The sequence below is a fragment of the Microcaecilia unicolor genome, chromosome 2, assembly GCF_901765095.1.
Source record: "Microcaecilia unicolor chromosome 2, aMicUni1.1, whole genome shotgun sequence".
Taxonomy (NCBI): Eukaryota; Metazoa; Chordata; class Amphibia; order Gymnophiona; family Siphonopidae; genus Microcaecilia; species Microcaecilia unicolor.
Window position 1 is genome coordinate 261,289,135 of NC_044032.1, and position 144,179 is coordinate 261,433,313.

General features: G+C 44.9%; 1 protein-coding gene across 1 annotated transcript; it reads left to right on the plus strand.

Annotated features, from left to right (window-relative positions):
- Positions 1–20,478: 20,478 nt before the first annotated feature.
- Positions 20,479–119,161, plus strand: BGN (biglycan). Its single transcript, XM_030194057.1, has 8 exons — positions 20,479–20,790; positions 97,339–97,577; positions 99,650–99,762; positions 100,162–100,375; positions 104,252–104,362; positions 111,218–111,311; positions 112,059–112,197; positions 116,919–119,161. Exons 2-8 carry the CDS (start codon positions 97,358–97,360, stop codon positions 117,114–117,116), a joined length of 1,089 nt encoding a protein of 362 aa, XP_030049917.1. The 5' UTR covers positions 20,479–20,790; positions 97,339–97,357; the 3' UTR covers positions 117,117–119,161.
- Positions 119,162–144,179: the final 25,018 nt, after the last annotated feature.

Consider the following 144,179-nt stretch of genomic DNA (forward strand, 5'->3'; position numbering starts at 1 on the left):
ACAGTTTCTCTGCTTAAAGAAAAAAAAAAATCCTTTAAGCACAGCACTAGCCGCAGACCAATAGCTCAGAGCAGGCTTTTGTTAAACACCTTCTCATGCGACAATCAGTGATTCACTTTTATCCTTCACACCTATGCTCTCTGCTTTCTCATTTATCAATTTATTTTAAAACAGGAGCATCTCAAGAGCGAGGTCAAATACCATATAACACTGTCAACTTCTACTGGAATTTAATTTTCCAAATGACAGTGATATCTCCTCTTGGTGCTAGGATCAGAATAGTTTAAAAATAGCAGCTGTCAGCTCTCTCCTCTCTCTCTGTCAGGGCTATCTATGACAGCTTAGTTATTGAAGTTTCAGAACTTTTTAAAAAAATATTATCTTACATAAAAAGATATAAGGAATACAATCTTATTCCTAGAGTTCTATTAATCACTCTCTCAACCTCATTTAAACCACCTGAAGCCTGCTTTTGCACACAGTACTTCACAGCATATCCACCTCATCCATTCACTCCCTCCCAACTGCCACACTGGAAATTTAGAATCTTCCTTGAAACTCTCTGTCTCAAGCCCAGAGCCATGAGATCCCTGCATGACCCCATCATAAGACATAAGCATCGCCACACTGGGACAGACCAAAGGTCCATCTAGCCCAGCACCCTGTTCTTGATATGTAATTTATCCTTAAAATCAAGCGTCGTACCGGAAGATTAGAGGGTCGCTAATGTGACACCGATTTTTAAGAAAGGCTCCAGGGGAGATCTGGGGAATTATAGACCGGTGAGTTTGACGTCGGTGCCGGGCAAAATGGTAGAGACTATCATTAAGAACAAAATAACAGAGCACATTCTAAAGCACAGACATTAGCGACCCTCTAATCTTCCGGTACGACGCTCGATTTTAAGGATAAATTACATATCAAGAACAGTAGCTCCGCAAGCTCATTTTTTAGTTCCATCAGTACCCTGGGATGAATGCCATCCAGCCCAGGAGATTTGCTACTCTTTAGTTTGCAGAACTGTCCCATTACATCGTCCAGGTTTACAGAGATTTCATTAAGTTTCTCCGACTCGTCAGACTCGAATACCCTGTCCGGCACCAGTATCCCAACCAAATCTTCCTTGGTGAAACTCCCAATAAGGCCTTGGGCCTAGCTCCACTTCCACACATGCACAACTGCGTTGACATCACAGCACCAATTCAGTGACATCAAACGCACATCGGGGCCTTCCTCCAACTCCCGCCCCTGAGCTCTCCAGCATTCCCTGACCACACGCACCACAGGCCCAGCTCTGCCCTTCACTCACAGCAATGATGCCTCCCGAATCTGCTGCTGCACTTCCTGTGCCCAAAGCAACCTGCTCTGGCTGCTGCAGCTCCAAGCCACCAAAAGACCCCATCAGCCACTGCGAACACGGCCACCTGCCTAGCGCTCCTGGAACAGCATTGTTACATCCCTCTCCAGCCCCCCAGGTATTTTCTTTTATTTTTTCAAGTTTTAACCCTACTGGGTTACATTATGTTGGAGGAATTTCGACACTCAGTTTTTTTTTTTTATCACAGGGCCATAACTTTGGAATCAGCTTCCTTCATGTATTAGAGAATTGCAGATGAGTGGGTTCAGGAAATCGTTAAAAAAACATTTCTGTTTCATGAGGTATACAAAGCAGGCTGATGTTTACTGAGGGGGGTCTTTGTGGTGGGGACTTAGTTGTATTTACTTTATATTTTAATTATGAACTGTATTTCTGTCTTGCTTAGGTCAAGTTTATGTTAATGGCTTAGTTGTTATGTATTAGATCTTATTATTAATTTTGTGTTTGTTGTACTCCGCCTAAAAAACTATGGATAGAGCAAAATATAAATGTATAAATAAATAAGCATTAGAAATTGATCCTGTGGTACAAACACTCTGGGGTAGGGACTTTCCTCTGTGACGTGGATCATTCCATCCGTTATTTGGGTATACAGCTTACTAATAATATCATAGTCCTCTACTTCCTGAGCATGGAGCAGCTAATGGAACTCACAAAATATTATCTTGATACCTGGCAATCTTTGCTTTTGTCATTAGTAGGACAAATCAGTCTGATTCAGATGGTGACCTTCTTCAGGTGGTTTTACATTCTACAGATACTCCCGATATGCTTGTTAAAAAATGGACTTATAAGGTTTGTTTATTATTTATTTATTTATTGGTGCTTATATCCCACAAAATCCAAATGTTAATTAGTCAGTTCTATGTGGCTTACAATAATTAAGGCTAGAAATGTATACGATATATTGTTATAAATATGAAGAAAACATAAATAGGGAGATTTTGAAAAGAGCAAAGATTTCATAACATTTGCTGTTTAGTTCATTGTCTAACAATGCAAAAATTTGTTAAAAAGGAATGCCTTGAGAAATTTGTGAAATATTAGACAGTTGGTAATCCTTTTTATCTCACTAGGGATGGTGTTCTGTTCAATATGAATTTATATCTGATATTTTGATAGGAAAATGTAGCATGAGATAGCTTCTTGATCTAGTATATGTATTGAAGGTAGATATATCTATCAGCTTCATCATGTAATCTGGGCTCATGCCATAGATAATTTTGTAGTGAATGTACATGTTTTAAAGACGTTTCTGGCTTTGATTGGTAGCCAACGTAATTTAGATAATAGTGAGGATGCCCTATTGAATTTTGAAGCTTTGCATATGAGTCTAGCAGCAGTATTTAGGGTAATTTGAAGTTTTTTTGATGAGGGACTCATTCTCTAAGTAGACTGGGGGCCAGATGCACTAAATTTAACGAGCCATTAACGAGCAAGTAGTAAACCCTGGCATGCACTAAAGGCTTCTCCCAGCCATTTTCCGATCATGGTAGCAGCTAATGAAAACGGAATGCAGATGAGCAAATTAGCATTATAATGTGTATAAACCGTATTGTAATGAGCTGCACTACCATTTTCCAATTCCCTTACCATGGAAACCCCTAACGGGAGGTCTGCATCTCTCATTGGGGCTGTTGTGAGGGAATCGGAAAGAAAAAAAATCCATCCAAGTGCTCGTCAGGGACATCTAACACGAGCTGGACGTCATCCTGCAGCTTTTGTGATGGGCGTCCTTCTTGGACGTGTTTTTCTTATATGCAATTAGGAAGGATTTCTCTGAAGAAAAAAAAAAAGGACGTTCTTGTTTTTCTTACCTGCCTAAACTGACCACAAGCACAGTTCTAGGTAAATGCGCTGTGATTGGCTGAGAGCCAATTGTTTGCGTCAACCTTTTCCTATCAAGCTATAAAGTCTTGGAATGCATTACCTTTTCTTATCAGATCTGAATCAAATTATATAGGGGTCTATGTAGGTGTATATAGAATACTGCCCCTCATCTTTAAGGATAGTCCTTCAGATAGCTTGAACCACCTTAAACCCATTAGTCCCACCCAGGGAAGAAGTGGGATGGGAGAGGTGGAGCCACAGGTACAAGAAAGAGGAAGTATAAAAAGTAGGGCCAGACTAAGGTTGAGGAGGCCCAGGGAAGGAAGAGTTGAAGCCCCACCATATGCCTCTACAACTTATGTCTACGACCGTGACTTGGCTGAGATAAATCACTTTTGATTTGAGACTTGTAAGCCTTGCCCTGAGGTCTGGCTAGAATTCAAAAAGAGAGAAAATAAAGAACCTATAAGCTGTGTTTGGGGCACGGCAACCAACAGCCTCAGACTGTGTTTGGCCCTATCAGCCACAGGCCCTGGTTAAGACTGTATTTGTTAAACCAAAGAGACTTTTCGCCTTGTGTTCATGGCCTTGTGACACATCAGGCCTTAGGTTTTCCGTCAATAAAGCACTTATTTTCAGTTTTACACCTTTGTCCGGCTTTGTTACTGTGCAGGCCCACTCTCAACTTTCACTCGCGGTATCACAGGGTCTTTTTACTAAGGTGCACTAATGATTAGTGTGTGCTAAATGATAAGACATCCATTATATTCCTATGGACATCTTATCATTAGCGCATGTTTTTTATTTTTATTTTTTTTATTTTTTGTTTTGTTACATTTGTACCCCGCGCTTTCCCACTCATGGCAGGCTCAATGCGGCTTACATGGGGCAATGGAGGGTTAAGTGACTTGCCCAGAGTCACGTTAAATTTCTTAGCACATCTTAGTAAAAGGATCCAATAATCTTTTGTTGAGAATTAAACACATTTTTATTTTTGAAGTATTTGAAAGGATAATCTCACTGAGGACTGTAATTATTCTCAGAAATAACTGGCTAATTCTTTTTGAAAATCCACACTGAGTCAAAATTTGATATGTGTGATATAGAAGCACCTGTATTGTACTGTATGGCCTCTGTATCACTCTGTGGTGTGACCCTACCTTGAGCATTTGTACATTTCCTGTTGCAGTATCTCAAAAGCAATATAGAAAAATTTTAAAAAAAAGTACATACAGTGGGGGAAATAAGTATTTGATCCCTTGCTGATTTTGTAAGTTTGCCCACTGACAAAGACATGAGCAGCCCATAATTGAAGGGTAGGTTATTGGTAACAGTGAGAGATAGCACATCACAAATTAAATCCGGAAAATCACATTGTGGAAAGTATATGAATTTATTTGCATTCTGCAGAGGGAAATAAGTATTTGATCCCCCACCAACCAGTAAGAGATCTGGCCCCTACAGACCAGGTAGATGCTCCAAATCAACTCGTTACCTGCATGACAGACAGCTGTCGGCAATGGTCACCTGTATGAAAGACACCTGTCCACAGACTCAGTGAATCAGTCAGACTCTAACCTCTACAAAATGGCCAAGAGCAAGGAGCTGTCTAAGGATGTCAGGGACAAGATCATACACCTGCACAAGGCTGGAATGGGCTACAAAACCATCAGTAAGACGCTGGGCGAGAAGGAGACAACTGTTGGTGCATAGTAAGAAAATGGAAGAAGTACAAAATGACTGTCAATCGACAAAGATCTGGGGCTCCACGCAAAATCTCACCTCGTGGGGTATCCTTGATCATGAGGAAGGTTAGAAATCAGCCTACAACTACAAGGGGGGAACTTGTCAATGATCTCAAGGCAGCTGGGACCACTGTCACCACGAAAACCATTGGTAACACATTACGACATAACGGATTGCAATCCTGCAGTGCCCGCAAGTTCTCCCTGCTCCGGAAGGCACATGTGACGGCCCGTCTGAAGTTTGCCAGTGAACACCTGGATGATGCCGAGAGTGATTGGGAGAAGGTGCTGTGGTCAGATGAGACAAAAATTGAGCTCTTTGGCATGAACTCAACTCGCCGTGTTTGGAGGAAGAGAAATGCTGCCTATGACCCAAAGAACACCGTCCCCACTGTCAAGCATGGAGGTGGAAATGTTATGTTTTGGGGGTGTTTCTCTGCTAAGGGCACAGGACTACTTCACCGCATCAATGGGAGAATGGATGGGGCCATGTACTGTACAATTCTGAGTGACAACCTCCTTCCCTCCGCCAGGGCCTTAAAAATGGGTCGTGGCTGGGTCTTCCAGCACGACAATGACCCAAAACATACAGCCAAGGCAACAAAGGAGTGGCTCAGGAAGAAGCACATTAGGGTCATGGAGTGGCCTAGCCAGTCACCAGACCTTAATCCCATTGAAAACTTATGGAGGGAGCTGAAGCTGCGAGTTGCCAAGCGACAACCCAGAACTCTTAATGATTTAGAGATGATCTGCAAAGAGGAGTGGACCAAAATTCCTCCTGACATGTGTGCAAACCTCATCATCAACTACAGAAGACGTCTGACCGCTGTGCTTGCCAACAAGGGTTTTGCCACCAAGTATTAGGTCTTGTTTGCCAGAGGGATTAAATACTTATTTCCCTCTGCAGAATGCAAATAAATTCATATACTTTCCACAATGTGATTTTCCGGATTTAATTTGTGATGTGCTATCTCTCACTGTTACCAATAACCTACCCTTCAATTATGGGCTGCTCATGTCTTTGTCAGTGGGCAAACTTACAAAATCAGCAAGGGATCAAATACTTATTTCCCCCACTGTAGAAGTGAAATCAAAATGGTAAGGGGATGGAATGATTGTCATATGAGGAAAGGCTAGAGAGGTTGGGGCAATTCAGCTTGGAGAAGAGATGGTTGAGGGGAGATACGATAAAGGTCTGTAAAATAATGAGTGCAGTGGAACAGGTGAACACAAATCGACTGTTTATTCTTTCCAAAAATACAAAGACTAGGAGCCACACCATGAAGTTACAAAATTGTTCATTTAAAACAAAATAAGAGAAAACACTTTTCATTCAATGCACACTTAAGCTGCGGAATTTATTGGCAGAGGATGTGGTAAAAACAGTTATTGCAGATGGGTAAAAAAATGGTTTGGACAAGTTCCTGGAGGAAAAATTCATAAACTGTTATTAAAATAGACATGTGGAAAGCCACTATTTTTATTCCTGGGGATAAGCAACATCAAATTTACCTGTTTTTTTTTGTGTGTGTGTGTGTGTGTGTTGGGGGGGGGGGGGGGGGGTAGTGGCATCTCTAGACAGAAATATTGGGGGGGGGGGCTAGATATATGGGGGGCAGCAAGTCGCATTAACACTTCTCCACATCATACCATTCTTTATCTCCACTTTAGCAGTAGCAATGTGAGACACCAGGGTCTTCTCTGCATAAAGAAATCTTCTCCCTTCCAGCCAGTTTCAGCTACCAGGTAAAACTAGTCATAATTGATAGCATCATTCAGCAATTTCTTCTGTGTGCGAGTGGAGTCTGGATGATTGGTCAGAATCTCAACATAAACCCTGAATCTCCAGTCCTCTATCACAAATTCCATATTCCCCAACAATAGAGTTATCTTTCTTACAACTTACCATACAAACAATGTTCAAATCATGATTATCACCTCAGGAGTAGTCCATGCTCCTTCCACTGCCAGACACTTTGTTTAAAACAGACAGATTTTTGTTTGTGTGGCAACTCTACAAGATGTGGAGACCACTAGTCCTGTACATTTTTATTTTGGGTGAAGTGGAAGGGTATTTTCGATATGACGTCTAAGTCCAATTTTGGACGTTTTACACAAAATGTCCAAAATCCGAATAAGAAAGAAGGTAATTTTTGAAAAAGAAAAATGTCTATCTCTTTTTCCGAAAATACTGTTTCAAACAAGGTTTTGTGCTTTAGACGTTTTGTTTTTTGGTCCATTTTCGAACCCCCCCCCCCCCCCAAACCCCAAAACGAATAAGTGCAAAACAAAGAGATTCATGCCATTGGGATGTGGGAGGAGCCAGCATTTTTAGTAGACTGGTTCCCCAGACATCCCAGGAGAGCAGTAGGGCACCCTAGAGGGCACTTCTGTGCATGTCATAAAAAATCCCCCAAATATGCATCTTACCTTTGCTTCCTTATCTTGTCCTCTGAGCCCTCCAAAACCCACCCAAAACACGCTGTCCCCCACTGTACACCACTACAATAGCCCTTATGAGTGAAGGGGGCACTTATATATTGGTACAGTAGGGTTTTGGTGACCTTGGAAGGGGTCACAGTTTCCACCACAAGCGTTAAAGGTAGAGGGAGATAGGGACCTAGGTCCTGTGTACTGCACCGACCACTACATACTCTAGGGATCTGTATGCTGCTCTAATAGACCTGCCTTTAACATCTGAGGCTGTCATAGAGGCTGGTAAGTCATATTTTTATTTACGTTTTTTGGCGGTGGGAGGGGGGTCAGTGAATATTGGGGGTGGTATTGGGGGGGGGGGGTCACCCCTGATTCCCTCCATTGTCATCTGATCAATTAGGGCACCTTTTTGTACCGTATTTGTTCTGAAAACAGATCTAGACTAAAATGTTTTGGTTTTAGTCCTGGACATTTTTGTTTTGTTCCATTATAGCTGTAAAATGTCCAAGTGTCAGGCATGCCCTAATCCTGTCTTTGAAATGCCAATGACACGCCCCCTTGTGATTTGGACACGCTACAGATGAATTGCATAGATAAACATCTGCAAAATAGGTTTTGAAAATACCAATTTGGATGTTTTGAGAAGAAAAACCAAATGGTGCTTTATGACACTTTTTGGATGTTCTTTTCTTTCGAAAATGAGCCCCAAAGGCTGCCTTTGGCAGCCCTTGCCCCAGAGCCTACTTTATAATGGGCCAGACCAGGGGCGTAGCCAGACACCCAATTTTGGGTGGGCCTGGGCCCAAGATGAGTGGGCAGAACTCCGCCCTGTTGCACAAGTGATTTGGTCTCTTCCTCTCTCGCCTGCATGCCATATGGTCTCTCAAACATCCCCTCCTCCGCATACCTTTTAAATAGCAGATTTTCACCTTCAGTGAACAGCAACTAATACACACTGCATGTTGGCCCCACAGCCTTCCCTCTGATGCAACTTCCTGGTTCTGCATAGGCGGGAATACATCACAGAGAAGGTTTTGGGACCGGTGCGAGCAGCATGTATCAGTCTCTGCTCTCTGCAAGCGAAGATCTGTTATTTACAAGGTATGCAGGAGGGACAGTTGTTGGGAGTTTTCAGCTGGATCCCTGCCAGCCACATCATAGGTGTGGTGGTAATGGGTGGGCCTGGGCCCACCCTTGGCTAAGCCACTGGGCCAGACACTTTACAAAACAACACAAACCCCTGCAAAATGAACCTACACCATAGACCCGATATAAAACGGAAGATGCTCCCCCTTGCTCTCGTCTTCTCTCAGTCTGGTCTCTCTTCCCTCCTTCCCTGTCTACCCACCATAGCTCCAGCATCTCTCTCTACCTCCTTCTCCCCCCCCCCCCCCCCGCCCCATTCCCTACTTGCTGGACCATAGCCTAGTCCATAAGGGCAGAGAAGTAATTTCTTCCCCCAGTTCTGAAGAGTGATTGATTAGGGCAGTACTTAGTTGTGTCTGGCCTTAGCAGCAATCCAAGTTGTGCACTGTCTGCTCAATAGAAAGTCCTAAAAAAGGAGGCATTTATTAGATACCCCTAGCATGGGTTTCAAAGGTAGCAGATGGGTGTCACCTGCTAATACAACTGGTAATCAAAATGCAAAGTAATGCATTAACCAAAAGCAAGCTTGAAAACTGGATCTTTAACCTGGATGTAAGGTGGGTGTCAATGTTTAAAAGATTTGGCTGGGTAATTTTGGGATTTGTCTGCAATACCCAGAAGTAATGCAGATAATCTCAGTCACACACTTCTAGCAAAACTACAATTTCCAATAAGAACTGAGAATGAATATAGTTGAATTTTAATCCTCACATCATATTGTTGAGGGAGAAAAAAAGACCCCAGGAACCGCAAGAAGAGGATATCTCCATCCTTATTGGAGATTATAATTTTAGGAATTGCCCAGATGTCTTTGCAATTCAAAATGCCTCCTTCCTCTCCTCTCCCTAGCAGTTTGCTTAATTTTTTTCCGACCAATTTGTTGGCTGCACAAAATATAACCAGCTATAAATGGAAGGGGAAAGAAGCATGCTGGGGAAAGCACCAATATTCAATACTGTCTGAATAAAGTGCTTTGGATAAACCTGGTCAGAAAAATCACTTCCCAAAAGTTAAATGGATAGCCTTGTGAACAACCCGAGAGACTCCTGGCTGCCAGGAAGTGCAAGGCCAGAGAAAGCCTGAAACTGAACTGAAGAAGAGCACATGGCAGAGGCATACAGGGAAGAGATTGATGGCAGAGAAGAGCTGGATGATATTTATAAAGAGGGAGTAGGGCTGGGGGTGCAACAGCTGAGACACAGACAGCAGAGCAGCAAGGGAAAGGCATTTCCTCTTGTGAGCCAGCCCAAGTTCTGCAGAGTCAAGGAGGAAAGCTTTCCCAGAGCTCCAGGGATGCATAGCCAGGCGGCCTTTGACATGGCAAACAGGAAGTGCGCTGGACTTTGCAGTTGGCCCTGTGGTCAAAGGAATGCAAGGGAACTGTCCAAAGCAAGCACAGATGAGCAGTGAGAGTTAGGCTGGGGGGTGCCCCTATCCTGCAGGGATCCCCCTTTCTGAGACCTCAGCTGTAAAAATAGGTTAGCATGAAAGAGAAGCAGAAACCGGCTGCAGAGATTATTTCTTCCATAGCAGGGCCTTTCCTGAATGATCATAGCTGCAGTGCATGTTCGGATCTTTAGTGATTTAGCACTGAGATCACCCCAACACCCCTCGACATGCACACACAAGCTTCTGTACCTCCCCCTGTTTTAAGCTTCTGTGGCGATGTCTGGGAGATGTAGTGAATAAAAAGCTGGTTCCGTTGTTGAACATCTTTCTGCCCACGAGAGTAGTGACCCCTCTTTTCTGCGATCTCCATTTGCCCTTGGAGTGCAGCTCCCTCTGCCTGGCAGACAGGAGTGAGAAGCATAGGTTGGGCCTCTCAGAGCACCCAGCACTAATAATCCAGTAAATTACTGGCTCTGTTTTCATTAGGGATGGGCGGCCAAATAATTTTCCTGTCGTGTTTTTTTCCCTCTCTTTTTTGTTCTGGAACAAATGTTGTCAAGAGTGTACACTGCGTGTAAAAAGGATGCACTGTTCTCAGAGTATGCGCTATGTGTAAAAAGTGTACACTGTAAGAAAAGTACATTCTTTTTACATACAGTGTATACTCTTTAAGAAAAGCGCATCCTTTTTACACAGTGTGTGCTATGTGTAAAAAGGATGCACTTTTCTCAGAGTGTACGCTGTGTGTAAAAAGGATGCACTTTTCTCAAAGAGTGTGCGCTATGTGTAAAAAGGATGCACTTTTCTCAAAGAGTGTACGTTGTGTGTAAAAGGATGCACTTTTCTCAAAGAGTACGCAGTTAGTGTGTAAAAAGGATGCACTTTTCTCAAAGAGTGTACACTATGTGTAAAAAGGATGCACTTTCAAAAAGGATGCACTTTTCTCAGAGTGTGCGCCAAAAAAAACCCACTTTAAAAACTTTTTTCCCAGCCTCAAATGCCGTACCCACCTCCATGACAGCAGAATGTGTTCGATCCTCTCACAGCCTTTCCCTGGGTCAGATGTGGCTCTCGGGTGCACTACAGGGTTACATCAGCATTGCATTGTGGTGGGTGTAGGGTATTGGGCTCCGTGATTTCATTAGCTTATGTTACAGTCTCACGATGTTGGTAGTTGGTAGGCTCTTCTCCAATGGTGCTTTTCCCCCTGCCTACTGTGTTTCCTGTTGTAGTCCATGCGGTAGTGGCCATTTTTGTAAGCCAGTTTTAGTTCCCTTTCCTGTGTTAGCCACGTTAGACAACTTAGTTCTTACCTTGAATGCGGCTGAAAGAGGGCATTGTACAGCATTCTGCCAGCTCTGACCTACTGCTCATCTCAGTACCAGGGAGACTCGTTGCCAGTGGGGCACAGCCTCTGATCTGCAGTTAACTGTGAGTAAGCGTGCTTATTCCAATAAAGGACGTTTTCGGAGAGATTAGTCTTCAGGTGTCAACTGGTGTGCCAATGTTATATAGCAGCAACAAGTCCTAGAGGCCTGCGTGTATGCAGGTCCCTGGAGCACTTTTAGTGGGTACCGCAGTGCACTTCAGGCAGGCGGACCCAGGCCCATCCCCCCCCACCTGCAACACTTGTGCTGGTAAATGGGAGGCCTCCAAAACCCTCTGTACCCACATGTAGGTGCCCCCTTCACCCCTAAGAGCTATGGTAGTGTTGTACATTTGTGGGTAGTGGGTTTTGGGGGAGGGGGGTTGGGAGCTCAGCACCCGTGGTAAGGGAGCTATGCATGTGGGAGCTTTTTCTGAAGTCCACCGCACTGACCTAGGGTGCCGAGTTGGTGTCCTGGCATATCAGGGGGGGGCCAGTGTACTACGATTCGTGGCCCCTCCCATGACCAAATGACTCGGATTAGGAAATTTTTGAGCTGGGCATTTTTAGTTTCCATTATCGCTAAAAAAAAAACAAATGCTCAGCTCAAAAACGTCCATTTTTTTGAAAATATGGTTCGGCCCGCCCCTTCACGGACCCGTTCTCGGAGCTAAACGCCCATGGAGATAGGCGTTTGCGTTCGATTATGCCCCTCTAAGTGTAAAAAGGATGCACTTTCAAAAAGGATGCACTTTTCTCAGAGTGTGCGCTATGTGTAAAAAAGATGCACTTTTCTCAAAGAGTGTGCACTATGTGTAAAAAGGATGCACTTTCAAAAAGGATGCGCTTTTCTCAAAGAGTGTACTCTATGTGTAAAAAGGATGCACTTTCAAAAATAATGCACTTTTCTCAAAGAGTGTGCGCTATGTGTAAAAAGGATGCACTTTTCTCTAAGAGTGTACTCTATGTGTAAAAAGGATGCACTTTCAAAAAGGTTGCACTTTTCTCAAAGAGTGTACGCTATGTGTAAAAAGGATGCACTTTCAAAAACGATGTACTTTTCTTAGTGTGCGCTATGTGTAAAAAGCATGCATTTTTCTCAGAGTGTACACTGTAAGAAAAGTACATTCTTTTTACATACAGTGTATACTCTTTAAGAAAAGCGCATCCTTTTTACACATTGGCATATTTTCAAAGCACTTTGGGAGGCTAAGTTCCATAGGTTTCTATGGAACTTTGGGAGGCTAAGTGCTTTGAAAATAAGCCAGTGTGTGCTATGTGTAAAAAGGATGCACTTTTCTCAGAGTGTACGCTGTATGTAAAAAGGATGCACTTTTCTCAAAGAGTGTATGCTGTGTGTAAAAAGGATTCATTCCCACCACCTCACTTCTTTACCACCATACTTCATCCATTAATCATTTAATACATATCTCTTTCTTCGTGACCTCAGTTGTGCACACTGCCAATCTTTAACAATTGCAATGGAACCTGCACATAATTCTTCATCGGTTCACAATTTTCGTGATTTATGTGTTTACTTTTTTTTAAACTTTATGTCTTATTTGTATATAATTTCAAATACTCATCTTCATTAGATGTATTCGGACCCAGGGGCTGATGTTAACGCCTGACATGCACGTTTTGCCCTATTATAGGGCTGTTTCAAGGACTGACCCCTTTCGCCGTTTAAGCGCCAGCTCAGCTTTAAATTACCGGGTTCTTCCCCTACGAAGCTGAGCTGGCACTTAAACGGCGAAAGGGGTCAGTTCTTAAAACAGCCCTATAATAGGGTGAAATGTGCATGTCGGGCGTTAACATCAGCCCCTTTGTCCGATACATCTAATGAAGATGAGTATTTGAAATTATATACAAATAAGCATAAAGTTTAAAAAAAGTAAACACATAAATAAATCACGAAAATTGTGAACCGATGAAGAATTATGTGCAGGTTCCATTGCCATTGTTAAAGATTGGCAGTGTGCACAACTGAGGTCATGAAGAAGGAGATATGTATTAAATGATTGATGGATGAAGTATGGTGGTAAAGAAGTGAGGTGGTGGGAATGAATTATAGTATCATGAAAGCTTAATCCCACAGTAAATAATGAATTAAGATTGCCAGTGTGAGAAGTGTGTAAAAAGGATGCACTTACCTCAAAGAATGTACACTGTGTGTAAAAAGGATGCACGCTATGTGAAGGAAGGCGCATTCTTCTTAAACAGTGTGTATTTTTTTCCTGATAGACCATGCATGCGTGAACCATCGTGCAAGTGCACATTATCAAGAAAGACTGCACATTTTTAAAGAAAAGTGCACCCTCTTTAAGAACAGTGTGTACCGTTATCAGCGAATGACATTTTGTCACAAATGCCAGCTCATCCCTAGTTTTTACGCCATTCCACTACTTTTAGCTTACTCCTTCCAAAGTCTCAGAGCCCACAGAACATCAGAAAAACCTCTTAACAGTGTCTCAGCTACTAGTAACTAGTTTCCTGCTGGATTCTGCCCCTCTGTCACTCTCACTCCAGTGAAAGTGCAACCACAGCTGGGCTGGTGAGGGGAAGATGAACAGGCAAGGTTCAACAAGCACAGCACCACTACCCCCTCCCCCAATCCAATCCAATGCAAAACCATCCTTACGCTTTCCAGATACAAGCACTATACGTTTTAACTCCATCAACTAACATACAAATCCCAAAATCTGTTCTTATTGATTTTATAAGAGACGGCAGCAACCAAAGACATCAAAAGTATGACTCCAGCGTGAACAACTGAAAACATTTTAAGGGAGGGAGAGCAGCATCTTGAGTCACCCACAAGTATGAAGCCAGCATGTATAAGAGTAGCCTAATGGCTAGAGACTCTGTGGGACTAGATTCAATTTCCATGAGACCTCCTTGAGACCAGGGTCGTAGCCAGATCTTACGGTGGGAGGGGGCCAGAGCCTGAGGTTGGGGGCACATTTTGAGTGCCGCCCCACCGCCCGCCCCCCCACCGCCGCCACCTCCTCGCCCACCTGCCTGGCCTCCTCACCCCCCCGCCCGCCTCGCCTGCCTGCCCGTCTCGCCAACAAATACCTTTGGTGCGTGCACAGGAGGAGCAAGAAGAAAGAAGAGCAGGGCAGCAAACGCGGCTGCGCCGGAGAGACCGGCGCTGAAGAAGACTTCAGCTGGCGGGGGTTGGGGACCCCTGCCAGCCAAACCAGGGGCCCAGATGAAATTTGCTGGGGCCCAGGTCCCTGTGGCCCTCCGTAGCTACGCCCCTGCTTGAGACCCTGGACAATTCACTAAACCTTTCATTGCCCCAGGTACAAAAACTTACTCCCCCCCCCCCCCCGTTTACTAAGCCTTATTAGTGCCTGCCATGCGTTAATGCCGACACAGCCCATTCACTTAGTAAACAAATCGTAAACCCACTAGGGACAGAGAAAGTACCTGCATATAATATATGTAAATCAACCTCCAATTAATAGCAAATGATCTATACTAAGGATATATAAACTGAAGCACCACACCAAGTCAAGGACCCAAAGCAATAATGTACATTACTATGCATCTCAGAGGTGTAACTCATTGAAAACCAACTTTCAAGCACAGTGAAATTTCCATCAACCTCGTCATTGACATCACAGGAAAGACATTTTATTTATTTGTTACATTTGAATCCCACATTTTCCCACCTATTTGCAGGCTTATTGTGGCTTACATAATACCGTAAATGCGATCGCCAAGTCCGGTATGGAAACAAATACAATTCGATATTAGGGTCAGGTAAGGATAGTATCTTCAGGTACATAGGGATAGAAAATAGGAAGGAATATATACATTTTACTAATATTTATAATTCTCCAAAATGGCTTAAACATTTATTTGCTTTTTTAAAAATATATACAAGTTAATATTCCACTGCCAGGTCGGGGACAAAATCTGGGTTGGTATTGTAAATCTCACTGTGCTTGAAAGTTGGTTTTCAGTGAGTTACACCTCTGAGATACACAGTAATGTACATTATTGCTTTGGGTCCTTGACTTGGTGTAGTGCTATAATATATGTAAACCACTTTGTTGTACCAAAGAAAGGCAGTAAATCAAATCCATGACTCTTAATCCTTCCAGTTGAAGAGACATCTCAGGAGACTAAGGAAGGATGTGATATGTTATCTTTATTTTGGGACACCTTTAATTACAAGCCTATACAGCCTTCTCTGACATCCAACTCAGTAGTTTATATCACACTTTACTGTAAGATCCGGACCCTAGATGCTCAGAATATGACTGTTCTTTTTTTTTCTCCTGTTGGATAGTATTATCACCTCTTTTTATGTTGGATCACAAATTCAATGCATATTTTTTGCATGTGAAGCCACTAAGCATTTGATGTATTTCCTTTTCTTGTCTTTCTTCTCTCCCCCAGTCATGTTTCAACTGGTTAAGGATGATCAGAGCAGGAAAGCAGTAGGTTTAAATCAGAGATTTCTCCTCCTTCCTTCTTCCTTGTAAAGGACCCCCCACACCTTCACTGTTTACAGATTGCAGCCCTCCTAATTAGGAGGGGAGGAGAAACAGGAGAGATGATACAAAGACACAAGCATCTGAGGAATGTCTGCCTCTCTGCAGAGCTTGATTGGTACCCACACAGGAACAAAATGCAAGAATCCGCCAGGCGCTCAGAGGTTCTTTTACTAAGCTGTAGTAAAAAGCAGGGGCGTAGCTACCTGGGGCCACGGGGGCATGGGCCCTGCCCCCCCACCGCCAACCCCTTCGACCCCCCCTCCTGTCGCCAACCCTCCCCGCTGCCGTCGGATACCTTTGCTGGCAGGGGTCCCCAACCACAACAGAAACAGAAGCCTGCGCGGCCGCGTTACTGATCTGCAAGGGCAGGCTTCTGTTGCTGTGAGTCCGTACGTGCAGGATGTCAGACTCACAGAAACAGAAGCTTGCCCTTGCAGATCAGCAACGCGGCCGCGCCGGAGAAGAGGACTTCGGCTGGTGGGGGTTGGGGACCCCCGCCAGCAAAGGTACCCGATGGCGGCAACGGGTTGGCGGCGGCGGGAAGGGGGGGGTCGAAAGGGTTGACGCTGGGGGGGGGGAGCTAAAAGGTGCCACCTCACCTCGGGATCTGGATGCCCCTCCCGCCGAAGTCTGGCTATGCCCCTGGTAAAAAGTGACACTGGGCCTTCAAGACTGGGACAAATAAAGTTCTTTATTGAAGACCCGACACAGAGAAGGCTCTGATTGGTTTAGAGCTGCATCTTCGCTATTGCGGCGAACAGCGATTTTTATATTACACGCTGCGGCATTGAACTGACTTCAAATACACCTAACTGTGACCCATCTAGACCCCAACATGGCCCGTGTCGGGTCTTCAATAAAGAACTTTATTTGTCCCAGTCTTGAAGGCCTAGTGTTGCTTTTTTTGTTTGTTTACTTTCTGTGTATCCTGTATTACCCTCTCTATTTGTGTTACACCTGGTAAAAAGTGGTCTGTGCGGTAGTATGGGCATGTGTTATGGGCGCGTGCTGGGCCAATTTTTTTTACCGCAGCTGGGAAAAAGGGCTTTTTTTAATGGGCTGGGAAAAGAGCATGCGCTGAAATGAAAACTAGCGCGTGGCTATTTACGGCCTGAGCCCTTACTGCCACCCATTGACCTAGCGGTAAGGGCTCACGTGCTACCTGTGTGGTAACCATGTAGGGTGCGCCAACTGCTGATTACCATCGGGAACCCCCCCCCCCCCCCACGGTAGAAAATAGAAAATTATTTTCTACTGTAGGATTCAGCGCGTGCCAAACTCAGAATTACCGCTGTTCACCCATGCTAGCCCAGCGGTAGTGCTGCTTTAGTGTTCGCTACCCGCATGTTAGCCCCTCCCGTGCCTTAGTAAAAGGGTCCCTTAGTACCTTGCTGAGCAAGACAGAGGGCAGGGTATATACATGAATCTGGGATTTGCGTCCAAGGGGCCAGCTAGAGCCATGACATCTCAGAAATGTTTGGTTCTTAGAGGAAGAATTCTCTTACATCTTGAGCTCCCTGAGACCAGTTTGCAGGCTTTTTGCAACAGGAATTCTCACAGAAAATGTTTGGGTGGCCTCAGATCCTTTTCACCTAAAATACTTAACTTTAGCTGGTGGCTAGAGAGAATACAGTTAGTGAGAGAATCCTGAATTGTACAGCAGATGGTGGCAGATGACGACACTCAGGGAAGGCTAGAGCAGCACTAGTGACACCATGCAGCGCTGCTTCTGATTGGTTTAGAATTGCATTCCTGCTGTCCATGACATCATGCAGCCCTGCATCTGATTGGACCATGCCCACAATCATGTCACCAAGAATATGGTGCTAGTGTTACATACTCAGATCAATGTGAACAGGCAGATACAGTCCTTGTTCTGCTCTATAGCATGCATAGAGGAGAATTCCAGAGATTCCAGCTACCCAGTTCCAGGAGGGAGATTTTAGGCCAGTCCTGGATTTCTGACAGCCCCATCCTGGTGTATTATATGACTAGCAACACTGATTTCAATAGGTTGAATGAAGGACTACAAATAGCACACTGAATTGAGATGCCACAAAGCCCCCTTTCTGGAACTAGGAAACTTGGTAGTTCTGAGAAATCATATTTTTCTTTGGGAAACTGGAATTGCAACTTAATGTGGAGGAGTGGCCTAGTGGTTAGCGTGGTGGACTTTGGTCCTGGGGAACTGGGTTCGATTCCCACTGCAGGCACAGGCAGCTCCTTGTGACTCTGGGCAAGTCACTTAACCCTCCTTTGCCCCAGGTACAAATAAGTACCTGTATATAATATGTAAGCCGAATTGAACCTGCTATGAGTGGGAAAGCGCGGGGTACAAATGTAACCCAAAAAAAAAATGCATGCCAGTGCGAAAAGCCAGGATATGACCAATGTGTTCAATGACCCTATGCCACATCGAGTACTAGTAGGCTTTCTCTAGAACAGGGGTGGAGAACCACAATCCTCAAGGGCCACAACCAGATTTCCACAACGAATATGCATGAGGTCTATTTGCATACAATGGACGCTGTACATGCAAATTTACTTATGCCTATTCATTGAAAGCCAGACTGGCTGAATGTGCCCCGAGGACTGGGTTGAGAACTCCTGCTCTATAGGGTCAAAAGGAATATAGCCAGGACTGGCTCAGCCTGTCTCTGCTCACCTGGAACCTGCAGGTAGCCCTGGGCTAGCTATTCATCCATGTGTCTCCTTCCTGACCTGGGCTGCTTTTCCTCTAGACACTAAGTGACACCTCTCTGTTGAAAGACCCAAAAACCAAATTTCTTCTGCCTATCCTCCTTATGATGATCTTTCTCAGGAAACCCCTCCCCTGCATCTGGTACCTGTATTGCTTTCTGCTTCTGTGAGTGAGCAATAGAAAATGGACTTTTCTGTTATGATACCTGTTTACATACCTTACAAATATGACCTGACCTGACAGAAATCTCCAATGAAATCAAGCTCAGCCTAAACATCATGAACTCATGGGCAAATGCATTTCAACTAAACTGAATACACATAAAACACACTGCCTCATCCTCTCATCCCAACACAACACGTACAAATCCACAAACATAAGCACCCCAGACTACACCCTCCCTATCTCAGACAGCCTGAAAATCCTCGGCGTCACTATCGACTGCAACCTCACACTTGAGGGTCAAGTTAACTCTACAACAATGAAAATGTTCCACTCAATGTGGAAACTCAAACGTGTAAAACCATTCTTTCTGAGGACATTCACCAATTTGATACAAACAATGGTACTAAGCCATGTAGACTACTGCAATGGACTATATGTGGGATGCAAAGAACAACTCATAAAGAAACTTCAAACCGCTCAAAACACAGCAGCCAGGCTAATATTTGGGAAAACGCGATTCGAAAGTGCCAAACCCCTACGAGAAAAACTACACTGGGTACTAATCAAAGAACGTATTGCTTTCAAAATCTGCACCCTGGTCCATAAAATCATCTACGGTGAAGCCCCGGGCTACATGACAGACCTCATAGACCTACCGACAAGAAACACAATCAGATCAGCACGAACATACCTAAATCTCCACTACCCAAGCTGCAAAGGACTCAAATACAAACTAACATATGCATCCAGCTTCTCCTACATCTGCACACAACTATGGAACGCACTACCAAAAGCCGTGAAAACAACATACGACCACCTACATTTCCGGAAATCATTAAAAACTAACCTGTTCAAAAAGGCATACCTCGTCGACCCAACCTAGATGCCTAAACCTTGCAACACAACAAAACCAAAGCCTGAAAAGACATTGCAAAACTCTTCCTCTCTACGAATCCCCAACATGTCTATAACATGTGAACCTTCTTTGACCACTATAACTGTTTGTACTTGTTGAACCTTCTTTGACCACTATAACTGTTTGTACTTGTTTCTCCGCTGGAGATGGCGAACGCCTCAATGGTATTATGTAAGCCACATTGAGCCTGCAAATAGGTGGGAAAATGTGGGATACAAATGAAACAAATAAATATGCTGGGTTCTTCCAAGCCACTCAGAGTGACTGCTGTCAGGGACAGAGTACAGGGCTGGATGGACCACTGGTTTGTCTCATCAGGCCTGGGGGCAAAATCCCCTTCTTAACACTGCTCTTACAACCTTATTCCACCTCCCCCCTCCCACTGGACTACCACAAATCCACTTATTTCTCCCCTCTCTGTCTGGACACCTATGAAGAAGGCCCAGGGTTTCTTTTCTTTTCTTTTAGATACATAAGGCCGTACAAAAAAAATTTGAAAACTTAAACTAACTGGGACAATAACGTTGAAAACACTAAGGGCAAACTCTGCATAGCTGAAAAGCAACAGCAGGGTGCTGAGATTGGCTTCACAAAAGTCTCAAGCATGAGACAGGGGAGACTGGAGAGGTTTTTTATTTTTTATTTTTTTACATTTTGTTTACTCTCTTTGAAAGATTTTTTTGGCAGATGGAGCGATTGAAGACACATGGTGCTCTAAGAAAAATACCTGCATAGAAAGCACTTCAGTTTTTAATTTTAGGAGGTTTTCATTTGTTTTGAATGGCAAGGATGCAGTGAACTTAAGTGTGAGCAGACTTTTCCTCCTTCCCTGCAATACCACACCCACCCCGGGGCAGCATCCTGGGTTCTGGAAGAGGGGCGGGGAGGTGGGATTTGAATCCACAGCCTCTGATTTCTCTCTGTCTCAGAGGGTGTGCGCTCTATAGAAGACTTTAGATGCTCTGATCTGCTGGCGGAGACAGGAGCAAAGAAGCAAGGCAGGAAACAAAGAGGAGGAAAAAAAAATCTTTTCTTTCTACCCCTCCCCCATCCTTTTAACTTTTATTTTCTGAACTGCTCCCTGTCTGGAATTCTAAAGCTCCTTTTTTAAAATCATTTTCTGCTTCATTTTCTTTTCTTCGTCACTTCTGGGGAGTGAAGACTTTGCTGCTGTCGAATAAGTCCGAATAAGCGAAGAGACTTAGAGGTAGGTTCTGTGTTCAGCTCTAAAATGAGGGAGGCATGGCTGTAAAGGGGGTCATTTGCTGGGGTTCAGAGGGAGAGGTTGGCTCGGATTTGCAGAGGTTGGGGTTTTATGTGTGCGGAAAAAAAAAATGAGTGGGCAGAGAAAGAAAATTTTAACTCCATACCCAGGGGTTGTAAATCAAGGGAGATGCTGCATTTCAGCCTTCAGATACAGAGACCTCAGCATGGAACAAGGTAAAGGGACGGATTCCTTAGATTCTCTGAGTGGAGAGATGCGGTAGGCGTGTTAGTCCACTTTTAAAGGTAATCAATAGAAACAGAATAAAAGAAAACAGAGAAGAGAAAATAAGATATCTTTTTTTATTGCACTAACTTAATACATTTTTTGATTAGTTTTCGAAGGTAGCCCTCCTTCGTCAGATCAGAAATAAGCAAATGTTGATAAATAACTAATATATATATAAGTGAAACATCAAAGCATTCTAAATCTGGAAGATCCGTCTTTTACCCAGACCCCCTCAGCATCACTTATGAGCCTTCTCAACATCACCTCTCTGGCTCTGGGTGCTTGCGTCTCCCCAGTAGACCACTGTGGCTGTCTCGTTCCTGTAGAAAAAACAGTATTCTTTGCAGATGTGAGAATTCTTCCCAGAATTGATTGGGTATGAACTTTTGAGACCACAAAAGTGTATATGTGATTTTCTCTGGGGGTACCTGTATTGGTGTATTGGCTTCCTTGCAGGCAGGCAAGGCATGCCTGGTCTCAGACACTGATGGCAAGCTGCCCAAGCTTAGCTTTACAGAGGTGCCTTTTCCAGCTGTTGAGTCACACTGGAGCAGATGTTTGCTTGGGTGGCTGGGTCTTGCTGTTTCTTAAAATGTTCCCTGGCTCATCCTGAGGGAGATGGCGGGAGCTGCCAGAACTGCTTCCTGCCCAGAAGAAATGTATAACTTTTTTTTTCTCTCTTCCCTTCTCTTCTTCTCCCCCCTTTCCAATTTTCATATTGCACAATCCCCAAGTCTCTCCATCACTGCTCATGAACTGGATACTCTCTCTAGCACAGGGGAGACCCCACCCTGAAAATACGATTATCACACCGTCTATTCCCAGCACCATGCTGTGAAAAGCAGACAAGGAGGCATATGGACACAGAGATACACACTTATTCCCTCTCTCTACTGTTGATGGTGTCACCCTCTCTCCCCCAGTGTCACCTACAGACCCATCTCACCATCTCCCTTCCCTACGTCCAGGCGGCAAGCAGATAATAGAGCCTGATTCATGTAAAAGTTTCTGTGAACCTATTCACTAATCATATGCAGTGCTGTGAAAAATTTCTCTCCCACCCTTCTGAGCCAGTGACGTAAGCAGACCCAGTATTCTGGATAGGCCCAGAGTTAGCTTGGATGGGCCCTTCCACGCTCCCCCCCCACCATCTTCCCAGAGATATAAAAAAATAGTTACAGGTTTTTTTCACCTACCCCGCATCCAGCATCTCTCCACTCTCTCCACGGTGTCCCGGCATCTGCCCTCCTGTCTCTGAACCCTGTCCCTCCCTGGTGTACCTTATAGGTGTCCCTGTGCCTGCAGCAGTGCATTTTTGCTGCCTGTGCCGGCCCCGCAGGCTTCCATCTGCCACGTCCCTCCAGACAGGAAACAGGCAATGATGTCAGCGAGGGTGGGATGTGGCAGGTGGCAGATGGCAGTGGCGTTCCGAGGGGCACTGACACCCAGGACGGATCGCTGATGCGCCCTGCCTCCCCGGGTGCAGTGCCCCCCCCCCCCGTGCAGCGCGCCCCCCCGGGCGAAGGGACACCCCCCACCCCGGTGAAATAACCCCCCCAGGTGCACGCCGCTGGGGGGGGGGGTGCCGCGCACCAGTCAGCGTCATTGGTTTCCATGCTCTCTCTGCCCTGGAACAGGTTACTTCCTGTTCCAGGGCAGAGGGAGCATGGAAACCAATGACACTGACCGGCGCACGGCACCCCCCCAGTGGCGTGCACCCGGGGTGGACCGCCCTCCCCTTGGTACGCCACTGGCAGATGGAAGTCTGCGGGAGGCAGCAAAAGTGAATTGCTGCAGGCACGGGGACACCTGTAAGGTACACCAGGGAGGCACAGGGTTCAGAGACAGGAGGGCAGATGCCGTGAGAGCTGTGTGATGCTGCCACTGGATGGGCCTGTGCCCACCCAGGCCCACCCATAGCTATGCCATTGCTCTGAGCTCGTTTGTGTGGTTCTCCTGGCTTGTAGTCCTGAGGCCCTTTACCAGGAATGGGCTGTCATTGCATTTCGTTAATGAACGAATATGAGCAGACCCCCCCCCCCCCCCCCCACCAGTTCATGTTTTTAATATGCCAGTAACAGTGCACTCTTTCGAAAGAGTGCACACTTTTCCCCCCAATAAACCATTGTGAATATGTAAACCAGTGTCGTGAACCACTATCGGGAAAAGAGCGTGTGATCTTTCCAAAAGAATGTGCACTCCAGAATTTTGCTCCAGTGATGACGAAATGGCCAAATGAAAAAGAATAAAATGAACATTCCCAGAAACAGCATGGCAAATGACACAAAATGAAAATGTTCTGGCTGTCCATCACTAAACCTTATGAAACTAGCACTACAGATAAGGTTCCCCAGTTCCCTGCCACAGAAAGCTAGATTCTGTGCAGTTCTGCACAAATTTTACAGCACTTCATGCGCCCTCTCTTTCCTTTCCCTCTGTGCCTTTCTTCCTTCTTCCATTCACCCATCTCTCCCTCTATTGGATTTGGATTTTAAATTTATCATTCACTATTTCCAAACCTGAGCTCAAGGCAGGTTACACTCAGGTACAGCATACTGTAAGTTCCCTGTAAAGACTGGTGGGCTGACATGAGCAAAAGTTTTTCTTTGTGAGCAAAACTTTACAACTGAAGAAATAAGAAGAGGTAGGCAGTATTAATGCATTTTTGCTTGTACATCAGAGATATGTATTTCCCAAAGCTGACATGTTCCCATTAACAAATTTAAAATAAAATACTTTCTTCTATCTTTGTTATCTCCCTGTTTTCACCCACCATCCTTCAGTCCTCAGCTCTAGCCCAGCATCTCCTCCCTGCCTTCTACCTCATCCCACAGTCCAGGATCCCCCCTGCATAGACAAACACCTTTCTGCTTCTACCCCCAGTGATCCAGCATTTCTTGTCTCCCCCTATACCTCTACTGGTCCAGCATCTCTCCTCTCTCTTCCCCCTTGCAGTCCAACACCTTCTTGTGTCTCCCCTACGCTGTCCCCAACCAACATCTCCCATCTCTCTCTCTTCCCCTTCCCCCGTTCAATCCAACATCTTTTGGGCCATCTCTTCATCCTCTTTCCCACAGTGCAGCATCAACCTATCTCTCTTTTCCTTCCCTCGTGCAGCCTCTCCCTCCCCCCCCCCCCCCCAGGTAGCATCTTTCCTCTCTCCTCCCATGCAATCCAAATCTCCCTGACCCTCTCTTCCTCCATCCTTCACCTCATAGTCCAGCATCTCTTCCTCTCTCTTCTCCTTCCCCCACACAGTCCATCTCCCTGGCATTCTCCAGTATTTCCCTGCCCCCTAGTTTGCCTATAACTTAATCTGGCTCTGGGGGCGAGACCAAAAACCAGCAGTGGCGGTGGTCTGTGTGCCACAGGAGAAAGGCTGTGTGCTGGAAACTCTTAAGTGAGCGACTCAGAAGTGAGCGAATATTGATCTCACGACCATATTGGGCTCTAGGCAAACATACATTTGTGGGTTCCCTACCTTGGACCTCCATTTGCTTCTTTTCTCACTCCTTCTCCACCCAAGTTACATTCATGTTCCTTTCCCTCTTTTCCAAATATTCTCATATGATTTCCCCTCCCCCCACATTTCACCTGTCTAGAAGTAGCAGGGAAAAGTGCAAATTCTAGCTGTGGACCTTGCAGCAGTAATAGTTTGTGAGTGAGCATGGATACTAGGCAAGCATATGCTTCAAATGGAATGGCTTCAGTGGCGTACCAAGGGGGGGGCGGTCCGCCCCGGGTGCACGCCGCTGGGGGGATGCCGCGCGTCTGTTGGCCGAGTCCGCTCATTCCATCCCTGCTGCTCCCTCTGCGCGGAACAGGTTACTTCCTGTTCCGGGGCAGAGGGAGCAGCAGGGAATGAGCGGACTCGGAGCCGACAGGCGCGCGGCACCCCCACCCCCCCCAGCAGGTAAAAATGCACCCGGGGGGGGGGGGGGGGTTTCGCGCTGCGGGGGGGGGGCGTATCGGCAATCTGCCCCGGGTGTCAGCCAGCCTAGGAACGCCACTGAGTGGCTTAATGGTTAAAGCTGGAGAGCTTTCAAGTTACCCATTTCCAGAAGATTCAAGGCCAGTCCTGGATTTGTGACAACCCTGTCCTGGTGCATTGATTTGATATGATTTTGAATGTAAACCACAGGGGATATTAACAGTATACAAGAATTGATTTGATTATTCAGACCTGTGGCACTGATTTCAATGGATAGAATCAGGGACTACAAATAGCACACTTCATTGGGATGTAAGTTCAAAAACAGGAGAGACTGAGTTAATTCTTTGCTTCGGTCTTTATGGAAGAACATATAAGAGATCTACCTATACCGGAAATGGTTTTCAGGGATGACAATGCGAAGGAATTGAAAGAAATCTTGGTGAACTTGGAAGATGTACTGAGCCAAATTGACAGAGAGGGATAGATCACCTAGACCGGATAGTATACACCCCAGGTATTAAAAGAACTCAAATATGAAATTGCTGATCTGCTGCTAGTCATTTGTAATCTGATCTGTCGTTAAAATCATCTGTAGTACCGGAAGACTGGAGGTGGCCAATGTGACGCTAATTTTTAAAAAGGGCTCCAGGGGTGATCTGGGAAATTACAGATCGGTAAGTATGACTTGAGTGCCAGTGCAAAATAGTGGAAACTATTATAAAGAATAAAATTACAGAATAAGTAGACAAACATGGTTTAATGGGACAGAGTCAGCATGGATTCAGCCAAGGGAGGTCTTGCCTCACCAATTTGCTTCATTTCTTTCAAGGCATGAATAAACATGTGGATACAGGTGAGCCAGTTGATGTAGTGTATCTAGATTTTCAGAAAGCTTTTGACAAAGTACCTTATGAGAGACTCCTGAGAAAATTAAGGAGTCATGGGATAGGAGGCAATGTCCTTCTGTGGATTAAGAATTGGTTATTGGACAGAAAACATAGGGTAGGGTTAAATATCCATTTTTCTCAATGGAGGAGGGTGAATAGTGGAGTGCCACAGGGACCTGTAATTAGACTGATGCTATTTAACATATTTATAAATAATCTGGAAATCAGAATGATGAGTGAGGTGATTAAATTTGCAGATGACACAAAACTATTCAAAGTTGTCAAAACGCATGCGGATTGTGAAAAATTGCAGGAAGACCTTAGGAAACTGGATGACTGAGCATCCAAATGGCAGATAAAATTTAATGTGGACAAATGCAAGGTAATGCACATTGGAAAGAGTATTCCGAATCATAGTGACCTTGGGGGTCAGCACTCAAGAAAAAGATCTGGGTGTCATTGTAGATAATAAGCTGAAATCTTCTGCTCAGTGTGTGGCGGTGGCCAAAAAAACAGGATGCTAGTAATTAATAAGAAAGGGATGGCAAATAAGACCCAAAATACTATAATGCCTTTGTATCGCTCCATAGTGCGTCTGCACCTTGAGTATTGCATTCAGGTCTGGTTGCCGTATCTCAAAAAAGATACAGTGGAATTAGAACAGGTTCAAAGAAGAGTGACCAAAATGATAAAGGGGATGGAACTCCTCTCGTATGAGGAAAGGCTAAAGAGGTTAGGGCTCGTCAGCTTGGAAAAGAGAAGGATGAGGGAAGATGTGATCGAGGTCTACAAAATCCTGAGTGATGTAGAATGAGTAGAAGTAAATCGATTTTTTTACTTGTTCCAAAAGTACAAAGACTAGGGGACACTCAAGGAAGTTACATGGAAATACTTTTAAAACAAATAGGAGGAAATATTTTTTCACTCAGTGAATAGTTAAGCTCTGGAACTCGCTGCCAGAGGATGTGGTAACAGTGGTTAGCATATCTGGGTTTAAAAATTTTTTGGACAAGTTCCTGGAGGAAAAGCCCATAGTCTGTTATTGAGATAGACATGGGGGAAGCCACTGCTCCCCCTTGGATTGGTAGCATGGAATGTTGCCACTATTTGGGTTTCTGCCAGGTACTTGTGACCTGGATTGGCCACTGCTAGAAGCTGAATACTGGGCTAGATGGACCATTGGTCTGACTCAGTATGGTTATTCTTTTGACTGACCAAAACTTTCTGGAACTGGGTAACTTGGCAGCTCTAGAGCTGTAAACTGAGAACTAGAGAAGTTAGGCAAGTTACTTTCAGCCTCCAATGCCTCTGGTAGAATTAGAGATGCCAAGGGTAAATTGCTCCAAAAAGAGGGGTTTATGAACATTGTGTATCTGAGATATAAATTTACAAAGTTTTACATGTCATGTGAAAAATGCTTCAGGAATGGGAGAAGCAAACAAAGATGACATTTATCTTTTTTTATGCTTCTGAAAACTTACAGAGTGAAGGCAGTATTAGGACAGCTTCCAAAGTAATTTTCCCCTGTAACTTTATAGTTAGCTGGGTAAATTTCTGAAGCAGTGGCGTAGCCAAGGGCGGGCCTGGGTGGGCCCACCCAGTAGCAACGTACCTATGATGTGGCTGGCAGGGATCCCCAAGCCCCACTAGCCGAAAACTCCCAACAACTGTCCTGCCTGCATACCTTTTAAGTAGCAGATCTTAGCCTGCAGTGAGCAGCGAATGATACATACTGCTTGCACTGGCCCCACAGCCTTCCCTCTGATGTATTCCCACCTATGCGGAAACAGGAGGTTGCATCAGAGGGAAGGCTGTGGGGCCAACATGAGCAGTGTGTATTAGCTGCTGCTCGCTGCCGGTGAAAATCTGCTATTTACAAGGTATGCAGGGGAAGGGGATATTTGAGAGACCATATGGCATGCAGGTGAGCGAGGGAGAGACCAAATCACTTGTTGGCAAAGGCAGAGTTCTTCTGCCCACCCATCTTGGGCCCAGGCCCACCCAAAATTGGGTGTCTGGCTACGCCCCTGGGCTGAAGATTTCCTTTACTTAGTATACACACAGATACATTTGTACCAGTGGATTTCTCCAATCCAGGCTATACTTATGAGACTGTCCCCACCAAAGACACAGAAACATACACACAGGCATGCACTCTCCTCTTCAGATATATGCACTCTCTTGCTGTTCACTCACACACACAAACATATGCATGCATGCTCAAATTCTTCAGACATACACACTTGATTGAGTCTCATTCTTCAGACATAGACAAATGCACTCTCAATCTTCAGGCACAAACATCCACATACTCTTGTCACTTTTCAGGCAGACACACAAACACACACACTCTCTCTCTCTCCTGGTGCTGCTGTGCTACATCTGTTGCTGCTCATGTCAGTGCCCCTCCCCCAAACAGCTCTGTCCAGCATCATGTCAAGTTTTTGCATTTACTGTCAGCTCTTGTTCTCAGCCTGTAACAGCAGCCCCCCTGTTCCCTTCTCATTTTCCCAGTGTGTCTTACATTCCTACCCCTCACTCACATAACACTCTCTCCAAGGCCCCCTGCAGTGCATAATCCCAGTCTCCCCCACAGCCATGCAGTTTAGCCCCTCCCTCCTGTGGCTAAGCAGTCTTTCCATTGGCTGGATTCTATCACAGCCTGGATTGGAAGGGGGATAATTAGAGTACTAAAGAGGGGGTAAACTCTGGAAAACTCCAGTTATCCTTCTGGCTTTGAGGCAGATAATATACAAGACAGCAATCCTATCCTTCTGAGTCCTGACTCCAGAGCACATCTGAGAGAGCCCCTCCCCTAACCTTTTGGGCCATAGGCACATGCCTAGTTTGCCTATGCCTTAATCTGGCCTTGCAGCCACCCTTCCATTCCACATTGCCAGCCTGAACTGAAGCCTCTCCTTTCATTTATCTACCAATCCATACATCTTTCAGTCTGACATATCACCTTTCATCCACTCATCTCTCTCCTTTCCACTCTAAAGCCCTTTCCTCCATCCCATCTCACATCTTAGCCTTCCTTCCTACCTACCATATACCCAGGCTTAAATCCTCTATTCATCCATCTATTCACCAGTCTCAAGTCCATCCCTACATCCATATACCTATCCTTTCATCATACACTCACCATGTGGTCTCTCATCCCTCCCTCCACAGATCCACCAATTTCTTCCTTTCTTCAGCAATACTCTATCCCCCTCCCCCCTCAATCCCTATATCTCTCCCAAGTTTCTGCTCCAGACCTGCATATTGCTTGCGACTGCCTGCCTTAGTCCGCATACCTCATATTACCTTTGCTGCCACCTTGTGAATGAGTTTATTGTGACACGTTACGTTACGTGGAATATCTCCTTTCACACGTTGCTCAAGTAGTTTGCAATATCAGAATGGCCTCTGTGGATGTTGTGTGGCTTAGAGGAACCAGAGTCAAACAACAGGGGTGAAAGCAGAGTGGAGGGGAAGGATCAAAGCACGCAGCAGACCAAATGAGGAAGGCAGCTGTGACTAGAGTAGGGAAGGCTTATGCAAAGGCTGCCACGTTTCTGCTGCAAAAGAGTAAAATTTGGCGGCATTGTGGCAAACTGAAGGACTTGACCACAAGCACCAGAATGTATCAGACAGTTTCAGCCCATACCCCAGAAACTGGATCCCTCAGTGTCTGGATACCCCAGCTTCTTTGTATGATAGTAATAGCAAAGTAGCCCTCCTCTGTCATAATCCCTTCCAGCACAATGTTTCACCTTTTGCAGGAACTTAAATCTGTTTGCAGGTCTTGACGGATCCAACAAACAGTTACTTGAAATATCCAGAGTATTTCAGCAGCAGAGATGTTAAATGGTGAGGAGTGCAAGGAAGGCAATAACAGTTCCTCCTCTCCCATGTCATTTTTAGACCTCACCTTCTGGTCTGTAAATAAATGTTCTTCATCCAGACAATGGAAATGAAACTGTACAGAAATCTGGAGGAAACCCTAGTAATACAGCTTAAACATCGTCTCCCTTGCCCCTCTTCATCCTGGGCAGAAGCTGTGCTGCTGTTAATTTACAGTCTTCACATCAGACTCCACTTTAAAAACTCGTAATTGTCTGAAAGAGAGGTCCTCTGAACAGTGAGGGGTTTTGTTTAATATTTTGAGAGCCAGGTTTCATAAAGGGAAGAGGGCCTCCCATGGCACAGGAAGCAGGCTTTTAAAGTGAAGGAAACCAGGGCCAGGTTAAGCTTACAGACTGATCTCAGGCCCCAGCACACTAGGGCCTGCTGTAGGAGGAGGATTCTGCCCTTGACACTCCATGCTTGGTGAGGTTGTCATTTCCAAAGAAATATTTTAAGAACCCATCTGAGGGATTTTCTTGAATTTCCTTGTTTTACATTTTTAATACTATCAGCTTTTGTACTGACTCAGTAAAGATTTCTCAGTGTTACCAGAGACGCCAAGGGTGGCCCATCCCACTACTGGAGATTTACCACTGCAATGCTGGAGATTGAAGGTCAATAAGTGAGATTTTTTTCGCAGTCTCCAGCCATGCCTAAAACTAGTTCTGGCAAATGCACATTCCAAAAACTTCTAATATTCCAATCAATAAATAGAAGATAAAATTATTTTTTTCTACCTTTGTTTTCAAGGTATTTCATTTTCCTCATCTGATAGTGCTCAGTACTGGGTGCATATTATAGAGCTAGTGAATAACTCTTTTAACAGCACCAACGCCCACCATCATAGCACTATATATCCCTACCTCCCTACCATTTGTATTTAAAATGTTTTATGAGTCATAAACCTCTTTGACTTTACTGCCTATGTCTATCCATTCTCCTTTCCAGGGTCTCTATGTCAAGCTGTGATGTTCTTCAGTTCTTATACTTTATACTTTTGTTATACTTTATCAGCAGAAGTTTATAAAGAGTCCACTTATCTTATAGGGATATCTTGTCTTGATATAGTGCCATGGACCGGTTGAAGCTCCAGTCTCGTAATTCTTTTTTTTTCTTTTTCTTTTGCTCATAATGCCAAGAAGTGTAGAGTGATGCACTTGGGGTGCAGAAACCCAAAAGAGAGATACTAGATAGGAGGAGAGGGATTAGTAAGCTCGACTCAGGAGAGAGACCTTGGAGTGATGGTATCTGAGGATCGAAAGGTGAAGAAACAATGCGACAAGGCAACGGCCGTGACCAGAAGGATGCTAGGCTGCATAGAGAAGGGTATAACCAGCAGAAGAAAGGAGGTGTTGATCCCCGTCTACAAGTCGTTGGTGAGGTCCCACTTGGAGTATTGTGTTCAGTTTTGGAGGCCGTATCTTGCTAAAGATGTAAAAAGACTGGAAGCGGTGCAAAGAAAAGCTACAAAAATGGTATGGAATTTGCGTTGCAAACCGTAAGAGGAGAGACTTGCTGACCTGAACATGTATGCCTTGGAAGAAAGGAGAAACAGGGGTGACATGATACAGACGTTCAAATATTTGAAAGGTGTTAATCCGCAAACAAACCTTTTTCGGAGATGGGAAGGCAGTAGAACTAGAGGACATGAATTGAGGTTGAAGGGGGCAGACTCAGGAGTAATGTCAGGAAATATATATTTTCACAGACATGGTGGTGGATATGTGGAATGCCCTCCCGCGGGAGATGGTGGAGATGAAAACAATAATGGAATTCAAACATGCGTGGGATAAACACAAATGAATCCTGTTTAGAAGGAATGGATCCACGGAATCTTAGCAGAGATTAGGTGGCGACGCCAGTAATTGGGAAGCAAAACTGGTGCTGGACAGACTTCTACAGTCTACATCCTGATTGTGACTGAATAGATATGGATTGGCTGGAGTGTAAATTTTAAGAGGTTTCGACGTTAGCTTCAGAACTTAGTACAAGAACAGTGCTGGGCAGACTTCTACGGTCTGTGCCCTGAGAATGGCAAGGACAAATCAAACTCGGGTATAAAGTGTCACATACCATGTAAAATGAGTTTATGTTGTTGTGCTGACTGGATGGACCATACAGGTCTTTGTCTGCCTTCATTTACTATGTTACTATGTACAATCTTTCATATAAAATAATCACTTCCTTTCTTAAAACTTTTGGACTTGAAAAAAGTGAAAACTGTAGGGATACAACTAAGGGTTCCTCAGGGGTCTGTGCTAGGACCGCTGCTTTTTAATATATTTATAAATGATTTGGAGACAGGAGTAACTAGCGAGGTAATTAAATTTGCTGATGACACAAAGTTATTCAAAGTTGTTAAATCGCGACAGGATTGTGAAAAATTACAAGAGGACCTTACGAGACTGGGAGACTGGGCGGCTAAATGGCAGATGACGTTTAATGTGAGCAAGTGCAAGGTGATGCATGTGGGAAAAAAGAACCCGAATTATAGCTACGTCATGCAAGGTTCCACGTTAGGAGTTACGGACCAAGAAAGGGATCTGGGTGTCGTCGTCGATAACACGCTGAAACCTTCTGCTCAGTGTGCTGCTGCGGCTAGGAAAGCAAATAGAATGTTGGGTATTATTAGGAAAGGTATGGAAAACAGGTGTGAGGATGTTATAATGCCATTGTATCGCTCCATGGTGCGACTGCACCTTGAGTATTGTGTTCAATTCTGGTCGCCGCATCTCAAGAAAGATATAGTAGAATTGGAAAAGGTGCAGCGAAGGGCGACTAAAATGATAGCGGGGATGGGACGACTTCCCTATGAAGAAAGACTAAGGAGGCTAGGGCTATTCAGCTTGGAGAAGAGACGGCTGAGGGGAGACATGATAGAGGTATATAAAATGGAACAGGTGGATGTGAAGCGTCTGTTCACGCTTTCCAAAAATACTAGGACTAGGGGGCATGCGATGAAACTACAGTGTAGTACATTTAAAACAAATCGGAGAAAATTTTTCTTCACCCAACGTATAATTAAACTCTGGAATTCGTTGCCGGAGAAAGTTGTGAAGGCGGTTAGCTTAGCAGAGTTTAAAAAGGGGTTGGACGGTTTCCTAAAGGACAAGTCCATAAACCGCTACTAAATGGACTTGGGAAAAATCCACAATTCCGGGAATAACATGTATAGAATGTTTGTACGTTTGGGAAGCTTGCCAGGTGCCCTTGGCCTGGATTGGCCGCTGTCGTGGACAGGATGCTGGGCTTGATGGACCCTTGGTCTTTTCCCAGTATGGCATTACTTATGTACTTATGTACTTAGGCTGACAAAACTGAATGCACCTCTCCAATCCAAGTTTCAGTAAGACATAACCTCTGAAGCTTAAATTCTCAGATTGCGAGTCAAATATTTTTGGGCCCCACTGATCTCATATTAATCAATCCCGGGGGCAACAGAAAGGTAAGCGACTGACCCACATCAGATTTAGACAATATTATCATGACCAAAACCCTCTCCTGGAATAAGTACCTTAATGTGGGCACACTAACACATAGTAACAATAAAAACCAGGAAAGGCAATCAAACTCTCAATTACAAATATATTACATAGTAGATAACGACAGAGAAAGACCCGTACGGTCCATCCAGTCTGCCCAACAAGATAAACTCATATGTGCTACTTTTTGTGTATACCTGACCTTGATTAGTATCTGCCTTTTTCACGGCACAGACCGTGGAAGTCTGCCCAGCAATAGCCCCGGCTCCCAACCACCAGCCCCCCCCCCCCCCCCACCGGCTCTGCCATCCAATCTCCGCTAAGCTTCTGAGGATCCCTTCCTTCTGAACAGGATTCCTTTATGTTTATCCCACGATATGGTTGCAGAAATCCAGGACTGAAAATTTCCCTTTCGGAACTGGGTAACTTGCCTGCTCTTCAACTCAAAACCATTAAGCCTCTCCACTCAAAGCATGTACTTGCATAGTCCCCATGCTCACTGGGTCCCTGGTAGGGGGGGCCCACAAATATATGTTTGACTACGGCCCAATATAGTATTATTCCGGCCCTGCTCACCCCATCCTTTTATTCTATGCCTGCATGAAGGCTTGCTGTATCCCATTCCCAACCCACTCTAATGCTGACTTCCTGTTTGGAGTGAGCAAGAACACACAGGCCTCCTACATGAACAGAGAGTGAAATTCCTCACTCTGCTTTTTCTCTTAGTCACCTATCCTGCATATGAGCTGAGACTCATATGCAGGATGCATATGGAAGATTCTCTTCCACTATCACTTACTTTCCAATATATCATTCTTTGGAAAGGTGTTAAGTTGTGTCTCATGAATACTGCACTTTGTAGACGTTGCCGGTATTTTTCATCCTTTTCAACTATGGTTATGTAAATATGAGAGTGCAAACAGTTGTGAATGGCTACAGATCTGTGTAAGTATTCTAACTTTATACTCTTGGACCTATCTGAGTCAAAGCAGGGTGGATGTTAGTCATGTCGGGTTCCAGGGCAGAAAGGTGAAAGGTGCCCCCCCCCCCCAGTCCACAAGTAGGCTGTTTTCAGTTTCAGACAGGTGTGAGACCCCCTGAGGCATGGGGGCCAGGGAAATTGTTCTGTTTGCAGCCTCTTAATGCTGGCGCTATGTCAAAGAACATGTGTGTGTGGGAAGGGACATATGAGAGGCAGAAGACCTGAACTTTCTTCTCCCCTGAGGCAGCAGCATGTAAGCCTGGGCTATTCTCCCCCCACCCCCAGCAGGCCAGTGCAGGATATTCCAGAAATCTGTGGTGCAAACTGAGTCACTTCCAGCCCTGCCCAACATCAAAGGGAGTTGGAAGAGAGACCAGGATTGCCAGCCACCTGGAAATTTACAGATGCTGTGAGATCATAGTGGGAGCACAGGGCAACATGCCACTGCCTGTGTAAAGAAGTTAGATCATACAAGCAGTTGGTGGGTACCATTGGCTGCAGCTGTATTAACAGTACTAAACATACAACAAAATCTAATACATCATCATTCCCATCAAAACTTCACACATTTAAACAAGAATGTATACCTCAGGCCAAAATATATAATCTATCTGGCCTCCTTGTTTCCTATCCCTTTCAGGTCCACATTATACTGTCCTCTTTTCAGTTGGAACATAACTGCCTCAGGTAGCACCGTGCCTCGGCTGCTCCCCAGCTGGCAGTTCACCAGTGCAAAATGTGGCCTGAAGTTGTCTGATCCAGTTGTGGTGAAGGTTATAGACGTCTTGGTTGAACCTCTTCAGGCACTGCTAGTCTTATGGGTAATTCACCTGTACATGTTGATACCTGGGCAACTAACCTCTTAGCACAGACATTATGGGGGACTTGGCCAACTGCATTAATGTCCTTGGCAACTTGCCCCATTGTTTGATTTGTTGGGGAAGTTGCCCTCTTATGCTGTTGTCCTAAGGAAACCTGCCCTTCTGCTGGAGCGAAGGGAAGGATGGGAAGGCATCACACCCCAAACTGTGATAACCCTTCCAACCCTCCCCACTGAGGGTTCATGAACTGTTGAGCATATTGCTTTACACACCATACAGAGTGAGTGATCAGGAAACTGGTTGGACAAAGCAGACAGAAGATGTCTAACCTGTATTGATACGGTCTTAAATAGGAGTCTTAGACACACCTAATATCTCCTCCCCTAGTATCATGGGCCACATCATGACCCCATTCCCTTAGCAGGGAACCTTTCAAAGGGAGCTGGCCCAGAAGGAGAGGGATGGGATCTACGAAGTACCTGGCTGTACCCTGTCCTTCTGTGGACACCCAGATCATCTTCCAAGAAAGACAGGCAACCTATAAAATTGTAGGATCTTCCTTGGCATACTATCTTGCTCCCTTCTTCCTCTCATGTCAAAGCGTGGCATAATCTCCTCCATCCAGACCCCCTAGTGGCAACAATGTGACAGGCTTAGCCCTGGGCCTGGTCTAGCTTCCATCTCTGGAGGTATTTCAGCAGCTTCTTTTAACTTGGACAAACTTCTAGTGAATTTGAAAGGAGATTTTCTAGCTCTGCATGTGACACTTCTGGCACTTGGTGACATTAGAGGGAGCAGGAAGTGAATTGACCAAATCTATGGACTACTGCAGGGATGTTGCACACCTTGTGGGTAGGTCTATTGTAGAATTTCTTATGGGCCATTTTTAAACTTACAGGCAGTTGTCAAACTTTACCTCACTGGGCTGTTATGCTGGGAAGGGAATGTGAGAGAGAAGCTCCTTGTTTCCAAGGTGTGCAGACACACTGGCCCAGGCTCTGATACTGGGAATGGAGTGTCAATGAGAGAGAAGCTCCCTGCCTCTGAGGTGTGCAGACACACTGACCCAGGCTCTGATACTGAGAATGGAGTGTCAGTAAGAGAGAAGCTCCCTTGCCTCTGAGGTGTGCAGACACACTGACCCGGGCTCTGATACTGGCAATGGAGTGTCAGTGAGAGAGAAGCTCCCTTGCCTCTGAGATGTGCAGACACACTGACCTGGGCTCTGATACTGGCAATGGAGTGTCAGTAAGAGAGAAGCTCCCTTGTCTCTGAGGTGTGCAGACACAGTGTCCTGGGCTGTGATACTGGGAACGGAGTGTCAGTGAGAGAGAAGCTCCCATGCTCAGGTGTGTAGGCACACTGCCCTGGACTCTGATTCTGGGAATGGTGTGTCAGTGTGATAGATGCTTCCTGCCTCTGAGGTGTGCAGCCACAGTGCCCTGGACTCTGTACTACTTTAACTGTATGGGTGAAAGGAAAAGGCTTTAAGCATCTCAGGATCATAATGTAAAAAAACAACAACATTTAAGCAGTTGGATAATTATCAAATGTCTATAAATCAATTCAGTATAGGTTTGAATGTGTGGGATCCCTAGGGTTTTCTCTGAAGTGTAGAATTGAGGTGGTTTGAATGAATGTGCTGCCACGTTTGCTCTCCTTATTTAAAGGTTTGCCCATATCCATTCCCAACAAGATATTCAAACAGCTGAATAAAAATATCTCTCTATTCATATGGCATAATTGTAGGCCTGGCATCAAAAACAAAACCGCCACAGTTAGAAAAGGAGAGGGAAGGATTGGGACTGCCCCTCCTTAAATGCTTTTATCTCCTTTTATATAGTTGGTAGATGTAGTATGCCCAACGGTCAAAGAAGAAACAAGAGGTAATTTAGGTATGTTAGACCGGAAGGAATGCAGTCCCACTCCCTTCTGAAGGATTGCTTCAATTGAAACTGATGGATGGTGCACAAACGCTTCAGTTATAGAAGGAAATTGCTCCATTTTGCTGAGTTAGTGTCCTGGGGGAGTTAAAAGGTTCCGGTGGATTTTACACAGTGGTATGGAAGATGCACCTGAAGAGCTTCAGTCAGTGCAGAGGAGATCAGAAAATTAATGCAGTATCTTCCTCTAGGTTTTTAAGAAATATTTAGATAAATGCCTTCAAATATGCTGCTAATTGATCACGGATGAAAATGGGACTGAGTAAAAGCCCCACTTTCAAAAATGCAGTGTGCGGAAACACATGAAAGGCAATTCTATAAGAAAGCGTCTATTACAAGCCTATTGTGTAAAGAAAAGCAGGTACCTAATTCTCTTTCTTGAATACTTGCTAACCAATGAAATAGCTCAAGCACTTATGCAGCCCATACAGCAGGTTAAGTGCTTGTGCCTAGATTGGGGAAGTGTGTATATAGATCCTAGTATGAGTGGGTCTACAGGTTGACCTGGGGGAATAGCTCATTCCCTCCCTCCCTCCCTCCCCCCCCCCCTCCTGTGCGCATTAAAAATAATACCTATGCTGGAGGGGACACCGAAGCCCCACCAGCCAAAGAAATTTGTTGCTGAGCTGCTCCCTTCATCCTTGCGCTGCTGCAGAACAGAAGAAGTCAGTGGCGTGGCTCCAGCTGCCGACTCCCGAACTCCTTGCAAATGCTCAGGTTGCATAAGAATCCCAGCACCAGCGGCTGGAGTCACGCTGCCGACTACTTCTGTACTGCAACAGCGCAAGGAGAAGGGGAGCAGCTCAGCAACAAATTTTTTTGACTGGTGGGGCTTTGGCACCCCCACCAGCCATTTAGCAGGAGCTGCAGATTTGGAGAGGGCCTGAGACCAAAGTGGGGGACCCAGGCCCTCAAGGCCCCTGTGACTACACCGCTGGTGTCATTGTGCACCGTATCCATGCTCTGTCTAAACTATGCCCACCTGCAAATCCATGTCACTGAAGATTGGCAGATATTTACAAAATAACGCTTAGCCGGATTATTGTTATTTACATGTGAGTATGTTCACATATGTGCGTAAATAACTACACGGTGTCCAGAAGAAACGAGACCCCCAACATTTTTCCAAATAACCCAAAACCAAATGCTAGATTATTTAAACAGATTATTACTATTATGTAAACTGCAAGATTCTGTAAAAACTGGATGATCCCTGTTTTCAAATTGATGTCATTCAGGAAGTGACCACTAAGATCCATTTTAGCAAAATGGTGTTTAGCGAAGAAGATAACATAGTAACATAGTAGGTGACGGCAGAAAAAGACCTGTACAGTCCATCCAGTCTGCCCAACAAGATAAACAAAGTTGTGATTGCATTTTTGTGACAAAATAAGGCATACAGTGCAAAGCATTTGCTAAGGGAGTTTCCTAATAAAGGTTGTATTTTCAAAGGCCATTGTAAATGTTTAAAGAATTGCAAAGTATTTTGAAACTATGTAAGGGGTCCCTTTTTTCCAGTCACCGTAGAGAATACTGACATTTATTTGCATACCTGCAGTTCCTTATATCATTACCTCCTTCCTTGCTTTTGAGAGGCCTGGTGAATGCAGACTCCGCCACTACCACCAGCATGTGTATGAGGGAGAGAAGACTAGAGGAGGCAGGATAGCCATAGTAGAAGCAGGAATTTGTCAAAATAGTCATCCTTGCACCTGCTTTCCAATGGAAAATTATACTCAGGTGAGGGGTTTACAGCTAGGGACACAAACTGTGGTTTTCAGGCTTTCTGTAGTGATTGCTCATTAATCCACCTGAACGATCATGACAAGAACAAGGCCCATTTGCTTAGCTGACGACAAGAGCCGCATACAACCCTAGAGGGCAGTTGATTGAGAATCTCTGATTAGATAATTTGGTGGACAGGGTCCATTGTGAGTACATGGGCCAGAGGAAAGGGCTCAATGTCTGAGGAACGATGTAAACCAAGAAATGCAGACCCTACCCCATGCCTTAAGTATCTGCTGCATGACAAATCCACCAATAGAGCCTCTCATGCTCAAAGCCTTTAGGAGAAAGGCAAAACCAGCTGAGTGTTTCGCTACTGAGCCCTTGGAAAAACCCAGGAATTTGGCATAAAGGGTGTATTGCTCTAGCTGCCTGTCCAAAGACTCGCTTGTCCCAGCAGTGTTCATACACAAAAAAGGAATCAATCCTGGTAAAACCTGACAGGTACGCATTCCAAGTGGTGTTAGCTACCGAGTGTTTCAGCATTGCCCAAGCTTCTCGTCTCTCATGCTCCATAGGTACTCAGGTATCAGTGTGCCTTTGGCATCAGCCCAGGGAACCAGAGAGTGGAAACAGGACAGTTGGAAACAAGATAAGAAATCTGCAATTAAGTTATGCAGACCAGGCACGTGGCAGGCTCTGAAAGAGATAGTCAACATTAGGCATTTATTTATTCATGGTATTTACATAAGAACATAAGAGTAGCCATACTGGGTCAGACCAATGGTCAGCTCAGTATCCTGTTTTCCAAACAGTGGCCAAGCCAGGTCACAAGTACCTGGCAAAAACCCAAATCGTAGCAACACTCCATACTACAAATCCCAGGGCAAGCAGTTGCTTCCCATGTCTGTCTTAATAGATGGACTTTTCCTCTAGGAATTTGTCCAAACCTTTTTTAAACCCAGATACACTAACTGCTGTTACCACATCCTCCGGCAAAGAGTTCCAGAGCTCAACTAGTTGTTGAGTGAAAAAATATTTCCTCCTATTTGTATTAAAAGTATTTCCATGTAACTTCCTTGAGTGTCCCCTAGTCTTTGTACTTTTGGAACAAGTAAAAAATCGATTTACTTCTACTCATTCTACATCACTCAGGATTTTGTAGACCTCGATCACATCTTCCCTCATCCTTCTCTTTTCCAAGCTGACGAGCCCTAACCTCTTTAGCCTTTCCTCATACGAGAGGAGTTCCATCCCCTTTATCATTTTGGTCACTCTTCTTTGAACCTGTTCTAATTCCACTGTATCTTTTTTGAGACATGGCGACCAGACCTGAATGCAATACTCAAGGTGCAGACGCACCATGGAGCGATACAAAAGCATTATAGTATTTTTGGTCTTATTTGCCATCCCTTTCTTATTAATTACCGTACTAGCATCCTGTTTTTTTGGCCACCGCCACACACTGAGCAGAAGATTTCAGCATATTATCTACAATGACACCCAGATCTTTTTCTTGAGTGCTGACTCCCAAGGTCACTATGATTCGGATTATTCTTTCCAATATGCATTACCTTGCATTTGTTCACATTAAATTTTATCTGCCATTTGGATGCTCAGTCTTCCAATTTCCTAAGGTCTTCCTGCAATATTTCACAGTCCGCACATGTTTTAACAACCTTGAATAATTTTGCATCATCTGCAAATTTGATCACCTCACTCGTCATCCCAATTTCCATATCATTTATAAATATGTTAACTAGCACCGGTCCAAGTACAGATCCCTGCAGCACTCCACTGTTCACCCTCCTCCATTGAGAGAAATGACCATTTAACCGTACCCTCTGTTTTCTGTCCAATAACCAATTGCTAATCCACACCAGAACATTGCCTCCTATCCCATGACTCTTTAATTTTCTTAGTAGTCTCTCATGAGGAACTTTATCAAAAGCTTTCTGAAAATCTAGGTACACTACATCAACCGGCTCACCTTTATCCATATGTTTATTTACGCCTTCAAAGAAATGAAGCAAATTGGTGAAGCAAGACTTCCCTCATTATCCCAAACAAGTTTGGGTTCAATGTGGCTTACATGAAACTTTTAAAGCAAATTACAATAAGAGAACTATAACAAAAATACAAAATAATAATAGGTAAAAACATCCAAGCAGTAAGATGACTCATTTTGAAATAGCAAATTAACTACAAGAATAACAATCACCAACGGTGGCAAGGAATTTACTAACTAAGAATGCTTTCAACAATTTACAAAATTTAAAGTAATTGGTAGCATATCTGAGTGACTTAGGGAATTCCATTTCCTAGTAGCTTGGTATGTGAGGCTTGCTTGCATCATGAATAGATCTGTAACAAAGTTTTTTGCAACACAGAAAATGGAAGAGAAGATAGTCTCTCGACATCGGATGAGCATTATGTAAAGGTAATTCTAACAAGTATTGCATATAGTCAGGTAAAAGACATAATAAAATTTCATAAATACGTACACATAGTTTAAAGGTAACTCTTGCATTTATTGGAAGCCAATGCAGTTTGAATAAAAGAAGAGCTGATGGTGAATCAAGGGGCTTTACATACGAGACAAGCCGCAGTATTCTAAGCTGTTTGAAGTTTTTTGATAAGAGACTTTTAGGCCTGAGTAAACAGTATTGCAGTAATCAAATTTGGATAGCACTAAAGACTGAACTAAAGAGTGAAAAAGCGAGTTAGAGAAGAAAGGCCTCAGTCTTTTCAATCTCCACAGAGAATTAAATACACTAGAAATTCCACAGAAACCTGAAGTTCAAATGATAGGTATTGGTCGATAGTTATTCCCAAGATCTTCATGGTGGTAGACAAAGGGCAGGTCATATTATCAGTAGTGAGTTTTTATTAGTCATTGGGTGGGCAGAATTGGTTAGGATTAGGAACTTAGTTTTATCCTTACTCAGTTTTGGCAGCCCAAAATTCCATCAGATCCAAGCCGGACTTAATTCTAGGCAAGATTTTATCTTTCTTTAAATTAAATGGTATGTAAATAGAAATATCATCAGCGTAAATAAAGGTATTTAATAATCTACCTAGTGGGACAATCATTATATTAAACAGAATGGGAGAAAGGGGGGAACCGTGGGGCACCCCCCCCACACACACACACACAAAGCCAGGGTAAAGAAATGTTATAACTTTACTTGATATTTTCTTGACTTTAAGAAACCATTGAACCATTGCAAGACTTGACCACAAATGTCAAACTGACCCATCAGACTCAGTAAAATATGATGGTCAACTGTGTCAAAAGCGCTGGACATATCAAATTTTAAAATGAAAAATTTCTTGCCATGACTTAGGGCCATCCTGAAATTGGTTATCAAGGTGGTAAGAACTGTTTCTTTACTATATGCAGGTCTAAACCCCGACTGAGAACATTGGAAGATATTATGAGTCAGAAGGTATTCCATGAGTTGACTGGACACCAGACCTTCCATCACCTTTACTAATAGTGGTATGAAGGCCACCAGTCTGTAATTGGATACTTCACTCATGCTAGACTTGGGATTCTTAGGAATCGGTGTGAGAATTATTTTGCCTTTGTCTTTAGGGAATAAGCCTTGAGACAACATAAAAGAAAGGTTAGACATAAGACAGCTAACAAACAGATCAGGTGTTGACTTCAGTAAATAGGTAGGGTACACATCTAAGAAGCAATGTGAAGATGGGTATTTGAAAAAAAAGAATTAACTGACTCAAGAGTTGGTAGATGTCAAGTTCAGTATTGATCTGTTTCATACTAAGCAGCCCCTCTACACATGCCTTGGCTAAAAAGACATTTTCTTTTATTGCATTTCTTTTTGAATTCTTGACAATGGTTTACCATTTGTTTTTGGATGTTGTACCATGAACCTTCAGGGAAGTCACCCTCATAAGGGCCTCCCTTGTGCTTACAGTATGTCTGCACAATTTTTGTCAATTCTTTAATATCCAATACATCCATATTTGAGACTGCAGAAAAAAAACCGAAATCTGTACAGGGGCCTGACTCTTTTTTTCAAATTAATTAATTAATTAATGTAAGTATGTAAGTCTTGAACTATCTATATGTGCAACCTTGAATTTAGAACTGCTCTCTTTTATGAAGAAGACAGACTGGAGAGATAGGCAGAAAAGTGGAGGTTAAACACATCCAGCAAGAGTTACCAGCATTAAGACTAAGGCCTATACTTTGAAAGAAAGGGTATCACCTTTAACAGGGTGAAAGTTTAGATTAGAAATATTTTAAGTGAGAGGGTTGTTAGAAGATTAAAGTTGGTAAGGAATCAGTTCCAGCAAACTGAGAGCTTGCATTCACCAAGAGTCATAGTGACCGAAAAAAAGGAAATAAAAAGTTTACAGTGACATTATATTCAGTTGGGTTACCAGAGAAAGGTGTGTGGTATATTAAATGAGGGACTGTTTCACTTAGTACCACTTCCAAAACAAAGCTGGAATATCTCTCAGTCTTTTCTTAGCAGCACAAACACTGGACACAATTATTGTGACTTTTAATCCACTCTAACAAGCCTATATTAGAAAATCAAGCCACTACATGTAATATCACTAGGTAAAAATAAAATCAAGGATTCTTACAGAGCCTTTTGACTATGAAACTCTCACTATGTCTAAACCCTCACTGAAACCTTTCACAACCAAATGTCACTCTGCCTGGCTACAGAGTCTCATCCAGCCAATAAGAGGTTTACAAAGTCTTTTGATTTCTTTTTTGTCTCACCCTGTCTATAATCTACAACTACAAAGCTTCACAAGGACTTTTGATATAAAGTGACCCTGTCTATGCAGCAAACAGTCTACCTAGTTACAAAACAAACATCAAAAGATTAAAGTGTACTTACCCAGCTGGAGATTCCCTAAGAAACCAAGATGAGCTCCCCAAGATGTTACAGAAGTAAGATGTCCCCCAGAGGTCATATCAGTGGCGTAGCCAAGGGTGGGCTTGGGTGGGCCCAGGCCCACCCACTTTGGGCTCAGGCCCACCCAGTACCAGCATAGCTATAATGTGGCTGGCAGGGATCCCCGAGCCCCACCAGCCGAAAACTCCTAACAACTGTCCCTCCTGCATACCTTGTAAATAGCAGATCTTCGCCTGCAGTGAGCAGTGACTGATGCATACTGCTCACACCGGCCCCATAGCCTTCGCTCTGATGCATTCTTGCCTAGGCAGAAACAGGAAGTTGCATCAGAGGGAAGGGTATAGAGCCAACATCAGCCGTGTGTATTAGTTGCTGCCCGTTGCCGGTGAAAATCTGCTATTTAAAAGGTATGCAGGAGAGGGAGGATATTTGAGAGACCATATGGCATGCAGGTGAGAGGAGAGACCACATCATCTGTGGGATGAGGCGGGGTTCTTCTGCCCACCCATCTTGGGCCCAGGCCCACCCAAAATTGGGTGTCTGGCTACGCCCCTGGGTCAGATGTCAGTCTTGTGGATTTGTCTGGTTCTGAGCTCCTTTCCTTAGTCCTGGATTCACTTCTTGGGGGCAAGAGGGTTTGTAGCACAATAATACAACACACAAGTGTGGCTTGGCAAAAGGTATTTTATCTAGAAGTCAGCTTACATCGTTTAGGGTACAAAGATAATACAGCAGTGCTTCAGTGTGTCTCAGGGTCTGCCTGATGCCTTTCAGTGAATAAGAGTCCGTGTGGATATGGAATGGATGCAGTCCTTTACTGACATTCCCAGGGTATCAGATTGGAGGGAATGTTATAGCAGCTCTCCCAGAACCCTTAGGCTGATACATAGTAGGCCCTGAAGCCTCTGTTAGGCTAACTCTTAGGGTCTTGCACAGCATAAGGTAATGCTGACAATAGAGAGAAGGAAGACCAAACCCTATCTGCAGGTGAACCTAGGGAAGAAATATTGAAGAACTAGGTCGGTCGGCTAAGGTAATATTAGTACCATTTAGTTCGTTTCTGATTTTAATAATTTTCTGCTCAAAATAACTGGCAAGTTGGTCTGCAGATGGGATAGGTTCATTGATTGTAGCTACTGAAAGAGTATATAGAATGGAATTAACTAAGGAGTAGAGCTTTCTAATGCTAATTGCAAAGGACTAAAGTATAAAACATATCATGCATCTAACTTCCCCTACCTGGGATCCCAACTCTGGAATGCTCTACCCAGATACATTCGATCAACTAGTGAGTACCTTCCCTTTAGGAAACTATTGAAAACTCATCTATTCAAACAGATTTACTCGAACGACTTGACCTACCATAAGCAAACATAAGCAACTCATCCATTTACCGGTTCATCTTATCATTAACAACAATGACTTAGAAATTACCTCCTACCAATCTTCTTACCCTCCATACTCTTCCCCTACCTCTTCTTTATCGCTCTACACCCTTACCTATCCCTATCCTTTCTCTCATACCTCTATTATCCCATTTACCCCTTGTTCATTTGTCCTACCACATACCTCCTTTGTTGATTCTGATACTACAGATTGTATTCTCTTGTTACTATGTAAGCCGCATTGAGCCTGCAATGAGTGGGAAAGCGCGGGATACAAATGTAATAAATAAATAATTTTAGGACCACCAATACAGTGGTGGAAATAAGTATTTGATCCCTTGCTGATTTTGTAAGTTTGCCCACTGACAAAGACATGAGCAGCCCATAATTGAAGGGTAGGTTATTGGTAACAGTGAGAGATAGCACATCACAAATTAAATCCGGAAAATCACATTGTGGAAAGTATATGAATTTATTTGCATTCTGCAGAGGGAAATAAGTATTTAATCCCTCTGGCAAACAAGACCTAATACTTGGTGGCAAAACCCTTGTTGGCAAGCACAGCGGTCAGACGTCTTCTGTAGTTGATGATGAGGTTTGCACACATGTCAGGAGGAATTTTGGTCCACTCCTCTTTGCAGATCATCTCTAAATCATTAAGAGTTCTGGGCTGTCGCTTGGCAACTCGCAGCTTCAGCTCCCTCCATAAGTTTTCAATGGGATTAAGGTCTGGTGACTGGCTAGGCCACTCCATGACCCTAATGTGCTTCTTCCTGAGCCACTCCTTTGTTGCCTTGGCTGTATGTTTTGGGTCATTGTCGTGGTGGAAGACCCAGCCACGACCCATTTTTAAGGCCCTGGCGGAGGGAAGGAGGTTGTCACTCAGAATTGTACGGTACATGGCCCCATCCATTCTCCCATTGATGCGGTGAAGTAGTCCTGTGCCCTTAGCAGAGAAACACCCCCAAAACATAACATTTCCACCTCCATGCTTGACAGTGGGGACGGTGTTCTTTGGGTCATAGGCAGCATTTCTCTTCCTCCAAACACGGCGAGTTGAGTTCATGCCAAAGAGCTCAATTTTTGTCTCATCTGACCACAGCACCTTCTCCCAATCACTCTCGGCATCATCCAGGTGTTCACTGGCAAACTTCAGACGGGCCGTCACATGTGCCTTCCGGAGCAGGGGGACCTTGCGGGCACTGCAGGATTGCAATCCGTTATGTCGTAATGTGTTACCAATGGTTTTCGTGGTGACAGTGGTCCCAGCTGCCTTGAGATCATTGACAAGTTCCCCCCTTGTAGTTGTAGGCTGATTTCTAACCTTCCTCATGATCAAGGATACCCCACGAGGTGAGATTTTGCGTGGAGCCCCAGATCTTTGTCGATTGACAGTCATTTTGTACTTCTTCCATTTTCTTACTATGGCACCAACAGTTGTCTCCTTCTCGCCCAGCGTCTTACTGATGGTTTTGTAGCCCATTCCAGCCATGTGCAGGTGTATGATCTTGTCCCTGACATCCTTAGACAGCTCCTTGCTCTTGGCCATTTTGTAGAGGTTAGAGTCTGACTGATTCACTGAGTCTGTGGACAGGTGTCTTTCATACAGGTGACCATTGCCGACAGCTGTCTGTCATGCAGGTAACGAGTTGATTTGGAGCATCTACCTGGTCTGTAGGGGCCAGATCTCTTACTGGTTGGTGGGGGATCAAATACTTATTTCCCTCTGCAGAATGCAAATAAATTCATATACTTTCCACAATGTGATTTTCCGGATTTAATTTGTGATGTGCTATCTCTCACTGTTACCAATAACCTACCCTTCAATTATGGGCTGCTCATGTCTTTGTCAGTGGGCAAACTTACAAAATCAGCAAGGGATCAAATACTTATTTCCACCACTGTATGTTTCATGTAGTTTTAGCCTTCTTAATTGCATGCTTGTATTCCTTACATAGCTTTCTCCAGGAGGGCCAAGTTTCCTCGGTTCTAGACTTGGCCCAGATTCTTTCTTGAGTATCAGCTCTCTAAGTAATGAATTCACTTTCAAACATTGAGCCATCTGTTTGTCACCTTGACCACCCCTTGGTTGTCACACCAGAACAGGACCCACCCATTACACAGTCTGTCCAGCCAAATTTTACAAGCCACAAGTATGGGGAAGAGTTCAAGAAAAGTGATGTTCTTGGTCAACCCTGACTCAACCCATTTGGGTGGCCATATGTCAGCACAGTACAAACCTTGACAAAAAAAGGCCAAAACCAACACCACCTGCTGCATCAGAAAAAAGTTCCAGGTCAACATTAGAAATTTCCATTTCTTGCAGCAGCTGAATACCATTAAACTCAGACAAGAAATGCTCCCAGATGTCCAAGTCCTTTTTGATGCCAGCAGACAGTCTCACAGAATGATGTTGTAATCCGTTGGGTTGGTCGTGAGCCCTTGGGCCCTGGCCGAGGCCAGCAGGGCGCCGACCCAGGCCAAGGGAAGACCGACCCACCACCACACACCCCAGCTACACAATACCCCTAAGCTATCCCTCCCCGCAGTCCCTCAGGAAGAAGGGAAATAGGCAAACAGGCGGGCCTCACGGCCGAACCGGAACCCACGCACACAGAGCCACTCGTGCGGGCCTCACGGCTGAACAGGAACCCAGACACACACAGGAGGGGGTGAAAGAACCCATAGGGCCCCCCGGGACCCCAAGATGCCAGGCACGTGCTGAACACCAGCGATAGGGCAGAGGGAGAAACGAAAGAACCAGAGTGGGCCACGCCCACCCAGGGGACTAGCGCAGGACAGGGGAACAAACACAGCAACCCCCCCACCAGGGTAGGAAGCCCCAGGCAGAAGCCAGAGGAACCAGACACAAAAGGAAGGCAGAAAGCCTTTGCCTCAAACCCACTGTAGACAAAGGCAAACAGAACACAAAGGGTTAAGCTTGTAGAGCCAGCGGCACACCAGGGAGAGAGAGAGGGAGCCCTTAGCAGAAGATACAATGCCCTTAGCAGAAGGGTCAGGAACCTGAGTAGGTACCAGTCAAAGAGGTTAGTTCTGGCTGGAGGGCAGGTATTCTCGGCTGCCACCTCATAGTCGACTGCATCCGGGTCCTCCTGAAAGGAATGACAAGATGCAGGAGCAGCATCTCCATACATGGGAGGGCATCCACCATATCTCCCATCCCTTTGGCATCCAGGAATATTGCTGTCCTCCCAGAGGTCAGCCTAATACCCCCAGTCATACCAATCCCAGAATCTGGGGTGGGGGGTGGGGGTGGGGTGGGGTGCATTACGGCAGCAGCCCCAATGAGGAGGAGGCAGCCAGTCATAATAGTCCTTTCCTCTCACCTCCAAGGCATCTGTTTCAAGGGGGCCCTATAATTCATTAGCAACATGGCCAGGATGTATATAGATCTATGGGACTGAGGCTGCCTTGTACCATACCCAGAAAAAACAGGTAGCTCAGAGCAAGAAGTATCAACAGTAAAACCCCCTTCCCTTCCACAGGGGCAAAAACAGAAGGGGCAGACAAACTGGACTATAGGGCAGAGTGAGTTGCAATAGAGGAAGCAACACCAAGGATAGCAGCTGCAGGAGTATGCAAGGAGGGAGAGCCGGTAGCACTGTCAATTTGCAGAGAAACAACCACTGCAGCTTTTTTAGATTTCTTTTTTTTTTTTTTTTTTGTAGACCCGATTGGCACAGAATTGGCCAGGATTACCTCACTGGCCATTTCTTTGTAGTACCGCGGGGGCGTGGGAGGGGCAAGCATCTCCAGAGTATGCTCCGCTGCTACCAAGGCCTTTATCTGGTCAAGGGAAGCATCTTGAGAAGGAGTCGCAGGCTGTGAAGGAGCGTTCCATAGCTGGAGAATTCTCTCCGGGCCCATCTTCCACAATTTTTTGAGAGAACACTAATGTAAGCAAGCTGCCTCTGAGGAGCAGGAAAGATCCTGGTCATCAGGGGGTATATCGGTGTGTTGTTCCCACCCTCTCTTCCCTGACATTTGCCCCTATTGGAGGGCAGTTCTCGTTGGCCAAAATTTAAAGAATAACAACCCAAACAGAGCTAACCTGCACCCTCATTTTGGGCCTGGCCCGAGCAAGGGCCCACCCACTGCAAGGTCCAGCCTGGGCCCAGAATACCGGTTAAGAGAAGGGGGGGGGGGGTTAGCTTATCCCCCCAGGGTGGGCTTTGTACAAAGGTATGGAATAAGGATGAAACCAACACAAAACAGGAGCAACACTAGTGAAAAGTTTGTGCTGATGCTGCAGAAATTACACAGAATCAGAAAGTGGCACAACCAAAATATTCCCACTGTACATCAATGGAAAGAAAAGTTTGAAACACCCAATAAATGGCCGAGATTTTGGATTTAGTTCATGCCTTTCTCAGTAGTTCGATGTGAGGTACATTCAGGTACTGTGGGTATTGCTTACAATCTAATTTGTACTTCAGACAATCGAGGATTAAGTACGCTCACAAGGAGCCACACTAAGATTTGAAGCTGACTTTCCTTGTTCTTAGCACACTGCTCTAAGCATAGGCTGCTCCTCCACTTGCTATGCCTTCCAAAACCAAACAGACCACTATGACAGCATGTGGCAAGCCTACAGCAGAAGAAATTATTAACAAAAATCACAGTCACCCTGATTCCTTGAAAGAAGCAACTTTAATTACAGTCAGTGTGCGGTTTAGCAGCCTGTATCCTGTGTGGCACAGCATGAAAGACTGCCACCTTAACATTTGCTCGCAGTTTGTGTTTATTTGTGACAGAGAGGTGTGGTAGCCGTGTTAGTCCACTTTTAAAGGTAATCAATAGAAATAAAACAAAATAAAACATGGAAAAGAAAATAAGATGATGCCTTTTTTATTGGACATAACTTAATACATTTCTTGATTAGCTTTCGAAGGTTGCCCTTCTTCGTCAGATCGGAAATAAGCAAGTGTTGGTAGATAACAGTATGTATAAGTGAAACATCAAAGCATTTCAGTGACAGTCTAACAGGAATGGGGGTGGATAGGTGAGAGACCAGGAGATATGCATGGGAACATCAAAGCATTTCAGTGATAGTCTAACAGGATGGGGGTGGATAGGTGAGAGGAGGGTGACAAACAGAGCAATACAACTTTATGGTTTATAATGGGCTAGAAAACCCAGATCTTTGTTAAGTCCTGTCTGGTGGGTGTCAAAATATTTAATCATTCTGACTTCAAAGGTCTTTCGTTCCTGTATTGTTTTAAAGTTACCTTTCAGGATTCTTACTATGAAATCACTGGTACAGTGTTCTGGTTTTGTAAAGTGCTGCCCCACAGGAGTGGAATCCTGGCTGGCACTGGCATTTTTCATGTGATGTCTATGTAAATTAAATCTTATCTTTAGCATCTGACTTATTTCTCCAATATAGCATCCTTTGTCATATTTTTTACACTGAATGATGTGTACTACATTGGAAGCCCTTGAGGCTGCACTGCTTCTCTTTACTGTCAGCTGAAGCAGTAGTTTTAAGCTTCATGGAGCCGATGCACAGTTGCACGATGCACGAGTGCTGATACCAGTGATGCCATGAGCCGACTAGGGAATGGAAAGGCATCAGGGCAGATAGCCATTACGGCTTGAATTCCTTCTCATGATGACCCAAGAAAGGAAAAAAACAGGTGACAAGAACCACACTAGGGATCTGCACGAATTGTCGGTAGATCGTAGGCCTTGCACTGATGATCACTACCCTACTGCCTCCTGACCAGTGGAAGAGAAAGACTCAGCTTAGCTGCAGTGGAAGCAGCATGTACCAGGCTCGTTGCTGCCTGCATGCCAGTGGAAAGAGTTTGTCATAGTGCAGGCCCCTCTGTACCTTACTGATCACCAAGGAGCAAAGGCTCATCAGTATGAACTGGCCAGGGCTACCTCCTGTCTCCTCGGAAGTTCAGAAGAGGAGGGCCAACTACTCTGAGACATGTACAGTTGGTCCCCCTCCTACTACAAAGGCAAAAGCAGTGGGTTTTAACTTTTACAGGAGAAAACCCCACCCTTTCTCCCAGTGGTGATTTTCTGTCAGGCCATGCCAGGTCACTGCATCAGCAAGAAGATCACTGCAGATTGGAGGAGCCAAGGGAGGTCTTTTCTCTCAATGAACTGAAACCTTTCTGACCTTGCTTTCTTTCCCTCATTGCAGTCTAAATGTAAGGTGGAGACCCCTGCTGCCCACATTCAGAACATATGGTTGTTCTAGTTGCACGGTTCCTATACATTATGTCAATTGCATGGGCCAGTGGCATAGGTAGGAGTGAATGAGCCCTAACCAAAGAAATGAAGATGGCCTTCCCCTCCTGTAAAATGCTTTTTATTGTACCGTCCTCTTCCACCTCCTTCCTGCTTTGTTCCATCGCCTTTCTGCTCACCCCAGAATCAGATCGTCCTCCACACTTCCATTCAGCAGCCACCAGTCAGGTTCTTCAGTCAGTTTGCCTTCATGTTGCTACTGCACTGCTACCAGCAGCTCTGTTCAAAGCAGTCCCATGAGTTGCAATTTCACCTGGTTTCCATGGCAACAGCAGTGGGACAACATGTCTACCAGGAATTCAGACGCTTGGCTGCTGCTATGGTCAGCCCCAGAGCCCCATTGGTGCAGCGGGTGGAGAAGAAGAGGTGAGGAGGCGGCCATCCCAGACAGAAAGAAAATGAATACCTTTTTTGCTTTTTGCGGTTGATGTACCGAATACCGATAGCAGCGGGCAGCCCCCCTTTGCAGGTGGCCCTGGGCTCATTGCTGGCCTCATGGTATGATTAACTGTGCTACTACAATGGGCTCAGATTAACTGAGCTGCATAAGCGCCCTCACCTGACATAGCATGCCAGGAGCAGGAGAGTGCCTTGAGGGCTTTTTGTGGCCCTGATTTGAAGAGGAACTTTACCATTGCTCAGACTGAGTAAGGAGGCCCAAATATTTGCACCTGAGTCCAAGTGGTCATTGTGCTACCATTGATAGTGACCTCAGGGGAATTGTAAAATCATAGGATAGATTTTATGTTGAGAGAAATAATAAAGATTACAAGGAAAGGGACTTTTCCTTACTACATTGCTCCCTCAGCTTGGTGGACCCTGATTTGTTGAAGGGAATAACTCTATGAAACTACCAATACACTGAGTGTTTCTTAGGAATAGTGACAAATATAAGGTAAACTTGCTGACCTATGAGATTAAACCTAAGGTACCAGTGGCCACACCTGCTACTGAGGGATTTAGGACAGTGGTGCCATGGGAGCACACAAGTGTGTTCCTGAGTTTCTGGCTGGTTTGCCCTCTGTCATCTGTGCTTCTATCTATGCTTCAATTAGTGGCCAGGTAGAAAAACCAAAAGCTGAGCCTAGACTGCAAAACCCAATGCACCCATCAGCAGAAGAGCATGCCTAGGGGTGCATCCAGCTATGGCACATTTGAGTATATCCATAGAGGATGCCCAGGACAATTCACAGACAGCTCCAGGTCCACCAGCAGCCTGCTTTAGCTGGATTTAATCCTGGCATACTCAAATGGTTAAACAAAACGTTTGCTGCTAATCCTGAATTTTCTGTCTAGGATCCCCAACCTCATTTCCAGGACGTTACTAAAGGAAGCCTCACATCTTCTCCCCGTAAACCTCTTGCAGATGAGTAAGGGAGCCTGTGGGCAATGTCTCTGTGTTCATGTCAAAAGAACCTGTGGTCAAGAGTCTCTGAAGTCACAGAAAGCATCTCAGTCTGAAGTAAAGCAACACTGCAGTTTTGTGCATCAGACTTTAGTGTACTCATGAAACATATATGGATTTTCAAGAGCTTAGCTCATTGCCTCCAGAGAATAAGGCAGTATATCCTTTACTGGAATCTGTTAAAAGAGGGCGGGAAACACTTCTAATACATGAAACAATGAATGTTCTCATTTCCAGGAAATGGTCTCAACCAAACTGAAGGGTTCACATTCCAAAAATGATAACCTAGACCTCTGGGATACAATCCTGCCATGCTAGGGCTCTTTAGAGAGACAGTAGATATAGTTGAGCTTAGATTAGGTCTTAAAGACACAGTAAATGGGAGAGAGATTGCATTATAAAGGCTGTGTGACATGAACAGCTCTCTGATTCTCAGACTCGCTATTCTCTCAGGAAATACCTCCAAAACCACAATTAGTTGGCTAGCCCAGTTAGAAGATTCTGTGTGTGTGTGGGGATTGTGGAGCTATAGCTTCACCCACTCCTTAACATATTATCCAGGATTACCATTGACGCTTCATGTGATGCCAAGTCATCTGCTACAGATTTGGCTTCAAGGCGTGCTATTAGAGAGGGGTTTTGGCTACAGCAATATGCAGTGGATATGTATCCTGAGGGTCATCCTGCCTTTCAAAGGAAGGAACTTTTTTTTTTTTTTTTTGGTTGTTTTAGAACTTGATAGTATTTTCAAAAATCTTGCAGGGACCACTAAAGTGGGTCCTTCTCAGCATAAGTGCAAAACAGGAAGCCATCTATGAATACCCATACCCAAGATCTTTTCTGATAAAATAGGTCATTGCTTACAAAACCCCTCAATGCCTGACATTCAACGCCAAAGAAAGCAAGCAAAGCAAACCCTTTTTATTGGAAAATTAGCTGAACCGATTTCTTAGCTTAAAGCAGGGAAAGATTTAACACCATTGATAATGCTATGGTATTAAGATGATCTCCATCATGAACTCACTAATGGATGTTGAGGTGGCAGAATTTTGATCCAGCACCACAAATCTACCCACAGTAGTCACAGGCATTTCCCTGCTGGTGGGTTATCTGCTGACCGTGGTAGAAACTAACATATGACTTCTTTTTTGTGGAGGAACTTCTCTACTGGCTGCAGCCACACAATGTTGACAAGGTGCGGATCCAATACTAGTAGAAAGGACAATCAGAGTTGATTGGGGATTTCCACCTTGCTACAGCCTTCATTCACCTTCACAGCTTGTGAGAACATGACATTTTCTGACGCCTAATCTATTACCTACGACTTGCAAGGGTGGTGGGTGGATAGGTCATACCTAATCCAGAACTTCACCCCAATCTTATTAATATTGGGGAATCCTGCCAGTAAAGCAAGTCTCTAAATGCCATAGCCCTGAGACACGTGCTCTCACATGTCTCTTTAAAAAGTATGTGGTATCCATATTTTCCCTGATCCAAGATGGAAGAAGCCAGACTTATTAGATGATGATCTCATTTTGTCATGTCACAACACTATCTTAGAGATGGATTTGGGACAACCTGTTATTCTATAGTGGCCTGTGTCAGCTGGTCACCTTCCACAGACCGGCCCAGGCTAATACTGCTTAGCTTCCCTAGATTCAACTTTACTGGAAAGCTTCCACCATGGCGCTGTCCTCGCTCCACACTCTATGGTTCCGGCACTCTTCTCAAATGGCTGCTAACCTTCAGTATCTTTATGACAGATTTTTACCAAGAAGGCACAGCAACTCCAATGCTTCTTATAGGTTAAGGGTTTTATTTTGCTTAATCTTCAGTTACACAGTTCACAACTCTCATTGATTCCCCTTTTCTTTACATAGTCCAGATCACTTCACCAGGTAGGTTTAATGAGTGTCTAGCTTCTTCTGACACTGCTTTCACTTCTCAGCAGTTTGTCAGTTCCCTTAGCTTTACACCATCAGCACATTTCATCACAAAGTCTCAGGTCATTCAATAGGATAATTTCATTTCATTTCTTCCCTGTAACATTCTCCTTCATAGCACTCCCTTCTGACCCCGTAGGCAATTCATTAGGCTAACATCCTCCACAAGCTTCTTCCCCACTGCATCCACCTTCTCTCCACGGTCTTAAACAGTTTGGGTATTGTAGCAGACAGAAAACCTTTTACTTTACCCCCTGGGATCCGTGCTAGAGTTGAGGTCTCAATACACTCCTCCTCCTGCCCCTCAGCTGCTTCCATTTTATCATAGCCTCCTCCCCCCAGGATTCCCCAAGCTGCTCCTCATCACCCTGATCAGAGATCATTTCGCAATCATCTTCCCCGCCCTCCAACTCCTGCCAGTCTTGCCTAGGGCGTGATGGATCCTGGGAATGGTAGTTCCTTCCCTTATGCAATATTCTAACCGGTCTCTTGGCTACTAGGGGGCGAATCTCATGTGTACTAGGAACCTGAGAGTGAAACTTTCTCTTCCTTAAGAACACCTCCTTTTCAAATCCCTGCCCCAGCACTCTTTCGGTTGGATTTCTCCCAGACCCCTTACACCTGCTAATTAGTATGTTATTGGTGTTTGTGACTGCTTCTGTATTTATTTAAGAAACTTTATATAGTTCCTTATCTGAATTCAGACATCCACGATACCTTTATCAAGGTACCTTGGTTATGATATTGAAGCTAAGTTTCTTCATAGCTGAAGGCCATTTCACTATGCAAAACCTGAGTACATGCTTGGTGATTTATGGCCCTGCTTTCAGACCAAGAAGCCAACAAACATTTTAGATTCCCATTCTGTAAACAGAGAAAATAACCGCAGATAAAAACTGTATGGTCTATCTAGTCTGCCTATCCACCACACGCTCGCCCTACAATCCAGTCTTCTCCCTCAGAGATCCTCTATGCTTGTGTCATTGTTCTTGGATTCAGATGTTGTCCTGTGGGAGGTGGTTCCATGTATCCACCACTCTTTCTGTAAAAAATATTTGCTTAGATCATTCCTGAGTCTATTTCCTTTCACCTTCATCCAATGAAACTTCATTGCAGATCCTCCTTTCCACTGAAAGAGGCCCGCCTTCTGAGCATTTAAACCTTGGAAGTATTTAAATGTCTTTTTATCACATCGCTCTTTTGCTTCCTTTCCTTTAGAATATAAATGTTTAGGTCTTTAAGTCTGTGTCCATAGTGAAGGCCATTGACACAAGAGTGGACCACATTTTCACCTGGAAGGCACACTAGGGGCCGTGTCTGGGGTGAGGACTAATGGGCCGAAGGCTCTCTGCAGAGATCTGGGGAGTGGGGTAGAGTCTATCCTTCTCCCTTCACTGAATCAATTACTCTTGTTTCTTTGAACTCTGAAAACCCTGTGCATTGCTTTTACACAAAGATCTATGTAGTCCAAATCCTTCCCATGGTTTGAATTCCCCTCACCTGCATTTGTACAGGTACTGACACCCTCCATGAATACCACTGTAAGTAGTGGCCAGATACCACAGCTGCCAATCACATCTTGCCAACAACCAAACCTAGTAGTGGGGGTGGGGTGAATTATTTATTCCTAGGAAGCTCAGGGAAACTACAGTGGATGATGAGAGCAGGCTGATATGTATTGCTGGCCTAGCATGTTATGTGAAGAGGGAGACCACATGCAGAGCCTCCCCACACTACCTTGCAACTCAGTGGGGATGACTATAAGGAGCTCTAGGAACCTGCCACTTCCAGAACATGCCCTAGTCGGCAGCAGCAAAAGACTTTAGAGTATTCCTTTACAGCAAATCGGAACCAAGACAAGGGGAAACCTCAGTTAGGCTTGGAGCAGGTAAAAAGAGGCCTTGCTCACTGGTATCCACACAGCTGGCTGTGACTAGGCCACAGTGCATTGTCCCCGCTGGCCACGCATAACCTCACCTCAAGTTACACCTCCACTTGCTATTGTCAGCTCCTTGCCATGCCTCAACTTGTGCAAAATAACCTTCAAGACACTGAAGGAGATATCTTCAGGATCCTCAAAAATCCAACCTGTCCACCATGTTCTGCATTGGAGGAGGAGAAAGGAGAAGGCAGAATATAGGTAAGCGTAGGGTCTCTGTTGCCCAGTGGTCAGGAAAGGTTCCCTCCCCCCCCCCCCATAGGCTTCATTGGTCCTGGAGAAACTCTGGACTCTGATCTGTGCCTAGACTTCAAAAACATCTTCTGGTAGCAGAACTAGGGCTTCTCGCCACCTTGTTGCTTCTTCTGCAGTCTTGGTTGTCTCCTCTACCTCTTCTATTATGGGTTCATTATTCTTCCTGTGCCAGCAAGGATTAGGTCCACCAGGCGCACTCTTGCCTCTGCTGCCACTACAGGTGCCTTGCTCTTCCTGTCTTCCTATTCCAGCAGGGATTGAGGTCCCTGTTGAACTGTTCTTTCAGTGGCCAGTATTCCCTCTTAATAATATCATCACTGAAGGCCTGAATATTCACCTTTGATGATGTTCAGGTTTCAGCATGTCATCAAAGATGGACATTTTGTGACTTCAGTTCTGACATTAGTAGGGGCAGCCACAGAGTTTCAGGATCAGAGGGCCAGATGTAATTTTAGCTGATGCCAGCAGGCCAGGAAAAATGACTTGGTAGCTCGGTTTTGACTCATGGGCCACAAACAGTTTTCTCACCCCTGCTTTGACCATTTTAGTAGCCACCCTCTGGATTGACTCCATATGGTTTATATCTTTATGAAGCTGTGGTCTCCAGAGTTTCACACAGTACTCCAACTGAGTTCTCACCACAAGCTTATATAAAACCACTATCACTTCCTTTTCCTTACTGGCCATTCTTCTCCCTCTTTACCCAAGATCCTTCTGGCTTTTGCCATCACCTTTTCTACCTGCTTGGCCACCATAAGATCATGAGATATGATCACCCCCAGGTCCCGCTTTCTTGTGCACAAAACTTCGCCCCCTATACTGTTTCACACCCTGACGTTTTTTAGACTTAAATCTGGTCTGTCAAACTCTAGACCATTCTTATCTACATATGTGGTGGTCCTGTACTAAGATTCAGCTTTTTTTGAATACAGGTCTTGAGGGCTATTACCACCATTGTTGGAATGGAGTTATGTCACACACTAGAATTTTGTATACTGATGGGGGATCTTGGAGATTATACTGAGCAGCAGCAAAAGAATATTTTGATATGCTTATTGGCATCAAAATGTGTGATTGCAAAGGACTGGGGCAACTGCTGAAGCTCTGACCATGAGATCATGGCAGGTGAAGCTACAGTTTGTTGTTCTGATAGAGCGGCTCATGGCGCTGCGGAAGCGAATGTTACAGAAATTCCTTGATAGGGGAGCACCCATTCAACAGTACCTAAGTGCTAATTAACATACCTTAGGTTGCGATGATGTACTGTACCTTTAGGAGCTTAACTCCATTTTTGATATGTGTTACTTGAGATATGAGTCAATAGAATGGGTTGGGGAAGGGGGGATGGTGGAAGGATAGACTGTTGTTATCTCAGGGCTGTGGTGCATTTGCTCATGATGTTATTGCATTATTTGTATACTCTTGCTCTGTTTTCAAGTCAAAAAAATCAGGTTAAAAAACTCTAGATCATTCCTCAAGCTTTGCTAGATCTCTCCTCATGTTTTTCATATCTCCAAGGGTATCTATTCTGTTGAAGATTTTGGTATTAGCCCTTCCACAATATCACTTACAAAAATGTTGAAAAGAACCAGACCAAGGACTGATCCCTGCAGCACTTCATTGGTAATGTCCCTTTCCTTGAGTGAACTCCATTTACCACTACCACTAGTTATCTCCTACCAGTGCATTTTTTCTAGCAAAAAAGGTGCTGGTACTCAAATGCTAGGCCACCCCACAATGGCTAGACCCCCTGCAACCAGTCACAGAATCTATGACAAGGCAGAATTGGTGTGTAGAGCCTGAGCTCTTTCAATAAACCTTGGGGACCATGGGTCAAATTTAGCAGCCAATGGAAAAGGTGCCGGTACTCAGTACCCCCAAGTATCCCCTCAAACAAAGCCCTGTCTCCTACTGAAACAGTCCATAACTCAGTCAGCCAGCTCAGGGCCCATAGCAGGTGTGCTCAGTTTAATTATCTATGCGGAACCTTGTCAAAGGCTTTGCTGAAATCTAATTACACCACATCTAGTACTCTCCCTTGATCCAACTCTTTGGTCATCTAATCAAAGAAATCGATCATATTCATTGGGCATGGTAGAGCCATGCTGCCTTGGATGCTGTACTCCACTGTGCTGTCCTCTATTGTAGCAGTGTTTCCATTAATTTACTCTTCCCTGAGGTCAGACTAACTTGTCTGTAATTGCCAGCTTCTTCCTTATTTCCATCTTCTCCAATCTTTCAGGACTACCCCCCGACTCTACAGAAACATTGAGATGGTCAGACAGCAGAATCATCAGAACTTTCATTACCTACTGATATTTCCCATCTGGCCCCATCAGTTTCTCTACTTTTAGTTTTGCTAGTTCCTCATGAACACGGGCATCTGAAAATCCTTTCAGGCCTCACTTCTGATCCTATTGGGGTTCGTTTTCTGTAGCTCTACTCCTGGCTCTTCCTCTGTGAACACCGAATAGACATACATATTAAGCAATTTTGCTATGATTAGTTCTTAATGTACATCAAGTTAAAATTCAGGGTAAGCAGTTAGTGATGTGCCATGTTTAATTTTTATTGTTATTTCTATAAAATTCTGTTTCTGTGACAAGTCCTGGAGACGAGAACTTTGTTGTAATTTTCCTTTTGGCTATTCCCCAGTTAAACCACAGAAAGGGTAGAACTAGTCCTAAGGGTGACATTTTCTCTTTATCTTTCACTTGTAAAACATGCCCGTTTCTGGAGCAAATGAAACGGCGCTAGCAAGGTTTTCCTCCCAAACCCCCCCCCTCCGTACCCACCCCTTCAGCGTTGTGAAGCCACTGCCCGCCATTGTTCCAGACCTTGTCAGCACATGCCACCTTCCTCTCCCGAGTCCTTGTTGGTTGTAAAGCCACTGACGCCATTGTTTCGCCCTCGACGTCATCACTTTTGACGCGAGGGCGGGGCCCAGACACAGCGATTTCGGTGGCTTCACCACCACGAACCCTTCGAACCGGAAGGAAGTGCCCGCAGGAACTGACAGTGACGTCAGTGTCCTCAGAACATTGAGGGTGAGTTTTATTATATAGGATAAGAATGAGTGTTATAAATGGCAGGAAAACATAGTGTCAAGCTTCAAACTTGTCTGTCCCAAAGTAAGGGGCCTGCGTTATATGTGGCTTTCATAACCTGGCTTTTTCGTCTTTTCCATGTCACAAACTAGATGTTTTCCTAGAATTCCTTTATGCAGGTCTCTGGTCTCCTCACGGAGTCAGCCAACAAGCAGGAGCTCCAAGACCTGTTCTTTACCACCCATGCACATATATGTGCTATTTGAAGATCCCCATTTGATCATGTTAATTGCTAGTTTATCAGGTGATTAAGGCATTGCCATATTGACCAGTCCATATCAGCCCTTTCAGTGATTAAGGCCAATTAGAGAAAGCTTGCAGTGCTTGGGCAGGCATATGCTATATCCTTTCTCAATTTGACTGCTTTCTTGGGTCCCATGTGCCTACAACGGTGCAAGGAGACAACATGGAAATGGGGGAATATTGGGTTACCCATATCTGTTTCTATCTGTTCTCCAAATCATGTTGGAGAACTTATTAGGGCTGTGCTTTAAACTACTCTTTCCCTCCTTTACCTTGCAGGTGACAGGAAGAAGATGTAAGACAATTATAGCTGTTTTTTTTTAGTTTTCTTGTAATTTTCAGAGATTGGGAATATAATACATTGGACGGTGAGGGAGGGTCTCTATGAAGGATCCATCTGCCAGTCAGAAGGACCCACAGAAACCTTATTGATTTTCCCTGCAGAAGATAAAGGAGAAAATCCCAGACTGGTGTGGAACTGGAACTGGTATAGCAGGTGACCCACAATTCCTGGGTACAAGCTTGTAGTAAGATGTGAAGTGTGAATGTCTATGGAAAAAAAAAGTCCTATACACGTAGCTTTCCTGATGAGGAAAAGTCTAAGTAAGCACTTAAAAAAACCCCCAAAACATTAGACAGATCTGCCAGCAGAGCTTATAGCTGAGATGCTCTTTTTACAGCAGCAAGAGAACAAAAGCCACAATAGAAGACAGCCCCGTCAGCTTTTTAATTAAACACATCTGTATTCTGGACATCATTCTCCAGGAACACAGCTGTACTGTCTGTCCCTACTTGTGCCACTGCCAGGAGAAAGATGACCAAAGCAGCATACAGTTTCCCTTCTGGGCCTGTAATGTAGCACTGGGTGTGACATCCAGTCTGCTGTCATTGTGGGTTTTTTTTTTTAGCTTTAACCATAAGCATGGGGTTTGCTATAAAAGAAGTGTCTGCTGGGAAAAGAAACCCCTCCCCCTGGCTTTCAGTCATTCACCAATAAATAGCAGATCACAGGAGCAATGTCCAGACACCTCCTCGTCTACTCCTTATTCGACCCTGTGTTTCAGCAGGTGGCAATGTGGTCACCTGAGCCTTCTATGGGACGACTTTTGCTATGACCTTCTCCTGAGCCCCCTATTTTGAACAGATGGACTTGAGCAAGAAATGAAAATGGGGAAGTAGGTAGTCACTGCTCCATGCAACTTACAGTTCCTGTTGTATATATCTGTACAGCATTGTTGCAGCAGTGGTTCTCAACCTATACCGAACCAGTCAGGTTTTCAGGATATCCACAATGAATATGCCTGAGATCTCTTTGCACACAATGAAAGCAGTACATGCTAATCTATCTCGTGCATATTTAATTGTAAAAATCTTGAAAACCCGACTGGGTTGTGGTCCTTGAGGACCGTAGTTGCCCACTCCTGGGTTGTGTAGTAGCTATGATAGTACACGTAGTTGATTTGCAGAAGAAACATCTGAAGCAACGAGTACCAGCCTTATTCCCAAAAAATGCAGCAGAGCTTCCCAAACTGTGGGATGCAACCTTAAATGTGGACATTGTAACATGCATTTGCTGTTGCAACCTGGGCAGACCCTCTGTTGGACATCATTAGCCCGTGCCGCTGGGTGGGTGTGAGTGGGGTAATGTATTTTCTGTGGCTGCATGAAGAGGGTTCCAGCCACAGAAAGACTGATAAGCACAGCAGTAGGGTCTTCACCAAATCATCATAGAAAACAATCTTGAACGTTTGTATGTGCAAGGGACCCTCACAGATACCAAATGGCAACTGCTTAACCACATTTCCAATTTAAACAGTCCCTCTTCTAAGCAGGGACTATCTGTTTTCCTGAATGCGTACTGCACTGTGCATGCCTAGTAGTGCTATAGACATGATAAGTTATAGTGACGCAAGAGAAGGCTGTCAAAACCAAAAAAATGAACTGAAAGGGCCGAATGTGTCCTCCCTGTTACTTCCACTGAGACACACACACACACACACACACACACACACACACACACACACACACACACACACACACACACACACACACAGTAACACAGTAGATGACTGCAGATAAAGACTCACATGGTCCATCCAGTCTGAGACAGGGTAATGTGTACTTACTTTCAAGCTGTCAGTGCCATACATCGCCCAAGACTAGTTACAGAAGTGTTTTAGCAACTGGGTGAAAATATAACTGACTTCTACTTCTTCCAGGCACCCCCCTTTCCTTCTTTCATTTTTGCACAGTAAGCAGAGACACATGGTTTTCCACTTTTGAGTCCTGCCTGTAATTGCCAGTGAACGACTCAGTGCAACTGTGCAAGGTATAATTTGGTAGCTATTTTAACCTGCCTTTGTTCTGCTAGTGGCCACGTAAATAGAAATGGGGGAAGGGGGTGACACAGAGACGCTGGCTGTCCCTGTCCCTTCCAGGGTTATGGTCTGTAGCAGCTGTGCAGCAGAGAGAGAGAGAGAGAGTGCCCAGGACCAAGTTCAGTGTGCGATCACATCCTGCATTCATTCTGCTACTGGCTTATGTGGATTGGATGTTGATGGTATACAGTGTTTCATATCATTCTGTAGATCTCATTTTCAGAGTAAAGAACATGGGGCAATTCTATAACTTGGTGCCAATGGGCATCACAATGGGGCCCGCTTAGTACCAGTTCTATAATAGCAACTTAGGTGTTTTAAGAAGATTAGACCCAGACTCCAAGGATGTAAGATTGGGAGACATGCAGAACATGAGAGAGGTGGAAGGGGTGATTTGGAGACATACTGGACATGAGGAAGGTGGAAGAGGTGATTGGGAGACATGCTGGACATGGGGAATATGGAAGGGGTGACTGGGAGACATACTGAACTTGACATGAGAGAGGCGGAAGGGGTGACTGGGAAACATGCTGGTCAGTAGGTGAAGTAGTGTAGTCAAGACAACTCTTCCAAGAAGCCAGGGAGATGGTTTTTATTTTCATACTCCTGAGGCAGACACTTTTTGTCAAAACACTGTGACATGTCGAGTTTCTTTTATTAATAAACTATATGCTTGAGTTACACTGCCTCCCTAGCTGCTTGGAAGAGTTTATTTATTTATTGCATTTGTACCCCACATTTTCCCACCCATTTGCAGGCTCAATGTGGCTTACAGAGTGTTGTAAAGTCATGACAGGATATTGGATACAATCAAAAGTGCGCAGAAGATGGATGAGGAATTAGAGAAGATGGTATTAGATAGGATAGTTTAGGGGGTGATTTGTGTCTTTAAGGGTTCTTTTTGTAGGCTCTATTGAAGAGATGTGTCTTCAGGGATTTGCGAAAGTTGCTTAGATTGTCCATAGATTTTATGGCTGGGGGTAACCCATTCCATATCTGTGTACTTCTGTAGGAGAAGGTAGTGGCGTATGCCTGCTTATATTTAAGTCCTTTACAGCTGGGGAAGTTCAGATTGAGGAATTTGCGGGCATTTCTGGGCGGTAGGTCCACAAGGTTGAACATGTACAGCGGGGCATCTGCGTGAATGATCTTGTGTATGATCGTGCAGATCTTGAATTCGATACGTTCCTTGAGTGGAAGCCAGTGAAGTTTCTCTCTTAAGGGTTTCGTACTTTCGTATTTGGTCTTTCCAAATATGAGTCTGGCTGCGGTATTTTGGGCTGTTTGGAGTTTCTTAATAGTCTATTCTTTGCAGCCAGCTTACAGAGTGTTACAGTAATCCAGGTGACTAATTACCATAGATTGTACCAAGATACGGAAAATGTTTCTCGGTAGTGTTGGCTATACTACTTCACCTGCTGACCTTTTGCCTGTAGTGTTTCACGTTCCTCCACTTTGGTGGCTTTTTTGGGGGGAAACATGCTGGGAAGGTGAAAGGGGTGACTGGGAGACATACTGGACTGGACATGGGAAAGGAGTGAGTGGGAGATGTGGAGGGGCATAATCAAAAGGGGCGCCCAAGTTTTCCTGAGGATGTGCTTGCAGGATGTCCCGGTGAAGGGGCGGGGAAACCTGTATTATCGAAACAAGATGGGCGTCCATCTTTCGTTTCAATAATATGGTCGGGGACACCCAAATTGCGAAATTTAGGTCGACCTTAGAGATGGTCATCCTTAGAGATGGTTGTCCTCGATTTTCAGCAATAATAGAAACCGAGGACGCCCGTCTCAGAAACGACAAAATCCAAGCCATTTGGTCGTGGGAGGAGCCAGCATTCGTAGTGCACTGGTCCCCCTCACATGCTAGGACACCAACCGGGCACCCTAGGGGGCACTGCAGTGGACTTCACAAATTGCTCCCAGGTGCATAGCTCCCTTACCTTGGGTGCTAAGCCCCCCAAAACACCCCCAAAACCCACTCCCCACAACTGTACACCACAACCATAGCCCTAAGGGGTGAAGGGAGGCACCTAAATGTGGGTACAGTGGGGTTCTGGTGGGTTTTGAAGGGCTCACATTTAGCACCACAAGTGTAACAGGTAGGGGGGGATGGGCCTGGGTCCGCCTGCCTGAAGTACACTGCACCCATTCAAACTGCTCCAGGGACCTGCATACTGCTGTCATGGAACTGGGTATGACATTTCAGGCTGGCATAGAGGCTGGCAAAAAATATTTTAAAAGTTTTTTTTTTAGGGTGGGGGGTTGGTTACCACTGGGGCAGTAAGGGGAGGTCATCCCCGATTCCCTCCGATAGTCATCTGGTCAGTTCGGGCACCTTTTTGAGGCTTGGTCGTAACAAAAAATCGACCAAGTAAAGTCACCCAAGTGCTCGTCAGGGACGCCCTTCTTTTTTCCATTATCGGCCGAGGTCACCTATGTGTTAGGTACGCCCTAGTCCCACCTTTGCTATGCTTCTAACACGCCCCCGTGAACTTTGGTCATCCCTGTGACGGAAAGCAGTTGAGGACGCCCAAAATCGGCTTTCGATTATGCCGATTTGGGCGACCCTGGGAGAAGGACGCCCATCTTCTGATTTGTGTCGAAAGATGGGTGCCCTTCTCTTTCGAAAATAAGCCTGATAGTGGACCTGAGTGAGGTGGAAGGGGTGATTGGGAGACATACTGGATTTGGGAAAGGTGGAAGGGGTGATTGTTTCAATTTTGTTTGTTTTTTTAAGCAATTTTACAAATAATTTCCAAGAGTAAATCTTGATACAGAAAGATGAATAATATTGACACAAACTTGCAAAAATATAATAAGGAAAAATATTTATATTATCCAATCTTAGTCCACTATTTTGGGAGGGGAACAAGGCACAATACCTAGGAAAAATGAACCATCACTAATCAAAATTAGAGACAAGAAGAGAGTAACACAGGAATATACTAGTTTGATTACGGAGTAGATGATAATACTGTTCCTGGATGCGAAAATGGAGTTACTACTGTCTTAGATTCCAAAAAGGAACTCAATTGAAGGATCATAAAAACCATATTTCACTGAATTCAATTTCATTACACATTTACTTGGAAAGTTCAGTCAAAAAAGACCACCCAACTGCAGAACACGAGGACGAAGTTTAATGAAAAGGCTCCTCTTTTGAGTTGCTCTAGATACATCTGGGAATATTCTAATCTTACAGTTCAAAAAATCTCTTCTCTATGATGAAAAAATTGTTTTAATATCCAATCTCTATCAGGTTGTAATACAAAAGTCACAATTAATGTTGCAGGTTTTAAACCCATATTATTATCTTCAAGTGTCTGTGTAAGGTTTAAACTCTCAAAAGATACTTCAGCTCCTTCAACAACAAACTGATCGGTTTTCCTCTTGGTATAAGGCAGCAAATAATACATTTTAGAGACGGAGGATACGGTTGTTCCGGGATTTTCAATATTTCAGACATATATCTTTTAAAAGTTATTAAAGATGCAATAGAAGGTTATTTTGAAAAATTTATTAACTGCAGCATTTTTGACCTGTTGATTTTCTAAGTTTTCAATCTTATTTTGAAGCCACAAGTTTTCTTTAATCATATTTGCTTGAATTTGTCAACAAGATTGTATGTCCTTAATATTAGTCTCAATCTTTATATCTATTGTTGAGATTTTATTTTCCAATATAGAAACATTTTCTGAAGGAATCTGAACTGGCTGGAATACTGACAACAATTTTTGTGAAAAGAATGTCTCTAGACCCAAATTGGCCTCCGATATAGCATCCAACATTATAATAAATGGCTTGATAGGAATAAAAAACTTACTTAGTGAAATAGATTCAGTCAGGGAATCTCCAGATCATTGTATCTCCTTTTCCGCAATTGTCTCGCCAGAAATGCCGACGCTATGCTGTACCACGCCCATCTCCGTGGCGGTAGTATACGGCAGTCCATTACTAGAATCTGACCCCATGCAAGGAAGTACTACCACCTCTTCAGAACGTAGAGTTCCCTGCTCAGATCTTTGCTTGACCGCCGGCATAAGCGGCGGAATCCGAATCTCTGGACAAAGATGTTTCAGCTTCAGGCAGAGGATGAGGTTCACCTCCCGCTGCTTAAGTTTATTTTCATTTAATATACTGCACCAACAGTACATGCCATGTGGGCGGTTCACAAATTTACAATTTCAGCAAATAAATGAAAGGAACTACAAACTCAATATGAAAGAGGAATGGGAGGTTAGAGAGAGCAATAATAGAGTCGACCTAGATAGTCAAGAAGAGAATCAAAGGTCTACAGTAGAGCATCTGCACATGCTCCAACTCAGCCAATATCAGAGTAGCATCTTTACATGGAGGGACATTTTCGAAAGAAACGTCTAAGTTGGAATTTGGACGTCTTTGTAAAACATCCAAATTTGGAGGCGGGGAAAAGGTTGAAAATACCAAGGACGACCTTGGATTTGGATGTCTTTGATTTTTGGCGATTTTTGAAACCAAAGACATCCAAGTCTGAAATGTCCAAATGCAAGCCATTTGGACATGGGAGGAGCCAGCATTTGTAGTACACTGGTCCCCCTGACGTGCCAGGACAGCAATCGGGCACCCTAGGGGGCACTGCAGTGGACTTCATAAAATGCTCTCAGGTACATAGCTCCCTTACCTTCTGTGCTGAGCCCCCCAAAACCCACTACCCCCAACTGTACACCACTACCATAGCCCTTACGGGTGAAGGGGGGCACCTATATGTGGGTACAGAGGGTTTCTGGTGGGTTTTGGAGAGCTCACTGTTTCCTCCACAAATGTAACAGGTAGGTGGAGTATGGGCCTGGGTTCACCTGTCTGAAGTGCACTGCACCCACTAAAACTGCTCCAGGAACCTGCTTGCGGTCATGGCCCTGAGTATGACATCTGAGGCTGGCACGTAATATTTTTAATTATGTTTTTTGAGGGTGGGAGGGGGTTAGTGACCACTGGGGGAATAACGGGAGGTCACCCCGATTTCCTCCAGTGTTCATCTGGTCATTTTGGGCACCTTTTCATGCCTTATTCGTAATAAAAACAGATCCGGGTGAAAATGAGTTTTAGTCTTGGACGTCTCTGCTTTTTTCCATTATGGCTCAAAGACATCCAGGTCTTAGGAACGCCCAAGTCCTGCCTTCACAACACCTCCAATACGGCCCCTTGAGATTTGGACATCCTTGCGATGGACGTTCGCTAGAGACGTCCAAAATCGGGTTTCGATTATACTGATTTGGACATCTCTGAGAGATGGACGTCCAAGTACTGATTTATGTCGGAAGATGGATGTCTATCTCTTTCAAAAATGAGCCTGATAGTAACATAGTAAGTGATGGCATTTAAAGACCTGAATGGTCCATCCAGTCTGCCCAACAAGATAAACTCATTTTACATGGTATGCGATACTTTATATGCATACCCGAGTTTGATTTGTCCTTGCTTTTCTCAGGACACAGAATATACAAGTCTGCCCAGCACTGTTCTTGTACTAAAGGTTCTGAAGCTAACATTGAAGCCCGTTAAAATTTGCACTCCAGCCCATCCATATCTATTCAGTTATGATCAGGGCATGGACCATAGAAGTCTGCCCAGCACCAGTTTTGCTTCCCAATTACCGGCATCGCCACCCAATCTCCGCTAAGATTTCATAGATCCATTCCTTCTAAACAGGATTCTTTTGTGTTTATCCCACGCTTGTTTGAATTCCATTACTGTTTTCATCTCCACCACCTCCCATGGGAGGGCATTCTACGTATCTACCACCCTTTCCATGAAAAAATACTTCCTGACATTACTCCTGAGTCTGACCCCTTCAACTTTCAATTCATTTACTGTAGTTCAACCTCCTTCCCATCTCCGGAAAAGCTTAGTTTGCAGATTAATGACTTTCAGGTATTTGAATGTCTGTATCATGTCACTCCTGTTTCTACTTTCCCCCAAGGTATACATGTTCAGGTTGGCAAGTCTCTCCTCGTACAGTTTGCAATGCAAATCCCATACCATTTTTGTAGCTTTTCTTTTCACCGCTTCCAGTCTTTTTACATCTTTAGCAAGATATGACCTCCAAAACTGAACACAATACTCCAAGTGGGGCCTCACCAACAACTTGTAGAGGGGCATCAACACCTCCTTTCTTCTGCTGGTTATACCCCTCTTTATGCACCCTAGCATCCTTCTGGCCATGGCCATCGCCTTGTCACATTGTTTCTTTACCTTCATATCCTCAGACACCAACACCCCAAGGTCTCTCTCCTGAGTTGAGCTTACTAATCTCTCCCCTCCTATCCGGTATCTCTCTTTTGGGTTTCTGCACCCCAAGTACATCACTCTGCACTTTTTGGCATTAAATTTTAACTTAACGCTTTAAAGTACTCCTTGCAAACATATACTGCATTTAACAATTTTTTTTATTTTTTATCTGTACTAATATCCAATAATAAACAGTTTATTGCAGAACTCCTTCCATCTGTCCAGCACACGTTCACAGTCATTCAAATTTCCACCTTACTCCCTTTCAATCACATCGTCTTATAACAACACTGTTACAAATCTACCATCTAACCAGGATCTTAAATCCTCGCAGCTGAATCACTTAAATGCATAAAGAGCCTCACAGGACTCTATGCATAGTAGCTCAAAGATGCGGAGTTAACCATGTCCTCTGTGCAACAGTGTCCCAAATGAATCCGTTACGGCAAACAGTGTGAAGAGAAGTTGGGTGAAAGTACTATATCTTCCTTTCCCCAATTAAATAGCTGTTCATCATCAAACCACGCTGCTTTGAAATGAAGGCTACTGGAATAACCATTAAAGTTCATTCACCATCTCTTACTTAGCGCCTGCTGGTCCTCAATGCGAGACCGCATTTCGGTATAACCTTCTTCAGGAGAACCAAATCATGCACTCATCAGGACTGCTATCCCCGACCAGGTTACTTTACTTAAATTTTAACTGCCATACCCTCAACCATTCTTCTAACTTTTGGAGATCCCTTTCCATCGTTTCTACTCCCTCCAGGATATTCACTCTATTGGCTATCTTCGTGTCATCTGCAAAAAGGCAAAGCTTTCCTTCCAACCCTTCAGCAATGTCTCTCACAAATATATTAAACAGAATAGGACCTAGCACCCCTGAGGCACTCCACTGCTCACCTTCCTTTCCTCTGAGCGGATTCCATTTACCACCACCCTCTGCCACCTGTCGGTCAACCAGTTTCCTATCCAGTTCACCACTTTTGGTCCTAAGTTCAGCCCTTTCAGCTTATTCACGAGTCTTCTGTGGGGGACCGTATCAAAGACTTTGCTGAAATCCAAGTAGATTACATCTAGCTCACGCCCTTCATCCAGTTCTTTAGTCACCCAGTCAAAGAAGTCAATAAGATTCATTTGTCAGGATTTTCCTTTGGTAAAGCCATGTTGCCTCGGGCCCTGTAACCCATTGGCTTCTAGAAAGTTAACTATCCTTTCTTTAAGCATCAACTCCATTATTTTTCAGGTTCCTCCTGGACCTTCCTGAGCTCCCTCAGTATCCTGGGATGTATCCCATCCGGCCCCATAGCTTTGTCCACCTTCAGATTCTCTAGCTGCTTATAAACTCTTTCTTCTGTAAACGGTGCAGTATCCACCCCATTCCCAGATATTCCCTCAGCAGCCAACCGCGGTCCTTCACCAGGATTTCCCTCTGTGAACACCGAAAAGAAGTAATTGTTTAGCACATTTGCTTTATCCTCCTCACTCTCCACATAACCACTCTCATTATCTTTCAGTCTTGCCATTCCATTCCCATCTTTCTCCAATATATCTGAAAAAGGTCTTGTCACCTCTCTTTATATCTTTAGATATATCTTCTTCCACTCGCGCTTTCACTAGCCGTATTTCCCTCTTCGCTTCTTTGAGTTTAATCCGATAATCATTTCCGTGATCCTCTCGTTGTGTTCTTTTGTATTTCTTGAACAAAGCCTCTTTTGCTCTTATTTTTGCAGCTACTTGTTTAGAGAACCAACTATATAGGCTTCCTGTTTCTCTTGTTTTTGTTTACTTTCCTCGTGTAAAGATCAGTCACCATATTTATAGCAGCCTTTAGCTTTGATCACTGATTTTTTGCTTCTCCTACGTTTTCCCACTCCAACAGCTCCTTCTTCAGGTATTCCCCCGTTTTATCAAAATCAGTACGTCTGAAATCCAGTACTTTGAGTTTTGTGCGTTCACATTCCGCCTTTTCCCTTATATCAAACCATATCATGTGATGATCACTATTACATAGTTGGGCACCCACCTAGATATTGGAAACACTTCCTCCATTCATGAGCACTAGATCCAGCATCGACCCATCCCTCGTGGGTTCCATCACCATTTGTCTGAGCAAGGCACTTTGACAGGCATCCACAATCTCCCTACTTCTTTCTGATTCTGCAGACGGGAGTTTCCAATCCACATCAGACAAGTTGAAATCTCCCAACAGTAGCACCTCCCCTTTCATACCAATCTTTTGAATATCTTCTATCAGACCCTTGTCTAGCTTCTCCGTTTGTGGCTTCTTCCTTTCCCCAGGTTCCCTGCATTTCAGCCACTCTGATATTGTCTCTCACATACAGCGCCACTCCTCCACCTCTTCGGCCCTCTCTATCCTTCCTAAAAAGATTATTACCCAGTAGAGTCACATCCCATTCATGGGAATCATTGAACCATGTCTCTGTAATAGCAACAATATCCAAGTTTTCTTCAAACATCAGAGCTTGCAAGTCTTGAACCTTTTTACCTAGACTATGAGTATTTGTGCTCATTGCTTTCCATATGCTTAGTGAATTTAGATGGTTTTCTACATTTAAACGACCTTTCCCTCTGCCATAATGTTTATTCTGTGGGTGACTTTCCGAATTCCCTTGTTTCCTTTTGTCACCCCCGCCTTCTGGTTTAAATGTCTAGAAACATATTGTCTGAATTTCTCCCCAAGGATCCTTTTTCCTGTCACAGAAAGATGTAGTCTATCATTACAGTACATCCTGTTATTTTTCCACGTATTACCCCATGCTCCTTTAAAGACACTTCTTTAAAAAGAAATGTCTTTAGGCCCAATTTAAACTTATCAAGACTGCATTCTAATCGAAGATAAAGCAGTAGTGAATTCCAAAATTTAGATTCATTGACTCTGACTGAATAACTTTGAGTGAGTGGTATTGAAGTGGACCTCTTTGAAGGATGGAACAATAAGTTTTGGACAGAGGAGCGAAGATTTCAAGTTGGGGCATACGGTATTACTGCCCTTGATAAATAAAGTGGTTGTCCTGATTGCAGTACTTTAAAGATCAGAAGTATAAGCTTATAGGTGATGTGGTGGGTAATCAGCAACCAGTGCTCACTCTTGAGGTGGGGTGTAATATGATTATATTTGTGTGAATTTGTCAACAATCTTATAGCAGAGTTTTGTTTGAGTTGGAGACAACAGAGAATGTGGACTGTTATGCCTTGAAAGAAATCAGAAAAATCCTTGAGCTGAGCAATGGCACAAGCACCTATTATGCTGGTAGCAGTCTCTCCAGAAAGAATCAAAATTTTCCGATTTTGATATACCAAGTACAACTAGACTCCTGAGGCAGGTGCTTAGGTGCCAAAACATGGCCACTGCATTGAGTCAATTTGGTGTATTTCCAATAAATATCCTTGGTTGTGTTCTACATCATCATCCCTGTGGTTTTTGGAAGTGCCTTCTCTACCGTACTCTTTGACTGACTGTGCTGCATTCACAGGATTGCTACTCCTTCACCCATCTTGGGTGTTTTTCCCAGGGATGACTGGGAGATATACTGGACATGGGGAAGGTGGTAGGGATGATTTGGAGACAAGCTGGACATGAGGAATGTGGAAGGAGTGATTGGGAGACATGTTGGACATGAGAAAGGTGAAAGAGGAAGGTGGAAAGAAAGATCGGGGAGATGCTGGACATGGGAAAGGTGGAAAGGAAGATCAGAGGAGATGCTGGGAAGGGGGTATGAAGGGATGAGAGAGAGAGTTACTAGATATGGGAGAAGGGAAAAGAGGAGAGATGCCTGACATGGAGGAGGAGGAAAGAAAGAGGAGAGATGTTGGACATAGGTGAGGAAGAAATAGAAAACTATTGATTCAAGCAATAAAAACAGGAAACTTGTAGACTGCATGGTGAGATGTAGGGATAAAATATGAGTGGACTGAGAGGAAGAAAAATGAATTGAAGAAAGCTGAGCATGAAAGATTAGCTAGAGATGAATATGAGGGAGAAAATGAAGACAGAGAGAAAAGAAATGGCAAATGGGCAGGAGGCCCTGGACATCAAGCAAAGAGGATAGAGGAAAGAAGACTGGGCCCAATACGATTACAAAAATGAATTGAACAGATAACAAAGGTAGAAAAAAAATTCTGATTTTCCACCTAGTAAGTGGAATATGTTATTTTTGGGAATTGACAACTTCTGTGCATAGGTGCCAATATATAATACTATGCAAAGCCAAATTCGTGTGCCGAAATTTAGGCACATCCACTTGCAACAGGTCAATGGTTGACGTACGTTGGCACGCCTAAGTGAGTCATGCGGTGCATGTAACTGATAGTATCCTATAAGACATGTACTTCGCTTGACATCACATCCATGGCCTGGCCAGGCTCCACCCACAAGTACGACCTAAGCAACTGTGGCGCGTATGTTATATAAGTACATAAGTACATAAGTAATGCCATACTGGGAAAAGACCAAGGGTCCATCGAGCCCAGCATCCTGTCCACGACAGCGGCCAATCCAGGCCAAGGGCACCTGGCAAGCTTCCCAAACGTACTTCGGGTTCTTTTTTCCCACATGCATCACCTTGCACTTGTTCACATTAAACGTCATCTGCCATTTAGCCGCCCAGTCTCCCAGTCTCGTAAGGTCCTCTTGTAATTTTTCACAATCCTGTCGCGATTTAACAACTTTGAATAACTTTGTGTCATCAGCAAATTTAATTACCTCGCTAGTTACTCCCATCTCTAAATCATTTATAAATATATTAAAAAGCAGCGGTCCTAGCACAGACCCCTGAGGAACCCCACTAACTACCCTTCTCCATTGTGAATACTGACCATTTAACCCCACTCTCTGTTTCCTATCCTTCAACCTGTTTTTAATCCACAATAGGACATTTCCTCCTATCCCATGACCCTCCAATTTCCTCTGGAACAGCACTTAGCACTTTGGCGCATAACTTCCAAATATTGGCACCTCTGACAAATGTAGGTGATATCATACTGTAACACAGGTGACAAGTTATAGACTGAGGGGGTATATGAGCATCATTCATTGTAAGTTAGAGTGAACATTTTCATACATAAGACCTTCACCTTCACCTTGACATACAGAATTTTGATGGAACTTGTAGAATTCTGTAGGTCTTTGTCTAGCTGTCTTCACGTGACCTCACCGAACAAGCGGATACTTCCTCCACAAAGGGGCTGGCTGCTTCCTCTAACTCTCACCACCCACAAATTTCCTGACACAGGGGGAGGGGGGGCACTATATTGCTTCTTTTAAATAAATACACAATGGTGCTGTCCCAGCAAAACGTCTGGGTCAGTATTTAAACTTGGTGGTCAGTGTTTCTTTAAATCCTGGCTTTGGCATTTAAAAATATACCCAAATATTCAGTGCTGGCCGCTATCAGGATCTCGGCACTGAATATGCAGGTTTTTCGCCAACCACTGCCATTATCTTGGTGACATCAAGCTCTGGTAGATGGATAACTCTCTGGACATCTTTTTTGCTATGTGCATGGGATAATTTAAGCCTTTTCTGTGTCTAAAATATGTTTAACATGGAAAACGGCAAGTATAAATTTTCATATGTAATGGACCTCCTCAGTGAAGGTTGAGAGCGATCCCAGAAGTGGGTACATGACAAATCAGAGGTGTCTGTGGCTAAAAATTGTGCAACCTCCTCAACACCAAGCACCCAGAGCAGTGCAGGGGGCCCCTGACACTGGCTATAACATTGGAATATTATCTCTGGTCAGGCACAGCAGACTCACTTCGAGAAAATGAATGCAGGGAGCGGATATGTAGTATAATCAAATTTTCAGTTTATTTGATCCTCCCCAAACATATACAGTAACAGGACTATGACAAGAAAGAGGCAGACAGTCCATAAATATAAAGTGAGGGAGTTGCAAAAGGCATTTGCAGTGTTCTTGATCTCCTCTGAAGTGTGCAATCTCTCTCCTCTAGTCTCCTGTCCCTGGTGCTCATTTACTGGTGGGTGGGTATTGTAAATGCCTCTTCCCTCTCAGGATTCTCTCATATACTTAGGTACTAGTCAGGCTTTAGGGCCTGGGATATTCCCTGGTCTCTCCAGGCCCTCATTCCCCTCTCTTGTTCTCTTCTCAGTCAGTGCAGTCTTTCTGAGCTCTGAATATTATCTTCTCTCATTTCTGTGACTTGTGGCTCTTCGTTTCCAGTGTTTCTGTTTAGGACTAGGCAGGTGAGGATGTTGCCCAGGGCTTGGGCCCTACTTTCTCTTCTGCAGGTCTCCAGCAGTCACCAGATCTACCACACTTCAGCTTCAATCTTTCCGCAGTCAAGACTGTAGGCTAACAGCAGCTTTTCTCGGTTTCTTTTCTCTAAGGCAGGAATGCAATCTCCCAGTGGTCTCTCCTTCCTCCACTTTATGTCACCTTGTGCCTCATGGGACAGCGGTGGACCAGTCTGATGACCTTTGGGCTCCCTCTTTCTACTCCTTCACCTCTTTAGGATGAAGCCAAAGATCTGATGAGTCTCAGAGTGCAGAACCCACTGATTTCAGTTTTTCTTCTCCCTCAGAATACAGCACTCCTTCATTAGGGAGCCAGAAAGTGCCTCCTGTCACTGAATAGGAAGGCACATTGCTTGTCCTGCTCCACACAGGAGGGAACATAGATGCACCACAAGGTTCCTTCATTGTTTTTTTTTTTTTGGCATGTTCCCACGACAGTTTGCTCCGCATCAAGTCTGGGTTTCTGCGTTCCCAGAGAGGATTGACAATATACCGAGCATCACATTTTGAGTAATATCTCACGTGATTTGTGCTGTGTTGTTGAATTGACCCCTGAGGCAGGTGTTGTTTCACACCGAAACATGGCTCGTGTCAGGTCATAAATAAAGCACACTTGTACCATTTCGTGAGAGCCCTTTGTGCTTCTTTTTGGATTGCTTTGCTGTGTGCTTTGACCCTCTCCATTGTATGCTCCTTCTATTTTACGCAGTCTGCGGGTGGGCATTCCCAGGGGTGTGGTTCGGGTGGAGCTGTCTGGGGCACAGCTGCACCGTACATTGTGTATTCTTGGAGTGCAGGCACATATTTACACTTTTAGAGTAAGTATAACTGTGTGTGAGAGAATTTGTGTGCTACTGGGGGTCATTGCAGGGGAACCTATTTTATAAAAGTAAAAGCATATAGGCATCACACAACTGCGCACATGTGCACACTGCCAGGAAACAGTGGACACCCTTTAAGATGTGTGACCTTTTTGCAGAGAGTGCGCACTGTTACTGGCCAACGACATTTTGTTGCAAACAACAGTCCAGCCCTCCTTTTTTTTTTTTTTACTATTTACATAAGCGCAGGTGGCGATCCCAAATGGCAACTGCTTGTCCACATTTCCAGCTGAGAAGGAGGTGGGTCTGATTGATGGAGAATCAGGCGTTATATTGATCAGCTGTAGTCTCAAGTTTGCTAGGGTGTTAAGAACTTAATGAAACAAATGGTCTTGTTTCATTAAAATTAGTCTTGCACAGGATAAGCTACAGAATTCCTTTACAGACACACCACTGATCTTTGCAGCAGAGGGGAACATTTAAACTGAATTAAACTTTGGTTGGAATGGCCTAAAGGATGTGCTGTGCAATTGGCCCGGACTGTAAACTATTTACAAGCAATACAGTATAGTGTACAATTTAGATCTCATCATTGCCAGTGAAAGTGCTGGACAGGGAGAGGGTAGTAATTTTTTTAGAAAGGGTAGTTATTTTCAGACTCTCCTGCTGGATTCCAGCAGCTGACCTTAATGATCTCTTTCAGCAAAGACCATGTGCTGTTCCTGGCTAGCCTCAGGGAAGAGAAGGAGCGATCCAGGAAGAAAACACTGTGTTATGTGATTCACAGGAGTAGAAAACAAAAGAAAGGGGAACCCTATAAGGCTAAGAGAGGGGATAGGTTTAACCAGGTTCAGAGGACAAAATGCTTTACTGAAAAATGTGGTGAGATTATGGGACATTTCGCCAGTAGAATCAAGTATGGCAACAATGCTAAACCTGCTCTGAAGCAAAGCAGGCCAAGTTTGGCCTTTAATGACTTGGTAGCAATGGCATAACATCATATTTGTGCTCAGGGCTCTAATCCCCCACTCAGGCCTTCATGCTTCCCTCCCTTCCTGCTGCCACATTCCCTACAAGGAGGTTTGATAATAGGAGATGGCATGATGTCACAAGGCTGAAGCCAGTCTCCATCCAAGAAGGTTTTAATTCTCACCAATGCAGCCATCTTAGTACACCCAAAACAATGAAATTGATAGAGCATAAAGCTCCGCCTACTAGCTTTAGCCAATATAATGGGCCAGATGGGCTCATGCCATCTCCAACCTCCTTGGTTCCCTCCCATGCAGTGGGAGGAGCTCTTGAGGTTGGTCTTGGGCTTGTAAGCAGGAGCAGATGGTGAGTGCGAACCTAAACCAGTGCACATTTTCAGACCCCACCTCCCCCTCCCCTCATGATAAGCTGTTTTCTCCTGCCTAAAGGGTGACAAGGTAAGCAGAGGGAGACATGGCAAGGGGGAGGTGCATATGTACACCCGCTTCTGCTCTGTCAACTGCTTATCCCACCCTTATTATGCCATTACCTAGTGCTTTCTTTCTATTCCCTCAGGCTTGAAGCTCAATCAGAATCAGCTTGTATGAGCTATGGTGCCATTAGACTTCTTCAAGTACTTGGTGGGGGGGGGGGGGGGTTCAACCCCCTCTTAATATAGCCTAACTAGCACAGCAGCAGTATTCAGCCAGGGCCTACAGCCTGCTGCTCATTCCAGAACTCAGCATGTAGAGATCCCAAATCTGACCACTGTGGGGGTAATTTTATAAGGAGTTGCCTAGTGGTAAGTGGCAAGAAGGTAGTTTAATGACAGAGAATACCAACTAGTGGAAAGGTGTGCACTGTAATTTGATGACACACACTTTGCCAATGGGCGGGGGTGTAGGGCCAGAGTATCCATAATATAAATTATCAAATGCTATAATTTATGCCTGTTCCAACCCACAACTAGGCGCAGGCATTTGTGTCAGCTGCAGGGCTGCTGAGCATGCTCATACCTTAAAATTATGTGTGTGTTTGGCCACTTCTAGTACTGTACAAAGGAAAGTAGACACCTGTTTTTCTTTGTAAAATACACTTGAGGTAGGTGCATAACCAGCGCCTCTAGTAGGAACTACTGTTTCTGGGTGTAATTGTAGAAGGAGGCCTCTGGTTTTAGGGGCAGGATTGTGTGTAAAGGGAAGGGGAGTATTCCAGGCATTTACACGCGCAAGCAGTGGCGTTCCTGGGGGGGGGGGGCGGGGGGTGCGGTCTGCTCCAGGTACACGCCGCTGGGGGGGGGGGGGGGGTGCCGCGCACCTGTCCGCTACGTTCGTTCTGTGCTCCCTCTGCCCCGGAACAGGTTACTTCCTGTTCTGGGGCAGAGGGAGCATGGAAACGAACAAAACGGACAGGCGCGCGGCACCCACCCCCCCCCCCAGCGGCGTGCACCCGGGGGGGGTTTCCTTCGCCGGGGGGTGTCCTTTCGCCGGGGGGAGGGTCGCACTGCACCCGGGGGGGCAGGGCGCATCGGCGATCCTCTCCGGGTGTCAGCCCCCCTAGGAACGCCACTGCGCGCAAGTGGCTTCTTATAGAGTAACGACTAGTGCAGAAGTGTGTGCCATGTTTTCATGGTGCATACTTTGTCAGAAGGTGTGCGCATGGGTGGATTTGACTGGAGCATGGGCGCAGTACACATGTACATAAATTATAGAGTACCATAAGTTGCACGTGCTCATGCATTTATTTAGGTGCAACTCCTCAAAAGAACAGTGAAATGAGACATATTAAAAATAACTCACTAGAGTCAAATGAACCCCCTCCACTATAGTGTCCATAACAATGCAAATAAATCACTGGAAACTGTTCATCGGACGTCAGTGAGGATTTGTAGTTCTTCCCATTTCACTATTTTTTGAGGAGTTGTTGTTGATTGGGTTAATGCATTTGATTCCTTCTCTAGGGAGTTTTTTTGTATGTTTTGGAGTACATCTAGGCAAAGGCATTTACTCCGTCTATAGGGCTAGTTCCAGTGGTCATGCCTAGACGTATGCGTGTTCTCTGCCACTGGTGCTACTGTTCTGTAAAGAAAAGGAGGCACCTCTTTTCACTAGAGAATAGGATTAAAATAGCCTGACAGGGTTGCCAGATGGGAAAAACTTTCCCAGCCCAACCCGTGCCCAGAAGAAGCCTAAAGATAGCCCAAGCTGCCCAGTGGGCTATCTGAGGAGGAGGGGGGGGGGGGGGCAGCCCGTGCAAGCGCAGCACTGCCTCTGCTGTCTCCTGTTCTGAATTTCCCACATGGCTGCTCTGTTGTGCTGGCTCTGCTCCAACTGCTGCTGTGCCTGCCTCGATGCAACGCTCCTCCTCTTCCTGTCCAGCGTGATGATGACTCATCAATTGATGACCACATCATCACCCGCCTCACTCACCTCCTATTGGTCAAATTTGGCACCGGAATGAGGCTTGAGATGCATAAAGACAGAGCCAACTGGCGCAGCCACCAGACCGCCCCAAAACAGCCCAAAATGTCACAGCCTGAGACTGGTGAAAATTGCCCGCGTCTAACTGGTAAAAGCCACCAAATCCCACGGGAAGACCGCAGTGTTGGCAACCCTGAATAGCCAGCATAACCATGGGTGTAGCCAGACCTCAAAGTGGGGGGGGGGGGGGGGTCATTTTGGCCCTCCTCCATGCCACTCCCCCCCCCCCCCCCCACAGTAATGTCACATACCTTGGCTGATGGGTCCCCAACCCCCGCCAGCTGAAGCATTTCTCCAGCAATGCTGTCCTTACATCGCCAGCCCTACTTCCCCTTACACTGCGCATGCTCGATTTGAAAGAAACTGAGTATATGCAAAGTGTCTTACATGCTCAGTTTCACTGAATGCTGGAGAGGTGCTTGTAACCAACAGTAGTCTATAAGCTACACACGAGAGTTCCATTCGTTCTGCCCAAACTCCATACATGTGTATGCCCACCTGCCTAACACCTGCTGTAGAAGATATGCACATATTTACAAATGAATTTTTGGCATCTGCGTTCGTATGTGCTGGTATACTAATTATTCATGTACATATTTGCTGTGAAAATGTTAGCTCTTTTTATAGAATTAACCAAACGTGTTGGTATTGTGTGATATTGAGACGTCGTGCTCCACAGGGCTGTATGCATTCTCACCACTGCATAACCAGCACCAGCCAGCCTGGGAAGAAGGAAACTGAGTTTGGGAACCAATCCTAGCTTTCCTGGTTTGGCAGTATACAACAATGCCATTAAGACACCAGGCTGGTCTCAGCAAACTGGCTAAGTTTTAAAGCAAAAAGTATTTGTGGAGATGGTGGAATTTGTGCAAGAGGTGACGCTGTTATTGGGTCCAGCAAAAGCTGGTGTAATACATGAACTTTTGGGGCCACATGGATTTGACGGCAACGCTAAAGCAAGGAAAGGTGTATAGTTAACAGGTTTTGTGGGGTGGAACTAGATGTCCATCTAGGGCAGTAGCATAGCCAGGAAGTTTCGACAGGGTGTGTACACAACACATGCACGTTGATTGGATATGCCACTGATCTAGGGTGGCAGAATATGGGGCGCAGAGGTGCAGGTTCAGCGTGTGAGCCTTCCTCCTGCCACCAGTGCTCCCTACATCTTCCTGCACCAGCCTCAAAACTTAAAGAATAGTGAGTGCTGCGTGAGGTTTCTGAGCACAGTTGGAGTGGATATAGCAGTGCTTCAGTGTGGGCCTGTATGTACAGGACCCATGGTGACACTCACTCCTTTTAAGCTTGGCGCCTGCATGGAAGGAGATAAGGATAGCCCAAATTGAGGGCTGAGGAGAGATGCTGGATGCAGGGTGGGGGTAGGAAAGGGAAGGGGAGATGAGATGCTGATCAACTGGGGGGGGGGGGGGAGTTGGGGGGAAGGAAACATGTTGGGCACCGGAGGGGGGAGACGAGGAGGAGATGCTGGCTAGCTGGGGGGAGGTAGAGAAGGGAATGGGAGGTGATGGCAACCTTGGGGGGGGGGGGGGGAGAGGAGAGGAATAAAAGGAGATGCTGACTTCCTGGAAGGGATTAGAGAGGAAAAGGGGAGATCCTGGGTACCTTGAGATGTGGAGAGGGAAAGATGCTGGCTACCTATGGGCGGGGTACAGAAAGGAAAGGAAGATGCTGGCCACCTGGGGAACAAGGTAAAGAGTGGAAGCAGAGATTTTGAATTACATACTTAAGCTGCACCTGGGTGGAAGGGGGAGGGGGTGCATGGCTGAAGTGTCAGCTAGGACATCCAATTTCTTGGGCTGGACCTGGTGCTCGGGATGATAATAGATCTGTGATGTCAGGAGGAGCATATTCGTTTCAGCAGTTCTGAGACAGGGCCACATTTGGGATCTGAAATTTTTCTACTGCTGTATGAATTGGCTTCAGACACACCGAGGCTAATATTTAGCTGGTTGTGTGCAGCTAGAGTTAACTAAACAACTTTATCCAACCCAAATCCATGAGATCTGAAAATCCAGCCTAAAGTTAACAGAAAAAACTGTCCCATTAATTATACACTGCTATTTTGACAGCCTAAGTTATTGGCCAGCACTGATCAGCCAAAGTGAAACTACTGCACCCCAGGAACACCCTTCGCCATCCTTTTTTGGCTGGATAAATAAAATGTATCTGCTGAGTGTGTGTGTGTGTGTGTGTGTGTTTGTGCGGGGCGGCAGATTTAATCCATCTGAGTTTGTCTGACAAAACCTGCATCCCCTGGAAGTTCCATTTCCATTTTGCAATTAGGCAGCTCTAATGTTTCTGTTGCCTTTAACACAGCTTCATGTGCACATTATTACTGAGAAAATACACCAAGATATTATTATTATACCCCCCCCCCCCCCGTGTTGTTGTTGACTGGCATGTGGTCATTTATCATGTATGTATCATCTCACAGCCGTCCCATCACTTGCACTACAAATAATACGACAGAGTGCCATCCGTGAACACAGCATCCTAGAAGATAAATTTCCTTTCTGAAAGCAGTTTCAGTGCTGCTGCAAGAGATAATCATGCATAGTAACGTAGTAAATGAAGGCAGATATAGACCTGTACAGTCCATCCAGTCTGCCCAACAAGATATACTCATTTTACATGGTATGTGATACTCTATATGTATACCTGAGTTTGATTTGTCCTTGCCTTTCTCAGGGCACAGACCGTAGAAGTCTGCCCACACTGTTCTTGTACTAAGTTCTGAAGCTAATGTCGAAGCCCCTTAAAATTTACACTCCAGATGGGCTGATACTCAAAATGTAACGCCGGTGCTAGAAGCAATTAGCGCCGGACTAGCACTGTTGTTAGTGAGTGCAGAATACTTAGAGGCTGTAGCGTGGGAGACAGCACGCGTGCCAAAGATTAGTGCAAACAACATGCAAATGTAGTCAAATGGATGTTAATGAGTTAATTTCCTTTTCCCTCCCAATGTTCTGATAACAGCGCACAAAACAAAGCCGCCCTCACCACTGAAAACCTAATGCCAGCTTGGAGCAGGCGTTAGGGTGTTTGAAAGAGAGGATTTCTCACAATTCTTTCTTTTAAAATCTGTCGTTTTTTATTTAAATTTGGAAGCAGAAGAAAGCCCATGCAAGCCCCTTAGCGCTGATAGTGAGAGCCAAATGTGTGTGAGTCAGAGCAAACCGAAATGTGAAAGCACACATTGGTGCCTGTTTCCCGCGCTTAAATACAAGCTTTCCAAGTAAAAAAAAGAAAAATTGCAAAGCTTTTATTTAAAGGCGCAGAAAACAGGTTTGTCTGGCGCTTATGCACAAAAACTGAGCTTACCGTGAAACTCTTCTGCGTATGTGCCAAGCACATTCACTCCTTGCTTTCGTTTTTACAGCACAAATATAATTTCAATACCATTTCCTTTGAGCACTGATGAGATAGTTTTCTGCGCTGTTTCGATGGTATGTGTTCTTACACTGTTGGCTTTACCGCGGGAGTTCTGAGCATCGGCCATGAGTGAAACAAAGGAAGAAGAAAAGCCAAGTGTGTTCAGTTTGCTCTGGCTTTCTGCTTGCCGGCACCCACAGCTTGGAGGACAGTGGATGAAAGGCTAGAGAGAAAAAAGAACACAAACGTTTGCAAATGCACAGGCCACACTGAGACAAGTCCTGTGCAAATTAGTTCTGCAACAAATTAGCAATGTAAATCTGGATTCTCGCCACACTGCACCACTTGGTGTTGAAGCGTGTGGGAATAATCCAGAGATGACAGTCTGCATGAACTTCTTAGACCACACACAGGTCCCGTCTGCAGATGTGTCTATCCGCATCTCAAAAACTCATATAAAATCATCCCCCCCCCCAAAAAAAAAGGAAAGATACCAGAACTTGTATGACTTCAAGTTTTCATAGGACCCTATAACACCACTAAAACGTCATCTAGTTCCAGGAGGGAGATTGCAGGCCAGTCATGGATTTCCGGCACTCCATCCTGATGCACTATGGGACCTGTAGCACTGATTTGAATGGATAGAATCAGGGACTACAAATCCCACACTGCTTTGGGTTGTAAGTTTAAAAGCAGGACTGGCCATAGAACTGGGCAGCTCTAGCTTGGACATCAGTCACTAGCCCCTAGCTCTCCAGCAGTCACATAGCTCCAAATGGTATACTGTTAAACCCCCCCCCCCCCCCAACACACACATATCTTGGCTGCTGCACTCCTGCCCCTTTCCCCTGACCTAGATTGTATGCTGTGGTTGGCATGAGGAATGGGTGGCATGAGCCAACGTTAGCAAGCCAGTCAGCCAGTTATTTCCTGCCCTGTCTGTGAAGGGATTGGGGGGGGGGGGGGGGTATGTCTGTGCATGCGGAAAATCTTCATGAGACAAGTATGCAGCTCAGCAGAGGCCAGCAAAGAGCTTGCAAATACATGGAGGGGAGGAAATAGTGGGGTTTCTTATCGCTAGGGCTGGTGGAGTTTTTAATTTTAAAGTGTGTTGTGTCTCCCTCAGCAGGTTGTCCTCATCAGACAGGATTAGGACTTTCAGAGAGCAAGAGGAAAAACCATGGCATTCCCAGAGAAGGGGAGATGTTAGAATAAGTCTGGGATGTGGCCACCTTATGGGGCCGATGCTCAGAACTCCTGCGGTAAAGCCAACAGCGCAGAACTCATATCGCAAGAACAGTGCAGAAAACTAGCTCACCAGTGCTCACAGGAAATAGTATTTAAATTATATGCATGATGTAAAAGCAAAAGCAAGGGGAGGGGGAACAGGCTTGGCACATGTGCAGAGTTTCACAGTAAGCTCTGCTCTTGTGCGCATGCGCCAGGCAAACCAGAAAGTGAAAGCACAACATTAGCGCCTGTTTTCTGCAAGTGAGTGGAGGAGTAGCCTAGTGGTTAGGGTGGTGGACTTTGGTCCTGAGGAACTGAGTTCAATTCCTGGCACAGGCAGCTCCTTGTGACTCTGGGTAAGTCACTTAACCCTCCATTGCCTGCCGCATTGAGCCTGCCATGAGTGGGAAAGCACAGGGTACAAAAATAAATAAAATAAGCTTTTCAATTTTTTTTTCTCTTGGAAGGTTTATATTTAAGCGCAGGAAACAGGCACCAATGTGTGCTTTCACTTTCAGATTTGTTCCGACTCGCACGTATTCGTCTCTATCAGCGCTTTGAGGCTTGAACGGGCTTCCTTCTGCTTCCAAATTAAATAAAAACCAACTGATTTTAAAGAACAAATCATGAAAAATCCTCTCTTCAAACACTCTAATGCCTGCTGCAAGCTGGGGTTAGGTTTTCAGTGGTAAGGGCGGCTTTGTTTTGTGCGCTGTTCTCTGAGCATGGGGATGGAATAGGAAATGACCTCATTAACACCTGTTTGACTACATTTGCATGCCATTTGCGCTAATCTTTGGTACGTGCATTGTCTCCCATGCTAGAGCCTTCTGAGCATTCTGTGCTCACTAATGCTAGCACTAATTGTCTCTAGCAATGTTAGCAAGCCATGTTAGCGCTAATGCTTATGAACCTCAACATGTATACGCTGGAAGAGAGGAGGGAGAGAGGAGATATGATAGAGACGTTTGAATATTTCAAGGGCATTAGTGTTCAGGAAGTGAGCCTTTTTCAACTGAAGGAAAGCTCTGGAATGAGGGGGCATGCGATAAAGTTAAGAGGGAATAGGTTTAGGAGTAATCTAAGAAAGTATTATTTCACAGAAAAGGTGGTGGAAGTGTGGAATGGCCTCCTGATAGAGGTTGTGGAGTCAAGGACTGTGTCAGAATGTAAAAAGGCATTGGATAAGCATGTGGGATTGCTTAGGAAAAGGAAGAGTTAGGGGTTACAGAGGATGCAGTGGCGTTCCTAGGGGGGGCGGTGGGTGTGGTCCGCCCCGGGTGCCGCGCGCCTGTCTGCTTCGCTCGTTCCGTGCTCCCTCTGCCCCGGAACAGGTTACTTCCTGTTCCGAGGCAGAGGGAGCATGGAATGAACGAAGCCGACAGGCGCGCGGCACCCCCCCTACAGGTAAAAATGCACCCGGGGGGTGTCGTTTCGCTGGGGAGGGGGTGCTGCACCCAGGGGGGGGGCGCATTGGCGATCTGCCCCGGGTGTCAGCCGCCCTAGGAACGCCACTGAGAGGATGGGCAGACTGGATGGGCCATTTGGCCTTTATCTGCCATCATGTTCCTATGTAATTTTCTATGTTACCTTTTGAACATCGGCCCATTAGAGAAGCTGAAGGCATCCTATTAGCATCAGCTCAGAGAATATGTGTCCACATTGAATGTTTTCCTTCAGTGCTTAGGGATAAAAAAGAGGAAATCCAGGCAAGTCTCACTGCATTTTATTGGGAAGGTTCTCAGGGTCAATCCATGAGCTAACACCATTGGCTTATCATCCTACGTCAATTATGGTTGACTGTAGGTGACAAACCTGTGTGAATTAGGTGAGCTTGTTGCTTTGTTTGCAGGTATGGGGCGGTGCCCACTCCTCCAGGGAAGAGTATTACATGAAAAGGTTTCCAGACCTGATTACCTGATTTTTGTGGGTGTTTGGTCCAAATAAAAAAATGGGATAACTTGCTGTGAGGTTCCCTGGACCCAGAGCATTGCTGCTTCTCAATAACTAAACTTGAGATAAATGGAAAGAAAAAAATTCAAAAGAAGGCTCTCTCTGTAGCATCAGAGATGCTGGGGGTGGGGTGGGGGGAGGGAACAGCACAGTGCATGCCCGCTCCGTGAAGGGGTCGAGATGGGAGTGTCCAGAACCACTAGCATGGCACTGTGGTGCACATTTTGCAAATGGCTGTGGGGCAGGCTTGTGGCTCGGGTTTAATGCTATGTCGGGAATCTCCTGTCCAGTGGTGCTTTGCAGTGTCTGGGAGAAGATGCTTTAGTGCTCCAAGATAGGGGTGGACAGTGGTTGCTACTAATCTGTAGTGATTCCTGCTGACAGAAAAGAAGTGATTCTGAGGTATCTGACTTCAGAGGAGAGTGCCCTGCTAGCTCTTAGCTAGGGATAATTGGGGAGCTGGTGGGAGGAAGAATACAAAGTGGGGAGAAGACTAGTGGAAAGCATGTTTGCTATTTATAGCAAACTGCTAGGTGAGTCACATGACCAAAGGTGTCTGCTGTGAAGATCTTACACTTTAGCTGAACAAGGCAGGTAAGCAGCTGATGGAAGGTTGCACAGTGGCAGCAGTGGGATTAGAGACCAGGTCTCCAAGCAATAGATCTGTGCTTTCCAAGCAAGGTTTTCACACAGCGAGAGCTGGTAGGTGTAGTGAGAATGGACCCTGGTGGTGAGAGGGGAGAGTCAGCCCCACCCCTGAACAGAGAAGACTGAGGGCTGCTGTTATGAAGTGGGTCAGGCTCCTGGGAGAAGTAGATTGATCTTAGTTGCACACACTACTGGAGTCTCAGTACTGGCAGGAAAATTCCAGGAAGGATGTGGGGGAGAGATGCTGGGGGGAGGGAGAGGAATGAGAGGATATTTAGCAAGATCTTGGCACTCCAGATGAGGCAGCAGGGGTGGCCAGGACACACTGTTTAGAAATTCTTCCCATGCTTTAATGAGTCTGTCTCAAACCTCAGCTCAGCACTCAGTAGCAGCAGCAGGCTGTCATGGACAAGACCAAGCATACACAGCACAGCTTCCGAAAAGCTGTCTCCCTTCCTTCTCCTCAAATTGCTCTTTTAAAAGGGCAGGGCCAGCTCAACCATTAGACAGTCTAGCACAAGGATGGGCAACCTGTATACACAGAGGGCTGCATGAATGTCAGTTCTGTTCCTAGCAGGCTGCAACATTACGCAATGTCGGAACCAGAAACGCACAGAGCCCCATAGACCTTCTATGACAAATAAACAAGTGAAAACCTAACTAAAAATGATGGCAACAAACTGCTAGAGTGGCTAGTCTGAAAATATTTGTGAAATACAGTATTTAAAAATCGCCCAGACTGTGGTTAATGACATTTTGTATGTCTACTCCCCATGGACTTGGAGATTGCATATAATACAGTGATGGGCATTAGGTTGCCCACCCCTAGTCTAGGTGTTTATGTTTGTTATTATGAGATTTTATGTACTGTCTAATTTGAAAACAAGTCTAGGCAGTTTACACTAAAATTAATCAATAGAAATAAAACTGAGGGGGAAGAAACTTTGAAACAATTTTATAATTCTTTCAATACATACCATCCTACAATTAGATTCAAAATTGACTACTCCTCAGAAAAAGTCAATTTTTTGGACACCACGGTCTCAATCAGTGATGGCTATATACAAACATCCATATACAAGAAACCCACAGACAAATGCAGCTACCTCCACAATTCCAGCTTCCACCCTTCACATACAAAAAGAGCCATTATTTACAGCCAAGCCGCAAGGTACCTGTCAGGTTCTCAGGTTCAGAGCCCGCGGGGCCTAGGGTTACCATTTTGTGTCCTCTGAAAAAGAGGACACATGTCACGCCCCTACCCCGCCCCCACCACGCCTCATGCCACGCCCCCCGCCACGCCCCCCGCCACGCCCCTTCAGGTCGGGTTCCGCCCCTACTCCCCCCCCCCCCCCCGTCGCATAGTCCCCTCCAACCATCACATACCCCCCCCCCCCCTCACTTACGATCTAGCCCTGGTGGTCTAGTAGTGTCTTCTCTTCGGGGCAGGAAAGAGCCCCCTCTTTCCTGCCCGGAGCGCTGCCTGCCCTTGCCTGCTGCATCCTCCTCGGTCTGGCTGGGGATTCAAAATGGCCACCGAGAGTTGAAGCGGCCTCGCGAGAGTTCAACTCTCGGCGGCCATTTTGAATCCCCAGCCAGACCGAGAAGGATGATAGACAGGGGAGGCAGCGCTCCGGGCAGGAAAGAGGGGGCTCTTTCCTGCCCCGAAGACGTCACTAGACCACCAGGGAACATGGTAAGGAAGGGGAGAGGACGGGAGACCAGGTGACCCACGGCGCCGATCGCCCGCCCACCGCACGCACGCGCGTGCCTCCCCGCACCCGCGCTCACGTTTGTCCAGAAATCCGGACAAACGTGGGCGCGGGCAAAATCCGCCGGACGCCCCGGACATGTCCTCAAAAAGAGGACATGTCCGGGGAAATCCGGACGTATGGTAACCCTAGCGGGGCCGGGCTCTGGAGCAAACGTGAGCCCTTGGGCTGCTGCCGAGGAGCGACAGCAGCAGGCAAAACCCACCAACCAACACTGGGTAAGCACACCGGCAGGGACTGCAGGCACTGCCCAGCGAACCGGAACACATGGACTGGAATCCCCCGGACTGGGGAACACAGGACTGGAACACTGGACTGCAATCCCCCGGACTGGAACACACACCGGACCGGAACACACTGGACTGGAGCACACTGGACTGGTCCCCTGGACTGGAGGACACAGGACTGGAACACGGGACTGGAGCACACTGGACTGGTCCACACAGCTTCACCTGCACATAGCTACTAAGCCCCCAAGAATTGAGCTCATGGGTTCGAGTAGCCGGCAGGACTTACTGGATGACACAGGGACCAGGACTGGAACAAGCTGTAACTGAAGTGCACCTAACTCCTAAAGTGACCAAAAGTGTTCCTAAGCCCAGCACCAACAGAAAAGCTCCTAAGCCCTCCACTAACAGCAGTGCTCCCAACAGAAACTAACAGGGGTGCCCCTACGCCCTACACTAACAGAAGTGCAGGGAAACCACAAGGGAAAAGGAAGGGAAGACAAATGCCAGACCTTAACACATAAGCCAAAAGTGATTCTAAATCACCAAACACCAACAGCAAAGACTGCAATGCTCCCAATAGCACAAACACCAGAAGTACTTCTAACAGCAAACTCTGCAGTGTTCCTAACAACACCAAACCCTGAAGTACTTCTATCAGCAACAGAGCTTCCAAAGCCCTACACATAGCAATGCTTCCAAAACCAAGAGGGAAAAGCAGGAAAGCTAAACACACAAACACCAGTGCACACTGCACTAACACTAACCTGGACCTTTAGCAAAAGCAAGCAGGGAAACTAGACACAAAGTCAGAAGTGCACACTGCACCACCCTACCTAAAGCAAACACCACTGTTGCAAAGGCCCTGAAGGAAACAAGAAGGAAACAACACCACTTCCTTATCAAGGCCCTCCCTGATGATGTCACACTCCCTAGACCTAGGCAAAAGCACACTGACCCAGAGAGGCCCAACCCACACCAATGCAACACCGTGAAGCACTTGAAGCCAGTACACCCAAAGAGAGGTAGAGTTAACTCAGTCCACCCACACAGGTGCAGTATAGTGAAACAATTAGAGCCATGCTGCTGGAAGCTGCCAGCACAGAGAGACAGAGCCAGCTCAGAAAAGACAGACAAAAGAAACAGAAGCCAGCTAAGAAGCTGACCCCCAGGAAAGAGGTAAGTTTGAGAGGGGTTCTGACCCCAATCATAACAGTACCACCGTATCTGCACTGACCCAGGGGACAGAGACAGACACCTCGGAATCCTGACTGCATCCTTTGAACAGAAAGGTTACAACCCCAAAATAATCTCCAAGAATATTGCCTCCTCTCTCAAAACACCCAGGGAAAATCTGCTACAGTACAAGGAAAAGAAAGCCACAGACAGAATCCCCCTTATAGTGACATACAACCCAGAGCTGGAAAAATTAAGAAAAATCATAAAAGATCTACAGCCTCTACTCCAGGAGGATGAATTACTGAAAGAGATATTCCCATCACCACCAGTGCTGGCCTTCCAACAGCCACCCAACTTAAAACGCAAGCTAATTAGAAGTAAGCTCCTAACACAGATTCAAAAAGAAAAGAATGGCACACATCCTTGCAATATATCCAGCTGCAAACTGTGCCAAAATATTTCATAGGACCCCACAGTCATTCACAAAGGAAAAATATTCAATATTAAGGAATCTTTCACGTACTCATCTTCCAATGTGGTATATACCAATCATTCAGTATAAAAAATGCAACGAAGGCTGCTACATTGGAGAAACAAGTCAGATGCTAAAGAAGAGGTTTAATTTACATAGAGGAGCATAATCGAACTGGGCGCCCATCTTTACGGTCGCCCTGGCGAAGGGGCGGGGCATCCCATATTATCAAAACAAGATGGGCATCCATCTTTCATTTCGATAATACAGTCGGGGCCAGCCAAATCTCAACATTTAGGTCAACCGAAATGTTGAGATCGCTGACCTTAGAGATGGGCGGCCTCGGTTTTTGCCTATAATGCAAACCGAGGACGCCCATCTCAAAAACGACCAAATTCAAGCCTTTTGGTCGTGGGAGGAGCCAGCATTCGTAGGGCACTTGTCCGCCTCACATGCCAGGACACCAACCGGGCATCCTAGGGGGCACTGCAGTGGACATCACAAATTGCTCCCAGGTGCTGCTCCCTTACCTTGTGTGCTGAGCCACCCAAAACCCACTACCCATAACTCTACACCACTACCATAGCCCTTAGGGATGAAGGGGGGCACCTACATGTGGGTACACTGGGTTTCGGGTGGGTTTTGGAGGGCTCACATTTACCACCACAAGTGTAACAGGTGGGGGGGGGATGGGCCTGGGTCCGCCTGTCTGAAGTGCACTGCACCCACTAAAAACTGCTCCAGGGACCTGCATACTGCTGTGATGGAGCTGGGTATGACATTTGTTGTCTTCCTGGTGCTTTCCCATCTCGCCTGAGAAGACCCTGATAGGACCAACCTGTGGTCGTTAATAGAATGTGAGAGGTGCCTGGGAGTGTAAGGTATGATAAGAGAAGCTAGGTAAACTGGAAGACCAGTGTGTAATGCTTTGTGAGTTAGTAATAGAATTTTAAATTTAATCCTGAAATATATGGATAGCCAATGCAGGCTTTGAAGCAACAGAGTTAAGTGGTCGCCAGTGGACGTATTCTGCAAAGATTGCAGGCACTTCAAATTTGCCTGTGTAATCCCCACAAAGACGACATTACAGTAGTCAATTCTGGACATCACCAGAGCAAGGACAAGTGTATGCAAAGCATCAGAAGGTAGATCATTTCTTGCCGCTCGAATCTGGCGCAAAAAGAAAATAAAAAACAGTTCTCACTACCAATGGTCACCTAGAGCAACAGCCACCAGGGGGCAGCAAAGAGAAGTTACTGTCATAGCAAAACCATAGCTCCTGACAGCCACACAAAACAGAATCAGTGATGCAGATTTTCACCTGCAAGCAGGGTGAGCAGTTTTCTATTATATGAGTAAGCGGTTTTTGGAAATTAACCTCATTGGGGGTAAATCAAATCAATTGTTGTATACCGCTAATATTCATTTTCCAGGCTTCAATCATAATTTCATAACAAAAACTGAAGTGCATGGGATCTCTAAGGGAGAAGAAGGGTCTTACTTTCTGCCTATTTTGGAAGCACTATGAATAATATACCTTTCATCGAAACTAAACAGAAACAGTCTAAATAGTGTCCAAATGCCCATGTGCAAATGTTCACCCACTCTGAAGAAGCATAAATGTGCACGAGTACACTATTCATAAGGGATATGCATGGGAAATTTGGAGAACAAAAAATAAAAGTGGAAGTGTCCCCTGAATGACAGTCCACAGCACAGAAACAAAACCAAAGGAGGGGGCAGACCAATGTGGTTGCAAAACAGGTGGCTTATTGAAGGATGACAATTAAAGTGACTTGATGCTGTCCTGCATTTTGGCGCCACTCAAGCCTGCTTCAGGAGTCAAAACAATTTTGTTCAGCCACAGATGACAAATTGCAAATGTAAGGGTGACACGCTTTTTGCCTTGTCATTTTGCCTCTCAGCTCTTTGGATACTGAATTATTGGATGTTTTCACCCTTAAATTTGCAATTTGTCATCTGTGACTGAACAAAATTATTTGACTCCTGAAGTAGGCGCGAGTGGCAAATAAACGTTCGAGTCAGTTTTGGGTCATTTTTGGACTTTTTTTCCCCAAAATTTCAGCCATTGTTTTCCTGTTCATTGTAACACAGAGAAATGTACTTTCCAGGGTTAATTTGTAAGTGAATGCCGATGAAATTGAGTTTGCACGTGCTGTTTTTTAAGATGTGCTGTTGAACTGATTGTGCACAAAGTAATTCCCCTTCAGGAATATTCATGTATGCGCGCACTTTATAAAGTAAGTGTGTCCATTGTAACCACGCCCCCAGAATTCCTCTTGCAGTATGCATGTTAGTACTTGCAATCATGTCGGAGCACCACAGTTGTATAAAACCCATTTTTGCGTGTAAAATGTTTTATAAAATTACCCCAGGTAATTCTCTACAAGTCACCTAAAGTTAGGCACCAAGATGATGCGTTCTAACCATGAATTCTGTATCAGCAATTAGGCACATAATTGATATTACAGAATACTAGAGTACATCTGCAGTTACACACCTAACGTTATGTGTCAGCACCTGTGCTAACTGAAAGGCCGGTGTAAATTAAGGAGGTTTTATGACATGAGATGGCTTGAACCTATCTAGCCCATTCTGTGGGCTGTAGCATCATTTACATTAGCCAACGAATCGGCTACTGTTCTTCAGCATTTTTGCAAGACAGAGGATAACAGAAGGATTTCACAGCTATACCCTTGCATATAATCTTTCCTGTTGTTGAGTACTACATTACAACATCAAATATTCATCAAGACCCCTGAGGCAGGCCTTCGGGCCGAAACACGGCCGTGTCAGGTCGTTTTTTAGCATCTTCACTAAAGATTTCTTTGTTATCCTCCTTGGTTCACGTCACTGTTTTCTCTTTGATTTTGGTCTGCGGATGCAGGCACTCTAGAGTGGCATTCTTGTTTTTGGAGTCACGGGTGGCTCGCTTTTTGTAGGGGGCAGCTTTAAGAAAGGCCCTGGCTGTTTCTGAGCCTTGGGTCCTACTTGTGGGGATAAGTTTAATAATCTAATAAGTGTGTGCTTAAATGAAAGTGAATAACTCATTTGGGTGAGCCTGTGAAGAGGTTGATGTTGTTGACACCACCTTAAAAAACCTTCGGGTGGTTGGCGGTGAACATCACTGAGGTCACCAGAAAACCTATATATATAATAATGTTATAAAATGATTTGAACTCTATATAAAGTTACTGAAGTAGATTCTGAAGGATGTGCTATGAACATTATCTATTGAATCTTTGAATTTTGACTGGATACCTAGAAATTGTACATTGCATACTATTCTATAACCTGCATGCACAATTTTGCACACTAAGGTGTGAATTCTATCTGTGGCGCCAAAATGCTATTCCATAAGCCTCGCTTAAAGTTAGGTGTGGTTGACAGAATAGCACATATGCCTGGGCCTTGCACCTAACTTTAGGCGCAGTCATTTGCACCAACTGAAATGTGGTGCAAATGTATACACTTAAATCGGGCGTGTATCCCCTGTATTCTAAAACAAAGCGCATAAATGCTAGGAACGCTCCCGTTCCACCCATGACCCTCCATTTCCACACCTTTTTTTTTTTTTACTTGCACATAAATTCCAGTGGGGCCCTTTCACTAAGCAGCAGTAAGCACCAACCAGTGGCGTAGCTACGTGGGGCCACGGGGGCATGGCCCCCCATAGATTTGGCCCTGGACTTCCCTGCCGACGACCCTCTCGACCCCCCTCCCGCCGCCAACCCTCCCCCGCCGCCGCTGTCGGCTACCTTTGCTGGTGGGGGACCCCAACCCCCTCCAGCCGAGGTCCTCTTCTTCCAGCGCAAGGCTTCATTCTGTTTTTGTGAGTCTGACGTCCTGCACATACAACATGCAGGACATCAGACTCACAGAAACAGAATGAAGCCTTGCAGATCAGCCAGCGGCTGCGCTGCTGGCTAATCTGCAGAACGAAGCCTTGCGCCGGAAGAAGAGGACCTCGGCTGGCGGGGGTTGGGGTCCCCAACCAGCAAAGGTAGCCAACGGCGGCAGGGGAGGGTTAGCGGTGGGGGGGACGAGAGGGTCATCGGCAGGGGGGGGTCAAAGTTGTTGTTGGTGGCAGCGGCGGAGGGGGGTCAAAATGGCGGGGAGAGGGGTCGGTGGTGCCGGGGGGGCTAAAACATGCCCCTCACCTTGGGCTCTGGACCCCCCCTCCTGCCAAAGTCTGGCTACGCCCCTGGCACCAACGCTTGCTTACTGCATGCTTAAAGGCACTACCACAGCCCGGGACATGCACAGGTGTTCTGCAGTAGTTCTGGGATCGGCATGTGCCAATCCTGCATTAAAAAAATATATATTATTAACACGGAGGGTGTGTTTGGGGCAGAAAGTAGGCATGCCCCGCACTAATTGACAAATTGCTGTGCACTCCCGATTAGCATGGATTTAGCGCGGGGGCCCTTACCACCTAGTCAGTAGGTGGCAGCGAAGGCTCCTGCGCTAATGACCATGTGCTAATTGGGAAATTATCATATGGCCATGAGTGGAAGAATAGAAATTGCCGCCATTTTGCTGCCATGCTAACAGTGGCCTCAGTGTGCGGGAAATCCACATGCTAGAAATAGCGCAGGCCACTTTTTAGTGCAGATTCGTAAAAGGGCCCCTATATGTTGGGGCCGAGTCCTTCGTTGGCTTACTTTATTCTTGGGTGCTCGTTCTTTCATAGTTGCCACTTTTCTTCTACATTTCCTTCTCAATCTCTGCCATGTAGTGTACCCTAAGGCTCTATTTTATCCCCTTCGTTATTCAATAGTTTTTTCAGCCCACTGACCACACTAATTCAAGACTTCGGAATTAGCACATATTACTGTGCAGATTATATTTTATTACTACTACTTATTTCTATAGTGCTACTAGACGTATGCAGCGCTGTACACTGGACATGAAGAGACAGTCCCTTCTCGACAGAGCTTACAATCAAATTAGGACAGACAAACAGGACAAATAAGAGATAAGGAAATTACTAATGTGGGAATGATAAAACATGGGTACTGAACAAGTGAGTAAGGGTTAGGAGTTAAAAGCAGCATCAATAAGGTGGGCTTTTAGCCTAGATTTGAAGTAGCGGCTCAGGAAGTCTATTCCTGGCATAAGGTGCAGCAAGATAAAAGGAACAGAGTCTGGAGTTAACGGTGGTGGAGAAGGGTGCAGATAAAAGAGATTTACCCAGTGAACAGAGTTCCCGGGGAGGAGTGTAGCGAGAGATTATTATTATTACTACATTATATCACTTTTCGAGAATCATGATCTTGATCCATTACAATGCTGCTTGAACTCAATGGCAGACTGGCTAGGGACTCACCGATTGGTGCTTAACCTAGAGAAGATTACTGCTTGCTGGATATCTAGATGGATATCTCCTCCAACCATGATGTCTCTTTTGCTAGACTATCCAGTTAAAACTGTAGGACTCCTTTAAATATCTCAAAGTGGCCATCTATTTCCAGCTTATTTTTGATTTAGAAATATCAAAACTTGTTAAAACTGGATTTTTAAAATAATGATGTCAGTTTTGTTACTTCAGTACTGCTGCTGTTCATTCTTGCTTCATACCCCTTTCATTTTTCTTTTGGATTATTGTAACCTCACCTACGCAGGTATTTTGTAAACAAACATCAAGAGACATCAACCTCTCTAAAATAGGGTGATTTATTTTCTGTGTTGAGCCCGCATAACAGATCACGTTACTGCCCTGCTATTTTGCCACCATTGGTTCCTTTTTCAGTTTTAGGTTAAATTTAAAATTGTAATCTTGACTTTTAAAGCACTCCATGTAGGTCTCTTGCATTATTTAGCAGCATGGATTATTCTTTATGAAGATGGGAAAGGTCCAGATTGCACTGCTAGAAAATTCACATGTAGCCTGCTCTTTCTCTCCTTAGTTCCTCAGAAGGGATGTGGTAGGCTCCCCGTTCCCTCAGGCACTCAACAAGGCAGATGCTTAACAGCTTTTGTTTCTTATATACTCTTGAATTACTCCTTGTACCAGCTAGAGCAGCAGGTGCTTGGTGATTTCGGAGTATATATGGTTAGGGTTTAAAGCTGGATTTTTTCCCCTAATGTATATGGTCAGAGGCCGGGGAGAGGCAAATAAGCCAAAGACAGTTCGGGTTTTATACTCAAGAGGGGTTCTCTCCCTCCATTTGTAATATTGAGGTCTTAGATCCTTCTCCTGGAAGAGGCTGGAAAGTGTATTGTCTGTGTAATTAGGATTCCCATATGTCCTATTTTAAGCGGACATGTCCTGTTTTTGGACATCTTCAGATGTGTCCTACAGGATTTTTAATTTTTAGGGAAATGTCCTCTCTTTCTTTTATGTGCCTATGACCAACACGCCTATCCACATAATGAGAGAAACCATCTCATTCTGGACACATGGGGATGCTAAAACAGAGAAAAAGGGCATTGCTGATCCCCTCTTTGCTCTCCTGCTGGTTGAATCTGTCAAAGGAATTTTGTTCGTGCAGCAAGATTTTAAGCATATGTCATGCAAAGACTTTCACATGTATTTCAGAAACCAGCCAAAGGGATATGCGCCCTTATGATAAGTACGCTTAGGTTCAGATTCAGTCAAACTCAAATCCAGAAGTTCTTGAAAACTAGAATACTGCTGTATAAGTCACTGATGTGTGTTCATTAACTACAATTAAATACTTTTTTTTAGCAAAGGTAGCAACCATTTTTATTTTTTTTTCTGTCCTCTTTTTTTTGTCTCCACAAATATGGTAACCGTATGTGTAATGCTCTGCCTAGCAACTACCACTGTCAGACAAGAAAATCCGACTGCTTAAAGTAGCGGTTCTGGAAATCTATACAGGCCCCACACTGAAAGTTCCCAGCACCTCTACAAATAAAACGGAAATAATAGTAATAATAATAATGTTAACAGACTATCCCTCCAACTCCTACCACCTCCCCTTTTGCCTCTGCATGGGATCCTAGGTGATCTTTGTTCTGGTAGTAGTGGTGGCACTTTAGTCAAATAGCTCCGGAATAATTCCTCACTGCTTTCTTTTTTTCCAGTCCTGTCTTTCATTAAAGAATGAAGCTCGTTCTGCTGCTGAGCATCACCTTGGCCTTGAGCTGGGCCCTGCCCTTCGAGCAGAGAGGTTTCTGGGATTTCTCCATGGATGATGGGCTACCCATGATGAATGATGAAGAAGAGGGCTCTGGTACACCACCTCCAGTTCTTCCCCCAGTGCCCATGGATTGCCCCTTTGGCTGCCAGTGCCACCTACGTGTGATCCAATGCTCGGATCTTGGTGAGTTATTCCATTGCCCGACTCAGCTCATAGAACCTGAAGACACCATCAGTCACTGCTTCTCAATCAAGGCGTCTTTGATTAGGACCTTGGGTTACCAACTGGTATCAGTTTGTCAGGAAACAGGCTGAGCCAGGCCAGGTTGTGCCTTTATTCCACACATGGTCTTGTAATTCTAATTTCACTAAGAAAAGCAGAAATTACATCCTCTTAGGTGTAGTGAGGGGCAAATTCAGAACTGGATCATTCAGTTAGAGTTGACCTGTATCGGGAGGCACCCATAGGCAGGACACAGGCCAACTCATCTCTGTTTACGAGGAAGGCTTTCTATTTGAGCCTGAAAATCAAATGGCCTGCTGTTTCACCATTGCCTCCTTCTGAAACTTACTCTATTCCCAATTTATTTACCTGGGGGGAGATTAAGGGACTCATTTTCAAAACAAAACTAAGTCCAAAAAATGTCACACGGTGGTAGATGGATGTTTTTCTTTCAAAAACATCTGTGATTTTTGACACTCTGATTTTAGATGTTTTTCTCCACAGTTCTTCTAAATTTCAAGAGGGCTTGTTGGGAGAGTATTTTGGGCGGGACCTAGGCGGGACATGGGCGGCACCAAAAGATAGACGTTTTTCTTCCATAATGAAACAAAATGAAAACGTCTAAGGCCAACATTAAGATGTTTTTGGCTAGACCTATTTCAATCAGGACTAAGTGACCAAAAGGTGCCCTAAATGACCACTGGAAGGATTAAGGCATAACCCCCCTTACTCCCCTAGTGGTCACTGATCCCCCTCCCAGCCCCCTAAGACGCAACAGTGACAATACCTACCAGTCTGTATGACAGCTTCAGATGTGATGGCCATTCCTATTAGAGCAGCAAGCGGGTCCCAGGAGTAGCCTAGTTGTCAGTGCAGTGGACTTTAGAGAAGGGGACCCAGGCCCATATCTCATTTTAAGTGGTACAGTTGTGGTGTCAGCCCTCCAAAAACCACTAAATACCTACTGTACCTACATTTAGGTGACACCTGCAAGCTCAAGGACTATGGTAGTGGTGCAGTAGGTTTTTCTCTGTTCCTGGAGGGCTCACCATACAATATAAAAGGGTTGTGGTGAGATGTGTACTTGGGACCTTTTATGTGAAGTCCATTGCAGTGTCTCCTAGACTGCCCCACTGCTCTGCTGAGATGTCTGTGTGGCCAGTCTACTAAGAACAATGGCCCTCAGCCATTTCAATGGCGTTTTTCTCTTGGACTTTTTTCCCGCAAAATGGTCCCAAAAGAAAAAAGCACTGAGCATAAAATGTCTAGAAAAGGGCTATTTTCAAACAAAAATGACAGACTATTTCAGGTTCAAAAATGGCTGTGTTCACCTCTCGATTTTTGGATTTTTTTAAAGCAAAATGTACAAAATTGGACTTAGACGTTTTATTGAAAATGCCCCTCCATGTGGCCTTCCTCTTTTGCACTTCCAAAAAATCTTTAGAATTTTCTAGTCTGACTATGATGGGGCTTCCAATATCTTTTACCATCTTCATAAACGAACGGAATTTGGATTTAGCGTAAATCTTTTCAGTACTAGTTCAAGATAAGTTCCATTCAGGTTCAGTAGATAGATCTGTTTGCCCTGAAGGCTTACAATCTAAGCTTCTACCTGGGGTGATGGAGGGTTAAGTGGTTTGCCCAAGATCACAAGGAGCAGCCGTGGGATCTGAACTCTGGCTCTCAGTCCACTTCTCTAACCACTAGGCAACTCCTCCACCCTGGTGTAAAGAAACTCCAAGAGACCCCCACATAAACTATAGTAGTGCAAATAATAGTAATAGAGGGGGCCCACCAGAAAGCACCAGGCCATTAAGGTGAGACTGAGCCAGTCTTGGTTTTGTCCTGTTGTATCTATGGACTTGTTAGCAGAGTACAGAGCTGAAATGACTAGGCTACGACCACACAGAGAGTCTTCTGGAACTTGTATCCTGATTCCCAAGTCACAGAGAGGGAGGCAGAGCTGTATCACAGTTTGATGAAACCACCCTGCCTGCATCCCTGTACTGGTGACAGCTGTGTTTCCCTTCCAGGCCTCACAAGTGTACCAAAGAACATCCCCCATGACACCCGCCTGCTGGACCTCCAAAACAACAAGATAACGGAAATCAGGAAAGATGACTTCCTTGGCCTCCATAACCTTTACGTAAGGATTCTCTGTTCTCTCTGCTTTTTTTCTTCTTGCCTTCATCTGGCTCCCTTAAACATCTTCTCCCCTCAGGGCACTCACTGCACATGCTGCTGTCTCTCACTTTGCTGCATTGTGTGACTGTGGCAGCCAGTTCTAAATAAATTGTGTAGATTCATATCTACCCATGCTCATGTGTGAGTATGTGCATGTGTATGTTCCCATGCATGTGTGTATGGATGGTGGGGAGGGGGATCGCTTGAAAGACTTATCTTTTCCTCAATATACTTTAGGGCCCAGACAGTAGTGATATTCAGTTGATCTCACATCTGAATAGTGCATGAGGTTTCTAAATCTGTGGCCCTTCCTGCACTTATAAAACGGAGGTGGTGGGTAACTGCACCTTTTCTGGTTCAGGCTCTAGTGCTGGTGAACAATAAGATCTCCAAGGTTCACGAGAAGGCCTTCGACCCACTGAAAAGACTGCAGAAACTCTACATCTCCAAGAATAACCTGGCAGAGATCCCCCACAGCCTGCCTCACTCCCTGGTGGAGCTGCGCATTCATGAAAACAAGATTAAGAAGGTCTCCAAAGACATCTTCAATGGGCTCAAGAATGTCAACTGCATCGGTGAGAACCCTTGAGCATAATCAACTGTGCTAATCTAAAGACCTGACTAATGAACTCTGCTCCACAGAACTCCTAGAGATGGACCACTTTGTTACAATGATGAGCAATTTTTACTGAAACCCTAGATACAGTCAATTCTATGCCACAATATTGTCAATTCTGTTACAGTGAACCCCCCTGATACAGTCACCTCTGTTTTACTGAATGCCTGCATACATTTCGGACTAGATTCAGTTAATGGCACTCAAAAATTCAGCACTGAACCCCCCCCCCCCCCCCATGTGGAGCACTATTCTATGAACGGCGCTCCAAGTTGGGTGCTGTTTATAGACTAGCGCTTAGAGCCGACTTCCATGCCAAACTTTGGGCGTGAGGATTTACACCAACTGAAACCTGGTGTAAATCCTGGCCTATAATTTAGGCGCGGATCCCCGGTATTCAGTAATACTGCACCCATCGTTAGTGAACGCTCCCGAACTGCCCATGGCCCTCACATGGTCACACCTCTTTTGAGGCTCGCTGAAAAAGATTTGTGCGTGGATCTTTATAGAATAGCATGTAGCAAGATGTACGCAAATCCAAATTGTTGCCAATTATTGATGGTTAGCACTCAATTATTGGTGCTGATTGGCTTATTAGCCAGTTTAGTTCCGTATGCATCTCAGGATATCCCGCAATTTTTGCAAGTGGAAATTTGTGCGCCATATTACTACTACTACTACTATTTAGCATTTCTATAGCGCTACAAGGCATACGCAGCACTGCACAAACATAGAAGAAAGACAGTCCCTGCTCAAAGAGCTTACAATCTAATAGACAAAAAATAAATAAAGTAAGCAAATCAAATCAATTAATGTGAACGGGAAGGAAGAGAGGAGGGTAGGTGGAGGCGAGTGGTTACAAGTGGTTACGAGTCAAAAGCAATGTTAAAGAGGTGGGCTTTCAGTCTAGATTTAAAGGTGGCCAAGGATGGGGCAAGACGTAGGGGCTCAGGAAGTTTATTCCAGGTGTAGGGTGCAGCGAGACAGAAGGCGCGAAGTCTGGAGTTGGCAGTAGTGGAGAAGGGAACAGATAAGAAGGATTTATCCATGGAGCGGAGTGCACGGGAAGGGGTGTAGGGAAGGACGAGTGTTGAGAGATACTGGGGAGCAGCAGAGTGAATACATTTATAGGTTAGTAGAAGAAGTTTGAACAGGATGCGAAAACGGATAGAGAGCCAGTGAAGGGTCTTGAGGAGAGGGGTAGTATGAGTAAAGCGACCCTGGCGGAAGATGAGACGGGCAGCAGAGTTTTGAACCGACTGGAGAGGGGAGAGGTGACTAAGTGGGAGGCCAGCAAGAAGCAGATTGCAGTAGTCTAAACGAGAGGTGACAAGGGTGTGGATGAGGGTTTTGGTAGATTGCCCGGAAAGAAAGGGGCGGATTTTATGGATGTTGTAAAGAAAGAAACGACAGGTCTTGGCGGTCTGCTGGATATGAGCAGAGAAGGAGAGAGAAGAGTCAAAGATGACCCCAAGGTTTCGAGCTGAGGAGACAGGGAGAATGAGAGAGCCATCAACAGAAATAGAAAACGGGGGGAGCGGGGAGGTGGGTTTGGGGGGAAAATGAGAAGCTCGGTTTTGGTCATATTTAATTTCAGGTGGCGTTGAGACATCCAGACAGCAATGTCAGACAAGCACGCTGAAACTTTGGTTTGGATGCAAGGTGAGATATCAGGGGTAGAAAGGTAGATTTGGGAGTCATCAGCATAGAGATGGTAGGAAAAGCCATGGGATGAGATTAATGAACCAAGGGAAGAAGTGTAGATAGAAAAGAGGAGGGGACCAAGAACAGAACCCTGAGGTACGCCGACAGGCAGAGGGATAGAAGTAGAAGAGGATCCACCAGAGTGAACACTAAAGGTGCGGAGGGAGAGGTAGGAAGAGAACCAGGAAAGGACAGAGCCCTGGAATCCAAGTGAGGACAGGGTATCGAGAAGTATGCTGTGATCGACAGTGTCAAAAGCAGCGGAAAGATCAAGAAGAATGAGGATGGAATATTGACCTCTGGATTTAGCCAGTAATAGGTCATTGGAGACTTTAGTAAGCGCAGTTTCGGTTGAGTGGAGAGGGCGAAAACCAGATTGTAATGGGTCAAGAATAGCATGTGAGGAGAGAAAATCAAGGCAGCGGCGGTGAACAGCACGCTCAAGTAATTTGGAGAGAAAAGGAAGGAGGGAGATGGGTCGGTAATTAGAGGGACAAGTAGGGTCAAGTGAAGGCTTCTTAAGGAGAGGTGTGACCACAGCATGTTTAAAGGCAGCAGGGACAGTCGCAGTGGAAAGTGAGAGGTTGAGAATGTGACAGATAAAAGGAATAAGAGTAGGAGAGATGGCATTAAGAAGGTGGGTGGGAATGGGATCAGAGGAACAGGTGGTACATTTTGAGGAAGAAAGGAGAAGTGTAGTTTCCTCAATAGTAACTTCAGGAAAGGAGGAAAGGGAATGAGGGGAAGGAGAGAGAGGGGGACGGACTAGTGGAGGGAGAGGTGGTGAGGTAGAGAAAGCAAGGTTTATCTTTTGAACCTTGTTGTGAAAGAATTCAGCAAGTGTCTGAGGAGATAATGAAGGGGGAGTTGGGGGAGGGGGCACCTTGAGGAGAGAGTTCAATGTGGTGAAGAGAAGTCGAGGATTAGAGCCAAGAGAGTTGGTCAGTTGGATATAATAATCCTGTTTGGCACGTAAAAGAACAGATTGGAAGGAGGTCAGCATGAACTTAAAGTGTAAGAAATCAGCAAGGGCCCGAGATTTCCGCCAGAGGCGTTCGGCGGAGCGGGTACAGGAACGTAGGTATCGGATATTAGAAGTCAGCCAAGGTTGGGGTTTTGTACGCCTTACAGGGCGGGTCATCAAAGGTGCAAGAGTGTCTAAGGCAGAGGATAGAGTATTGTTGTAAGAAGAAACAGCCTCGTTGACAGACGTGGATGGTGCCACAGTAGAGAGGAGGTTTGAAACATGGGAGGATAGAGATGAAGGGTCAATATCATGAAGATTCCTAGATAAATTAGATATAGGACGGAACTGGGAGGGGGGAGATTTAAGTGTGAAAGTTATAAGATGGTGATCAGAGGAGGGATGATCAGAGGCAAGGAAACTAGAAGGTGAACAGTTGGAGGAGAAGATGAGATCAAGACAGTGACCATTTTGATGAGTGGGGGAGGTGGAGCATAGTTGGAGATTAAAGGACGACGTTAAAGCGAGTAACTTGGAAATATAAGAGTTGGAAGGATCATTAGCAGGAATATTAAAGTCACCAAGGATGAGAGAGGGGGAGGAAGGATCATGGAAGAAGGCAAGCCAGGCATCAAAGTCACTGAGAAAGGATGAAAGGGACTTACCAGGGGGACGATAAATGACCGCTATTCGAAGAGGCAGAGGAGAGAAAAGGCGGATAGAGTGGACTTCAAAGGAGGAAAAACAGTGAGATTGAGGTGGAAGAAGGGGTTGAAATCTGGAGGAGGGAGAGAGAAGTAGTCCAACACCGCCCCCACGGCCAGCAGGGCGAGGAGTATGTGAAAATAGATAACCGCCATGGCACAGGGCTGCGACTGAAGCAGAGTCATCAGGGCAGAGCCAGGTTTCTGTTATGGCGAGCAGATGGAGGTGACGCGAGATAAAGAGGTCCTGGATATAGGGATATAGGATATAGAATCCAGGGGTTATCTTCCAAAATATTTCAGTGGGTGAATAACCCTATGACAGTAATTGAAAACCTTTGGTATAATGCAAAACTTGTGAGATGTGGCAGAGAGAGAGATAGGGATGCACAACAGGATTTGGGTCTCAGCCTCCTTTTTAGCCTCTAACCCTCACTTTTTCTTTTTTTTCTCATCACTGTAGAAATGGGTGGGAATCCTCTGGAAAACAGTGGCTTTGAGCCTGGAGCTTTCGATGGACTGAAGCTGAACTACTTGCGCATCTCTGAGGCGAAGCTGACAGGAGTCCCTAAAGGTAGCACCTCAGGTTCTCAGTGGCCCACTTAAGAACATTTCCTGCATTTGCATCTTGCATGGAGGCAGGGGCATATTGGGAAAAGGGAGGGGGCAATTTCTCCTCTGGTTGCTGGTCTGGTGGGGGGGCACTCAAGAAGCACCCAAGCAGCACTGGAAAGAAAAAGAAGTGTGGAGTCATTTGTGCACTCGAGTCCCTGCCATTTTCCTACCCTTTGGAAACAAGTTTCTTGTATTAGAGAAGGCAGGGACATGACGGAACTTTGAGCATCTGAATGGCTCAAAGGGCTCATATTTTTGTTTTCAGTGCTGCCACTGCCGGTGCTGCAGTCTCTAGGGTGGATCAGAAGACGCAGCGGTGGTAGAGAAACAGATGATCCTCCTGGACTGTAGAAAGTGATAGCAGAGATGAAAGAAAGAGGAGATGTTGTTCCAGAGGGAGATGGGAGAATGTGGAGATGATGCATGGAGAGGGGGCAGAGATGAGAGGGGGGATGAGAGACGGTTGTGATAGAAGATGAGAGACCGGGGAGATGCTGGACAGATGGTAGAAGATGAGAGATAGGGGAGATGCTGTATGGGAACAGATGAGAAAAAGGCTAGATTTTGGATAGATGTGGAAGTGATGAGAGAAAGGGGAGATGCTGGACATGCTGGAACCATGTGCAAGAGGCCATGGGGCTGGTTGGGCAAAGCATGACTAAAAGGAGTGAGGAAATAAAACTGTGGATGAGCTGAAAAGGGGGTACACAGAGACTGTGTGGGAATAATAGACGAAAGAAAGAGAGTGGAGAAAAAGACTGGCAAGGAAAGAGCCAGGACTAGTGAGAAAGTAGATAAGGGCTGGAGAGGGAGTGACTACAGAGGATAGAGGTAGGGATGGGAAGTGGGTGAAAGAAGAGTATAAGAGAGTGAGGAAGAAGTGAGAAATGGGAACTGGAAGGATTACAGAGAAGTTAAGATTGGGGAGATGGGCTAGAAAGGAGGTGAGGGACATAGATGGAAAGTTAATAGGTAGATGAAAGGTAAAAAGAGAGTGAGGACTAAAAGTTGAAAAGAAAAGGCAAAATTTGAATGAATAGAGATGCAGAAAAGAAATAAATGGAGAAAAGAGCTAAAACGGCAAAATCAATGTCAGAGGTAGATGCAGGGGAGGAATGGAAGAAGACAGGAAGAGAGAAAAATGGCAAAAGAATGGCAGACTCTGGAAAGAGAGCTAGAAGACAGACAGAAAAAATCTGAAAAGATAGACTGGGATTAACATGATTGGGAAAATACAATGAACAGTAAACAAAAGATAGAAAAACAAATGTTATTTTGAATGTGTTCAGTGTAGCAAGTGCACCATCTGGTGGCCATTGAAGAGATTCCAGGTTAACATAACATTTTGAGAAGGTCGAGGCCCAATAGCCTGTGGCAATCAGTGGTGCTGGCCGATATTCTGACTGGTCCCTGGATGACTCCCTGGATAATGTTCAGAAAGATTTTTTGCTGTCCTAAATTTATCGAGGCACTTACCCCACTAGAGGACTGAAAATGACTGCTAATTGGGTAAATCCTGACTCTGCCTAGACTCTGACCCTAGACCACCCCAACAATAGCTGGATATTTCCACAGCAGTCTGCCTGCATTTTCAGCAACACTTTCTGGTTGGTACCTTCAAAAATCCGAGGATAGTCAGTGGGAAAAAACCAGGTATTGAACCCTCAATTCTCAGTGGTTCTTGGACTTCCTAATTTTAAATGGATAAGGTAATCAATAGAAATAAAACAAAATAAAACATGGAAAAGAAAATAAGATGATACCTTTTTATTGGAAATAACTTAATACATTTCTTGATTAGCTTTCGAAGGTTGCCCTTCTTCGTCAGATCGGAAATAAGCAAATGTTGGTAGATAACAGTATATATAAGTGAAACATCAAAACATTTCAGTGACAGTCTAACAGGATGGGAGTGGATAGGTGAGAGACAGGAAGAATCGGGTGGATGAGGGAAAGGGAGATATGCACGGAGATAGGAGGGTGACAAAGCAGTACAATTTTATGGTTTATAATGAGCTAGAAAACCCAGATCTTTGTTAAATCCTGTCTGGTGGGTGTCAAAATATTTAATCATTCTGACTTCAAAGGTCTTACGTTCCTGCATTGTTTTAAAGTTCCCTTTCAGGAATCTTACCATGAAATCACTGGTACAGTGTTCTGGTTTTGTAAAGTGCTGCCCCACAGAGGTGACATCCTTATTGGTTCTAGCATTTTTCATATGGTGTCTATGTAAATTAAATCTCTTCTTTAGCATCTGACTTGTTCCTCCAATGTAACAGCCTTGAGTGAGTGGAGGAGTGGCCTAGTGGTTAGGGTGGTGGACTATGGTCCTGTGGAACTGAGTTCAATTCCCACTTCAGGCACAGGCAGCTCCTTGTGACTCTGGGCAAGCCACTTAACCCTCCATTGCCCCAGGTACAAATAAGTACTTGTATACAATATGTAATGCACATTGAGCCTGCCATGAGTGGGAAAGCACGGCGTACAAATGTAACAAAAAAAAATACCACATTGGAAGATGAGCACATGAAAGATTCCTGAATGAAGAATATTTTTCCTTTGTGAATGACCGTGGGGGTCCTATGAAATGTTTTGGCATAGTTTGCAGCTGGATATATTGCAAGGATGTGTGCCATTCTCTTCTTTTTGAGTCTGTGTTGGGAGCTTACTTCTAATTAGCTTGTGTTTTAAGTTGGGTTGCTGTCGGAAGGCCAGCACTGGTGGGGATGGGAATATCTCTTTCAGTAATTCATCCTCCTGGAGTAGAGGCTGTAGATCTTTTATGATTTTTCTTAATTTTTCCAGCTCTGGGTTGTATGTCACTATAAGGGGGATTCTGTCTGTGGCTTTTCTTTCTTTGTACTGTAGCAGATTTTCCCTGGGTGTTTTGAGGGAGGAAGCAATATTCTTGGAGATAATTGGCCTTCTGACAGCCACCGAACTTAAAACACAAGCTAATTAGAAGTAAGCTCCCAACACAGACTCAAAAAGAAGAGAATGGCACACATCCTTGCAATATATTCAGCTGCAAACTATGCCAAAATATTTCACAGGACCCCACAGTCATTCACAAAGGAAAAATATTCAACATAAAGGAATCCTTTACATGCTGATCTTCCAATGTGGTATACATCATTCAATGTAAAAAATGTGATGAAGGATGCTATATTGGAGAAACAAGCCAGATGCTAAAGGCAAGATTTAATTTACATAGACATCAAATGAAAAATGCCAGTGCCAGCCAGGATTCCACTCCTGTGGGGCAGCACTTTACAAAACCAGAACACTGTACCAGTGATTTCATGGTAAGAATCCTGAAAGGGAACTTTAAAACAATACAGGAACGTAAGACCTTTGAAGTCAGAATGATTAAATATTTTGACACCCACCAGACAGGACTTAACAAAGATCTGGGTTTTCTAGCTCATTATAAACCATAAAATTGTACTGCTTTGTCACCCTCCTATCTCCATGCATATCTCCCTGTCCCTCATCCACCCGATTCTTCCTGTCTCTCACCTATCCACTCCCATCCTGTTAGACTGTCACTGAAATGATGTGATGTTTCACTTATATATACTGTCATCTACCAACATTTGCTTATTTCCGATCTGACGAAGAAGGGCAACCTTCGAAAGCTAATCAAGAAATGTATTAAGTTATGTCTAATAAAAAAGGTATCATCTTATTTTCTTTTTCATGTTTTATTTTGTTTTATTTCTATTGATTACCTTTAAAAGTGGACTAACACGGCTACCACACCTCTCTACTCTAAATGGATAAGAAATCTGTATATGGCCCATCCAGTCTGCCCATCCATACCATTTACTATCTCTTCCTCTCCCTTAGAAATCCTATGTACTTGTCACAAGCCTCTGTTCTGGACTGCATGGCTTGGCCTAAATAAATTATAGGTGTCTCTGTTTGTCATGTTTACTTAGCAACATTCCTTTGTAAATAGCTTAGTCTTCAGTTAAATGATAAACAGGTTTTTCCAGTTTTATCACTTGTTATCTTCTTCTCTATGAGAGCTCTGAAATCCTGCATTCCAGCAGTACTGATAAGGATTAAATTTGACGAGCAGATAGAAGTTTCAGTAGTCGTCGTGGGTCACCATTTTGTTCTAGGCTGCGCATTTGATTTGCTATTCGCTAAAAACGTATGAAATATCACGAAATATTATAGAAACATTTACACAGGAATTAGAGAGAATTAAAAGTCTTTTTAATTACTCACCCACCAGCAAAGCATCAGACATTAGTTTCAAGTTATAACAAACGTACAACAATATAACATCAGTACCTCTGGTAATTATAAGTAATTAGACTAATTAGATAAAGAAGAGAGAAAGGAGGAAGAAAGTTTGTTCCTCACTCAAAGGTCACAGAATAGAGAGAAAGCGGAGAATGAATGAAAGAAAGATTCATAGTTATAGAGAATTAGATTCTATCAAGGGGGGGGGGGGGGGGAGGGAGTAAAACCCCCTTGGGAAAAACCATAGGCCATTGGACGGATCTGAAACTCTCTTCAAGCCTAGTTTTTCAGAGTTCCTTTGTCTTCAGCATGGTTTTATAGGCTGTTATGAGCATCCACCTCTCCTCTACCCTGGACAAATCATAAGTGCTGCATATGGGATGGAGACTTGTCATTGGGACTTTCATATGTGCTGGAAGCTTGCAATTGGTCCTTGCCATACCTGTAACTCACTTTTGTAACAGGATATACCAGGTATCTGAATTGCCTTAGCAACATGAGACCCCATCAGAGCATGTGACCAGCCAGAAATTCCTTCATGTGGCTGATAAGAAAAAGAGAGATGGGGGATGGGAAATAGTGCAGTATACCTGCAGTAAAACTGTATAGCTTATAGCTAAAAATTATAGACACCTCCTTGAATTCAGATACAGTCTTCATCTCCACCATCTCCACCAGAAGACTGTTCCACATATCCACCACCCTTTCTATAAAGAAGTATTTCCTTAGATTACTCCTGAGTCTGTCCCCTTATGCTTTATGATGAAGACTACTGACCATTTTATTAGCTGCCCTCTGGACCGACTCCATCCTGTTTATATCTTTTTGAAGGTGTGGTCTCCAGAGTTGATACACAGTGTTCTACATGAGGTCTCACCAGAGACTTCTACAGAGACATCATCATCTCCTTTTTCCTGCAGGCCATTCCTCTCCCTATCAACCCAGAATCCTTTTGGCTCTTGCTGTCACCTTTTCTACCCATTTGGCCACCTCAAGATCACCAGATACGATCACCCTCAAGTCCCACCCCCTAACATCTCTTCTCTGAGGTGAAGAGCTCTAACCTGCCTTTCCTCATAGGAAAGTCACTCCATCCTATTTTTATTTCTGCCTTCCTCTGAAACATTTCGAGTTTCACTGTACTTTTATGACATGGGGCGGTGAGAGTTACACACGCTACTCAAGGTGAAGTCACACCATGGATTGCTTTTATACTTTATGCTTTTCTGAGGAATGGCCTAATGGTTAGTGCAGTGGGCTTTGATCCTGGCAACCTGGGTTTGATTCCCACTGCAGCTCCTTGTGACCTTGGGCAAGTCACTTAACCCTTTGTTGCCCCAGGTACAAAAACTTAGATTGTGCGCCCTCTAAGGATATAAAAAGCACTGCGTACGTCTAGTAGTGCTATAGAAATGATTAGTAGTAGTAGTAGTTCTGCTTGCTACTTTGACCGCTGTCATTCACAGAATTGACAAATTCAATGTATTGCCCACAGCGACTCTCTTTTCAAGGTTTTGGTTATTTAATTTTGCTTTCGGTGACACTTTAAATGAATTCTGCTTCGAGAAAGTTGCTGAAAAGTCAAATCCCAGGACTGACTCCAGGTATCACTAACCATGGCTGGTTTTCTCCCTTTCTCTTTGATAGCTTCTGGGCTTGCAGGATGTATAAGAATAAATATAAATAAATAAATAAAATGAAGTTTATTTTATATATTTATATTTCTTCTTATACATCCTGCAGGTCTAGAAGCTATCAAAGTGGTGTACATTCAATTACAGTAGGTATTTTTTTGTCCCTGGAGGGCTCACAATCTGAGTTTGTACCCGAGGCTTAAATGGTTTGCCTAACATCACAAGAAGCTGCATTGGAATTTGAACCAGGCTCCTCTGGTTCTCAGCCCATTGCGCTAACCACTAGGCTATTATTTCCTAGGGTGCCGGAGTGAAGCCCTATTTCCCATTCTCTGCTCATTATACATGGCCAAGGTTTTCATGTGCACACTGTGGGGGTGGGGGGGAGGGGGGGGTAAGGTCACCACCTGACTCCATGATATCAGAAATGGGCTAATCCAGTCCTGCTTGTGTTCTATTGCATTATTGGATTTACAGAAAATAGGACTACAAGACCATGCATGCAGTGGGGTAAAACTAGAACTGGATGAGCCTGCTTCTGATGACATGGAGTCATGCAGCAATCCTGACTGGGGAAGTAAGGGAGAACTCTGGAAAAAGGTTGGAAGCAGGAATGATGAACTTCCTTGAAAAAGGGTGAGGGCCAGTTGTAATAACTCTGATGGAAGCAGAATAGGAAGGGAGGACCCTTGGAAAAGGCTGGGAAGCTTGTGTGACAGGTCTTGATAAGAACTGGATGGAAAGGTGCAAAGGACTGGGCATGATGGTCTCCAGCATTATGCAGGCAGTGTTCTGAGGCCTAAGGCCCTCTCCACTGAGATAAGAAGTAGGAGCTACATCCATTAGCTACAATCCTTCAGGGTCCTCCGCCCTGACTTTTCTGCCCATACACCCTCCCCTTTGTGTTTGTTTCTTTTCTCATTTAGATCTCCCAGACACCCTGAATGAACTGCACCTGGACCACAACCAGATTCAGGCCATCGAACTAGAGGACCTGATTCGCTACTCCAAACTGTACAGGTATGAAATAAAAGCCGTGCCAAGCATGTCCACAGATGCTGCGGAAGGAGTCACAGTACACCAGGCAATGTAGGGAAACTTGTAAATACACAAAAGTGCATGCGGTTGTGTGACAGGCTATACCAGGTGAGAATACTAACTTCACTACCTTCCTCATATCACCAGATTCAATCCTTTGAGATGCCCTCATTTCTGGCTAGCCTTCTTACCCCTATACTCTTCAATCATCCCAAGAACGTCTCGTATCTGTCCCCTTTTACCACCAAGTTCATGTGGTCACTAACAGATCCTCATGTTTTTGCATGGTAGCCCCACCCTCTGGAATGGTCTCTCTGTCTCTCTATCTTAGGCTTGAATCCTCCCTCAATAAATTTAAGTCCCAACTTAAGGCTTATTATTTCTTTCTCGCCTTCCCAAATACCTCCCAGGATTAAATTTTCTAGGCCTGTTCCTTCTTCTGACCTCAGATCCTTGGCCTGTATTCTTGGTAAATAAGAATAAATTTTAACCCCCTCCTTGGATACTTTCCTCCCCTTCTTTCCTTGCTTTAGATTTGTAACTGCTGCTTCCCCATTCGTCCTCTTGTGTATGTTCATGGTTTATTATCTATTGTCTAGTTATTGTATTTCTCGTTCCCTCTCCCATATATATTTTTAACATGTCTATGTAAACCGCTTAGACTTTCAGTTATGTTTTTGGTGTATCAAATAAATTTTACTTGAACTTGCCTCTCTTTTCTGGTTGCAGGTTGGGCCTTGGCTTTAACAAGATCCGCATGATCGAGAATGGTAGTCTCAACTTCTTGCCCATGATGAGGGAGCTCCATCTGGACAACAACAAGCTGTCCTCTGTGCCCCCAGGCCTCCCAGACCTCAAAATGCTCCAGGTACGAGGTGGTGCAGAACAAGAGAAGTGCGGGAGTGCCAGTATCTAACTCCACGGCTGCCGTCTGCCTCTTGGTGCCAGATACTCTACCACCTTCTTGATAGCTAAAGTTTTGCTTAATGTTGCAGGGCACAGAGATCTCCCTTTGCTCTTGAGCTCATGGTCCTGTCACCTGGGTAGTGTTTTAGAAACAGTAAGGGGCTTTCTATATCATAGTTACACTCTGGGACAGATCATTATTCCTGAAAGAAGGGGAAAGCAGAGCAACATCACTAGCTTTGATATCCATACTAGTGTGACATCAGACCAAATGCACCAATGATGTATCAGCCAGTGCACTGCTATGTTACCTGTGTAACAGGGTTGCATTCTGTACCCAGATAAGGGATAACCCCGCACCTAAATAGCATATATTGGTTTGGGACCAGGGCCTGGACTATACTAGAAAACCAATAAGGGAAAGGAAAGGGAAATGGGACTTGATATACTGCCTTTCTGAGGTTTTTGCAACTACATTCAAAGCGGTTTACATATATACGGATACTTATTTTGTACCAAGGGCAATGGAGGGTTAAGTGACTTGCCCAGAGTCACAAGGAGCTGCAGTGGGAATTGAACCCAGTCCTCCAGAATCAGAGTCCGCTGCACTAACCACTAGGCTACTTCTCCACTAGCAGCAGTCTGTGTAGAAGCCTGCCCTTGCAGATCAGCAATGCGGCCGCACAGGCTTCTGTTTCTGTGAGTCTGACGTCCTGCACGTATGTGCAGGACGTCAGACTCACAGAAACAGAAGCCTGCGCGGCCGCGTTGCTGATCTGCAAGGGCAGGCTTCTACATGGAATGTTGCTAGTGGAATAGCAACATTCCATGTAGAATCTCAAATAGTAGCAACATAATCTCAATAGTAGCAACATTCCATGTAGAATCTCAAATAGGGTAAGGGAAATGGGACTTGATATACTGCCTTTCTGAGGTTTTTTTGCAACTACATTCAAAGCGGTTTACATATATTCAGGTACTTATTTTGTACCAGGGGCAATGGAGGGTTAAATGACTTGCCCAAAGTCACAAGGAGCTGCAGTGGGAGTCGAACTCAGTTCCCCAGGATCAAAGTCCACTGCACTAACCACTAGGCTACTCCTCCCCACAAGCAGCTTCTCTCAGACTTATATTCAATTCACTCACTCATAACTCAGACAACTCCAAAGTTTATGTTCTGAACTATTTACTAAAATCACTTAAGAGGCAACAAGTAGAAAAGTCCAACTCTCCTTAGTGCTGATACTGAGGGTAGCAGGGGTTAAAGCACAGTTCCTTTCAGTAAGATGCCTGGTACTTTGGGTTGCAGTGCAGCACAGTTCACGGTATGGCTCCACTTATAGTTCAGATGCTAGCTGCCATGAGACTCGGGGACTCTGAGGCTCAAGCACACGTTTTTTTGTACTTGGACTCCGCTGACCTATTCCAGGATCCTCAGAAACCCTGTAGATATTATAGAAGATCTATTTCCTTCAGCCTGGTGGTGGTGAGGGTTCCCTGCCATCCACTAGGGCAGCTGCATAAGGAGCTTTCTGTCACCTAGATAGTCTTGGGTACTCCTTTGACTGTAAATAACATATACTGGCTTGGGTAGTGCAGTACTAGTCCAGATAATGCCTGGTCTATAAGGCTGAGGCTTAGGCTTGAAGACTCTCCCCTTATACTTAAAGTCAGAGAGAGTCAGGAATCTAAGACAGGGTTTCAACAGTGAGGCAAGCTTTTATAGTCAGGAGAGTGTACTGTTGAACAGGCTCCCTCTCTCTGATTATAATAGTCCATTCCTAGCTTTTCCCTCTTTCTAGAAGAGGTCAGAATGTCCAGCTGGTCAGATATTGCTCTATCTGCCTACTAATGAGGTCAGACAAGAAGTGAAATCCTATTGGTTAACAAAGTGGAAACTGGAATCTAAACAGTCAGCCCTACTGCTAGATTACTGGTGCTACCCATTCCCATGGAGGAGGAGCTTAAAGAGTCATAAGCACCTCCCCTGGGGTAACAGTTTACTTTTTAAATTATACCACACCTTGAGGTACATAGTAAGGTGCAGTGCGTTTTTTGTAGCAAAAAAGGTGCCGGTACTCAAATGCTAGGCCACTCTTCAGGAGTGTGGTGATCACTGAGGGATTCATCAAACAAATAGCCAGGCCCCCTGCAACCAGTCAGAGAATCTATGACAAGACAGAATTGGTGTGTAGAGTCTGAACCCTTTCATTAAAACTAGGGGTCCATGGGTCAATTTTAGCAGACAATGGAAAAGGTGCCGGTACTGAGTACCCCCCTCAAAAAAAGCCCTGGTAAGGTGTATAATTAAATGTAAATAAACAGATATATATTAAATAAACAAATAACATTTTGAATCTGGGTGAGAGGGGAGGGGAGGGGAGGAGTGCTGATAGCCAGTGACATCATTTCTTCTCTGCAGGACTGACATCTCACAAGTTGGATAAATGGTGAGATGGGTGGTTGACCCGATGCCACTCTCTCATCTGCTCTGGATACCCTTGCACCATCCATCTCCAGTCCCACAAGGCGTACTAATCCCCAGCCCTGGCTGACCCCCTGCATCCGATACCTTCGCTCCTGCGCCCGATCTGCAGAACACCTCTGGAGGAAATATTGCACCCATACCGACTTCATTCATTACAGATTCATGCTATCGGCCTTCCAGTCCTCCCTATTCCTTGCCAAACAGGACTATTACACCCAATTAACTAATTCCCTCAGCTCCAACCCTCGTCGTCTCTTCGCCACCCTTAACTCCCTCCTTAAAGTGCCCTCCGCTCCCCCCCTCACTCTCTCCTCAAACTCTGTCTGACTACTTCCGCAATAAGGTACAAAAGATCAACCTCGAATTTACTACCAAACCACCTCCTGCTCCTCACCCTCTAACCCACTCCCTCAACCAACCAACCCAGGCCTCCTTTTCCTCTTTTCCTAATATCACCAAAGAGGAAACCGCCCACCTTCTTTCCACCTTGAAATGCACCACCTGTTCCTCTGTCCCGATCCCCACCAACTTAACACCATCTCTCCTACTGTCACCCCCTCCATCTGTCATATCCTCAACCTCTCTCTCTCCACTGCAACCGTCCCTGACAACATCAAGCATGCTGTAGTCACACCTCTCCTCAAAAAACCATCACTTGATCCTACCTGCCCCTTCAACTATCGCCCCATCTCCCTCCTACCCTTCCTCTCCAAGATACTTGAACGCCCCGTTCACAGCCGCTGCCTCGATTTTCTCTCCTCTCATGCCGTCCTCGATCCGCTTCAAACTGGTTTTCGCCCTCTACACTCGACAGAAACGGCACTCACCAAAGTCTGTAATGACCTGTTCCTTGCCAAATCCAAAGGTCATTACTCCATCCTCATCCTCCTCCTCCTCGACCTATCCGCTGCATTTGACACTGTCAATCATAATTTACTCCTTGCCACACTATCTTCATTTGGGTTCCAGGGCTCTGTCCTCTCCTGGTTCTCCTTTTATCTCTCCCACCGTACCTTCAGAGTACATTCTTATGGATCTTCCTCCACCCCCATCTGTCCTTGGACCCCTTCTTTTTTCAATCTACACCTCTTCCCTGGGCTCGCTGATCTTATCTCATGGCTTCCAATATCATCTCTATGCCGACTACACCCAGCTTTATCTCTCCACACCAGACATCACTGCGGAAACCCAGGCCAAAGTATCGGCCTGCTTATCAGACATTGCTGCCTGGATGTCCAACCGCCACCTGAAACTGAACATGTCCAAGACAGAGCTTATTATCTTTCCACCCAAACTCACATCTCCTCTCCCCCCACTCTCTATCTCAGTCGATGGCACTCTCATCCTCCCCGCCTCATCTGCCTGCAACCTCAGAGTCATCTTCGACTCCTCCCTCTCCTTCTCTGCGCATATCCAGCAGATAGCCAAGACCTGTCGCTTCTTTCTCTACAACATCAGCAAAATTCGCCCTTTCCTCTCTGAGCACACCACCCGAACTCTCGTCCACTCTCTTATTACCTCTCGCCTTGACTACTGTAACCTACTCCTCACTGGTCTCCCACTTAGCCACCTATCCCCCCTTCATTCCATTCAGAACTCTGCTGCATGTCTTATCTTCCGCCTGGACCGATATGCTCATATCACCCCTCTCCTCAAGTCACTTCACTGGCTTCCAATCAGGTACCGCATACAGTTCAAACTTCTCCTACTAACCTACAAATGCACTCAATCTGCAGCCCCTCACTACCTCTCCTTACGCTCCTACCTGAAACCTCCGCTCACAGGACAAATCCCTCCTCTCTGCTCCCTTCTCCACCATCGTCAACTCCAGGCTCCGCCCTTTCTGCCTTGCCTCTCCCTGTGCTTGGAACAAACTCCCTGAGCTCATACGCAAAGCCCCCTCCCTGCCCATCTTCAAATCCTTACTCAAAGCCCACCTCTTCAATGTTGCTTTTGGCACCTAACCATTATACCCCTATTCAAGAAATCTAGACTGCCCCAATTTGATTGATTGCACATTTTTTGTCCTTTAGATTGTAAGCTCCTTTGAGCAGGGACTGTCCTTCTTTGTTAAACTGTACAGCGCTGCGTAACCCTAGTAGTGCTTTAGAAATGTTAAGTAGTAGTAGTAGTTGTTTGAATGTCCTTCTCTCACTCTCCTGCTGATACCTAGCTCCCTTTTCTCTCCCTGACAGGTGGTGTACCTCCATGCCAACAACATCACGCAGGTGGGGGTCAATGACTTTTGCCCTGTGGGTTTTGGGACGAAGCGGGTCTCATACAATGGAATCAGCCTCTTCAGCAATCCTGTGCCTTACTGGGAGGTGCAACCTGCTGCCTTCCGCTGCGTCTCCAGCCGCCTTGCCATCCAGTTTGGCAACTACCGGAAGTGACCGGGCAGGATATGGATTGGGGCAGGGCAGGGTGAGGGATGGGGTATAGGGGGAGAAGGATTCTTTCTAGCAAGAAGAATGCGACAGAGGGCAGAGGGAGGGGGTAGATAGGAAAGCTGGGGTTTTGCTGTGCCATGCTGGTCTGCAAGCAGCACTTGTGTGTGTGCGTGTGTGTATCTAAATGCTTCCACCACCATCACTGCTCAGAGCTGCTGCCTGACTCATGTACTTCCAGCTCCTCTTCCTGATCGAAACTGCTTCAGATCATGCCCTTTATGGTTTAAAGATCCTTAAAAACACACAAAGTGATATTTGGGTTTTGTTTTTTTTTTGTTGTTGTCATTGATGTCTTTTTGGATGGGTTGATGATTTTTCTATTGACCTCTTTTCCTACTCCCATACCCAGCCCTATGAACTACTACTGCTAAAACCCTTAGAGTGGCTCTTTCTGAACTTTTTTCCTCCCCCCTTCCTCTTCCCTCTCTCACAGCTCACTGCCCATACCTCACCTCTTGCCCATTTCCCCCTCATCCTAGGGTCTCCAAGGTCAACAAAAAAAAGCTTGAAAAAGTTATACATTCACATTTACACACATAACTTCACACGACCACCACATGTACACAGACGTGTGGGGGGGGGGGGGGGGAGGGGGGGAAAAGGGTGTTTTAATCTGCCACCCTAACCTCCACCCTCTCAAAAATCTGTATATATTGTAAATTAGGGTTACGCTTCCCTTTCCAGGTGACAGGAAGTAAGCTAATTCATTCCTTGTTTCATAAATAAGAGACTCCAGTGGATGCTTTGGACAGTGAGCTTTACAAAACCTGGACTGGATCAGATGTGACCTAGGATCTGGAGTCAAGTGGGTTAAGCAATAAACAGATGTAGTAACTGCTGTGGGGAAGGAGAGGCGGGCAAAAGAGAAACAGGAGCAATAAATTGCTGAGGGAGGGAAGGGGCAGACGGGCAATAGATACAGAACTTCTGCAACAAGAAAAGGGTCAACAGGGGCCACAATTGCTGAGGGAAGAAAGAAGAGGGAGAGATGGGAAATATATACAAAATAAAACTGATGTAGAAGAAATAGAAGATACTATTAAGACCCAGAAAAAAATGTCAGTATTTAAAACAAAAATATTTTGATTTACTTTTGCTATTCTGCCTGATGGCTGTGATTGCAGGCTGCCTCTCAGAAAGTGGACTGCACAGGGGGCAGGAAGGAGGGGAGGTAGATACAGGTAGGATAAAGAGGAGGGGCATCAAGGACCAGCTGATTGGAATGAGTAGACCACCTTACTTCCAGCCTTGGCATGCAGTGCCCAAAGCAAATATGCTGTAAAGGTGGTAGAAGGTGGAGAGAGAGAGAGGGTAGTGGAAGGGCTCAGCTGGACCTTTGGTGACCCTCTAAAAATCTTATATGTAGTCTAAGTATGTTCCCTAAAATGTGGGTCTACCTATGTGAAATCCTTAACTATATAAAATATGTATAAATACTTTATAAAAAGATAAGGAAACAAGATTTTTCTTTGCATTTTAAATAAAGCTTACATTACGAGTCTTCATTCCCGTGCCACTCTGGAAAGTTTGGGGATGGGGGGAGGGAGAGGGGAGATAATACAGCCCTGACTTACTGAGAAATCATTTTCACATGCTGACCATCCTAGATCATAGTTGCCCCCTCCCATCTTCCACAGGTTGAAGAGTGATCCATCAGCACCTGGCGTGTTATCATTTTGTGAGAGGTGCCCTGGTTCTAGGCTTTCTGGCCAAGAGGAATGTAGGTTTCCCAGTTCCATGGGAACAGCTGCATGGAAATAAAGGTTAACATGCAAAACAATAATAAAGGTGACACCTTTTTGTCCTGAGTTCAACAGAACAGAAAGGGTTATGAGATCATTCTTAATGCCTAATGTGGTTCAAATTGGTGTTTGTGTGCCCAGTCCCCTCCACCTCACATCCCTTCCCTCTTAATAACTTTGCCACAGTTGGATCTCACGTCATCAAACTTTTGCATGCAGATAGGCCTTGGGGTAGGTAGGGGTGTGTGTGAAAAACTCTTCTACATTACAAAGTCAGTGAGTGATTTGGTAGGGGGCAAACGATGGGCACAAAATTGGGACTTTTCCCATAATAAATGCATAGTGTAGATGGAGATGGACTTTGGCTAGAGTATCCCATTTTATGCTGGTTATTAGACTAACTTAATACATGTCCTGACTAGCTTACTGGAGTGCATAAAATATGGATTTAATCCCATGCAACGGTTATCTTTTTATTTCTTGATTTGCTAACCTTGATTTCTGTGCATTCAAGTGGAGCAACACTGCAGCCACACTGCTTTGTCCAAGATGGAAATAGCTGTAAACTTTCCAACTCTGCCACAGCAAAGGTTTGTACAACTGTACAGCGACCCTGCATGCAAGAGAGAAAAGGGGAAGGGAGTTTCCTTCTTCGCCCATACAAATGAACTTCAGTATTGTCCACGGCAGTAGAGAATGACACGGGAATAAAATTTGTCCCCGTCCCATTCCCGTGGGTTCTGTCTCCATCCCCAACCCCATTCCGTCCCCACAGGCCCCGTCTCCACCCCCGCAGATTCTGTCCCTGTCCCATCCCCACCCCATGGGCTCTGTTCTCATCTGCAGAAGCCTTGAACACTTATGATTTTATATTTAAATCTCTTTATTAAAGTACAAAAAGGAACAATATGCTGTGCAACTGTTGTGTATAAATTATAAATTGAAAACAATAACAATGAGCAGCTATAATAAACCCTCCCACCAACACCATCCTCTACCCTTCCAACCCCAACAATAGCTGACTTCTACTACCCCAAGGAATCCTAATCCACCCTGTTAAAATGTCCAGGGGTACAAAATACAACCTGTTCTGTATGCCCTAGAGGGGAGAAATATGCCCTATGTAGCACTGTTATGATTATTTAATCTGTGGATGTATAAGAAATCATCAACAATCTTAGGATTCAGTCTAGCTTTCCTGTCTTCCACAGTCTCCCCTGCAATAGAAGATGTGCTGGTAGCAGGACGTGCACAATCCCCCGTGCAAATTTTGCTAGCTGTGGTCAGCATGTTTGCTTGTTTTTCCAAAAAATAAAAATATTGTCATCTGCATCAATCAAACATAAATAACAGGCCAGGTCTTTAACAGGCTTCAAAGTAGAAAGTGACATGGACAAAGTTTGTCCCTATCCTCACGGGCTCTGTCCCCATCCCCACCCCATCCCCGTGGGCGCTGTCCCCATCTCTGTGGTTACTGTGGGTCCCCGTCCCTGTGTCATTCTTTACACAGCAGTGCTGCCACTACAGCCCCTGCCCATCCTTTCCCTCAGCTTGTGTAATACTTTTGAAACAGTTTTTCTCAAAAAGAATGGTGGATGCCAGGAATGGTCTCCTAGAGTGAATGATGAAGGCTAACACAGGAAACTTAACAGGGCATAGGACAAGCACAGAACACTTTGCCTAAATTAAACAGAAAGCAGAAGCAGAGCCTAGTGTACCACGTTTCAAGTGTCTTACTTCCACAATTTAATGAGTGTTTAGGCTATCAGAATGAATGGATAATTGGGAAACATGAAACGTTAGCAGAAATGCAGGCAGCTATGTGGCTGTGTCTGTGTGGCAGACTACAAAGCTAAAAATTAACTAGAAGCAGAATCTATGTGGCAGGTTGCAGTGATAAAACTGAAGGAGCAGCAGAGTGTGGCAGGCTGCAGTGATGTAATAAACTTGAAGCAGAGTGTCTGGCAGGCTGCAGTGAATTAATAAACTAGAAGCACAGCCTGTGTGACAGGCTGCAGTGAAGTGAAGATACTTACTTGTAGCAGGTATTCTCCGAGGACAGCAGCCCATATTTTCTCACAGATGGGCAATGCAGGCCTGAGTTGACGGTCCGGAGCTCGTAACATGCTTAAAATAGGTCTTTGAGCACAAGGCATGTTCCACCATGCATGTGAAAGTTCTTTCCCACCAGCGGCGTAGCCAGACACCCAATTTTGGGTGGGCCTGGGCCCATGATGGGTGGGCAGAAGAACTCTGCCTTGTCCCACAGGTGATTTGGTCTCTCCCTCTCTTATCTGCATGCCATATGGTCTCTCAAATATCACCCCCCCCCCCCGCATACCTTTTAAATTACAGATTTTCACCATTAGCGAGCAGCAACTAATACGCAGTGCTCATGTTGGCCTCCCAATCTTCCCTCTGATGCAACTTCCTGTTTCCACATAGGCAGGAATACATCAGAGGGAAGACTGTGGGGCCGGTGCTAACAGTATGTATCAGTCGTTGCTCACTGCAGGCGAAGATCTGCTATTTATTTATTTAGATTTTGCTCACACCTTTTTCAGTAGTAGCTCAAGGTGAGTTACATTCAGGTACTCTGGATATTTCTCTGTCCCAGGAGGGCTCACAATCTAAGTTTGTACCTAAGGCAATGGAGGGTTAAGTGACTTGCCCAAGATCACAAGGAGCAGCAGTGGGATTTGAACCGGCCACCTCTGGATTGCAAGGTATACAGGAGGGACAGTTGTTGGGAGTTTTCGGCTGGTGGGGCTTGGGGATCCCTGCCAGCCACATCATAGATGTGCAGCTACTGGGTGGGCCTGGGCACACCCTTGGCTATGCTACCAAAAATATGACCTTCCAGGTCAAGTACTTCAGATGACAGGAATCAAGTGGCTCAAAAGGACCTTTTATCAGCTGGGTGAGAATGATGTTGGGGTACCATGACACAGGTGGAGGTTTGATAGGGGGCTTTGTCAACAGCAAACCTCTCATGAAGCGAACAACTAGAGGCTGTCCAGAGATGGGCTTACCCTCTACATGTTGATGATAAGCACTAATTGCACTGAGGTGAACCCTTATGGAGTTGGTCTTGAGATCAGACTTGGAGAGGTGCAGAAGGTATTCAAGCAGGGTCCATATAGAGCAGCAAATAGGATCTAGGACTTTTCCCTCGCACCAAACATCAAACCTCCTCCATTTGAAAGAATAACGTCTCTTAGTGGAATCTTTCCTGGAAGCCAGCAAGACTTTGGAGACCCTCATGAAGATGCAAGGAAGGAAATTCTAAGTTCTCAACATCCAGGCTGTGAGGGCTAGAGACTGGAGGTTGGGATGCAGAAGAGATTCCTCGTTCTGTGTGATGAGGGTCAGAAAACATTCCATTCTGAATGGTTCTTTGGAGGATAACCCCAGAAGAAGAGGGAACCAGATCTTTGATCCTGGGGAACTGAGGAACTGAGTTCGATTCCCGGCACAAGCAGCTCCTTGTGACTCTGGGCAAGTCACTTAACCCTCCATTGCCCGCCGCATTGAGCCTGCCATGAGTGGGAAAGCGCGGGGTACAAATGTAACAAATGTAACAAAAAAAAAAAATCTGCCAGGGCCAGTAGGGAGTGATCAAGATCATGGTCCTGCAGTCTTGCTTGAGTTTCAGCAAAGTCTTCTCCACAAGAGGAATGAGAGGATACACATACAGAAGTCTTGTCCCCCAATGAAGGAGGAAGGCATCCAATATTAGTCTGTCATGGGCCTGGAACCAAACACAGAGACTTTGTGATTGGATTGAGCAGCAAAGAGGAGATGGTCCAAGCTCGGAAGATCTCATGGGCAACTCCCATGCTGAGGGACCACTCATGTGGTTGCATGACCCTGCTCAGTCTGCCAGCTAGGCTATTGAATTTGCCTACCAGGTAAGTGGTCTCTACATTCAGACTGGATTTTGCTTGTTCATATAGTACATGGCAACCTGATTGAATGAGTTGTTCAGCCGATCCATAAAAGCCTTTATGTTTATTAAGGTGTTTGATATACCGCTGCTACCACAGGAGATCATAGCGGTTCACAATTTAAAAAAAAGGATAGAAACAGAAAAGAACTCCATAAGTTGATCACACAAGAGCAAAACACAAACCAGCCAGCCAGCCGATGACCAGTTAGCCATGCTTAGGTAGAGCGGATGGGAAACCGAATGACAAAGAAAAAAAGTGGGTTTTAAGCAAGACTTATCGAGAAAAAGACAGTTCAGACCGTAGAACTGGAGGAAGATCACTCCAGAGTTTGGGTGCAAGAAATAAAAAGCCAGTGTGGCGTGTCTATTCATAGTGAGCCTGCTTAGAGAAGGGAGAACCAAACGATTGGAATCAAATGATCAAAGAGAACAGGAAGCAGTGTAAGGAATAATAAGAGAAGATAGGCAGGGGAACCTCAGTGCAATGTCTTGAGAGTTAAGCACAGAATTTTAAACCAAGATTGATATTTAATTGGTAGCCAGTGAAGGAAAGATAAAAGGGGAAAAATGGAATCATATCGTTGTGCTTTACAGAGGAAGCGAGCTGCTGCATTCTGTAATATCTGAAGCTGACGAAGGTGAAAAGAGGAAAGTCCAGCATAAACAGCATTAGCTTAGTCTAAGCAAAAGATCACAAATGCATGTAGCAAAATATGAAGATCTGAACACAAGAAATTTGGAAATAGAGTGAAGGTGTCTAAGAGAAAAGAAACCTCATTTAAGAACAGAAGAATCTTGAAAAGAAAATAACTAGGTCCAAGTCAAACATGACACCAAGATATTTAAATGAAGAAACAGTGGGAACTGGAATATTAAAGAGGACTGGTACCAATGGAGAAAGGACCCGAGATCTAACAGGTCACAGTCTTTGAAGTATTAAGAACCAAGCGGTGATCAGCAAGCCAATCAGAAATAGCACCAAGAGGTTTGTATGTGACTAAGATCAGATTGAGAAGGGGTGGTAGGAAATAGCAAGAGAATATCATCTGCGTAAATGAAGAATTCAATAGCTTTGAATAAAGTTGCAAGAGGGCTAGAGAAAATATTGAAAAGCAAAGGAGAGAGGATAGATCCCTGAGAAACCCCACAAGACAGAGAAACATTGGCAGACTTAGAATAATCAGGAACAGCATTGAAAGAAAGGGAGGAGAGAAAGGAAGTAAACCACAAAAGAATCAAGCTAGAAATACCCATAGACACAAGGCGAGAAAGGAGCAATGAGTGATCAACAAGACAAATTAAGTGATATCAAAAGAGTAATCTTACAAGCATCCAGAGTAGAGTGAAGTTCACTTAGAAGTGCTGTAGTAGGAGTTTCAGTACTATGAGAGTTACAAAAATCTGTTTGGCAGGAATTAAGAATAGACAAGTCATTGATCCTAGTAGACAGTTGATTGAAAACAATACGCTCTGTGATTTTAGAAAGGATACATAGGTTAGAAAGTGGCTGATAGCTATCTGGAGAGGAGGGATCAAGCGTAGATTTTTTGAGCAGAGGATGAACCACTGCCTTCTTCCAAACCTGAGGGATAATTCCCGTAGTAAGGCTTTGCAAAGCCAAGTGCAGAGCCAAAGGTTCCAGACCGTGAGAAGTATATTTAAGCCAACAGGAAGGTAGAGGATCCAAAGCACTAGTGGTAAGACGCCAAGAGAAAACTGAGTAAGAGAGAAAAGCGAAAAGGAAGTCCAAGTGGCACAGGAAAGAGGAATACTCAGGAACAGAGGAACATAAAGACCAGTCAATTGCTAGGGGAGACAAGGGCGGGAGAGACTTTTGCAAATTAGAGACTTTAGCAGAGAAGTACGTGGACAAAACATCAGTAGAAGGACATGAGGAGCAAACAGAGGAAGGAAGCTCAGAAACTACCTGAAACATCTTCCTAGAGGGACACAGAGACTTGGAGATTGATTTCTTTGCTTTAATGAGCTGCATATGGTAGTGCTTGCTTATGGACCGAAAAGAGTGGAGATTGGCAGCTGAGTGATTCTTCCGCCAAAAATGCTCAACTATACCGACTTGACGACAAAGAAGGCGGAGTTCCTGATGGAACCATGGATAACTTGGCCAATGAGAGGATGGAACATCAGGGAACTGGGCTGATAAAATGGAATTCCAGGTGTAGGCTATATCTTCCAAAAGAAATGAAAGAAAATCCATAGGGAACTGCAAAAAAAGAGGAGGAACTAATTTAGGGTCCTTATAGATGAAATGGGAACGCGAATGATGAGTAAGTTAGGAAGAGGAATTAGCCAGAAATTGCGCAGACACAGGAAACACTGAATGTGAAAAGACAAAGGAAAGCAGAAAATGGTCGGACCACCCTAGTGGCAAAGCCAAAAGGGATGAAACAGAAGAGAACAGTCTCACGAACTAAGACAAATGAAGAATTTGACCATGGATGTGAGTAGCAAAATTAACCAATTGTGCAAGAGAAACATCCTGAAGGTAGGAAAGTATTCCAGATCGCCCAGATCACCAGAAGATTGATTTGGAGATCTGTTTCCTGGGCTGACCAAGCACCTTGAGTGTGAAGCCTGTCTAAATGAGCTTCTCACCCTAGATGGGACGCATTTGCCATTGGCACCTTCATGGGCTATGGAATGGGAGTCCAGAGTCAAATTGGATTGAATTGTCCACCAGAGTAGGGACTGAAGCAGATGACATCCTCTAGGTTCTCTGTGACCTGACACCACTGGGAAACTAGGGTCCACTGGGCATTTCTCACATGAAGACATGAACTAGGGTCCACTGGGCAGTTCTCATGTGATGACATGTCATGGTTGTCACAAGAACAGTAGAGGCCATGTGGCCCAACAACCTCAACATCTGCCGGGTTGTGACCTGCCGAGCTGCTCACACTCGAGTGGCAAGGGTGACAAAAGCATCTGTCCACGCCACAGGGAGAAAAGCCCAAGCCAGCTGAGTGTGTAGCAGGGCTTCAATGAGCTCCAACCACTGGAAAAGGAGCAGATGGGACTTGGGGTAGTTTAAAATGAACCCTAGTAGCTCTAATACCTGAATAGTCCTCTGTATGGACTCCTGAGCACAGTCCTGCAACATGCTCTTCACCAGCCAGTCATCGAAATAGGGGTACACATGAACTCCCAGTTGTGTAGCGACGCTGTGACAACTACAAGACACTTAGTGAAAACACTGGGAGCCAACACGAAGTCAAAAGGCAACATGTGATACTGGAATTGATGTGTCCCCAGCCGAAACCGAAGATATTTCCTGTGAGCTAGAAGTATTGGGATATGTGTATAAGCATCCTTTAAGTTCAGAGAGCACAGCCAATCTTTTTCTTAAAGCATGGGAAGCAGGGTGCCCAGGGAAACTATCCTGAACTTTTCTTTGACCAGGAACTTGTTCAGGCCCTTTAGGTCTAGATGGGACACATACCCCTGTTTTCTTATGCACAAGGAAGTACCTAGAATAGAATCCCTTCCCTTCTTCCCTTAGTGGGACAGGTTCAACAGCACGGGCCTTGAGAAGGGCAGATAGTTCCTCTGCACATACGTACTTGTGCCGAGAGCTGAAGTGATGTGCTCTCAGGGGGCAACCTGGTGGTCTCTGTAGCCAATGCAAGGTGTAACCGAGACAGACTACTTGAAGAACCCAATGGTCATAGGTTACAAGGGGCCATCTTTCTTGGTAAAATTTCAGCCTCCCCACAACTGGCAAGTCGTCCGGGATGGTCACTTTTACAGTGGCTATGCTCTGCTGGAGCCAGTCAAAAGCTCACCCCCTGCTTTTACTGGGGAGCTGTCTGGGCCTTAGGCGTATGCTGTTGATGGGAACAAGTGTGTTGAGACTGGTGGTAAGAAGGAGTGTACCTTTGCCTCTGTGAGTAATAAGCACTCCTCGATTTCCCAAAATCTTCCTAGAGGAGGCGGCAGGTGCAGAAGGCACCCGGCGAGAGAAAGAATTGATGTTATTAAGTGTGTTTCTAGATGAGGTCAGAGACCTCCTCCACCTTCTCTCCAAAAAGATTATCCCCCCGACACGTGGTATCTGCCAATCTGTGTTGGACCGCTGGGTCCAAGTCAGAGACACTCAGCCATGAGAGTCTGCTCATCGCTATACTCTGGGCAGAGATCCTAGAGGCCACATCAATAGTGTTGTAGGCTCCCCTGGCCAAGAACTTATGACACATCCGCTGCTTGACCACCTGGCAGAATGGATTCAGCCTGCTCTGGTGGGAGAGGGTGTGCTAAATCTGCACACCAAGGACCACAAGCACAGGCTCTTGTAGAGCTGGTACAATTGAATATGGGAGATGAGCATGGAGGCCTGATACATCTTCCACCCAAAATCTAGGGTTCTAGACTCTGCCAGGAGGCAGCAAGGCATGGTCGCTAGAACAACCTATGAGGAGTGAAAACGAATGTGTCCCTCACAGAGGAAAAAAAAAAAAGAACTGCTTTCTGTTTTTCAAGGACACTCTCGTGGCATGTGAGAATGCACTCTCGCATGCGCGGTGGAGCGAGTCTCACACTCAAACGTCTATTTTAAACTTGCTACTATCTCCAGGCAACATGGGCCTGTGTTACCCATCTGTGAGAATTATAGGCCTTCTTGTCCTCGGAGAATAAAATGAACTAGAAGCAGAGTCTGTCTGGCAGGCTGCTTGTTTAGTAATAACTAGAGGTCATTGCTCATCCAACTGGGGGTGCACATGCAGTTTAAGAGGTTGCATGTTGATAGAATGGCTTGGGTTGGGTAGCTGTTTAGATTATTACAAAGGTGGAGGGGAACCCTGTATGTTCCTCCAGTGGGCTAGAAATGAGGAAGACAACAAACTGACCTGGATAAGGAGAGAGAGCTTATAAGCAATCATGCTTTAGAGCTGGCAGCTGGGACATATCTTTGCAATGCAGACAGGAATAAATGAGACCCCACTTGTGTTTGGTTTTGGAGTCCATATCTCGCTAATGTCAAATAGTGGCAGAGTACACCACTGCATTGTCCCCTCCCCAGCCTTCACTTAGTCTTTCACCTAAGAAACAGCACAAGCTTTGAGCCATGCAGTGCTGGAAGTTTGGGTTGGTCTCATCAAGCTTACAGAGATCTGAGTCACAGCGGGAAAACATGAATCCCGTGGTAAGCATCATGAGACTTGCCAAGCTTTCGAGGGCCAGACAAAAGAACTTGGTGGGCTGAATTCTGGCCCGTGGACCATAGGTTGGACAAGCAATTGAAGAGCTCAATATGTATACTCTAGAACATGCTTGTCCAACCTTTATCGAGGGTCACATTTTATATTTTGTAACATTCGGAGAGCTAAAACACACGCTGTCATATTTTAACACGTTTGTCAAATAGTGGCAAAATACAACAGTGCATTGTCCCCTCCCCAGCCTTCAATTGGTCTTTCACCTAAGAAATAGCACAAGCTTGAGCTACGCAGTGCCAGAAGTTTGGATCAGTCTCACTGACCCGAACTTCCGGCACTGCGTGCTTCAAGCTTACAGAGAGCTGAGTCACGGTGGGGAAACAGGAATCCCGTGGTAAGCACCATGAGAATTGCCAAGCTTCTGAGGGCCAAAAAAAAAAGCACTCGGTGGGTTGGAGTTTGGCCTGCAGGCCATAGGTTAGACGGGTGAGATATGATGCAGATGTTTAAATACTTGAAAGGCATTAATTAGGGATGAGTAGCCAGAAAACATTTGTTTTGTTTTTTCCTTTTATTGTTTGAAAATGAATGACAATAATAATGAAAGAAAAGAACCACCACAAAGGTGGAGGTACACTGAGTTCCTACGCAAAGAAATGCACAAAGCAGGGAGTAGGAAAAGTAGGCTCTTCCAAGAAACCGGAGAAGACGTATGTGGAAAATCAAATCTTTATTCCAAGGAAAACACTGACATGCTCGACTCTGACTTGACACAGCTGTGTTTCGGCGCCAAAGCGCGCCTTCATCAGGAGTCTTATAAAATGCAGCTGGTGGTGGTGTATATTCAATTGTCAACTATATGATGATGTAGTATCAGATATGACTATCATCCAATATCTCTGCCAGGGAGAGTCTCCGTAGCATGCAAGTCGCTCAGACGTATCGCTCCACCCTACCAACTCCACCCTTCCTGGGCTCTTCCTATATTCTGGAAAAGGTACAGAACTTTATCCAGAGGGCTTGCCTTCTGAAGGGAACTATTCCTACCTTTGGCTATGGACCCTCCTCCCTTTTCACTTAACACAAGGGTAACCTCTGCCCCTCCCCAGCTATCTGTTTCTGGGCTATTGTTGAAATGGGGCGCCCCTTAGTGGCCTCTACAAAATGACACAAGTGCCTCCACCATTAGAATGCCCTCTAGTGGTCACTACCCATCTAAGCAGGCTTCTGCTCCTGAGCACACTCTAGTGGCTCCCTTCAGGTCATTACAGCAGTCTTCTATCATAGGAGCGCCCTCTGGTGGCTAGGTCCGGTCAAGGCATGTCCTATATTTATCATAATAAACATTAAATTATAAAACCACAAACTGAACCATCGGTGATGACTCTTTCACATGAGCCACATGCTCATGGCTCACCTTATCTTGCCATCTTGAGACACGCTTGAGCAGAGAACAGCATATGAACATTACAGGACCACTCCCTAATACAGTTGTAGAAACATGGCCCATAAGTGTTTGATTACAGATTGTAAGAAATTGTTGCACAATTTATGTGAAATATTTGCACATCAAAAGAGTAAACACAATTCAGAAATATTCAAAGTAAAGAAGAAGAACCGATGACAAGATAAGGCAAACCAAGAACATGTGGCTCATGTGAAAAGAGTTGCCACCGATGGTTCAATGTGTGGTTTTATAATCTAATGTTTGAGTATGTAAAGACATCTATGGAAGCACTGGGATTTAAGCTCTTATCAGTGACTGACATTTGTTTCAAATGACGGCCATCCCTAGCACATACAAACAAATCTGTTTCAGAAACAGGGAACCAGTAGAGCCAGAGGAAATGAATTGAGATTACAGGTTGGTAGACTTAGGAGCAACATCAGGAAATACTTTATCACAGAGAGGTTGGTGGATGCCTGGAATACTCTCCTGGAGGAGGTGGTGAAGATGAAAAAACCCTAACAAATCGCATGGGATAAACACTGAGCATTTCTATGCAGAAATAGGATGGAATCAAAGCAAAACTTCAATAACTTTAGCACTTTAAACAGAACACAGAGGGGAATAACCTGTATAGAGGGGCAGGTACAGCTCTGGCTGCCTTGTTAGGCAGAGTGGATGGACTCATACAGCTCTACAATGCTAGGTTCTGGGTGAAGAGCAGTGGCGTTCCTGGCCTGGATGGCACCCGGGGCGGAGCGCCGATGCGCCCCCCTCCCCAGGTGCAGCGTGCCCCCCCTGCTAAATGACACCTTCACCCCCTCCGGCGAAATGACACCCCCCCAAGTGCACGCCGCTGGGGGGGGGGTGCCGCGGCGTGCGCCTCTTCCGAGTTCACTAAACTTCGCTTTGCTGCAGCTCCATCTGCCCCGGAACAGGAAATAACCTGTTCCGGGGCAGAGGGAGCTGCAGCGAATGAGCGGCGAAGTTTAGCGAACTCGGAGCAGGCGCACGCCGCGGCACCCCCCAGCGGCGTGCACCCGGGGTGGACCGCCCCCACCGCCCCCCCTTGGTACGCCACTGGTGAAGAGCCTTGCAATAGTGCAAGGATTTTCATTAATGTTGCATTTATATTGCACTTAATCTAAATTAAAGAGAGTCCTGACTTGCAAAAAGTAGAGACAATATTATAAGATAAAAATGCTAACTTCAATAAATATAAATAAGTACATAAGTACATAACTAATGCCACACTGGGAAAAGACCAAGGGTCCATCGAGCCCAGCATCCTGTCCACGACAGCGGCCAATCCAGGCCAAGGGCACCTGGCAAGCTTCCCAAATGTACAAACATTCTATACATGTTATTCCTGGAATTGTGGATTTTTCCCAAGTCCATTTAGTAGCGGTTTATGGACTTGTCCTTTAGGAAACCGTCTAACCCCATTTTAAACTCTGCCATAAAATAAATATGCTATCCCCACTCAGAAATTAATTATCAAGAGATATATCATAAAACAAGTTTACATAAACCAAATGAGCTCATTTCAAGCACAATATTGTTCAATAACCATATCTTCAGCTTTTTGCAAAAGCTTAAATAGTTAATCCGTAATTTGTGAGTACATTCCAAAAAAAGGGCCTGGTGGCGTCCAACCTGCAAAAAGTTGTGAATGGGTGTCTCTCCTACGCTCTAGGTATAGAAGTTGGGGATATGGCATGGCTATATCTTTTAGGTACAGAGGCAGGGGGCAGTGCAGGGGTGTCTCTGCTATGCTGTAGGTACAGAGGCTGAGGCCCAGGCAGGTGTCTCTCCTCTAGGCTCAGAGGATGGAGCAGTGCTGGGGGTCTCCTCTAGGCTCAGAGGCTGGGGCAGTACTGGAGAGTCTCTAGGCTCAGATGCTGGGGCATTTCCTGAAGGCTCAGAGGCTGGAATAGTGCTGAGGTTTCTCCTGTAGATTCAGAGGCTGGGATAGTGCTGGGGTCTCATCTAGGCTCAGAGGTTGGGGTATTGGAATGGTGTTAATTCTAGGTACGGAGTGCAAGCACTGGATTTTGAAATGGCAGTTTGTGTTTCTGTGCCTCAGCTGGAGCTATGCTTTCTTCATTTTCCCCTCCTCTCTGCCCCCCCAACTACCACCACAGAGTGTTTTTATGCAGCACAAGAACAGCAATTTTTCACATCAGTTTGGAAACTTTGGTTGCCATAACAACACAGGTCCTTGTCTTATATCAGTGTCTCCATCTGTTGTTAAAAAATGAAATGTTTTGTATTTAGCACATAATGTACAAAAAAAGAGAAAAAAGGTAGGGGGTAGACCAAATTTTTGTATAAACCTGTGCTTTTGGAATTGATTTTTGAATAAACCTACTGTTTGATCAGACATTTGGTCTACCCCCTACTTTTTCTCTCACTCTCTTTTTATTTTTTTGTACACTGTTGGGCTCATTTTCGAAAGAGAAGGACGCCCATCTTTCGACATAAATCGGAAGATGGACGTCCTTGTCACAGGCTCATCCAAATCGGTATAATCAAAAGCCGATTTTGGACGTCCCTAACTGCTTTCCGTTGCAGGGACAGCCAAAGTTCAAGGGGGGGTGTCGGAGGTTTAGCGAAGGCGGGACTTGGGCGTGCCTAACACTAGGATGTCCTCGACCCACAATTGAAAGAAACAAGGACATCTGTGATGAACACTTGGATGACTTTACCTGGTTGTGCTTTTCTTACGACCAAGGCACAAAAAGGTGCCCGAACTGACCAGATGACCACCGGAAAGAATCGGGGATGACCTCCCCTTACTCCCCCAGTGGTCACTAACCCCCTCCCACCCTCAAAAAACAATTTTAAAAATATTGATTGCCAGCCTCAGATGTCATACTCAGGTCTATCACAGCAGTATGCAGGTCCCTGGAGCAGTTTTAGTGGGTGCAGTGTACTTCAGGCAAGCAGACCCAGCCCCATCCCCCCCTACCTGTTACATTTGTGGAGGAAACAGCGAGCCCTCCAAAACCCACCACAAACCCACTGTACCCACATCTAGGTGCCCCCTTCACCCGTAAGGGCTATGGTAGTGGTGTACAGTAGTGGGTTTTGGGGGGCTCAGCACACACGGTAAGGGAGCTATGTACCTGGGAGCAATTTCTGAAGTCCACTGCAGTGCCCCCTAGGGTGCCTGGTTGGTGTCCTGGCATGTCAGGGGGACCAGTGCACTACAAATACTGGCTCTTCCCACAACCAAATGGCTTGCATTTGGTCATTTCTGAGATGGACGTCCTTGGTTTCGATTATCTCCGAAAATCAGAAACGACCAAGTCTAGGAACAACCAAATCTAGGGATGACCAAATTTCAGGATTTGGACATCCCTGACCGTATTATCGAAACAAACGATGGACGTCCATCTTGTTTCGAAAATATGGGTTTCCCCGCCCCTGGATGGGGACGTTTTGCGAGGACATCCTCATTAAAACTTGGACTTCCCTTTCGATTATGCCCCTCCATGTGTATTATGGTTAGGGGGACATTTCTGTTTGTTTCTGTGTTGTATTTAGCATATGCCATGCCCCTCATTCACACAGAAAAATGAGAAGGGGTGAATTTCTTCTCACTGCTGGACTCTTCCTTCTTTTAATCCTCATGTAGCCCCCTTTTTAGGAAGGCTGAGGGGTTCACCTGAACAGGCTGCAGCACTCAGTAACACAGAGTGCCTGAACTGACTGGAAGTGTGCTCTCAGGGACAGGACCAACCTTTTGATTAGGGGGGTCATTCACTCTAGGACATTCCATTTCCAATAATAGCCCTGAGTCTAGGTTTTGTCCAAACCAGAGAGAACTTTAGTACATAAGTACATAAGCATCGCCATGCTGGGACAGACCAAGGGCCATCGAGCCCAGCACCCTGTCACCGACAGCGGCCAAAAGAACAAGCAATTTGTCCCGCCCATCCTAGAAATACTGTATTATTCCCTCGTCCATTCAATAACATTCTATGGCTTTTTCCTCCAGGAAATCGTTCAACCCTTTTTTGAACTCCGCTAAGTTAACCGCCTTAGCCACCTCTTCCAGCAGCGAATTCCAGAGTTTAACTACGCGTTGAGTGAAGAAAAATTTCATCCGATTCGTTTTAAATTTACCACACTGCAGCTTCATCGCATGCCCCCTTGTCCTAGTATTTTTGGAAAGCGTAAACAGACACTCCACATTGACCCATTCCTTTCCACTCATTATCTTATAGACTTTACAGGAAAATAATAGATCAACAGCAGCACAGAAGGGAAATACAAACATTTATAAAGTTCACAGTTCATACGTCAGTTGATAATCCTCCACTGAAGAGAAAATCCCCAAATTCTATTTACCATCCAATCGGAAGGCTCTTACATTACATTTACTTTCATATTCTGCAATTAGCTAATAGTTCAATGTGGATTACAGTAAAAAACAAGCCAGTCCGATTGGGAAATTACAGGAAAGAACATCCAGCACATTATTATAAAATACAAAAATTCAAAATTCAATTTCCCAAAAAATGAGTGAATAAACAAGCTTTCAGTTCTTCCTAAACCTTAAATAGATTCTAATTGAACTCCATTTGATAAGGAGTTCCTCTGCAGCTCTTTTCTCCAGGTACAAGCAGGATCACTACAGCCAGACAAGAGGGTGACGCCACTGGGAGAGAGCAGGATTGGGTCTTCTCTGCCAGAGTTCAGAAAATGCTGGAAAAGTTTTATGAGCATGTGTGAGTGCTCACTCACTTCCCAATGGCACTGTCTCCTCAGTCTTTGTTTAATCACAATTGTGGTTGGTTTGGTCTCCCCTCCTCGATGTTAAAAACTTCAGTGCTCATTATTCTCAGCCAAAACTGAGTTTGACATAGCAAAATTTCTGTTTAATATGTAATAAAATGTACAGGGTTTATGCATTGTTCAGAATATAACATGGATATATCAGTCATGAAGACACATGACCTGTGTTCATGTTGCCCTGGATCTACTCATGATCTTCACAATTGCTCCAAAAGCATCCACATGTCACCAAGAACACAAAAGATTAGGAACAGCAAGCTGAAGGATTGTCTAGAGGAAAAATGTCAGTCTTCTCACAAGGTATCATCTTCAGAAAAGTGTTCAACTAAACGGATTGACTCCAAGGGGTCCACTCCCTTTAACAAGTACCTAAATAACTCTCAGGAAGACAGACCATGGGGCTCTACAAAGGAATCGTCAAAATGGGAAGAGTAATGTTCCAACTTCCCTGGCCATATTGACAAGTATTCTGAGGCAATACACCAATTCAATTCTAACCCCAACTTAGACAATAGAATTTATAGAAGCTCTAATTAGGCCAGATTAAGTCCAAATGATTCTCTAAGTACAGCCCAACAATGGTGACCCTTGGTCCTTCCATAGCTTAACTGACAAGACATTAAGTGCTGAGAAATGTCGTTATTGTATGAAAGAAAACATATATATTTATAATGATTAGAAAAACATTGAAATTCACGTTGAACGAAGACAGCAGTGAAAGAGCTGAGGGCATGATAGGTACAGGAAAAAAATTTTGTGGTGTCTCCTTCCCTTGGTGCCCTAAGAACATGCTTATTTTGCTTAATGGTTAATCTAAGGCTGGCTCTAATACACAAGCCATTCTACCAAGCCAATTGCTTTCCATGTTCAATACAAAATTATAACCTTAACTCGGAAAGTATTCACAGATTCCATCTTACTTATCATCTCTGAATATTCCTTATAACCCTGTTCGCCTTTTGTGTCAAAATCAGTTGGCCGCTCCTGCTGTAGCTCACACCAGACTACAAAGTATTCGCCAATCTGCTTTCTTTTCTCTTAGCCCAACTCTATGGAACTCGTTGCCTTTCTCTCTTTACGGAACGGTCCAACCTACCCTTCAAAGTTGCACTGAAGACTCATTTGTTCAGTAGTGCTTTTCCTTCTAACGAGTGTTGGTGGTATTATGTGCTCCTTATCCGACCTTAGTTATCTAACTTTCCCCTCCTTTTACAAAGCCGCACTAGCAGCTGCCGGTGCGGTAATGCTGACACAGCTGTGTTGACATTATCATGCTTCTTTGTAAGGGGGGGGGGGGGGGGTATTTGTTATTACCTGACTTTTTCTCACTTCTACTCTTCATTTATTTCTCTGTTGACCTCTAGTTGGCATTCCTTTTTCTTATTTCTGTATTATATTGTTTTTATACTTGTTTGTAAACTGCTTTGATTTTATGAAACAACACTTTAATAGGTCCAGATCTACTCCACACGTTAACCACACATATATATCAAAATGCTTTCAGAAATGATTAACTTCTCTTACCTCAGTAGTGCATAATTGTCCCACAATGATTTCTTAGGGCAATCCTCATAGCACTAAATTCTTCATCGGCTTACTTATTTCGTTTATACATATATGTTAAGTACTTATCTTCAAAAAACTTTTCGGACTGGGGGCATTACGCTGTCCGACATGCATGTTTCGCCATTAGGCTTTATCAAGGACTTCCCCTAAAAAACAAGTACACAAAAACCGTCTCAATCTCACTGTGCACGAGTGATACTTTAACCACCCCCGCCCAGTGCCCATTCTAAATTCAAAAAATCTTATACTCATATTTACCCATACGCCGTTCTAGCGCCAGCTCAACCAATATGTCAAGGGAATAACTCCCGTCAAGATGGCGGCGGCGTCGCTCTTTATTCAAATTACCCTGATGACGTGTCTGGAACCCCAGGCCCCCATTGGACAGAACTTAAAATTACATTGAAATAGACTAGATCAAATTAAAGAGCCCCACTCCAGTTCAGCATTAAGCCCCTTCGGACTAACAGTATCCAAATAAGAAATGTGCCACTGTTCCCGATAGTTCAATAGCCTCTTCATTGACCCCCCTTCCCTCCGGTGGTAAACCTGTTCTAAAACCTCCACTGTATATCATCCACCCCATGACCTTTCTCAATCCAGTGCTCCACCAAAGGAGCCTGGAGATTCTGTGTAACTATACGAGACTTGTGCTCTGTCAGACGTACCCTAATAGACCTACTACTCCTACCTATATAAATAAGATCACATGGGCAACGAATGCAATAAACAATATTCTTTGTTTCACAATCCGTGATACTTTTAGATTTCAAAACTTTCTTCGTACCCGGATCCACCCAATATCTCCCCTCCATTGTACTATTACACCACTGACACTTCCCACACTTTCTATGCTCACCTCTATCATCCCTATACTGCAGGCTACTAAACTTATTCCTAGCCAGTTTTTCCCCTATTGTTTGTCCTCTTGTATAGGCAAAAATCGGGGGGGTTCTGGGAAGCAGGGATATAATTGCAACACATGCCAGTGTTTCCGAATACACTGTGCTATAATTGACTAACCTCTGTAAAAGGTAGCACACATATGAGAGGAGTTCCATCCTTTTTATCATTTTGGTCACTCTTCTTTGAACCTTTTCTAATTCCGCTATATGTTTTTTGAGATACAGCGACCAGAACTGAACGCAATACTCAGTGTGTGGCCACACCACAGAGCGATGCAGAGGCATTATAATATTTTTGGTCTTATTTACCATCCTTTTCCTAATAATTCCTAGCATCCTGTTTGCTTTTTGGCTGCCGCCGCACACTGAGCAGAAGATTTCCGCAAATTATCTACAACGACACCCAGATCTTTTTCTTGGGTATGGCAGATATTAGCGCATATGGCAGCAGTTGTGCATGTAGTTCCCTTAACCCAATTACACATGAGAGTACCGTGGCAACTAACGTTTCAGTGGAACCAGTGTACCCATTCACTGTCCCACAGAGGAACAGCAACCAAACCACAAAAGAAAGTGAAGAAATCCTTCCAACCTCTGATCTGCAGGGGAGAAATAACAAGTGGCAAATGCATAAGTACAGTGGAAAATACACTGTTACTCCAGGAACCATTCATGGATCAACACTGGACACATGAATGGTTAAGGAGAGCTGAATTTAAACCTAAGGATGAGCAATTCATAGTTGCAGACCAGGACAGTGGAGTACGGACAAGATGGTTTACAGCAAGCATTGAAAAAAAAAACCTGGTGGAACAGACATCTGTAGATTCTGTAAGAAAGAGAGAGAAACGGTTACTAAGCTTATGGCTGGCTGCAAAGTGCTGATGATGGAAAAAAATAATACAGAAAGGCACAACAAGGTGGCACGTCTCATTCATTGGAAACTCTGTAAGCATTACATTACTGTACCGGAAAAGCATTGGGATCATGACCCTCAGAGAATAGTGGAAAACAAAGAGGTTATGATCACCTGGGACATCTCCAACCCAACTGATAAAAAGCTGGATGCCTGAAACCTTGATATAGCAATAAAAAGAAAAACACCAGAATGATAATAATTGTGGAAGTGTCAGCATTGATTGCGGAAGACCCAAAGTTCTACAGAAATCCAGGGAAAACAGGACAGTGGATAAAAATGCCAAAAGGTGAAGCAATAAAAATAATGCAGTACATTCTTTACAATACAATACACACTCCTCTACTTTACAATACATGAAACTGCTGCAACTTTTGTTGCAGTGTGTGCTAGAGAGAGAGCTACTATTTTATCATATAGGTGATAACTATGCCTTACACCAAGTGGATTCTCCAGCGGGGATCCTTGGCATTGCAATGTCACAAAGGTGTTCCTAACTTAATGTATTGTAAAGAATTTACTGCGTTTAATGCACAAAGATATTTTGGACTCCTGAAGCAGGCCTTTAGGCCGAAACAAGACCTGTGTCGGGTCCTACATGTGTCTTATTTAAGAACTGGGTCCTCTATTGTTTTAATAAAGGATTGTTTTTATCATTTGATTACACACCATATTGTTTTTATTTTTATTGCTTCACTTTTTGGCGTTTTTCTCCACTGTCCTGTTTTCCCTTAGCAAATAATAACATGCGGCTGTATGCGGTATCTTCCATCTCAAATAGAGAGGTGTGGTAGCCGTGTTAGTCCACTCTTACAGGTTATCAATAGAAATCAAACAAAATAAAACATGGAAAAGAAAATAAGATGATACCTTTTTTATTGGACATAACTTAATACATTTCTTGATTAGCTTTCGAAGGTTACCCTTCTTCCTCAGATCGGAAATAAGCACATGTGCTAGCTGACAGTGTATATAAGTGAAAACATTCAAGCATTACTATGACAGTCTGCTTGAATGTTTTCACTTATATACACTGTCAGCTAGCACATTTGCTTATTTCCGATCTGACGAAGAAGGGCAACCTTCGAAAGCTAATCAAGAAATGTATTAAGTTATGTCCAATAAAAAAGGTATCATCTTATTTTCTTTTCCATGTTTTATTTTGTTTGATTTCTATTGATAACAAATAATAACATAAAATAGTATATGCTAGAACACTCTAGCAGTATGGCCGGCCAAAAGCGGTTTTGCATCAGCATAATTAAACTTCCTTATGTCACGTCTGTGGCCGTGACCACCCTCAGATTTACCTTATTTCTGGAGGTCAGCTTCTAAGCTGGCTTCTGCCTATCCTTTCTGGAGTAGTTTTCCTTCTGTGTGCTGGCTGCTTCCAGCATGGCTCTAATTACTCCACTCTACTGCACCTGGGGGTGCTGCCTGAGTTAGCTCTTCCTCTGTCTCCAGCCTGGCTCTGTTTGCTCCTCTGTGCTGCACCTAGGTATTCTAAGTCTCTCTATGTTCCGTGTGCGCTCTGCTTGCTCCTTGGTTTGTGCTCCTCTCACCCGCTGGTGGCCAGAGTCAGTGGCTGCCATAGTTTGTCTTGCTGTTCCTACCCATTCCAGGCTTTAGCCCAGTCCAGTCCGGTTCTTCCAGGCTGCCGGACTTGTCTCTCTTGTTTGTGCCTGGACAGCCTCCATAGTTGTTTACTGATGGCTGCAGCTGCTCCTCAGGTGTTGAAGGGCTTTATTAATCACTTAGAGACTGCAGCCTTTGCCTTTGCTTCGTCTAAGGTCCCTGGCCTGCTAGAGTGCTCTGTGCACTGCTACCTTGTCCAGTTCAGTGTGAGTTTCTAGCTTGTTACTAGTAGCTTGGGCATAGCTTTTCTTGTTGGCTTGTGTACAGCTTTACTAGTTCTCCTGTGTGTTGAGTTGTGTGAGTTCCTAGCGTGTGACTAGTTAGCTTGGGCATAGCTTTGCTTGTTAGCTTGTGTACAGCTTTACTAGTTCTCCTGTGTTTTGCTTAGTGTGAGTTTCTAGCTTGTGACTAGTTAGCTTGGGCATAGCTTTCTTGTTAGCTTGATACAGCTTTACTAGTTTTCTTGTGTTTGGCTTTCTGGTTTTCCCATGTGTGTTTTCCTTTGCTTCTGGAGCTTCAGCCCTAGTCCTGTCCGCTGCCAGTACTCCTTGCTACTGGAGCTCCAGCCATAGTCTTGCTACTTGACCTGACCATTGCCTGAATCTGACTACTCTCTGCCTGAACCCCGATACTTGCTGCCTGCTGCCTGACCCGACTACTGCCTGAACCTCGATACTTGCTGCCTGACCCTGACTATTGCCGGAACCCGGACATTCCCTGCCTGTCTGCCTTGCTTTCGCCTAGGTGCCTGGGGGCACTTCTGTATCCTGATTCCTGTTGTTCCTCCTTGCTAGTTCCAGTTCTGGTTTTCCTGTAAGCCCTGCCGGCTGCCCGAACCTGAGGGCTCCACCCTTGGGGAACAGTGGCTAAGCATAGGTGAAGCCTAAGTCCAGTGTGTTCCTGTCCAGTGGGTTCCGGTCCCGTTGGTACCAGTCCAGTGGGTTCCAGTCCAGTGCACACCCGTCTGGTGCGTTCCAGTCCTGTGTATTCCAGTGCAGAACTCCAGTCCGGGGTTCCAGTCCAGCCTTGCCTCGTCTCTGCTTTGAAGGTGACCTTGCCTGCCACTGCTGCTCCACGGTAGTGGTCCAAGGGCTCACTAACCCAGTGCTTCCAGGGAAGAAGCCTGACACCTCATAACGGAGCTATCCAGGTATATGTTATAGGAACAAGTTGTGACCCCATAAAAGATCTCTTAACTTTACCACACAACATTAGCCCATTTGCTTTCAAATTGCACCTTGTGTCCCTTCAGTGCAGCAGCAATTTTGTTCATATTTTCTCATTTCTGCACAGATCTGTAGCCATAGTTTGATCATGGGCCACCCTCTTCTGAAGGTCATCCTTGAGGCTGAAGCAAGGTCAACACTGAACAATCACTAGGAGAGTGTGGAGGGGCTGAGGGGAGCTAAACGATGTCAGCTAAACGAGCTGTGATTGGCTGACAGAAACTTGGAGGGACTTAATGGAAAGGGAAGAATATCTAAACAGCTAATTTATGTGGTGCAGTGCTTAGAACAGTGGCCTGGTAATCAGAAAGTGGCTGGTTCAAATCTCTCTTTCACTATTTTTTTTAATTTGGACGTCCCCAACTGCACTTGCATCTTCCGATTTTTGCTCTCTGCATGGGTCCGGGCAGCACCAACTAAACTAAATTTGCTCGGGGGACCTGCATACTGCTGTCATGGAGCTAGGGATGATATTTGAGGCTGGCATAGAGGCTGGAAAAAAGTGTTTAAAGTTCGGGTTTTTTTGGTGGGAGGGGGTTAGTGACCACTGGGGGAGTCAGGGGAGGTCATCCCCGATTCCCTCCGTTGGTCATCTGGTCATTTAGGGCACTTTTTTGGGACCTGTTCGTGAAAAAACAGGGTCCAGAAAAAGTGTCCTAAATTCTGGCTAAAAACGCCTTTATTTTTTCGATTATCGGCCGAGCGCGCCCATCTCTCCTCAGTCGATAACCACGCCCCAGTCCCACCTTCACCATGCCTCCAACACGCCCCCGTCAACTTTATGCGTTCCCGCGACGGAGTGCAGTTGGAAACGCCCAAAATCGGCTTTCGATTATACCGATTTGGGCACCCACAAGAGAAAGACGTCCATCTCCCGATTTAGGTCGGAATTTGGGCGTTTTTCTCTTTCGAAAATAAGCTGGAAAGCCAACATGGATTTAGTGAAGGGAAATCTTGCCTCACCAATCTATTACATTTCTTTGAAGGGGTGAACAAACATGCGGATAAAGGTGAGCCGGTTGATATTGTGTATCTGGATTTTCGAAAGACATTTGACAAAGTACCTCATGAAAGACTCCAGAAGAAATTGGAGAGTCATGGGATAGGACGGAGGTAGTGTACTATTGTTGATTAAAAACTGGTTAAACGATAGAAAACAGAGAGTAGGGTTAAATGGTCAGTATTCTCAATGGAGAAGGGTAGATAGTGGGGTTCCGCAGGGGTCTGTGCTGGGACCGCTGCTTTTTAACATATTTATAAATGATCTAGAGATGGGAGTAACTAGTGAGGTAATTAAATTTTTGGATGACACAAAGTTATTCAAAGTTGTTAAATTGCGAGAGGATTGTGAAAAATTACAAGAGGACCTTACAAGACTGGGAGACTGGGCATCTAAATGGCAGATGATGTTTAATGTCAACAAGTGGAAAGTGATGCATGTGGGAAAAAGGAACCTGAACTATAGCTACGTAATGCAAGGTTCCACGTTAGGAGTCACCGACCAAGAAAGGGATCTCGTCGTTGTTGATGATACGTTGAAACCCTCTGCTCAGTGTGCTGCGGCGGCCAAGAAAGCAAATAGAATGTTAGGTATTATTAGCAAAGGAATGGAAAACAAAAGTGCTGATGTTATAATACCTTTGTATCGGATCATGGTGCAACCGCACCTCGAATATTGTGTTCAATTCTGGTTGCCACATCTCAAAAAAGATATAGTGGAATTAGAAAGGTACAGAGAAGGGCAACGAAAATGATAAAGGGGATGGGACGACTTCCCTATGAGGAAAGGCTGGAGCATCTAGGGCTCTTCAGCTTGGAGAAAAGACAGCTGAGGGGAGATATGATAGAGGTCTATAAAATAATGAGTGGAGTGGAACGGGTAGACGTGAATCGTTTGTTTACTCTTTCCAAAAATACTAGGACTAGGGGGGCATGCGATGAAGCTACAAAGTAGTAAATTTAAAATGAATCGGAGAAAATTATTCTTCACTCAATGTGTAAGTAATCTCTGGAATTCGTTGCCAGAGAATGTGGTAAAGGCGGTTAGCTTAGCGGGGTTTAAAAAAGGTCTGGACGGCTTCCTAAAGAAAAAGTCCATACACCATTATTAAACTGACTTGGGGAAAATCCACTGCTATTTCTGGGATAAGCAACATAAAATGTATTGAACCTTTTTGGGATCTTGCCAGTTATTTGTGACCTGGATTGGCTACTGTTGGAAACAAGATGCTGGGCTTGATGGACCTTTGGTCTGTCCCAATGTGGCAATACTTACGTACTTATGTACTAATGCTGAAACTAGCCAAGAAAACAACTGAATCCAATCTAAAAGGTAATGGTTATAACAAACTGTATTCTGTTAGGGTGGTAATGAATGGCAAAACATGCTGGTTTTGTAAATGAGTGTTGTCCAAAAATAACAAGACTTACTGGAAAGTTTGTACATAAAAAACTGAAAACAAGGAATATAGTTCAAAAATGTGGCACAATTGTTTAAACAAAAAAAGGATGAGAGTCATAGAAGACGGAAGACGTGAGCCATAATGATACCGATGGGAACGGATAAAAAGCATCAAGTAGTAAAAACTAAATTAGGTGTACTCACCATCTGAGAGAATCTGGAGGAATGCTTGAAATATCGAACCAGAGAACTGCAATTCTATCGGGCTGATTGAGAGTCGCATGCTGTGGTGGTATATCAAATGACACAGAGTTCGGCATATAAAAACAGTAATTTTTAAAGGAAAATATTGCATAAAATAGCGAGTCAGTAAAATGTATGGTAGTGGGACATGTGTAGTAAACGACTGTACACAAACCAGGGAAAAGGCGCCGAACTATGATTTAAAAAGATGCCGACTACCAACTGAACCCACACTATCAAGTTCTGTGGGGGCCACTTGTTTATAAAAAAGAGAAAACAACACCTACGTACATTAAGGCTTTTGGGGGTGTTGCACACATAACTTTGTTCACCCCACATATTGTGGCTTCAAGGGACAACTGATTGTCTCACTGGCACCACATTGAAGGAGTCACCTTGACAAGAAGCCAGGGTTTCAAAAACGGTGTGCAATTTGCCAGCCACAGTGTTTCTCCAGCTGCAAGGAGAATTCCAAGAGTCCTTGGCTGTTCTGGCCATGATATCAATGCTGATAACAACCTCGTTATTGTAGCACAGGGGTAGGCAACTCCGGTCCTCGAGAGCCGCAGGCAGGTCAGGTTTTCAGGATATCCATAATGAATATGCAGGAGATAGATTTGCAAGCACTGTCTCCATGGTATGCAAATCTATCTCCTGCATATTCATTGTGGATACCCTGAAAACCTGACCTGCCTGCGACTCTCGAGGACCGGAGTTGCCTACCCCTGTTCTAGCACATCAGGACCCTTTTCAGCAGTCTTCGTCTGTATGCAAGGTCGCAGCTTCAGTAAATAATAGGCATTGCATTGGAATAAGCTTGAGTCTGCATTTTTGAAGTCGGGTTATTAATGCTGGATAGTGCCATGTATTATAATGCCATACAGTATATCTTTGTTATATAGGAACACATAGAGTGCTTGCTTTGCTCCTACAAATCCAGAGAGAATGTAATGGACTGGATTAGGGGAATATAGTTCAAGTTGTAGAGGTCTTTCACCT

Bases quoted from the DNA above. Each gene is read 5' to 3' on its own strand.
- BGN (XM_030194057.1), top strand. From the start codon at position 97,358: ATGAAGCTCGTTCTGCTGCTGAGCATCACCTTGGCCTTGAGCTGGGCC. The intron at 99,763-100,161 runs GTAAGGATTCTC...TTTCTGGTTCAG, and splicing joins TTGGCCTCCATAACCTTTAC to GCTCTAGTGCTGGTGAACAA. The intron at 112,198-116,918 runs GTACGAGGTGGT...TCTCCCTGACAG, and splicing joins CAGACCTCAAAATGCTCCAG to GTGGTGTACCTCCATGCCAA.